At 50.1% G+C, this 139,209-nt stretch overlaps 6 protein-coding genes across 8 annotated transcripts; 2 read left to right on the forward strand and 4 right to left on the reverse strand.

Moving 5' to 3' along the window:
* Positions 1-12,354: 12,354 nt before the first annotated feature.
* Scamp2 (secretory carrier membrane protein 2) lies at positions 12,355-40,007 on the forward strand. 2 transcript variants are annotated; one of them, XM_059267969.1, is made up of 10 exons: positions 12,355-12,540; positions 28,403-28,471; positions 28,902-29,000; positions 29,525-29,653; positions 30,720-30,837; positions 32,731-32,859; positions 33,470-33,629; positions 34,999-35,100; positions 39,303-39,423; positions 39,647-40,007. In XM_059267969.1, exons 1-10 carry the CDS (start codon positions 12,484-12,486, stop codon positions 39,779-39,781), a joined length of 1,119 nt encoding a protein of 372 aa, XP_059123952.1. In that variant the 5' UTR covers positions 12,355-12,483; the 3' UTR covers positions 39,782-40,007. The 2 variants fall into 2 exon arrangements, with proteins under 2 accessions (XP_059123952.1, XP_059123953.1); XM_059267970.1 differs by lacking the exon at positions 29,525-29,653 and having other exon boundaries at positions 12,356-12,540.
* A 1,762-nt stretch (positions 40,008-41,769) lies between these two features.
* Ulk3 (unc-51 like kinase 3) lies at positions 41,770-48,829 on the forward strand. 2 transcript variants are annotated; one of them, XM_059267962.1, is made up of 16 exons: positions 41,770-41,975; positions 42,569-42,709; positions 42,793-42,913; positions 43,394-43,498; positions 44,186-44,329; positions 44,528-44,610; positions 45,044-45,199; positions 45,373-45,478; positions 45,669-45,709; positions 46,341-46,443; positions 46,588-46,652; positions 46,738-46,816; positions 46,888-46,928; positions 47,245-47,292; positions 47,412-47,478; positions 47,570-48,829. In XM_059267962.1, the coding sequence occupies exons 1-16, from the start codon at positions 41,874-41,876 to the stop codon at positions 47,584-47,586; spliced, it is 1,419 nt and encodes a 472-aa protein (XP_059123945.1). In that variant the 5' UTR covers positions 41,770-41,873; the 3' UTR covers positions 47,587-48,829. The 2 variants fall into 2 exon arrangements, with proteins under 2 accessions (XP_059123945.1, XP_059123946.1); XM_059267963.1 differs by having other exon boundaries at positions 46,891-46,928.
* A 6,048-nt stretch (positions 48,830-54,877) lies between these two features.
* Cplx3 (complexin 3) lies at positions 54,878-58,779 on the reverse strand. Its single transcript, XM_059267978.1, has 3 exons — positions 58,616-58,779; positions 57,390-57,477; positions 54,878-55,102 (listed from the first exon to the last, which is right to left on the reverse strand). Exons 1-3 carry the CDS (start codon positions 58,777-58,779, stop codon positions 54,878-54,880), a joined length of 477 nt encoding a protein of 158 aa, XP_059123961.1.
* A 989-nt stretch (positions 58,780-59,768) lies between these two features.
* Lman1l (lectin, mannose binding 1 like) lies at positions 59,769-75,864 on the reverse strand. The gene is made up of 13 exons (XM_059267968.1): positions 75,690-75,864; positions 71,046-71,200; positions 70,840-70,947; positions 70,681-70,739; positions 69,254-69,353; positions 66,124-66,244; positions 65,158-65,213; positions 64,170-64,302; positions 63,173-63,324; positions 62,105-62,172; positions 61,270-61,393; positions 60,918-61,045; positions 59,769-59,901 (listed from the first exon to the last, which is right to left on the reverse strand). Exons 1-13 carry the CDS (start codon positions 75,862-75,864, stop codon positions 59,769-59,771), a joined length of 1,512 nt encoding a protein of 503 aa, XP_059123951.1.
* A 7,420-nt stretch (positions 75,865-83,284) lies between these two features.
* Csk (C-terminal Src kinase) lies at positions 83,285-102,502 on the reverse strand. Its single transcript, XM_059267965.1, has 13 exons — positions 102,357-102,502; positions 87,835-87,911; positions 87,386-87,499; positions 87,157-87,269; positions 86,640-86,859; positions 85,720-85,813; positions 85,475-85,540; positions 85,298-85,397; positions 85,118-85,208; positions 84,842-84,915; positions 84,549-84,744; positions 84,386-84,472; positions 83,285-84,149 (listed from the first exon to the last, which is right to left on the reverse strand). The coding sequence occupies exons 2-13, from the start codon at positions 87,847-87,849 to the stop codon at positions 83,967-83,969; spliced, it is 1,353 nt and encodes a 450-aa protein (XP_059123948.1). The 5' UTR covers positions 87,850-87,911; positions 102,357-102,502; the 3' UTR covers positions 83,285-83,966.
* Positions 102,503-130,638: 28,136 nt separating this feature from the next.
* On the reverse strand, positions 130,639-136,701 carry LOC131915045 (cytochrome P450 1A2). Its single transcript, XM_059267961.1, has 6 exons — positions 135,874-136,701; positions 135,182-135,299; positions 134,316-134,405; positions 133,931-134,054; positions 133,043-133,129; positions 130,639-131,171 (listed from the first exon to the last, which is right to left on the reverse strand). Exons 1-6 carry the CDS (start codon positions 136,699-136,701, stop codon positions 130,877-130,879), a joined length of 1,542 nt encoding a protein of 513 aa, XP_059123944.1. The 3' UTR covers positions 130,639-130,876.
* Positions 136,702-139,209: the final 2,508 nt, after the last annotated feature.

Consider the following 139,209-nt stretch of genomic DNA (forward strand, 5'->3'; position numbering starts at 1 on the left):
ATCTTGTCATATCCTCTGTAGAAAGTCTCTGACATCCGGACCTCCTTAGCAGCCTAGGAGGAGAGCAGCCAGCTGGAGACCCAGAATCACAGCTGTCAATGCTCCTGGGAACAGGAGAAAGGGGTTACAGACCTTGAAGAACTCCCTAATAGGCTCAAGCACGGCAAACATGGCACTGGCTTGTCTTCCCCTCTCCATTCCCTCTCCCTTGCTAAACCATTAGATTACATTCCTAAAGCTAGCCACCAAGGCCCATTCCCTTATAAAGTTAGCCACCAAAGTCCACTTCCTTATGCCTAGCTCATTCCTGAGACTGATCACCAAGGTTCAACTATCAAAACACCAAGGTCCAGCAACCAAAATTCATTATTTGGCTACACTGACTCTCATGTCGAATCAGGACTTAGCAACTCATCCTAGCACAGACTTCTCATTTTTCTCCTTAAAAACCATTCCTGCAGAGATACCTTCTGCTCTTTGCCTGATCCAGAGGTAGCCCCCGCTCCCTGGTTGTCCCCTCCGGGGTAAATAAATCTTGTTTGTGTTGAGAATTTGGTGTCTAGGTGTGTTCTGTGTGAGCTCCGAGGCCTCTCAGGCCTGCCTCTACCTTATACATTCGGGGTGGGGGCTTGATTTGCACAGACTCTACCATGTATGTCCAAGGAAAGGGGAGGGGTTTTTCAAACTTTCTTTCCCAAGTGTGGCCAGCAACCCCTCCTGGAACCCTCTTGTTTATATAAATCAACGTGCATTTCAAAGGAAGCTTTCTCATACACTAATTAATAAAATGGAAATCGTAAAAAATCATGTGGCCGGGCAGCAGTGGCCCACGCCTTTTTTTTTTTTAAAGATTTATTTATTTACTTATTATGTATACAGTGTTCTGTTTGCATGTATCCCTGCAGGCCAGAAGAGGGAGCCAGATCTCATTACAGATGGTTGTGAGCCACCATATGGGTGCTGGGAATTGAACTCAGAACCTCTGGAAGAACAGCCAGTGCTCTTAACCTCTGAGCCATCTCTCCAGCCCAAGCCATCCCTCCAGCCCTGGCCCACGCCTTTAATCCCAGCACTCAGGAGGCAGAGTCAGGCGGATCTTCTCTGTGAGTTTGAGGCCAGCCTGGTCTATAGAGCGAGATCCAGGACAAGCACCAAAACTACACAGAGAAACCCTATCTCGAAAAACAAAACAAAACAAACAACAAAAAAATTTTACATGTTTGGCAGCTCAAATACCTCCTACTTGGAGTACTGTATCCTTCCCTCACCGCTATTCCCCAAGCCATACTAACTTGCTAGGACAAGAATTAGACACAGGAGTAGGGCATGGTTTAAGCCCAGCAGTTAGAAGGCAAAGGCAGGCAGATCTCTATGAGTTCTGAGCTAGCTTGGGGCTACATAGTGAGACTGTCTCAAATGAGCCAGAGAGCAAGAGAGAGAGAATTAGACACAGGGGTAGAGAGATGGTTCCACAATAATAATACTGCTCTCCCAGAGAACCCAAGCTCTGTTCTCAGCACCCACATGGCAGCTCATAAAGAACTCTAACTCCAGTTCCACGGATTCGGACACCTTCTGGCCTCCATAGGACCAGACACACACATGGTGCACAGACACACATGCAGGCAAAACAGGAGCACATAAAATTAAAAAAGAATTAGACACAGGAGTTCAAGAGACCATTCCATTGTCGCCAGAATCAGAATCACTTCTGCAGAAAATCTTTTGCATAAGAAAGGAAACATTTTGATTGTTGAGACAAAATGCCCCCATCCCATGCTACCCAGCCCGACACAGGAAAAATCATCTGTAAGGGAAACCAGAGTGCCTGGAGAACCTAGAATTTTCCACCACTCCCTCTTGCTGGTCTGACTCTTAAAGGACAGCTTACACTATGTTATTCAGGGATTCTCTCTCTCTCTCTCTCTCTCTCTCTCTCTCTCTCTCTCTCTCTCCTTCTAGAACATGTCTGTCTAACTCTGCTTCATATTTCTTTGTAGGGTTTTTGTTGTTGTTTTTTAATTTTGAGGCGGAGTTTCACTATGTAGCTCTGGCTTGCCTAGAGCTCACAGAGATCTGTCTGCTTCTGCCTCCTGGGGGCTGGAATTAAAGGTGTACACCACCACACTCAGTTCTGCTTCACATTTCTGCCAGTGCCCTGCCGAGAGTTCAAGCTGAGATAGCAGCTAGGTGTCATTCTTGTTAAGCTACATACTGTGTTAAACCCTTTCCAAGAATTCTCTCCTTTTATGATCAAGATATTGTAGCCAATAAATCTTTTAGCCTCTCTTGCTTTTAAATATTTTTTATTATGTTTGTATTTGTGCCTGTGTATGGGTATGTACACATGAGTGCAGGTGTCCACAGGGGACCGAAGGTATCAGATCTCCATGGAGCTGGAGTTACAGGCCATTATAAGCCATCCAACGTGAGTTCTCTGCAAGAGCAGTACTTGCTTTTAATTAATGAGCCATCTCTTCAGAACTTCACTTGCTTTTAATTGAAATTGACTTTAACAATTACTAATTTGAAAGTCATGTTGGCACAGACCTGTAATCTTTTTTTTTTTTTTTTTTTTTTGGTTTTTCGAGACAGGGTTTCTCTGTGTAGCTTTGCGCCTTTCCTGGAACTCACTTGGTAGCCCAGGCTGGCCTCGAACTCACAGAGATCCGCCTGGCTCTGCCTCCCGAGTGCTGGGATTAAAGGCGTGCGCCACCACCGCCCAGCCAGACCTGTAATCTTAACTCAAGAGGCTGATGCAGGAGGATTGAAATTTTAAGGCCAACCTGAGATACATAAGAAGTTCTAGACTAACCTGGGCTACAATGAGACCTTATCTTGAAAGAAAGAGTAGGGACTGGGGATATAGCTCAGTAGCAGAGCACTAGCCTAACATGTTTAATGTCCTAGACAATCCCTAGTGTGTCAATTAAAAAAAAAAAAAGCTTATTTGAACTGAGTTTAGTGGTACATACCTATAATAGTAGAACTCTGGAAGTAGAGGTGTTGTGGGGTACCCACCAGAGAAGACTGCTCAGATATGGATATAAGCCAATAGAAAGTCTTTTTTAGCTGGCTGGCTGGTGACTACACAGGGTGTTTGGGATCCCAGTGTAGCCCCTAGCCTTTCTCAGGGTGAGCTTTTAAGCACAACATCCATGTCCTGAGTTGACACACTTCAGTTAACAAGAACAGTTACAGAAGCAGAACTACAGAACCCAAAAAGCAAGGTTAGCACATTTAGAGACTTTCCTAGAACGATGGACTGTGATGGATTAGGTCTCTGTTTTCATTTTGGCAGGTGTTGCTGTCTGTGTGCTGAGTTTTACAGCCTGAATGGCACTTCCATCATGGAGTCAGTTGTGCTAAGGTCTGGGGCCCTCTTACAGAAGCAAGAGGATCAGGTGCTTAAGGTCATCCTTGGCCTATATACTGCAGGCTAATTGGGCCTCTCAAAAAAAGAAAGGAAGAAAAAGAAAAAAGCTAACTACTCAAGAGTTCAAGGCTAGCCTAGGCAACTTAGTGAGACTCTTGTTTCAAGATAATTTTCTTTTTATCTACCCCTTACCTCTTCCTTCCTTCTTTCCTTCTTTCCTTCCTTCCTTCCTTCCTTCCTTCCTTCCTTCCTTCCTTCCTCTTTCTTTCAACAGGGTCTGACTCTGTAGCTTAGGAAGGCCTGAAACTCAGGCTGGCCTTGAGCTAGCAGTAATTTTTCTGCCTCAGTTTATGAAGTGCTGGGATTACAGGTGTAAGCCACCATACCCTATGAAATCAAAGTTTTTTTTTTAAAATCAGTTAGCAGTGTAACTCAATGGTAGAGCTCTTGTCCAATATACCCAAGAACCTGGGTTCCATTCCCACTACTGAAAAATATATGATTTAATTTGGAAGGCATACAGCTGAGCAATGTATTACTAGTCTCTCCCAAGCTTTGCTATAAACTTCTCCATTAAACGCCGGGCGGTGGTGGCACATGCCTTTAATCCCAGCACTCGGGAGGCAGAGCCAGGCAGATCTCTGTGAGTTTGAGGCCAGCCTGGGCTACCAAGTGAGTTCCAGAAACCCTGTCTCGAAAAACCAAAAAAAAAACAAAAAAAAACCAAAAAACTTCTCCATCACCTTTGACTAAAATCCCCTAATGGGTTAAGAATGTTCTTTGGCAAAAGTTGCTTTCAGTTCTCTTTCCTCATCTTAAACTGCAAAGTTAGGTATTCCCAAAAAAAGGAACTAGAAAAAAAAAAAAAAAACTAAGACATCTAAGAGTTCAGTGAGTCACTTGGATGGTGGTAGCACATCCCTTTAATCCCAGCGCTTGGGAGGCAGAGGCAGGTGGATCTCTGTGAGTTCAAGGCCAGCCTGGTCTACAAAGTGAGTTCCAGGACAGCCAGGGCTACACAGAGAAACCCTGTCTTGAACCGCCGCCCCGCCCCCCCCCCCCCCCAAAGTGTTCAGTAAGTCTTCTTTAGATTTTTAGAACACAGGGCCTCTGCTGGGCTTCGCATAACATTAAACCACTGGCCAAGGATTTGCTGATCTTGTTCTTTGATTACAAGTAGAGCCATTTGGGATGATACCTGCTTGTAATTCCAGTATTTGGGAGGTAGGGGCAGGAGTATCAGGCATTGAAGGGCATCCTCAGCATAACAGTTAGTTTGAGGCCAGCCTGGGCTATGTGAAACCCTATCTCAAAAATTTTTAATTAAATTAAAAGTGAGATAATGTTTAACTTACAAGGAAATAGTATGTTTGTCTAAGAAGGGCTGGTACATCATTGGGAGAGGGCTTGTTCACCATGTGCAAAGCCATGGATTTCATGTTTTACTTATTATATTTTTTAATTTATTGTTTGTAAGCACATGTTAGTTCATGCAAGTGTGGAGGGCAGAGGTTGGTGTTAAAAATGAGATGTCTTCCTCTGTCGTTCTCTGTGGGAGCCCGTTCTCGGGTTCCTTGTGGCTTTACCCAGCAGGTCCTCATAGAGGATGATTAGACCACGGGCCTGAGTGCAGGTGTCTGAGATGGTCTGCACTTGGCTGTGCTGGGGAGGAGGTCTTTTGCTCCACCCCTTGGCGTCTCTATAAAAACCCTGGGGCAGAGACAGTCGGGGCCCGTTGGAAAAGGTTCCAGGCCCTCTCGAGGCTATCCTTTATTTTCTGTCTGTTTATCTCCGCGATATTCTCCGCAATAAATCCTTCTATCTAATATTTCCTGCTGCTCGCACTCAAGAAAACTCTGGGGAACTGTGGGGGTGGTTGGGTAAACGCCCCACAGAATGGCGCCATGAACAGGGACTAAAGAAAAAAGAAAAAAGGGACTAAAGAAAAAAAAGGGGGGACTAAAAAAAAAGGGGGGACTAAAGACAAATGAACAGGGACTAAAGACAAAGTAATAGGGACTAAAGATAAAGGAAAATAATAGTTTTATTACAGAGTTTTTGGCGAAAGTGCTGAGTTCAGCCCTGCCAGTGGATGAGGCATGCCGGTGTTATGGAAAAATATATATTTTTTATATATATTGAGAGGCAGGGGTTTTATCCTTGAGAGAAAAGGAAAGCGGACTGGAAGGATGTCCGATGCTGCAGCGAAATTCTCTTCTGTCAAAATTTTCTATCTTCTATCCCTTTCTCAATTTCTATCTGTGAAAAATAAGTATAAGGCATAGGGTAGTAAAATAGTGTAGGAAAAACTTAGAAGTGTAAGATTGTGTAGGAAAAAAGTAAGGCAACTAGACAGAAAAACTCTTCAATTTTCTAACTTTGGGGGCTCTGAATGCAAACTGGGGGAAAAAAATCTTTCTTTGGGCTATTTGGGTAGTAAAAAAGCTCTTCTTCGAGCTTATGGGGAAGAATAAGTTTCCTATGGAAGCTTTTAACCTGGGGACAGCTGAAACGCTAAGTCCAAGCGGCAGGAGAAAGTAATTTTTCCCTGAGGCAAAAATGGGGGTGTAAAAAGCCAAAAAGTTTAAAGTTGGGAAGTTTTGGGAAAAGTTGGTCTTTCTCCTGGGGAAAAAATCTTTCTTAAACTATAAAGCTTTTCTTGGAAAATTTTGGGGAAAAAAATCTCTAAAAAGCCTTAATCTTTCTCAAAAGCTCTTAAACTTAAAAACTAAAGCCTTTAACTTTCTCAAAAGGGCAAAAATTAGAATCACCTGAAGATTTTAGTATGGGGACCACCTGTGATTAGCTCAAAGGGAAAAACAAACCTGTTAAGATAGCAAAACCTCTCTAAGTTCTTTCAAGCTTTAAAAATCCTCCCTGCAATGCAGGAGGCAGGGACAAGTTCCTAAAAACCTCTTCTAAGCTCTGTCTCTTCAAGCTAGTAAAAGACAGTGGGTCAGAGTATATGTTTCATGAAAGAACATCTATGTTCTTAACTCTTTTGAATAGTAACAGTTTTGGTAAAAATACTAGAACTAACAACAATCCAGTCAAAATGTTTCAATAAATTCAAGATGCTATTCACAAAAGAAAGCTGCCATGCTTTGTGGGCCATATTAGAGTTCACTCCAATCTTCCTGGTCCTTTAGCTGAGGGTAATGCGAAATGGAAAGATCCCTGCTCGGGATTGTGGAAGGGTCCTGATCCTGTGTTAATATGGGGTCGAGGACATGTTTGTGTTTTTTCACAAGAGGAGAATGAAGCTCGGTGGTTACCGGAGCGTTTCCTAAGGAGCGTGGAACTAAGGAAGGTCAGCTCCAATGACGTTTCTATAAAGAAACCAGAAGGAAAGTGGCTCGATCAGTGTTTCTGAGGTTTTGTCACTGGTTAATGCTAACAGTGAGGAAACAGAGTTCGGAGCTGTGCCGCTTTTGGCTTTACTAGCTCCTTTGGAAAAATACTTTATATCACCTAATAGCTGTGCGGTATTTGGCAAAGACCTTACAGCAGCTAAATATGGTAATTTCACCCTCAGTATGAAATGAAGTTTTTTCGGTAGAGCAAACCAAGAATACTGCTATAATAGAAATGTTTGTCTGAATTGAAGTACTTAGGGGAGCTATTATGAATTGGGGTGAAGGGACAGCCTCTAGTTAAAAACCATTTACCGCTGACAGTGCATCTCTGCCGGTTTGGAAAGGCTGAGAGAACTTGGCACCTTTGGGGTGTGGCTTAGTCCTGAGAATGTTACAGTCCCCTAGCAACAACTATCACAACTCTTTAATGACAACACTCACTAAATCTTAGTGTTTGTTATAGCAAAGCTGACTATAAACTCTAAACTTTAGAAATAATGTACATACTTCCTGTCTAGTTAAGAATCTTTCTAATAGAGATAGTGATAATAATTAAGAGTAAGAAATAGAAAAAGATGAAGATAAGATATGTAAGTTTATAAAAATTCTCTTGTTAGATCTGTGTTAAAAAATCTTTAGGTGTTTGCTAAGTTAAATATATGCTAATGGTAGCCCTATATAAGTTTGTAAAATAGATCTATAGATCCTTTAAGAATATAAGCTTGCAAGAAGTATCTAAGGTAGTCTTAAGACATGTAGTGATAAGCTTGTAAGAAGTAAAGATGTTAGCAGTAAATGTAAGTTTAAATAAGAATAAGATGGAATGAATATAAGAAATATATAAGTAATAAGAAATATATTTGCTAAAGTAGTTCTATAGTTTCCTTAAGGAGTATAAATAAGTAGATGTTAATACGTTATATGTGAGTTTGTAAAATGTAGATGTTGAATGTGAGTCTAAATGCTTTGCAAGGCAAAAGGTTATATGTGAGTTTGTAAAGTGTAAATGTTAAGTGTGAGTCTATTCTTAATGTATATGGTGGAAGAACCTGAGACATACAGAAGTTAGTGTCCTAGCAGACTGCAAAGCAGGCAGTCTGAGCGGTTTTTCAAAAGCTCCAGAAGACGCTAAGAATGGCGGACGCGAGAACCAGCACAAGGCATCCGCAGCTGAGATCCGTGGAAAATCGACGCAACACAGAAAAACCTGAGCTAACATCAAAAACGGTGCGGTTTAGAATACTACTGTACCTAAAAAGGTCTCTGGCTTGAGAATAAGTTCAGAGATACTTGTTTGAACAAAAATTGTTAACTGCAAAAAGTTTTGGTTGAAAAACGTCTCTTCATATTTTGAAGTGTGAAAGCCTGATACCAGAATTTATTTCTTGTTTGAACTTTTTGAACTTAAAATGAGATAAAACTACAAAAAGATTTTGGTTATGGATTTCTTCATATTTGGAAGACTTGTACCAGAATTTATCATTTGAATTTTGGGACTTAAGAAATGAAATGAACAGTAGAGATTTCATTGCAATGGGACAATTTTGAGTTTACTTATAGTAATGACCTAGTAACTGTTTTCTGGAATTGGGTTAAAAATGGAACTGTTTAAATGAAGAAATTTATTATTTCTACCTAGAGTCAAGATGTGTATGCATATATGCTTTATTAATTGGTGATTCATGTATTCTGTGTTAAAAATGCAATTGTTTTGTGGAACTGTTTATGTAAAAATGAAATTACTTACAGAACTGGTTTTGTGTTACAAATGGAACTGTTTAAATGGAAAAGTTTGGGTTTTCTAACTAGGCTTGAGATTTTGCCTAAATTATAAAGAAAAGGGGGAGAGTTAATATTCCTTAGTCTAATTTCAAAAGTTGTTTGAGTGGATTAATGTCATGTTTTTGTTAGTAAGAAATGCAAATGGGGTATATTAAGAGACTACTTTTAAAGTATAAAGAGTTTTATTAAGAAACTGCTTTTGGATGTTTTGCTAAGTTTTCAAAGTGTTAATGGTTAGATTGAGAAGACTGCTTTTCAATATGGGTTTGTAGGAATTGTATGAGTTTCTTCTAACTAGGTTTGAGGTTTTCTTTAAAAAATTATAAAGAAAAGGAGGAGCTATGAGATTGAATTATGTTTGCAGAACCCTATTGATATTAATGCACCCTGGTTTTGTGGAGTTAAGGAAATATTTAAGTTTGATGTGAATACATCGAAGTTTTTCCTATGTTCTGTTAACAAGAAAATTCAAATGATTGAGTTAAAGTTGTAAGATGGAGAAAATTGTTAACTATATATAGCACCATATATGCTAATTCAAATGGTTCTGTTAATAGTTTGCTTTGAGTTGTAAGACAGAGAATTGTGGCTATGTATAGCAATGTTTATGTTAACCTGTTAATGGTAATGATGAAGCTAAGGGATTCTTTAAGTTTGTAGTTGCCTTAAGAGTTTTTGGCTTAGAAAGGGCTTGAGGCAGCTAAGACTGCTGTAGTCACCTTGGACCTAATTCAAAAGAGAAATGCCATCTATATCATCCTCTACTCCCATACTGGGAGGTGTAACAGCTATGGAGATTGCTGTAAGCCATTGTTATTTTTTTATATATTAAGAAAGGGGGACCTGTGGGAGCCCGTTCTCGGGTTCCTTGTGGCTTTACCCAGCAGGTCCTCATAGAGGATGATTAGACCACGGGCCTGAGTGCAGGTGTCTGAGATGGTCTGCACTTGGCTGTGCTGGGGGAGGAGGTCTTTTGCTCCACCCCTTGGTGTCTCTATAAAAACCCTGGGGCAGAGACAGTCGGGGCCCGTTGGAATAGGTTCCAGGCCCTCTCGAGGCTATCCTTTATTTTCTATCTGTTTATCTCCGCGATATTCTCCGCAATAAATCCTTCTATCTAATATTTCCTGCTGCTCGCACTCAAGAAAACTCTGGGGAACTGTGGGGGTGGTTGGGTAAACGCCCCACAGTTCTCCACCTTATTTTTCTTTTTCTTTTCTTTTTTTTTTTTTTTTTTTTTTTTTTTTTTTTTTTTGGTTTTTCGAGACAGGGTTTCTCTGTGTAGCTTTGCACCTTTCCTGGAACTCACTTGGTAGTCCAGGCTGGCCTTGAACTCACAGAGATCCGCCTGGCTCTGCCTCCCGAGTGCTGGGATTAAAGGCGTGCGCCACCACCGCCCGGCTCCACCTTATTTTTCAAGGCAGGATCTCACACTGAACCTGGAGCTTACCAAGGCTAGCTGGCCAATGAGCTCCCAGGATCTTCTTATTTCTACTTTCCCATCACTAGGATTACAGACACACCTCCTTGTCCAACTTCTTACATGGGTGCTGTGTCTCTGAACTCAAGTCTTCATGCTTATATAGAAAGCACTTTACCAACTGGGCCTTCTCCCCAGTCCCTTCTTCTTATAACCTAGATGTCTGTCTATCTTTTTTTTTTTTTTTAAGAGATTTATTTTATTTATCATGTACAGTATCTGTCTGCATGTGTCCCTGCAGGCCAGAAGAGGGCACTAGATCTCATTACAGATGGTTGTGAGCCACCATGTGGTTGCTGGGAATTGAACTCAGGACCTCTGGAAGAACAGCCAGTTCTCTTAACCTCTGAGCCAGATCTCCAGCCCCTGTCTGTCTATCTTTGAGACAGGTTCTTATGTAGCTCAGACTGCCCTTTAACTCCATATGTAGTTGAGGATAATCTTGAACTTCTGATCCTCCTTCCTGTGTATGGGTGGTTTGCTTGCATGTATGTCCATGAACCACATGTGTGCCAGAGGAAGCCAGAGGAGGGCATTGGATCATTCCCTACGACTGGAGTTACAGATGTTTGTGAGTTGCCGTGTGGTGCTGGAAATGAAATCTAGATCTTCTGGATCAGCAGACAGTGCTATTAGCAATGAAGTCATCTCTCCAGTCCCAGGAATACTGGCTTTTAATTGGTAAGCAAATGGATCTGAGTCTGACAGCAATATTGAAAAAACATACATCTCTCTTTCTTGGCCCGTAGCTCCTCGGAGTCTGTTAGTGATAATTTTTTTAAAGCTAGATGTAGTGTCAGAGGTCTATAATCCCAGCACTTTGGAGATGGGGGCAGAAGGATCAGGAGTCCAAGCCTAAGCTACATGAGACCCTCTCTAAAAACAAGCAAACAGCAGCAAATAGGGCCAATGAAATTGCTCAGAAGGTAAAGGGTGCTTGCCACCAAGCCTAATGACCTTAGTTCAATCCCTGAAAAACACATAAAGGTGGAAGGAGAGGACCAACTCCACCAAATTATCTTCTGACACTTGTACTCACATCCATCCACAGCTCATGGAGATATAATAATAACCACTATTACTACTTTTTTGTTTAGTTTTCAAATTATTTATTTTTATTTTATGTGTATTGGTATTTTGCCTATATGTATGTCTGTGTGAGGGTGCTCAGTCTCCTGGAACTGGAGTTATAGACAGTTGTGAGCTGTCATGTAGATGCAGGGAATTGAACCTGGGTCCTCTGGAAGAGCAGCCACCTCTCCAGCCTCTTTTTGTTTCTTTTCTTTCTTCCTTCCTTCCTTCCTTCCTTCCTTCCTTTCTTTCTTCCTTCCTTCCTTCCTTCCTTCCTTCCTTTCTTTCTTTTTTTTTGAGACAGGGATTCTCTGTGTAACAGCTCTGGCTGTCCTGGAACTCACTCTGTAGACCAGGCTGGGCTTGAACTCACAGAGATCCGCCTGCCTCTGCCTTCTGAGTGCTGAGATCAAAGTCATGAGCCACCACTGCCTGGCCTCCTTTCCCTTTTCAAATCTCCATAATTTCCCTGTGTTTTGATACTGATACCACCTTAAGATCACAAGTTCAAAGCCATCCTGAGATATACTGTAAGTCCCTGTTTCAAATATACAAACAACAATTAAAACAAAACAAAACAAAAAACCAGCAAACCAACCAACCAACCAAAACCCCTGGAAACCAACAATAACCAACAAAACAAAAGCAAAAACGTATTTGTTTACAACACAAATAATAGACCAATTCGTAACGCTATTCCATTCCAGGGTTAGAAATGGCAAGAGCTGGATTCCACAGCAGCCCAAAATACATGTATAAATAAGTTGAGTTTGTGAGTGGATTAGCTACCTCCTCCAGGAAATCCCTGAAACCACAGAACTTGGACAAGGAGGGCGGAGCCTAAAAATAGGGGGCTCATCTAGGACAGGGGCTGATGCATTGTCTTCCAACTTTGTCCTAGATCACAGTTCTTCAAAGAATACCTCTGACTGACACGTCACCTTATCATTTTGCTCAGGGGCTTGCCCGAATTTCCCAATTTTGCTCTCTAATAATGCAATGAGTTTATTGCTGGTCCCTCACTTGGAAACTCAGAATGAGCACAAATTGGAAGGAAGGTATCAGAAGACATCCTGCACAGGAGGAGGAAGTGAACTGAAGGGCTCTGGATGTAGCTCAGGGAGACAGCGCTTGTCTGTCATTCCTGAGGCCTTGGGTTCTACCTCCAGCACCTTGGCAGGAAAAAAGTACTAAGTGGAGGGAAACAGAACGCTTATCCATTACTTTCTAGTGGGCTGGGCAGGGGGCGGAGAGGACCTCTGTGACGTCCCAGGGCCACGCCCCCACAGAGGGCCCTACGCCTGCGCCAGAACGGCTGCCTCGCTCCCGGAAGTGGAGGGTCTACACTGAGTGCTGCTGGGTCTGAGTGACCGAACGCAGTAGCGCTCGCGGAGATCGCCCGCTGGCCCCCGATCACCATGTCGGCCTTCGACACTAACCCCTTCGCGGACCCAGTGGATGTAAACCCCTTCCAGGTAGAACCCCCAACTCTCAGATCTCTCTAGGGCCAAAGGCCGCGGCCTGGGCCTCTTTCGCCAAAGCCGGGAGACGTGGCGTAGGAGGGACGGATGGCCTGTCCAATGGGAGAGTGGGATATGAAGACTGGCCTATCATAGTTTGTATGGGGGCGGGAGTTTGCAACAGGTGGAATTGCGGCAAGGGGGCGGGGCGCTGCAGCACGGAAAGAAGTGGGCTCTTACAGCACCCCGGGATGTAGCCACTCTGGCCGGACACTGCTGGAGAAAGGGCTAGCGGGCACGTTCTTATCCTTGGGGAGATGTCCGAGAGTCAGGAAGGGAAGCAAAATGTGCCTGTGACATTCCTACAGTCTCGGGGATCCACCTGTCTTGAGTCATCTTAGGAGAAAGGGTCATTGAAACATAATGAGGAAGTAGAAGTCTAACAGGGTGGAGACAACCCAGCACCCCATCAGCAACAGCAGTAGCCAAGCAAGTACCTAACGTACAGGAGAGTCCCTGGTGTTTATCGAGAAAAGAAGGCTGAGGGAGGGTAGGAAGAGAGCCCAAGCCAGAAAGTGGCCGGGGTCAAAATTCTACATGTTGGCCAAGGGCTTTATTTGGAGTGAATTTGGGCCACACGGAGTGGGGTGTGGTAGGGTGGGGTGGTGGTGAAGGAGCTCAAGGTACACTAGTTTGGCAAATCTGCATGGGTGGTTGCTGGCTTGACCTTTGGAACATTCAAGAATACAACAGTCTTCAGACTTAAAGCCAAAACCTTTGAGTGGAGAGCTCAGGGATGCCCCCTTGTCTATGCCGACGCACGGGAAGTCTCGTTAGTGCCAAGGCACTTCATGCTTCTTCTTTCAATGTCTGCCCGAAACCAGTTTGAGGGAAGGGTGCTTATGCTGACTGGTGATTTACGAGCCCAGCTGTCTCCTGTGTCAGTATGTCACCAAGCACATGCAACTCCTCCTGCTGCTGTGTTATTTTGGTCATCTGCAACTTCTAAGTTTCCTGCAGATGTTGGAGAAGTCACTTGAGCTTTTCTACTGTGGATCCTTGAAAAGGCGGAAGCAAAGGCTAAGGCGCCCTGAACTAGATGGTTATGCGGCCAGGAGAGTAGAATTTATTGTTGTTTTGACGTTTTGCAGTGGTGGGGATTGAACCACAACTTTGCACATGCTAGGCAGATCCTCTACCACTGAACATATTGGGTGGCATTGAGCTTCATGCCTGGCCCTTGGTTTATTTCAAACAGGTTCTCTCTATGTAGTACAGACTGGCCCTGAACTCCTTATGTGTCACATGCTGTCTTGAACTTGGAGTCCTTCCTCTGCCTCCCAAGTGCCACCATAACCAGAATGTGCCACTGCATCCAGCCAGGCTGAGAGTGGAAAATTTTCTGCTTCTTTGTCAAGGTGACCTAGCTGATAGGAACCCTCGGGCAGATTTTGGTAGTTCTTTCCTTGTTACACTGGGGGATTTAGAATATTCCTCTTTTTGCCGGGCGGTGGTGGCGCACGCCTTTAATCCCAGCACTCGGGAGGCAGAGCCAGGCGGATCTCTGTGAGTTCGAGGCCAGCCTGGACTACCAAGTGAGTTCCAGGAAAGGCGCAAAGCTACACAGAGAAACCCTGTCTCGAAAAACCAAAAAAAAATAAATAGAATATTCCTCTTTTAGCTTAATGTTTTTTGACAGAGTCTTTGCAGGGCTTTGTCTCTTATATAAGGCAAACAGTTGCTGCTATTAGTTGAGTGAGGAAAGAATATTTGCATTTTTCCTGTTAATGTCTTGTGCGAACTCCTTTGGTTTCATGATGAACTGCTCTGTAATACATAGGGTTATACATAGCAAGGATCCAATAGCCTTTTGGAGTATGTGGTATGCGGTGATGTTCCTTTGCTCAGTTTTATTCTGTCAGGGGCAGTCAGCTGTCCAACACTGCAGCAGGATCTTCCCCAGGGTCGGCAGTGGGCAGGATTCTTTTGCCCTGTGTTAATAGTAGCTCCTTGAAAGTCTTAAAGCTCATCTCTGGTGGAAATGATTGGGCAAAATGTGAGAGTAACTTCAGAAGTAACTTTTGCATTACATTCAAGTTAAGACAGTTTGTCCAGGCAGCCTCAGGATATGGTGGGGCAGGAAGCAGCTGTTGGCCAGCAAACCGGCAACATCTGAGGGGAATCCTGGGGTGAAGACGAGAGCTTGGCTGGCTGTGATATGCTCCTCCTCGTCCTGGAATGACTTGCCATTCATGGCACAGTGGTGTGAGGGAAAGCAGCCTTGCATCTGATACCTGGAGCTCCTTCTGGTCAGAGCTGCCCTCTCTTCCAGTAGGATGGTGTGTGATGGGAGGGTGTAGTCCTTGGATAGACTGGGTGTGAACCCAGTTTCATTTACTCAGGGTGTTGACTCATAGCTCAGGAGCCAGCAGGTGGAGAGGTGACAGACTCAAATTGTCACACCTAGTCAGTCTGGAGAACAGCTTTTTTTTTTTTTTTTTTGTCGTACCATATAATGGTGGAGTGCAAAAATATACCTACTATTTGGAGTCTGTGGCTGACAGTTAGGGGACTGTAAATGTTCTTAGAAGTCTATTCTAACATTTTCAGTTTAGCTTTACAGAAGCCAAGACTCCAGTGAGGCTGGGACACGCTAGGGCCAGGAGCCCTGTGCCAGAATTAGCATCACAGGAAATCTAGACCTGGGTCTCACTGCCCGATGGTGCTGTTGTAGAGTTTCCAATCTCATCCCTTTCTGTCTCGGGGTTACTTTAGGTCAGCTAAGGCAAGGCTCTAGTACCCGACTGTCACTCTTGTCACCTTTTGACTTTGTTTTTTGTTTTTCTTTCTTTTGAGACAGGGTTTCACTGTTTAGCCCTGGCTGGCCTGGAACTTGCAGGCACAGTAATCTTTTTGCCTGTGCCTCCCAAGTGTTGGGCTGGTCAGGCATGGGCCGCCTTGCCAGAGTAGTCTTCTTTCCTGAAATGGGAGTGCTGGTAGTGGTATCAAATCAGCATTAGCTAAACTTTTGCACTTTTAAAAATGTTTTATATTGCCAGGCGGTGGTGGCTCATGCATTTAATCCTAGAAGTCAGGAGGCAGAGGCAGGCGGATCTTTGTGAGGTCAGGCCAGCCTGGTGTACAGAGTGAGTTCCAGGACAGCCAAGCCTACACAGAGAAACTCCGTCTCGGGGGAAAAAAAAAATTTAGATTTATTTATTTATTGTACATGCTCATGCTGTGTTGCAGGGTGGAGGTCAGAGGACAACTTTCAGGAGTTAAGTCCTTTGCTGCCACATGAGTCTCAGGAATCAAACTGAGGTCGTCAGGCTTAGTGGCCAGCATCCTCACCTACTGAGCCATCTCGTCATCCCTTGCTGTGAAGGGATGGGGTAGTGGGACAGATTTTTATTGATGTTTGGTTTTGTGGTTGCTGGGGATTGAACGCAGGGTCTTGAGCATGCTAAGCATGTGCTCCACCTTGGGGCAGCCCCAAACAGATTTTGTGTTATGTGTATATGTGTGTGTGTGTTAGATAGTGCAGCCCAGGCTGACCTGCAACTCACATGGATTTTCTTGCCTCTACCTCCCAATTGCTGGGTTAAAGGTATTTGATACCACACTTGACCCCTTTGTGTAAAGTTTTGTTTTGAGACAGTGTTTCTCTGTGAAGTTCTGGCTATCTTGGAACTAGCTCTGTAGACCAGGCTGGCCTCGAACTCACAGAGATCCATCTGCCTTTGCCTCCCTAGTGCTCAGATTAAAGGCGTGTGCCACCACCACGCCTGGCTCATACCTGACCTCTATATAGGTTTCTTTATTTTGTTTTGGTTTGTTTTGTTTTGGTTTAGTTTGGTTGGTTGGTTGGTTTTTTGAGACAGGGTTTCACTATGTAACAGCCTTGGCTCTCCTGGATCTCGCTCCGTAGACCAGGCTGGCCTCAAACTCACAGAGATCCACCTGCCTCTGGCTCCCAAGTGCTGGGACTAAAGGCGTGGGCCACCACCTAGCTTGTTGTTTATTTGTTTAATGTGCTTTTGTGTTTGGCCTGCATGTATTTCTGTGTGAGGGAGTCAGATCCACTGGAACTGGATTACAGACAGTTGTGAGCTGCCATGTGGGTGCTGGGAATTGATCCCACTTGGCTGGAGAGCAGCCATTGTTCTTAACTGCTGAGCCATCTCTCCAGCCTCTCCCTTTATAGGGTTTTTAAGGCAATCCTTTAAGGCCGTATGTTTTGAACTTTCTCAGGTGCTCTTGTGTTCTGTGTTCAGGTAGGTTTGAGAAATCTTTTCCTATTACATTTTTCTTGAAGATTGACAAGGCTTGCCAGTTTGGTTAAGGCCCTGAGAAACTGTACAATGAAGACATTTGATTCAGCATTCTTAAAGTTACTTAACCACAGAACCTTGTTTTTGCTCACACTCAAAAAAGCTGTGAAGTTGATTTCCTTACCCAGGTTTTTTTGTTTTTTGTTTTTCTTTTTTTCTGTGTGTATGTTCATGTGTATGCAGGTGTGTAGAGGTCAGAGGACATTTTTTTTATTATGATTTTTTTATTGCCATTCCTCAGGCACTCTTCACTTTTTTCTTTGTTTTAAAAAAAGTTTTGTTTTTTTTTGTGGGGGGCCATGATGGTGCATACCTTTAATCCCAGCACTCAGGAGGCAGAGGTAGGTGAATCTCTGAGTTCAAGGCCATCCTGGTCTACAGAGGGAGTTCCAGGACAGCCAGGGCTACACAGAGAACCACATCCCCGCTCTTTTTTTTTTTTTTTTGAGATGGTCTCTTACTGGTGTAGAACTTGACTGTCCAGGCCAGTGAGCCCAGAAATCTGCCTGTCTTGGGAGTACCTAGTCCTGGGTTTGTGTACATGTAAGTCATATACATGCTGGTGCCCAAGGGAGGAGGGCACAGAAGTAGGCCTCAGATCCCCTGGAGCTGGAGTTACAGGTAGGCGTGAGGCATCTGATGGGGGGCTGGGCACTGGAAGAATAGCAAGCACTCTTAACCACTCCAGCCCCTGCTTCTGGCTTTTTGTTTGGTTTTTTTAAAAAATGTGAGTTCTGTCCAGATGTGCTATCATGCCTTTAATCCTATAACTGTGGAGGCAAAAGCAAGCAGTTCCTGGGAGTTCAAGGCCAGCTAGGTCTACAGAGTGAGTGTCAGGCCAGCCAGGGATACTCAGTGAGACCCTCTCTCAAAAAAAGTTTTAAAAAGGGAGTTCTGGGTGCTGGAGAGATGGCTCAGTAGTTAAGAGCACTGGCTGTTCTTCCGCAGGATCCAGGTTCAATTCCTAGCATCCACATGGCAGCTCATAACTGTTTATAACTCCAGTTCCAGGGTACCCGGCGCCTTCATGCAGGCAAAACACCAATGCACATTTAAAAAAAAAAAAGTGGGTCTCCCCACTTGAAACAGAAAGGGAGTTCTGGGTATCCAGCTCAGGTTTTCACACTTGCAAAGACAACCATTTACTGACAACTGTCTTCCCAACCCCTTAGCCAGGATTTTTATGAAGCTCCTGTTTCCTCTGCCTCAGAGTATAATCATAGGTTTCCATGAACCCTTTCCTTGCATATAGGTATAGTTGAAATCACTAGAAAAGTGTCCTTCCAAGAAAGAGTTCTGAGTGGAAAGTGAAGTCCCCACAGTGTGGCAGAGGCTTACCAAACTCCTAGGAGGAAGCAGGAAGCTGCAAGCCAAGCCTTAGTGATTTCACAACCTCCGTCATCACACTCGGGTTCCTCTGTTAATTCTGGATATTTGGGTGCCTGCATTGGAAGGATTCCAGGCTGTCTGTTCACAGATGTTTCTCACAAGTCTTGTCAAGTGATGCAGAGGTGGAAAACTAAAAAGAGGCGCCATTGTACTGTCCTTTTCTCCCCTCCCCCGCCCCCGCCCCAGCAGTCCACTAAAAATCAGACCACCCAAGCAAATGCCAGGGCTGCTTTCCTCCGAGCACTCTGCCAGACTACAGCAGAGCAGGCTGGTCTCAGGAGGGGGTGTGGAAGGGGAGGTGATGCTGAACAGAGGAAGTCTTTCAGGGCTTGGAGTTGCCAGTTCACACAATCTCGATTTCACACATTGCCTCCTTGCAGTTTAAAGATAATCTCAGTGCTGTGGTTGCTTCCCAGGGATGCAAAACATTTCTCTCCTGTGAGAGATGATGGTAGAAATGTGATTTGTGTGAAGTTACATGACACTAAGTCCATAGACATTAAGGCCTGTGCCACTTCCCAGAGAGGGTCAGCTCCAGCTTGTCAGATTTGGGAATTCTCAGAATTACAGATAGACCTGATAGAACTTACTTACTTACTTTCTCTTTCTTTCTTTCTTTCTTTCTTTCTTTCTTTCTTTCTTTCTTTCTTTCTTTCTTTCTTTCTTTCCTTCCTTCCTTCCTTCTTTCTTTTTCTTCTTTTTCTTTTCTTTCTCTTTTTTTTTTCTTCTTTTTGAGTAAGGGTGTCATGTACCCCAGGCTGGCCTCAAACTTGCTGTGGAACTAAGGCTGTCCTTGAACTCCTAATCTTCCTGCCTCTATTTCCAGAGTTTTGGGCTTCTAGGTGTGTGCCATCCCATTTAAGGACCTGGTAGAACTTACTGTAGAACAGGAGCATTGTCTTGAGCAATTTGAAAGTGTCTCTGGAGCAATGGCTCAGTGGTTAAAAGCACTGGCTGCTCTTCCAGACGACCTTGGTTTGATTCCCAGCAACCACATGTCAGCTCACATCTCTGCAACTCTAATTCCAGGGAATCCAACACCGTCATCTGACCTTCAGAGGGATCAGGTATGCACATGGTGCACTGACATACATGTAGGCAAAATACCTGCACACAGGAAATAAAAATAAATCTTTAAAAAATTGTAAGAAAAAAAATGAAAATGGCAAGTGTCTCACAGCTTAATGCCAACTCCAGACAGGTTCCCAGATGGAGGCATTCCTGCCTTTATGCTTAGCACCTGGAGCCAGGTGGGGTGTCAGAACTTAACTAGAGGCTCAGATGAACTTGGACTCCACACTTGTTAAATTTTCTTTGGAGTCACTTTGCATAGGCTTATCGTTTGTTCAGAGGATGGTAATATTTAACCAGGACAGACTCACTCAGAGAAGGGTGCTATCCGCATTGCAAGGTGTGCCCAGGACCATCAAGTGTCCCCTTGAGTTACTCACACCTTTATGCACACCAGAAGCCCTGCTGGTGCCAGAGGGCAACGTAAATAAGCATGTGGTCTGTGGTTGGCAGAGCTGAGAGCTAATGTTCACGGGCAAGGACAGTACTGTATGGAACCAAAAGTCACTTTAAGATGTCACCTCTGTATCCCTGTATTCTGTCACCCAGGGACCACTTCAGTCTTAGATCCTGTTGTCTCTCTCTCTCTCACAATTGTATTGGAGTGTGAAAGAAAATAACAGGGCAAGTGAGCTGTAAACCGTGGCAGCCACCAGCAAGAGGGACGTGGAGAAGAGGAAGCTAGCCATGCCTTTTTGGTTAAACTGGAATGCTCATCAAGGGAGGTCAGCAAGCAGCCATGTGGTGAAAGCGGGTAGCTTCAAAGAAAGTCTGAGAAAGCCCAAAGTGGGCTTAATGCATAAAGGCAGGACACCTCCATCTGGGCAGCTGTCTGGAGTTGGTATTTCGCTGTGGATGACATGCTTAGGTTTTGGCCAGTATTTGAAAGAGAGAGAAAGGAAGAAAAAGGGAGTTAGGGCTTTCTGCATTAGGGCTCAGAAAAGTGGACAGATTGGACGGCTGCATGGCCAGGGCTCCAAAGCAGTTGTTCTCTGTTTTGAGACAGGATCTCACTGTGTATTCCTAGCTGGTCCGGATCTCAGTGTAGACCAGGCTGCCCTAGAACTTACAGAAATCCATCTGCCTCCCAACAGCTAATGCATATGCCACCATGCCTGGCTTTTGTTGTTGTTGGTGGTGGTGGTAGTGGTTTTTCCATAAGACAGTGTCTCAATTAGACCATGCTGGCCTGGACCTCAACTTGAAGCCAAAGATGAACTTGAACTCCTGATCCTTCTGCCTCCATCTCCTGAGTGCAGGCAATACAACCACACCCCGTACCTGACCTCTGTGTGAGCCTGTGGAGTGTCTGCTGCTTGTGTGACACACACTTGCCTGGCTTGACTCTCCAGGATCTCTCTGACTGGTAACTTTGGCTTATCTCAGGCTGTTTTCATTTCCTGTCTCCTCCATTTAGGAGTATTTCTGAGTGCTGCCTTGGGCTGGTTCTCACTCCTCTGCCTCCGCGTCAGTAGCCTCAGAATAGCATCCTCACAAAGATCCTAGCTCTGTAGCTCTAGTCCTCAGCTGACTCCTAAGCTCCGAGAAACGTTTCCAGCTTCCATCCACACCTTTCTAGACATGCCAGCCAGATCTACTCCACAGACACCTCCCAGTGTGGTCCAGAATCTGCAGAGGTCCTCTCCCTTCCCACACAGTCTGAGAAAAGCGTCTCCTGGTAACCTTTCCATTTTAACTACTGGATTGAATTGCTGAGCCTATGACATCTACCCCACCTCAGGTCTCTAGGGTCCCTGACTTCTCCTTCCCAAGCTGCTGCCCCTTAATTTAACCCATTCATGCCAGCCGTCATGACCTGACATTGTCCTTCCTGAACACTGCATGCCCCTCACGATGACCAGAATGATCACGGTATATATACCCTGCTCAAACTCCTGTGGCTGTGTTCCCCTGCCACTTGGGGTCAAGTCCTAACTGCTCCAGTCTGGCTGGTTTCCTGATACTTCTGCCTGTTCTCTCTTTACCCTTTCACTTCTAAGCCTCCGTGACCTTCCAGGCTGGGTGTGGTAGCACAAGCTTATAATTCAACACTTGGGCGGTAGAGGCAGGAGAATCAGGAGACCAGAGTCATCCTCAAACTAGAAAGAAGGAAAAGGGGGGTGGGGAGAGAAAACAAATTAATGAGTAAACAATGCAAAACTGAAAACTAAGCCACATGCCAGATGTCATGGCACACACCTTTAATCCCAGCAGTCAAAAGGCAGAGGCAGGCAAATCCTGTGATTTGGAGGCCAGCAGAGCTACACAGTAAGACCTTGTCGGGTTGGGGATTTACCTCAGTGGTAGAGCGCTTGCTAGCAAGGCCCTGGGTTCGATCCTCAGCTCAAAACAAACAAACAAACAAACAAACAAAAACAAACAAACAGTGAGACCTTGTCTCTAAAAAAGAAAACTAACCAAGCAAAATACCTAGGTCCAGCCTTACCCTTCGCAGAACACAAGCATGTTCTTTTTCAAGCTTAGGTGGTCTGATGCCAGTTAAGGAATGCCTGTCTTGATTCCCATGAGACACTGCTGCTTTTCCTCTCACCTGGGCTCAGTGTTGATCAGGTTTGATGCTCTGCACTGTTTCCTTCAGGGGTACGAACAAGGCCTTTTCTTGGTGGTCCCACCTCAGCATCTCATGGATTGGTCTGTGTAGGGAACGGACAAGAAGAAGTGGGAGGAGGAAGCAGGTAGCACAACTTAAAGATAGACAGACCATGCCCATAGGGGGTGTTTCAGGACCTAAAAGGCCCTCAGATACAGGCCGAGAAGTTCTTGTGTGCTTGGCTGAACTACTCTGGACATCACTACCAGTGGCAGGGAAGAAGACCCAGAGTATGTATGCCTTGCCGTTCAGATAGGTTCTCAAATGCTCGCTTCCCCCCACCCCCTTCTTTGAGATAGGGTTTGGTTACCATCATGTAGCCAAAGCTGGCCTCAAATTCGAGGCAAATCCCCCTGCTTCAGTCTCCCAAGTGCTGGGATTACAGGCATGTGACACCATGATGGGCCTGTGTGTGTGTTTACTTTTTGAGACAGGGTCTCACTGTGATCTTGGCTGGCCTAGAACTCACTATATAAACCAGGCTGGGCCTCATTCATAGAGCTCCATCTAGGATTAATTGTGTATACTTTGAACTTCTGATCATCCTGCTTCCACTAGAGTGTGAGATTACAGATGTGGCCATCCTGCCCAGTTTATGCCATGCTGAAGAGCAAACAAGGGTTTTATGCTCGGTAAGCAAGGTATTTTACAGATATGAGCTGCATCCCTAACTTTGTTTGCAACATGTCCCTCCTCTAGCCCTTGTGTTTTAAGGTAAAAGTGTCATTATCACATTATATGAAATTGGAAGACAGAAGAGAGGTCACCCACACTTCCCACAGTCTTCTTTTTTTTTTTTTTTGTTTTTTGTTTTTTGTTTTTTTGAGACAAGGTTTCTCTGTGTTGCTTTGCGCCTTTCCTGGAACTCGCTTTGGAGACCAGGCTGGCCTCGAACTCACAGAGATCCGCCTGCCTCTGCCTCCCGAGTGCTGGGATTAAAGGCGTGCGCCACCACCGCCCAGCATTGTTCTTTTGATGTGTTTTTCTGCCGGCCTAACAAAACTAACTTGGCATTTACACAATGAAACCTTTTTGTATGACTTCAGGATATTTTGTTTTGTTGTTTTGAGACAGGGTCTTGCTGTGTAGCCTAGACTGGCTTAAAACTCACTATGTAGGTAGCCAAGGGTGGCTTACAGTGTTCCTCCTGCCAGCCTCGTGACGCCGGGATTACAGGTGCACACTACCATGCCAGACAGAGGTGTTTAGAGTGCCTCTTTGGAGCCTGCGACAGTCCCACACCGGGAGCTTGAGGGCGGAATATAACGGGAAAGCAGAGAAGTCAATGAGGCTCAGAGCTAATCAGGAAATATGAAACACACAAAAAGAGATTTCCCTCCAAACCAGGAAAAGGGGCCCTTGTAAGCCCCAGCCCAGCCTTGCTTCTCCCAGGGCACTCACCCCTACCTGCATGGAAATACTCATTTATCTGCTGCTGCTGCTGCTGCTGCTGCCGCTGCCCTGGGCCTTTGCTTACCCCCTCCGTTCTTTTGGGAACCCCACTACTCCAGTTTCATTTCTGTTGTTGTGATAAAAATACCCTGGCGAAGAGCAGCTTAGGAGAGAATGGGGTTTATTTCAACTTTTAATTCCATGTTACAGTTCAACATTATGGGGAAGTTAACAGGAACTTCAAACAGCTAGGCTTCACTTCTGTAGTTAAGAGCAAAGAACGTACGATGCATATATGCTCGCTTGCTTGTGCTCAGCTGGATTTCACTACTCTTACATAGTTCAGGACACCCCCCTCCCCCGGCACCCTAGGGAATGGAGCCACCCACAGTTGTTTGGGGTTTCCCATATCAATTAACTTAAGATAACCTTCCCACAGACACAAACCCACAAACCAACCCAGTGTGGACAATCTCTAATTGAGACTCTCTTCCCAGGTGATTAGAAGGTTGAAGCAAGTTCACAATTAAAGCTAACTCTCCCACCCACCTTCCTCCCAGCCCTCTCTGAGGCATCTCCCTTCCCTCCTGTCAATCACTCTGTGCCTCACCCCAGCACACTCTTGGCATGTGTCTGCTTGTCTCAGTTACTAGTCCACCAGACTGTGAACTTAAAGAGGGAAGGAGCTGTGTCCTGCTTATCTTAGCGTGTTCCTCACACTGTGGCTGTTCACTGGATGTAAAGAATTAACTTTAGGAGCTTTTCTCCCCTCTCATCAATTCAGTAGAAGGCATTGTTCCAGTCTGAGCAGCTGAGGGGCTGCTAGGCTACTTCTTCTTTGTAGGTGGAACTTGGACCTCACCATCCTTTGAAATAACTGCGTGACCCACTTAAAAGCAGTGGGTGCTCCATGAGTGGGAAAAGACAATGCTGGTAACTTCATTTCTGTGACTTGGAGTGGAAGCTCATAGTCCTCATCGGGCGTGATCCTTACATGAAAAGACTCTACCTGTTCCTTACTAAAGGTATTCCCAACATTCCAGCCCTTTGAAGTTAAGTAAGGAAGCCCTAGCACATGCCTTTTGGGGATAGGAGTCATTTTCTTTAGCCACATAGTAATTGATTCTATTTGTCCTGAAGCATTGCAGCCTCAGGATTACTGTCCTGTCCTAGAGTCAGACCTGGACTCAGAGTCTAGCTCAGACACTGCTCTGAGATTTATTTTTTTTAAACGTACATGGGTGTTTTGCCTGTGTGTATGCCTGTGTACCATGTGTGTATGGCATCTAATCCTCTGGAACCAGAGTTACAGATGGCTGTGAGCCCCCATGTGAGTGCAGGGAATCGAATGTGGGTCCTCTGGAAGAGCATCAAGTGCTCCCAACCTCTGAGCCATCTCCAGCCTGAGCTTGGACTTTCCTGTCTACATCGGGAGTGCTTGTCTCTCACATGGCTGTGGGGAAGGCTAAGGGAGGAAATTTGTGGTTGCCTTTTGGTAGAGCCGTAAAGCACAAAAGCTGACCAGAGTATCTTTTTCATATTTTATTCCTCCTTCCCTTCTTCCCTGCTTCTCTCCTTTTTCCTTTCACGTGTGTGTGTCTGCATGTGTGGGGGTCAGAGGACAACCTGCAGAGAGTTCGTTCTCTCCTTCTACCATGTAGGTTTCAAGGGTCACACTCAGGCTTGGTGACAGTCTCCTTTACCCACTGAGCCATCTTGTCAGCCCATCAGTATAGATACAAAGGAAAGAGGCTAAGTCACTCTAGAGCTGGATGGGGTTGCACATACCTGTAATCCCAGCTCTGGAGAGGCCATAGAGGAAGGTTTGCGTTCACAGCCAGTCTAATAGACAATACTGAGTTCCAGGACAGCCTGAGCTACACAGAGGGACTCTTGTCTCAGGGTGGGGTTGAGGGGTCTGTAAATAATGGATTCTGTAAGGCAATATGGAGTAAGTTTCTCAAAAATAAATAACAGAACTAAAAACAAGGTGAGAAAGGCTGATAGAACCTTCTGGTGAAGTGGCACAGTGACCAATTCTGGGTGAATAGAAGTCACAGTAACGTCATTATGTGGTGAGCCTGGCACGTACTAGACACTCAGAAAATGTCACCCTCCCTTGGTCCTTACCCCCTCCCTGTCCTCACCTAGCCTCAGCCTCTCTCGAAGCTGCCCACAGCTTCCAGGGAGAGCCCCGGTTTCCTTATAGGAGAAGTACCCATATGTCACAGTATTTTAGGCTCATCTAGTCCCCGGCGAGATGCCTCCAAGTTCTTAGGCCACTGTTGTGCTGCAGGTCCCCTAGCATGAGGCCGTGCTTTGGGGACAAAGAAGCACTACAGTGTGGCATCTGATCCCCAACCTTTCCTGGGATGCTGCTCTGCCACAGGCCTCTCACCAAACCCCAAGGAGCCTGAAGGATGGACCAGACCCAGATGCCCCCAGCTGCAGAGCACTCTCAGCTCACTGGTAGGGGCAAGCCAGTCAGGATGAGCCTGGTTAGGGCCCCAGGGCCACACTTTGCAGACATTAGAAAATGAAGAAGGGGAGAATCAGTTTGGACAGGGTAGCCACACCCCTCTCATCTCCATCCTGCCTCAAGAATCTGCTACCTGACTGTTACTGTGATAGAAATGGAATCTTGTCTTGAGCTTCAAGCTGCCTATTAAACATGCACACCTTAGCCAGGTGTGTATGTGCCAGCTCCTGAAACTGCTACCTGAGCTGCCGCTTGGTTCCTATGTCGTGTGGTGACAGACTGCAGTAGCCAGTTCCTTGGCCGGTGGGTCTGGTTTCAGTGACTCGGGCTTGCTTGCACTGGCAGATATCTGCTGGCTTTGAAAGGGGGGCAAACCCTGAGCCAGAGCCTCCCTGCAGGCCAGCTGGTTCTTAGAGAAGACTACAAGTGGGAATAACCTCAGGACCAATTCCCATGTCTTTTGATAACCACCAGAACCTCACTTTGTCACTTTCTCTGAGTTGCAGGAGTCACCAAAGCAGAGGTGGGTGTCCAACAACTGTCTAGGATGCAGTCTGGTGGAGGATGTTGGAAGGAGGTGCAGGATCCCTAAGATGAGGCTGTCTAGAGACCCAGTGATTTCCAGCTGGTGCTCCACTCAGGGTGTGGCACTGTGATTGGTCAGGCACAGCTTTACCCTAGGAGCTGGTGGTCCCAGGGAAGATAGAACTACTGTATAGAAAAGCCAGAGAACATTTCGGTACTGATACTTAGCTCTGTTAAGTTTCAGAATAGGAAGCCAGCTCCCGACACTTCACCATGACCAGTGTCTTTTCCAAACCTATGAACTGAGGGGCTTGCTCTCAGTGTCTATGACACTAACACTGTGTTTAAGAATTGGGTCTGTAGAGCAAGGTGTGGTGGTACATACCTGTAATCCCAGCATTTGGGAGATGGAATCATTAGGATCAGGAGATCAAGGCCGTCCTGGTCTTTACAATTTGAGGCTGACCTGAGGTATATGAAACTCGTCTTGAAAAACAACACACAAAAAAGTGCAGGTCTGGGAATGAACTGTAGACTCCAGCCAGGGACACTCTGGCCTCTCCTAACTGTTCCTCCCAGAGTTTCTGCATGGCTGTGGAGCAAGACCTGAACCCCATCCATACCCATGACCAGGATGGGGGTGGGGGTGCCTGTCTTGGAGAGGAAGGATGAGCACAAACTGCCCTTGCCACCAAAGGGCCACATAAGCAAAGAGGAGGGCGGACCAAGAAGATGGACACACTGTGTTCTGCTGATGACTTCCATTTCTGGTTTTTGGAGACAAGATCTCATTTGCTCATTCTATAGCCCTGGCCGGTGCGGAACTCACTACGTAAGTCCAGGCTGGCCTAGAACTCTGGATTCTAATCCTCCTGCCCCTGCCTCAGCCTCCAGAGTGCTGAGATCACAGACATACGCTACCACACTGAGCTATAAGGAATTTTGTTTTCTTTTCTCTTTTCTTCTTTCTTCTTTTTTTTCCGGGGGTAGGGGGCAGGGTTTCTCTGTGTAGCCCTGGCTGTCCTGGAACTCTCTTTATAGACCAGACTGGCCTTGAATTCAGAGATCTGCCTGCCTTTGCCTCATGAGTGCCGGGACTAAAGGCATGCACCACTATACCCAGTATAGCTTTGTTTTTTTTTTTTTGTTTTTTTTTTTTGTTTTTGTTTTTTTTTTTTTTTTTTTTTTTTTTCCGAGACAGGGTCTCTCTGTGTAGTTTTGGTGCCTGTCCTGGAACTCACTCTGTACACCGGGCTGGCCTCGAACTCACAGAGATCTGCCTGGCTCTGCCTCCTGAGTGCCCGGATTAAAGGCATGCGCCACCACCACCCAGCAGATTTTTTTTTTTTTAAGGATGAAAAAGAAAAGAAAACACTTTCCTGGCCTTTCATCTGAAACCTTTTCCCTCCTAGCAGGTGTGCTGGCAGCCAGTAGCATGTGTCCATCCCAGAACCTTCAGCTAGCCTCTAAAAAGCAAGAGGAATAAAATGCTTTCTGTAGACTAAGAAATAACAGGGCTGGGTATTTAGTTTGGTGGTTGAGTTCTTCTCTCACAAGCACAAGGCCCTGGGTTCTATCTTCAGCACCAGAAAAAAGAACAATAAAAAAATAAGTAAATTGGGCTGGATAGATGGCTCAACTATTAAGGGCACTGTTTGCTCTTCCAGAGAACCCGGGTTCAATTCCCAGCACACACATAGCAGCTCATAGCTGTCTGTTCCTCCAGTTCCAGGGGATCCAACAACCTCACACCAATGCACATAAAATAAAATTAAATAAATTTAAATTAATAAATAAATACAATATTACAGGAAGTTTCTCTACCTCCGTCACACATTTTATCCCTTCCCCACCAAAGTGAAAAAACTACCAGGGTTAAGTGCTGTGACCCCCTCTGGATCTGGGCACTGAGATCGCCTATGTGGGGCCGATTGTTTCCAGAAAAGGGAAAGGGATTCGATGAAGAGACTTGTTGCCGAGCAGTCCAGAACCTTGGAGACTTGGGACATGGGATTGCTGGTTCCTGGTCAGGGATGTTTCTGCTTGTCAATATCTAATGCCTCTTTTTGTCCTCCCCAGGATCCCTCTGTGACCCAGCTGACCAGTGCTCCTCAGGGTGGCCTGGCCGAATTCAATCCCTTCTCAGAGGTTGGTGACTGTGCCCTTTCTCCGAGTTGTGCAGTCTTCTGAGAGGTGGTGGCATGTGTGTTAGGTTAGTGGGAGGTGCCAAGGTGTCTGGGACAAGGGACCTGGCAGAGAAAGAGCAGCTCTGGAGAAGTTCATACCCTCAGAGGGACAGTCTGAATGGACTTGGGGTAAGGTAAGGATGGAGACTCACCACAAGTCACTGAAGTTCTCCTGTCGGTTCTATGACGTGGGCCTCTCTTATAAGGTGGGACAGGGCAATGCTGGAAAGCCTTGTATCTAGCAAGGCCAAGAGTACGCGTTAGGGAGTGTGGGTTAGAGGTCACTGTTCCCTAAGCCGAAGCCAAAACCCTGCAGGAGAGAGTCCAGATCAGGTCCCTCACTGTGGTCTGCCATAGTAGATGCACTCACTTCCCTCCTTTGCCCCACACAGACAAATGCAGCAACAACGGTTCCTGTCACACAACTTCCTGGGCCCTCCCAGCCAGCAGTTCTCCAGCCCTCAGTGGAGCCAGCACAGCCCACGCCCCAGGTACAGGTCGGGAGTCCTTTGGTCTCTCCTGTGTAAGTGGGATCGCCCGGGTCCACAGTTGAACCCACAGGGTTGGGGGCAGGCAAAGGGCCTTCATCCCTGAGGTGGCTGTGAATTTCTTTGGAGCCAACCTATGGTCTCTCCTCCCACTCCCCACCCCGGAAGTAAGCACTACTCACCGGGCTGGGCTCCTTGGTGTCTTCAGAGAGCATCTGTCCTGCTGTGCCCCTGCAGGTCCTCCTTAGGACCCAGGATCTGCCTCTTTATTTTTCAGTTTGTGGTGGTGGGAATCAAACCAGGGCCTTCCAAATGCTCTGTCACCAAGCTACATCCCTGCCCCTCTCTTTTTCAACCTCACTTATTCCTGCCTTCTGTTTGCCTTTGTCCTCTCACTGAGTCTGCTAAACCTTGTCTGCTTGTGCCTGATGCTGACCTCGGTCACCTCCTCACCCCCACCCCCACCCCCACCCCAGGCTTCTCACTGCCCTGGTGAGCATGGCCCACAGTGGAGTTGTGTATTGCAGCTCCTGCTTAGGCAGGCCAGCAAGTTTCTGCCTTCCCGATTCCTGGCAGCGGGTGAGCCCTCAGAGAGGCAGATGCTACTAGGAGGAGATAGTATTCCCAGGGACAGCTACATGCGAAAGCTTCCGAAGGTAGGCCTAGTGCAGATGAGCAAGGGGGGGCTGGGCCCCTGGAGCCTGCAGGCTGGGTCCTAGAACCCTGTGAAGTGAGACAAGCCCTGCGTGCAGGGTGATGGGATGCAGAGACCCCGCCTCTGTTGGAGTGACAGCACAGGCAGATGAGCCTAGCACCTTCAGTGTGACACCAAATGTCAGAAGTCCACCTCCCAGAGGCAGCCTTTGCTCTCTGGAGAACTGCTTCGGTGAATGTGTGTGTACACACATGCCTAGTTGTCACCCAGTGAGATGGCCAGTGTACTGCCTGCTCCCTCAGAGAGGACCACAGTCTCATTCTTCAGGAGGAAATCGGGGCCAGACAGTGGTGGCAGCCACAGGAGCAGGACCCTGGGCCCAGTTCTACTCAGCCGAGAGTCCCTGAGCTACCTCATTGGAAGGCTCTGCTCTGCTTGCAGAGGTGATAAAGCTTGGCCCCTGCATGCCATGAAAGTCAGGCCGAGCAGGGCCATACATCATGGACTGTCCCCAGAGCATGGCCACACAGAGTTCAGGTGGGCCTGGGAGGCAGCTCCTTGGGCAGAGTAAGGGGAGGCTGCTTCGGTGTGGGTTACTGAAGCTCTGGTGCCCGTGGCCTGCCTCACAGCCTCCCTCTGAGCTTCTGCTGGCAGCTTAGCATTGTGTCCACTTTGCACACAGCTTTGGGTTCTTTCCTTCAGCTTCTGGTCTCAGTTTCTGGCTTCAGGTTGAGTTCTTGTGAGGTCTGTCCCCTTTACTGTTACCCAAAGGACAGTATAATTCAGTTTAGCCTGGACTCCATATGAGGGACTAGACGAGCCATGGGTGAGGGGGAGGAAGTGGAGAGTCTTGGAGAGGACTGAGGAGTCCAAGGTGGTATACGGGTAGTGGGTCACCTAGGCACTTGCCTGGTATTCCTTAGTACCCAAGACACTTTACTGGGCAGGACTGCCTCCGCAGCCACCTGCTAGCTCTTCCTGCCTGGGTGCAGCGCCTCTGCTGGCCTGCCTGGGCTGACACTGTTCCTGTCTCATTTCTGGCCATTCCCTGCTCCTGTTCTCTCTAGGCTGTTGCAGCTGCAGCCCAGGCAGGCCTGCTTCGGCAGCAGGAGGAGTTAGACAGGAAAGCCGCTGAGCTGGAACGCAAGGAGCGCGAGCTGCAGACCACCGCGGCGAACTTACATGGTAAAGGAGACTGTTGGGGTCTAGCCTGCTCTACCTGGCACAATCGGTACTCTGGTCTGTCTTCATGGGGGATCTTGCAAAGCTTTTGATTTTGGAAGCATATTGGTTTGGGGAGCTCAGCATAGTGGCAATAACTGTAACCCTAGCATGTGGGAGGCAGAGGCAGGAGGATCACTCCAAGTTCCAGGCCAGCCAAGGCTATAATATAGTAAGACTGCATTCACAAAAGAAGGAAGGAAGGGAGGGTGTTGGTTCTGGGGTTGAAAGCAATAGGGCAGAAGTCAGGAGAGCAGCAGGATAGGCCTGACAGATGTGGGTTATTTTTGCATTCCTTCCCAGCTCTGAAATTCTTTGATTCCGTAGGCCCAGAGTTCCATGTTATTGCTAAAATTCCGTCCCAGAAGGAGACATAAACAAGGTCTCAATGACAAAGTTCGCTCTGGGGAACCAGTGAGTTCATTGGGCTTCCTTACAGAGCATAGGTGAGGGGTTACTTACAGGAGTGTGGGTGCTCCTCCAACAGGCTGTCCCTGGAAAGCCTTACCCAGCAGGGATGAAGACTTCCCTGTGGGGAGTAGATGGAGCTCCCTTCCCTGTAGATTCTAGCCCCTCCCCAAGGCCGTGTGCAATGAAGGCAGAATTACATACAGCAAATGGTAGCGTCTGGATCGTCAGATGAGAGTCTCCTGACCCGCCGCTCTCCGTGAGGGAAGGAAAATGGTCAACAAGCCCAGCTGGGATAATCCTTTTGCTGGAGGGTAAAGCTGAACTCCCCAAGGTGGAGCTGCTTGACTTGGAGGATAGTCACCCTATAATGCTTATGACGACGACCCTGGCTGTCCTGCTTAATAAATAAAATACTTAGTAAGAGTAGTTTAAAAGGCATGTGCTAGCTTACCCTCTTAATCCCAGCATTCAAGAGGTAAAAGCAGGCAGATCTCTGTGAGTTTGAGACCAGCCTGGTCTACATTGGAGGTCAGCCAAGGCTACATCACTGTCTCAAAAGAAACAAACACATCATTTAGGACAGTGGTTCTAAACCTGTGGGTCATGACCCTTTGGGTCAAAAGACTCTTTCACAGGGGTCACCTAAGACCATTGGAAAACACAGATATTTACGTTATGACTCATAACAGTAGCAAAATTACAATTATAAAGTAGCAACAAAAATAATTTTATAAAAACCAAAAAACAAACAAATAACCCTTGCTGGGCACGGTGACACACACCTTTAATCCCAGCACTCGAGAGGCAGAGCCAAGCGGATCACTGTGAGTTTGAGGCCAGCCTGGTCTACAGAGCTAGATCCAGGACAGACATCAAAACTACACAGAGAAACCCAGTCTCGAAAACAAAACAAAACAAAAAAATAAATAAAATAAATTTATGGTTGGGGGTCACCACAACATGAGGAACTGTATTAAAGAGTTGCAGCGGAGCTGGAGAGATGGCTCAGTGGTTAAGAGCACTGACTGCTCTCCCAGAGGTCCTGAGTTCAATTCCCAGCAACCACATGGTAGCTCACAACCATCTGTAATGAGATCTGGTGCCCACTTCTGGCCTGCAGGGACACATGCAGGCAGAACACTATATATAATAAATAAACAAATCTTAAAAAAAAAAAAAAAAAAAGAATTGCAGCATTAGGAAGGTTGAGAACCACTGATTTAGGACATTTAGGTCTCTCTAATGTAGTTGGGCTTCATTATCTTGGAGTGAATTTGTGGCTATCTCTCTGGGTCCCTCTTTGATCTCACTTCATGTTCCATGGAACCCCCTGAAACTCCTGAACTCTGCTTGTAGGAGCATCTCTGCAAGCTCTGCTTTGCCTGTAACTGGGCCAGTGTGTGCGCTCCTCCATGCCTCTGACGAGGCTGCATCCTTTTTCCACAGTGAGAGACAACAACTGGCCGCCCCTCCCCGCGTGGTGCCCTGTCAAGCCCTGCTTCTATCAGGACTTCTCCACAGAGATCCCTGCCGACTACCAGCGGATATGCAAGATGCTTTACTATCTCTGGATGTGTGAGTTCCGGGGGGCACTGGCAACGTCTTGAGATCCCCATGTTTACTTCGGGCCTTGCTCCCTAGGGTCAAGACCTCTCACAGACTGTCCTTCCCAGTATTTGGGCTGGCATGGGGAGGTTCTTTATGTCCTGTCTGGGAACCTGCTCAAGAGGGCCCGCGAGACTACTTTGAAAGGGAGAGTGGACTAGCCAGAGACTTCTGTGTTCTGTAGAGCTCACCGTACTGAAAGGCTCAACTTGGTGAAGGCCTCCCTTCCCACAGGCCTCTAAGTTCCAGCAGTGAGGAAAATGACCTCAGCTCCATTGTGGGCCTTTGAGAAAGGGTTATTTCATTCCCCAAGGATCAGTCCTGCGTCTGCACCTCATCATGCCTATCCCTGAAACCTAGGTCTCCCTGTCGCCTCCTAAGAAAGCTTGGTCCCTGGTGTGAGGTCCTAGAGAACCAGGATCTGCAGCTAATCTTGCCTGAGTATAGACTGAAGTCCCCTCCTATTTTCGCAGCCTCCCTCACAACCGGCCTTTCCTAGGGAGTGGCTTGCTGTGTGGGTGACCAGTCCTCCAGCCACCTTGGGTCCAGCCACCTTTGTCTCCTTGTCCCCCCTTCCCAGTGCATTCAGTGACTCTGTTTCTGAACCTGCTTGCATGCCTGGCCTGGTTCACCAGCAATGCCGCAAATGGGACAGCCTTTGGCCTCTCCATCCTTTGGTTTGTGATCTTCACCCCCTGTGCCTTCCTTTGTTGGTACCGACCGATCTACAAGGCTTTCAGGTGAGTGGAGCTAATAAAGGGATGAGGGGGTGGCTGGCATCCCAGGAGCAGCCGGTAGATCTAAGCCCTGGGCCCCATCACAGCCCTAGCTGAGAAGAGAGTGGTGGGGAGATTGCTTTCCTTTTCTCACTGAGTCAGAGCAGACAGATTAAGAGCCGTTTACCTCGGCCTAGTGAGGTTTGCTAGAGGCCTGTCCGTGAGTGAACACAGGTGGATGAGGGGGACTGGGAGTCTCCACTGCTGCAGTACTGTTCCTGGGCAGACTTGCTGGCAGGCAGGGATTTAGTTGCTGTGAAGAGGGAGCACCTTTCTGAGGCTTGAGGTGCTGCTGCCCTTCAGATGTCAGATGCCGTCTGTGGTTCATCTTTATGGTCTTAGGCATCTGTTTGCCAATATGTAAGCTAGCTCCCGTCAGCATAAACGGATGTATCTGTAAGACCCCCTGGGGATTTGGAATTATACTTCATGCTTGATGCTTTTAGGGCTGGGAGTCCTCCAGATCTCGGCAAGAAGAGCTGGGAGTATCAGCAGGGCAGATCCTGCATTTCCACAGTACTCTGATTCTCAAGGATGCAGTGGTCAAACCAGGGACATGGCTCAGTTTATAGGGTGCTTGCCTAGCGTGTGCAAAGCCTGGGTTCTATTACAACTCCACAAAAAACTAGATTTAGTGGCCAGCATTTGGGAGGTGTAGAAAGGAAGGTCAGAAGTTCAAGGTTACAGAAGGAATTAAGAGACCAGACCAGCCTGGGCTTCAGGAGATCCTTGTCTGTGTCTAAAACAAAACATAACAGTGCTGGAAGTACTTAATTCTTGAGGAGTTTTAACCAGTTTGCTACTCCACAGCTAGATTTTCTTCCAACAAAGTCTACAGGGTGTGTGTGTGTGTTGGAGGTGGTGTAGGGCATTGAACTCATGGACTTTAAAGATTGTATGAGTGTTTTGCCTATGTGAATGTCTGTGCACCATGTGCGTGCAGTGTCCTCAGAGGCCAGAAGAGGGTGTTGGATCCCTTGAGACTGGAGTTAGAGACAGTTGCGAGCCACCCATGTGGATCCTGGGAAGCAAATCCAGGTCCTCTGGAAGAGCAACTAGTGCTCCAAACTATTGAGCCATCTCTCCAGCCCAGGTTTGTTTGGTTGTTTGGTTTTGGTTTTGGTTTTGGTATGTGTGTATACATTCACATATGTGTACATGCCACAGTGCACATAAGTATGTCCAAGGACAGCTTGTGAGAGTTCTCTCCTTCCATCCTCTGGGCTCCAGGATTGAACTCAGAGCATCAGGCTTGGTAGCAAGTACCGTTCCCCACTGAGCCATCTCACTGGCCCCAAGCCCTCTTGTGATTTACTTCTTTCTCTCTCCACAGGTCTGACAACTCTTTCAGCTTCTTCGTGTTCTTCTTTGTATTTTTTTGTCAAATAGGGATCTACTTCATCCAGTTGATTGGCTTGCCTAACCTGGGGACCAGGTAAGACCCGAGGTATCATAGAGGGATCAACTTCCTTGCCATTTCCTAGCTCCTAGAGCGCCTGTTCCATGGTGGAGAAAGGGTGCAGGGTACTCTACGATCTACGGTCTGCCTTAGTTCTCTGTTGTGTGATGAAACATCTCCTGGGAAGGTGCGACACACACATCTACTCACCCCAGATAGGGACCCCATGGTAGAACAAAGTACTGATACCACCAAAGCCTACCTTGGTGAACCAATAAGTTTTATTAGGGTTACTTACAAGGATATAGGTGAGGGGTACTTACAGGAGCAGAAATAACTCAAAGACAGCTGTATCACCAAAGCCCACCCCAGCATGGGCAACAGTTCATGAAGCTGGGAAACTGGAGCACCCTGCCCAGCCTGCAGGCAACTCCACAGGATGGAGAGTGCCCTTTTCAGGTGACTGTCTAAATCACTTCCAGGCATCTGGTCTGGTCTCAGAGGCTTCTTTCTTTTCAGCTCAGCTTCCTTCGGCAAAGGAAGGAATCTCTTGGCTTTTATTGCTTACTCTGGCAGGGAGGGGCTTAATGAATCTGGTCAGTTTCAGGGACTTCCTACAGCTATTTTGGATTGTTTACCTTCCAGCTTGAGCTTTCTAGAGGATAGAATGTTTCAATCTCTGAGGAGATTCTATACAACACCTCTTTCCTGGTCATCTTTTTCTTTTTTGTGGTTCTAGGGGTCAGACCCAGACTCAGGAAATGCTCTCTTCCTGAGCCACACTCTAGCTTCCCATTATTTTATAGTAGCTATTTGTCTTTCCTTGTTCTCTATGTTCTATAGTGTGTAGATGAGTCTTACTCTGGCCTGGAACTTACTATATAGCTCAGGGTGGCCTTAAATTCATGGTGATCCCCTTGCCTGCCTCCAGAGAGCTGAGATTTCAGGAGTGAGCCACCATGCCAGTTTGGCCTAAGTCTTTAGGGCTGTGTCTGGCACTGCATGGCAACTTCTTGCTTTTCTCCTACAGCAATCCCCCAGGGCTGATGGATGCCCTGGCCTTTGAAGCCCCTAAGTTACACCTTACCTCTCTCAAACTACTATGTTAGCCCAAAATGACCTTGAACCTCTTGTCATTCTGCCTCCAGGCTGTCCTTCCTTCCTTCCTTCCTGCCTGCCTTCCTGCCTTCCTTCCTCCCTCCCTCCCTCCCTTCCTTCCTTCCTTCTTTCCTTTCCTTTCTTTTTTTTTTTTTTTTTTTTTTTTTTTTTTTTTTTTTTTTTTATGCATCGCTTGGAATGGAATCCAGGGCCTCATGCATGCTAGGCAAGCACTCTACCAATGGAGCTACATCCCCAGCTTCCATCTTACTTTTTCTCTCAGGGCCTTGTGACTTCGGGAGATGAGGCCTGCCTCCTTGGAGAGGTGTCTTGCCATTCTGGAGCAGGTAGCTGGCTCGAGTTTCCTGGCTAATTCAGTCGCAGCTCAGAATTAATTTCCAAAAGAAAAGCCGATGGCTGACATTTTCCTGTCTACCCCAGTGCACAGGGGACACTGCACAAAGGTCAAGCTGTCATGGGGCTGAGAGCATGGGCCTGGAAGGGTGGCACTATTTTGGTCTCCTCCCTGCAGCAGTTAGCAAGTCCGGGGTGTGAGGAGAGGCCTGCACTAGTGTTCGGAGCCTGAGCACTGGCCTCCCGCCACCCCGCTGTCTCAGTCTCCTGTTCTAACTGGACCCTTGTGATGGATGGGCCAGCTTCGTTGCTTATTACTTTTAGCTAGCTGGTGTTAGGGAAGCTGGATTGGCCAAGTGTGGGTGGCCCATGTCTGAAGTCCAGCACTTGGGAGATGAGGCAGCAAGATTGAAAGTTTAAGGTCAGCCTAAGCTATGTAGTGCATTCTTGAACAGCCTGGGATACATAGAAAAACCCTGTCTCAAACAAATGAGCTGGGCCAGGTGGCACATGCATTTAATACCAGCACTCAGGAAGGTAGAGGCAGAAGGATCTCTTAGTTTGAGGCCACTTTGATTTATATAACAAGATCTAGGCCAGCCAGGGTTACATAGTGAGATGATGTCTCAAATAAATAATAAATAAGGACAGTGGTGGTGGGTGGGGTGTGCTATGATTAATAACTGCTGTTTGTACTCTGGACTGGGACCCTTGGTATTTGATGTCTGGTCCTGGCCCTGCCCTCACTGCCTTGCACTCAGTGAGCTCTGCTGGCTCCTGCCTGTTCTTGCCTTCCCATAGACCTTCTGTGACCATTTTGTTTTCTCTTTGTCTGTGTGCATGTGTGCATGACTATTCATGTGGAGGTGTGTATGTACGCCTCTGTGAGGAGGCCAGAGGGTCATTCTTCAAGCACTATCCACCTTGTTTCTTGTTTACTTTTTTACTTGGTGTGTGTGTGTGTGTGTATGTGTGTGTGTGTGTGTGTATGTGTTGCATGCATGCATGCATCCAGATGGAGATCAGAGAACAACTTGCAGGAATTGGTTCTTTATCTACCACTTGAGTTCCAAGAATTGAACTCAGGTCATCAGACTTGGCAGCAAGCACCTTTACCTGCTGAGCCATTTTGCCACCCCTCCACTTTGCTTTTTGATACAGGATCTCTCCTTAGCCTGGAGTTTGCTGAAAAGACTAAACCAGCAAACTTCAGAGATCTGCCTGTCTCTGCCTTCCCAGTGCTGCCTGGGATTAGAAGCATAGGCTTTTTTAGGTGGGTTCTGGGGTTCTGAATTCAAGTCCTCATGCTTATGCTGCAAGTACTTTACAAACTGAGCCCCCCCCCCCTTTTTTTGGGAAACAAAGCTGCTGATCTTCCTGCCTCTTCCTCCCAATTGATAAGATTACAGGTATAAGCCCCAGCACTCAGCTTTAATACACAAAAATTTTCCTTTATTTAGTGTGCATGTATATCTATGTGGGGACCCACATTTGAGTGAGTTCTCTCCTTCCACCATGTGGGTTCTAGGGATCAAACTCAGGTTGTGAGGCTTAGTGGCAAGTCCCTTTACTGGGTGAGCCAGGTTTCTCTGGTGCTGTGATTTTCTTTTGTTGTGTGTGGTTTTGGTGTCACACTTAAACCACCAGCAAATTCAAGGTCATGAAAAGTTACTTCTGTTTTTCTTCTAAGGTCTCTCTATGGTTCCTTGCTGTCCTGGAGCTCACTATGTAGACCAGGCTCTCGTAGGACTTATATTCTCCTGCCTCTGCCTCCTGAGTTCTGGGACTAAAGGTGTGTACCACCGTGCCCAGCTTTTTAAAGAGTTTTATAGCCTCAGCTCTTACAATTAAATCTTTGCCCTATTTTGAGTGAATTTTAATATATGATTGAAGTAAGGACCAGTTGTCCCAGTACCATTTGTAAAGAGACTATCAGTTCCCCTTAGGGGTGTTAAATTTTTTTTTATTCCATTTATTTATTTATTGGGTTAGGGCACACATACGCCAGGACACGGTATGAAGGTCCAATGATTAAAAAAAAAAAAAAAAGGAGACTGGGGCTCAGTGGCTAAGAGCACTGGCTGCTTTTCCAGAGGACCCGGGTTCAATTCCCAACAGCCACATGGCAGCTCACAGCTGTCTATAACTCCAATTTCAGGGGATCTGACAGCCTCACACAGACACAACAATTCACAGGAAAAAAGTGAAAATAAACCATTAGGTGTATATGGACTCTGAAGCCTGTGGTGTTACTCTGTCTTCATGCTGTCCCACACTGCTTTCGATGACTGTAGCTTTCTTTGTTGTAAGTTTTGAAGTCAGGCAGCGTGAAAATAATCCCTTTACAGCTAAGGACACTGAGGCTGTGGGGATAACCACTAAAGGCAGAGGTCCTGATGGTGGAAGCTGAGGTGACAAGGTAAAGGTCACAGGCTGGCCAGTACCCTTCTCCCCAGAGTCCTCTCTGCAGAGCCAATGTCTTTCCTGTCCCCACCCTCAATCAGCAATGTACACTGAACCTTTGGCTGACCCTGACAAGGCAGTTGCCATATCTCCTTTCTAGACCTCACTGGGCCAGAAGATTTCCATGTGACTCCACCTCTGAGACTTCAGGAGAGGTCATACTGGAGCAGTGTGGGCCTATCAGTGCTCACAGCCTGGTCTTTCAGAGGAAGGTCATTAAACCACAAGGCTCCCTGTGCTGCAGGGAGATGCCCAGGGTGGCCAGGACACAGCCCTTAAGGACTTGGGAGTCTCAATCTTACCTCTGGTTTCTCCTTTTGCAGTGGTTGGCTTGCAGCCCTGTCTACACTGCACGATGGGCCCTTAGCCGTGTCCATCATCATGATGGTAGTGGCTGGCTTCTTTACCCTCTGTGCTGGGCTCTCACTCTTCCTCCTGCAGCGGGTAAGTAGGGTGTGAGCCAACAGCAAACACAAGGAAAAGGTCCATCTCTCCTGAGTGGACGTCTAAATATTCCTTGTCCCTGAAGTCCTCAGTCGCCTAACATCTTTGTCCAAGGCTCCGGGTGAGCAGGCAGGCAGGGTTGCACTCTTGGGGGCCCTTTTGGGAGCATACCCTGATGGCTCGGATTGCTCTGGGCTCTTCTCACCCCGGCCTTGTTCCCTAGGTTCATGCCTTTTACCGCCGAACCGGAGCCAGCTTCCAGCAGGCTCAGGAAGAGTTTTCCCAAGGCATCTTCAGCAACAGGACCTTCCGCAGTGCCGCCTCGTCCGCTGCCCGAGGAACCTTCCAGGGGAACTAGTCTTCCCGACGCTCCTTCCCTCACCCCAGCCTCTTCTGTCACCTGCCTTCTGAGCTGCACTTTCCGTGGGTGCCTTACACAGTGGTTCTGCCCAGCACAGACGTGGCAGGGATTTTGTCTTGTCCCTGCCCCTTCCTCAGTAGTCAGCCCTCCCTTCCACATAAGGGAAGGGAGGAAGGGACAGGGACAAGGGAAAAGGAAAAATAACAAAGCTGTCTTTTCTTTTCTCACGGTGGATTTTCTGACGGTAGGATTTGGTCTGGAAGCAGTGGGACTGATTGCCTTGAAAACAAACGCACTCACGTGCGTGTGGATTCACGTCCCCCACTCAGGGTCCTTGGCGGGCCTGGGCTCACTGGACCAGGAATTTTCCATAGGCATCCTGGACTCCACTCCCCCCTCTGCAGACTTGACCTGTACTGGGGCCTCCACAGGCTCACCTTTCATGCTTAGGCTTCGTAAGCCTTCCCAGGGCTCCACTCTAGGTGAGCTGTGTTCTGGTGGGTGTACAGATGCTCCTCACATTGCCTTCAAGTGGTCTCTAGGTGTTCCTCACAATAGTCATGACCCTCCATGCCTGCTCTGTCCCATGGTATAACAGCACCTTGTGCCCTCTGGGGGCCTTCACGAGCCCTTCTCTTCAGACTTCTGAGTGGGGTTGGTTGGGACTTGGGGATTGCCAGGGACTGAAGACAGCTATTGTCCTGCCTAGCCTCTGGCAGTCTTCTGAGAGGGTAGGTGTCATTTGACTTGTTTGTTTTGGCTTCTGTCCTGAGGGACTCTGCCCCTCTGCCTTAGCCTTACTCCTGCCCCGTCTTCAGCAATACTCGCCTCTTACAACTCTTAGGGTGGCTGGAGGAAGTCAGTCCAGGACTCGGTCCTGCAGGCAGGGCTGCTGAGCCATCTTTCTGAGGGTTCCTCCCACACTCACAGTGGACTCTGGGTCCCTTTCCACTTGTCCCGGGGACTCAACAGGTGTGTCACTGCAGTGGCACTTAGGTCACTGTTGAACCTGGACCCTGTGTTGTGTCAGTGCCGCAGGAGTTCACCAAGATGGCCAGCCTCCTGCCTCCGGGGCTACCCTCATGCTGTCAGCCCATTTATCCCTAGAGCCACTAAATGGTGATGACAGCCACCAGGGTTTTGTAAACTTTCTGGTGTTTTCCTCCATGTACAAATGTATATGTCATGTCTCAATTTTTGTGCTTAAATAAAAATAAGGTTTTCGGACAGCGCTGGTCCTGATGTCTCTGGTGGACTTGGGAGGACTGTGGCCTACTGAAGTATGGGCTGAGGGCCTAATAAGATAGGTGAGGTGACAATTAAGATCCTTGGCAGCTGGACTGTGAGAGACTGTTAAGCCACTCAGCTCCGAGGAGGAACCTCGTCAAGAGTGAAAGGCAGAAGGGAGGACTCTGGCAATGGTAACTTGGCTCTTCCATAGGCATTTTAAAAAATTACTCTTAGCCAGGTATGGTGGTGCACCTTTAGTTCCAGCCAATCAGAGGCAGAGCCAGGCAGATCTCTGAGTTCCCGGCCAACCTGGTCTACAAAGTTGAGTTCCAGGACAGCCAGGGCTACACAGAGAAACCCTGTCTCGAAAACCAGTATTTTTTTATATTCTATTGTGTGTGTGCCAGTGTGTGTGTGGTGATCAGAGAACAACTTGCTGAAGTCTGTTCTCCTTCACCCAGTGGGACCCAGGGATCTCCGTCCCCATCCCACTGTTTCTGGTCTTAGAGAGCAGAAGGCCAGGCTCTTCATCCCGCCCCCAACGTGGGTGGTCTCTAGGATGCGGTGTGCTGAGAGAGGGTTTCCCATGTGATAGTGTCCTCAATCCTCGACCCACTTCCGCTACGCCCACTGAAGCCTCGGTGTCTGAAAACAGGCCTGGCAGCCCTTGGCAGAAGGTGTCACCGAGCCCGCGCGGCAGGCGGGGAGGAGCTTCGGAGGGGCGGGGTCGAGCTGCGCTTCCGGCGGGCGGCGCTCGGGCCGTGCGGAGTCCCGCCCCGCCGCCCCTCGAGCGCCCCCAGTTTCGCTTCTGGCCGGAACCTGCGCCCCGAACTAGGAAGCACCTGGCGGCGGGCGAGGGATGGCTGGGCCCGGCTGGGGTCTTCCTCGGCTGGACGGTTTCATCCTTACCGAGCGCCTGGGCAGTGGCACGTACGCCACGGTGTACAAGGCCTACGCCAAGGTGGGTGTGGGCGGGCCGTACCCGAGGTGTCCTGGCGCCGGGCACCCGGCTCCTGTGCCAGCCAACCCCCAGCAAACCCGGCTGGGTGACAGGCCGGCCGGAGCAGGAGCCAGGCGGCCCGGGTGGAAGAGGCTGGAGCCGACTGCCCCTCTTAGGTTTAAAAACAAACACACGCCAGTTTGCTCTGGAAGGGTGGGCGAAGACCTGAGGGAACCTCGGTGTCAGTGGCTGAAGAACCGGCTCCGCATGGAAGTCGCCTTCGGGGCTGGGAGGAGTCTGAGACCAGACTCCCAGGAGGCAGGACCAGTTAGTTGGAAGGCATAGTGGCCAGTGACGTGCCTTTTTCTGGCCACTCTAGAACGTACTGCTGTAGGTTAGAAACAGGGGGTTAGAGAACACTTGCTGGGTGGGGAAGCCAGAATTCCAGAATCCGGATGCCTCATTGATTTGATAAGGGGAAGCTGGGAGACTTGGAGGCTCGTGAAGAGTGGATAGACCCCAGGAAGGGGGGAGGTTGCAGAGGGACCCAGAGCCCCCTCGAGCCCATGGCGCAGGTCCCCTCAAGATAGAGACCCAAATTTCCTGTCCCACAGAAGGATACTCGGGAGGTGGTAGCCATAAAATGCGTGGCCAAGAAAAGTCTCAACAAGGCATCTGTGGAAAACCTCCTTACTGAGATTGAGATCCTCAAGGGCATTCGGCACCCCCATATTGTGCAGCTGAAAGACTTCCAGGTGTGAGCCTGGGGCGGGGCTCCCTCCAAAGGAGGCTGGAGAAGGGATGCTGCCTACAGCTGCCTCTTTACTTCCAACCACAGTGGGACAGTGACAATATCTACCTCATCATGGAGTTCTGCGCAGGGGGCGACCTGTCTCGCTTCATTCACACCCGCAGGATCCTGCCTGAGAAGGTGGCTCGTGTATTCATGCAGCAGCTGGGTAAAGGCCAACGGCACACTCGGTGTTCTAGTCTCCCCTATCCTCAGGCTTTGCAGTCTCCCGTGTTTGTGTCCCTAGCATCTGTGGGGGAGTTCGGGCTTCCACATGTGGAGCATGATGTAAGAACCTTGTAGAATCTTCCAGGGCCCAGTAGGTGGAACCCAAGTGCTTTCGTGAGGAAGGATACAAAGTCCTAGAGGGCTTGGGCTTTTCCGGAGGCTCCTGGAAGGAAGGGGGGCGGGGTCTTATAAAGGGTGCAAAGAGCAGGCATTTGGGGAAACTCTTAGAAGTGGCAGAGTTCCAGATGGTGGTGGCACATGCCCTTAAAAGTGGCGGGAGTCTGGTGCTTCTGTGTATTCTGTGGACCAGCCGGGACAAAACTGCAGTAATGCAGCTGGAGGAGGGTAGATGGAAGCCTGGGGCGGGGAGAGGCAGGTGGGAACTAGGCTCTGATTCATTTTCATGGGGTGGGCTCCCCAGCTAGTGCCCTGAAGTTCCTGCATGAACGAAACATCTCTCATCTGGATCTGAAGCCACAGAACATTCTGCTGAGCTCTTTGGAGAAGCCCCATCTGAAACTGGCAGGTCTGAGTCTGGAACAGCAGGGTGATGTTTTAGAAGGGTAAAGGGCTCCTTGCTGGGCTCCCTCAGCACCCTAGTTCCCAGGGGTCTCTCTGTTAAGTCATTGGTGACCGGCCAGGGGATAAAGGGCTGAGCCCATCACCAAAAGGTAGCACCCGTTCTCAGGCTGCACACACTTAGGTCCTGTAGTGTTGTGGGTGGAGTTAGGGATCACTGTGGGTCAGAGTTGGGGCTCAGTCTGGAAATAATGCCGGTATGTGACCAGCATCCAGCATCAGTCTGTGAGCAGGGACCCAACTTAATCTGTCGTTAGGATTAGGGCTCGCTCTGGACAGCTGAGGAGGATATGGCAGTGGAAGGGTGGTTGTGGCCTCTGATAAGGTTTGAAAAAGAATGGATTGAGTTTGGAGGCCAGAGAACATGACATAGCTTAATCCTGTCGGGAGAGGCAGGGGGGCTTTCAGTGCACATTGTGTTTTGAGACGGGCTTCTTAGGAGAAGGTGCTTAAGGGGCTGTGTGCCACGAGGAGGGTTCCCACCCCAGAGAGTGATATAGGCCGAGTGCTGTGGGCCAGTGGCACAGGGGAGGAGGCAGGAGCAATCCAGGTGAGCCTAGGGTTGGGAGGAGCTATGACTGGAGTCTCAGCAGCAGCTGGGATTTGAACCCTGTGCCTGGCCTCTTGCCTGCAGACTTTGGCTTTGCACAGCACATGTCCCCATGGGACGAGAAACACGTGCTTCGTGGCTCCCCACTCTACATGGCTCCCGAGATGGTGTGCCGGCGGCAGTATGACGCCCGTGTGGACCTCTGGTCTGTGGGGGTCATCCTGTATGGTGAGACCTTTGTCCCCTTGCTCTCCACCCCGATTATTCTGCATGTGGGCAAGGCTTCTCCAGGCCCCTCCTGGGTTCTAATGAGAATTGAGGGACCCAGGGCTCTACTCTGAGGAATTTTGGTTCCCTTCCCAAGGGGTGAGCGAGGCAAGACTTAACCCTGTTTCCTTCCAGCCCCCCCTCTGCCTTCTTCCACAGAAGCCCTCTTCGGGAAGCCCCCCTTTGCCTCCAGATCGTTCTCAGAGCTAGAAGAAAAGATCCGCAGCAATCGAGTTATTGAGGTGTGTCTTGCAGGGAGGGTCTTGGCATCCACTGGGGATTGAGGGATTCAAGGCCCTAAGGTTTTTATTATACTGCTACAGACTGCAGTCTAGGCTCCAGGCCTTTCTTGGTGGTGGGGCATGCTCTGTGTGGAAGCCTAGGCTCTGGTCCATTTCTGGGGATCCAGATCAGCCACGCAGGCAATAAATGACCTATGGGGAAAAGGTCATGATAGAGCCAGGCCCAGTCTTCCCATAGTCCAGGGCTAGAGGCAAATTACCAGGATGTTTGGCTCTCTTCCTGTTCATCACCAGGACCTGCCATATTCTCCCCAGGTCTCAGATAACCCACAGACAAACGTGTACCCCTTATGGGAGTTCCTAAAGGGCCTCGGGGCTTTGGACTCAGATGCTGGAGCGCAGTGTGATGTGCCCCTGCTCTGTTCCTCTGCAGCTCCCCCTTCGGCCCCAGCTCTCCCTAGACTGCCGTGACCTGCTGCAGCGACTCCTAGAACGGGATCCCAGCCGTCGAATCTCCTTCCAGGACTTCTTTGCCCACCCCTGGGTGGATCTGGAGCACATGCCCAATGGGGAAAGCCTGGCGAGAGCAGTAAGCAGACCAATGGGAATGGGGTGAGCTGGGTCTCACTTGCCCGCTCTGGTGGTGAACTGGCCCACGGAAGCTGAGCCGGTGGCCACGAGGCAGGTGGGGTTCTGACTGATGATGCTGGTTGGTGTGGCATTAGGAAGTTAGGTCTGACTGCTGATCCTCCTGTCCCCCAGACAGCCCTTGTGGTGGAGGCTGTGAAGAAGGACCAGGAGGGGGACGCTGCTGCAGCCCTGTCCCTCTACTGCAAGGCTCTGGACTTCTTTGTACCTGCCCTGCACTGTGAGGCCCAGACCATTCCTCTAACCTGGGTACAGAAGGGGCAAGAATGGGGTCATGCTCCCCATTCAGTACCTTAGGGGAGACAGTGCAGAAGATAAACCTGGAGCTTGTGTCTGAGGATTGCAGAGGGCTGACTGTGGGGCAGGGGTCCCCATACAGATTCCTCATATGAACTCTTCCCCTTCCGCAGACGAAGTGGATGCCCAGCGGAAGGAGGCAATTAAGGCCAAGGTAGGATGGCTTCCCCAGGAGGAAGTGGATGGACATGGAGGGAGAGGACCTAGAGATCACAAGCCTCTGACAGATGTAGAACCCTCCTCTCTCATAGCATAGGGCCGGGGAGGGTTGGGTCAGCTTGTTTAATGTCTGACCTGGTTCGTGCGAGGCAGACACTGAGGACCGGAGGCTGTAGCTAGAGTTTTCCTGCCTGGCCCACGGTTAGGGCAAATCTTTGTCACCGCCAGTCCCACAGCCGCTCAGACCCAACCAAGTAAGCACAGAGACTTATATTGGTTACAAACTGTATGGCCGTGGCAGGCTTCTTGCTAACTGTTCTTACAGCTTAAATTAATCCATTTCCATAAATCTATACTTTGCCACATGGCTCATGGCTTACCGAGATCTTCACATGCGGCTTGTCATGGTGGCGGCTGGCAGTGTCTCCCTCACCCAGCTTCCTGTTCTCTCAATTCTCCTCTCTGTTAGTCCCGCCTATACTTCCTGCCTGGCCACTGGCCAATCAGTGATTTATTTATTGACCAATCAGCAACACATTTGACATACAGACCATCCCACAGCAGGAGGCAGACTTGGAGGGGGTGCTGGCTAGCGGGACAACCCTCAGCCCCTTATTCCCTTACAGGTAGGGCAGTACGTGTCCCGGGCGGAGGAGCTCAAAGCCATCGTCTCCTCCTCCAATCAGGCCCTGCTAAGGCAGGACACATCTGTCCAAGGCCTGCTGCGAGGTAGGCTGCAGTTCCTGGTCCATGTACGAGTCCTGGCAACCCCACTTCGTCTTGACAGGGAGACTGAGGTGGGCTTTCTGTGAAGAAAAAAACAAACAAACAACAGGCTGCTCCCCTCATTGTGAGTCTTTCCTCTCCCATCAGAGATGGCCCGGGACAAGCCCCGCCTCCTTGCTGCCCTGGAAGTGGCCTCAGCTGCCATGGCCAAGGTTTGTGCTCACTGGGAGGAGCAAGGTGGGACAGGAAGGAAACCAAGGCACAACATGGAATAATGTGTTGCCCCTCTGGCCGTAGGAGGAGGAAGCTGGCAAGGAGCAGGATGCCCTGGACCTGTACCAGCACAGCCTCGGGGAGCTGCTACTGCTGTTGGCAGGTAAGGCTGCAGCACCCCTGCTGCCCCCGCCCCCGGCTGTCCTGTCCTCACCGGCTCCCCTCTCTTTACAGCAGAAGCCCCGGGCCGAAGGCGGGAGCTCCTTCACACTGAGGTACTCAATGCCATGGGAGTCAGAGTGCGTTGTCCATCCTCTTCCTTTTCACAGCTCGTGTGTCTCTGGGACCTCTTTAGATTACATATGGAGGTCCCCTGCTCTTGGGTATTCCAAGACCGGAGGCCAGCCTCAGAATTGTGAAGTCAGTGAGGCAGGACTTCAGGTCACTGGATAAGCCAAAAGCCTGCTGGGCTCCTGCAGCAGGGGGTAGCAAACAGAGGGTCAGAGACAGGGCAGAGGGCTCTCGGAGTCGGGGGTGAGCAGGCCCTCGATGTGAGGCCCGTACACTGCTCGGCATGCCTTCTCTCGGCAGGTTCAGAACCTCTTGGCTCGAGCTGAGTACCTGAAAGAGCAGATCAAGGTGGGCATGCATGGGCCACCCCGGCAGGGTGTGGGTCCTTCCTCCTCGTGGTTGTGGATGTGCTGTGGCTTCCGAGTCGAGCTGTCTGCCTTACCCGCTGCCCTCCTTTACACCCACAGATAAGGGAATCTCACTGGGAAGCAGAGACTCTGGACAAAGAGGTGCTGTCGGAGTCTGTTCGGAGCTGTGAGTCCTGCCCTGGGGTCTGACAGCCCATAACGGTTCTGCCTCTCTTGCCGAAGACCCAGGCCTGACTTTTCCCTCTCCTCTCTCCCAGCTTGCACACTCCAGTGACACCAGAAGGACTAGTGGATAGAACACAAGTCTAGAGAGAAGCTATGTACCAACCCAGGTTCGCACCTGCGCACCTGGGACCTTCCTGGATGAACACCTCAAGATGTCCACATCCTAGTTCCCAGTGTTCCTCTGAATGTTCTCCACCCCTGGAGGCTCTGGTGGCCCATGTACTGTCCCAGGTGTACTGAACTCTGGGAGAACTACTTTACTATGACTGTGTTAGTAGGTGACTGCTGGCCTAAGCCTGTCGGCTTCAGGACATCATCACACTGTGTGTGTTTTGCTCTGCAAAGAGAACACCATGCCTCTTCAGGGCACCTCTGTTCCTTCCCTGCTGCCAGGTAGGCAGCTGCTGTACCTGGGCCAACCCTTCCTGGGAACCTTTATTCCAACCTACTCCCTTCTTGCACTGGAATGGGACACTCCAATACCCCTCAGGGACTACCTACACTACAGGATGCACTCAGCCCTTCAGAACACTCTAGTCTTCCTGGGAGTGCACACCTGCCATCCTTTTCAGTACTTTAAGACAATCCTTCATGCATGAATATTGTGTCTTTTGTAGGGGTGGGGTACATGTGAGAATTCCAGGCCTGTCCCTGCCTTGGCATGGAGGAGAGGTCCTCATCTCTCCTACTTACAGCCCTCTTTTGAGGGGAATATGCCACACTAGCCATATAGTGGGCCCTGTGCTGGAGCTGGGGCTTGGCTGGGCCTGGGTCTTCCCTTTTGTCCTCTTAAGCCATGGATACTTCCACAGCTTACACTTTGTATGAGCTGGAGATGAACTTCCATGTCTGGAATTACTGGAGGGTTTTTTTTTTATTCCTCCCCCCCAATCATTATCTTGTTTCAAATTTTTGTGTTGAAGGCTGTTTTAAATAAGGAGCAGGGGAGCTGTTCTGCATCAGATAATCCCAAACCACAAGCGGTGAGGGTTTCTTTTTCTTGTGTGTGTGTGTGTGGGGGGGGTGCAGGCGTTATTTCTTTCTTTTTTGGGGGGGGGTTTCGAGACAGGGTTTTTCTGTGTAGTTTTGCGCCTTTCCTGGAACTCACTTTGTAGACCAGGCTGGACTCGAACTCACAGAGATCCACCTGGCAGGCGTTATTTCTAAAGTCAGAGAATGTTGGTGATTTCTAATCATTCTGCCTCCTTAGGACAAAGTGGAGCCTTGCTGGAGGCTGGATGTATATAAAGAATGCAGTTCATTGTTCTCTATTAAATTATTTTCCATACTCATACATCTCTTCTTGCCTTGGAAAAATAGGTGAAGTGGCCGTGCTCATAGCCCAGGAAGAGCTGGGGAGCCTGAGGAGGGCAGTCCCAGAGGGAGATGACAGATGTACATCTGCCTTTGGTCTCTGGGGATCCAGGAGTCCCACTGACTGCCACCATTCCCGCCCTAGTGTGTGTTGGGGAGGAGCAGGGCTGGACAGACCTGGGAGCCCAGCCTGGCTCTTGCTGTGCATACCTCAGCTTAGTGGCAAGTGGCAAGCCCTCTAGAACACTCCTCTGCACCATCCCACAGTACACGCTCCATGTCCTTCCAGTGTCCCAAGCCTCTCATTCCTTCTCACTCTGGCTCGTGACTGAGCAGCAAGCTGGGTTTCAGGAAAAGGGGATCTTTTAGGGTTTCTTCTCCTCATACCTAGTCCCCCAAAGGTCCCTAGACTGGAGTAATTTCCAGCAGTCTCTTGCCTTAATGATTCTTGGGCCTATTACCGTGGGTCTGATACAGGAGGGGCCAAGTCAGAAAGAATGAATTTTCTGAAGCCTTTGGCCTAACCATTGTGGGGTAGTGTGGAACAGTGTCCTGTAGGGCAGAGGGAACTGCTGAAGCCATGGTTCTGTTCCTTGGCCCAATGCTTGGACTGCACAGTTAGTCTGTTGGTGATAAGGCAGTGTATATAGGCCTGGTATATAGCCTGAGTACAATAAAATGTTATTTTCAAATGTAGGGAGAAAATCATACTTCACATTTTCTCTGGAAATGGAGCAGATGAAAAGTTTCAGTAAGAAAAATTAGGGAAAAGGAGGAGGGATGAATGGAGAAGACAGGCTGACAGGATGGGTGAAGCTTAGGAAAGGACAAGGAAGAGGGCCATCATGTCTTTAGACCGTTGTTTATTGTGATAGCTACACTGGCCGGCTGTCTGGAACAGGGGCCTGAAATTCTTACACAGGGTGTTGGAGGAGTAGGCCCGATGGGACACCCAATACAGGAAGGGTATGGGAGTCTGAGGCTCTGGGAAGGGCTTCTCCCAAGCGTTGAATTGATGTCCTCCAGGATGGTCCTGTTGCCAAGATACCTGTGAAGCAGGTGGACTAGTCTGGGAGCTGGAGCAAGCGGGGAGGGGCCTCCGGAGAGCTTTTCTAGTGGCAAAGGCCTAAAGGAAGCTTAAGATCAGCTTTTCAAATATTTTTCATCTGAGAGATAGAGAATTGCTGCCACTTTGTACCTTCAAGGCATTCAAAAATGTCTATCCTGGAGCTCTATGTCCTTGTCCTCCCATCTCTACTCATCCAGTACCATACTGAGCCAAGGACACCCCCTGGGACCGGACCTCCCATTTTCCCAAAGGCCAGCCCTTGGAGGAGCATAGAAGCCTCAGGAGTAGACCAAGGGACCAGGGTGTCTCTGGGCTCAGCCTGCAATACCCCCCCCCCCTTTTATGAGAAAGGATATACAGTCTTAGTTCATGAAGGTGATCTGGAAGGACTCTAGCTCCAGGGGCCAAGTTGCTGTCCCAGGCTTCTCTAAGAGGGATATGGCCCCCACTGTGAAGCTGAGACGGGAGGGGTAAGGCACATCAATGGGCACTTTTCTCCATAGTAATTCATATTATCTCGCTGTCATTTGAAATACCAAACACACAGAGACAGAAACAAAGCTGTGTCTGAGCTCACATGCAGACCTACATTCATGGTTCCAGAAATGCAGGCACAGGTCTTGTGAGGGAGGCAGAGGCAGCCTCAGCAGTACTACACTCCTGGACCCGGGCCAGTGGCCTCCCCACACCTCACACAAACTCTGGGAATAGCAATGCCTTGCAGTCACGGGATTAGAGGCAGGACCGGAGGATCCCCAGCTCCCCAGCCCTGTTGCAACCTCAGCTCTGTGGGACAGAGGACAGAAGCCCAGCCCTCCCCTCTCCCCCCCAGTGCTGAGCTGAGCGTCAGCTGGGTCAATAGGCACTGTCAGGAGCTCAGCTGGACAAGTGAATATGCCCCAGATGTCCCCAGTGCCTGCCTGGGGCTTCCAGTGTCTGAGGACGGACCATCTGGCTGTTGGGAGAAAGGGAGATCCTGCACATTCCAAACCCTGGCCACCCTCCCCACCCCCGCCCTGGGAAACAGCTAGCCTTAGAACTCCACTTGTTATTTCTGCACTCCTCTTCCCACTGGGAACTGGGCCTGAGCTGCCTGGGTGGGTGGGAGGCAGGAAAAGCAGCCTGGAGGCTCCTGAGGTAGGGTCCAGAGGTGCCACCAATTTCTCTGGAACCCTGTGTCTTGTAGAGCCAGAGAACTTGATGTGTGTGCTATGGGGCAGGAGGAACAGGCTATGTATTTTGAATAGCCCTGTCCCGGGATATTCTTCCCTCAGAATCCCTCCTCAATTCTGGGAATTCTTCTCATTTTTCCTTAAATCTACACTTGCTCGGGGTGGGGTCGGGAGGAAGAAGAATTGGGGCCAGAAAAACTCTTTTTCATCACCTTTGTGCATTTCCTATGTCCTGCAAGGGAAGGAAGGAAGGAGGGAGGGAGAAGGAGCAGAAGGATGGCCTATTTGGAGAGGAGGTGGTTAGGGTCTGTTACAAGGGAAATGTTGGAGGCAAATGGCTTCCTTTGTGGTCTTCGTTTCATATCAGATGGGTGGGCCAGTCCTGGGGCATGTGATTTATATATAATATATATTATATATAAAATAAGAGTGGAAACAGGGTGGAAGAGCTGGAGCTTGAGTGCCTACCTCTAGGGCCTGTGCAGAAGACAGCTCCAGTTTGGCTGGGTTAGCCGCTCCCTGTAAAGGGTATGGAACCAAGAATGAGGATGGTATTGGGGGATGCAGAGGAGCACATGGATGGACAGAAAAATCCAGTAGCTCAGCTGACAGAGATGGGGATGGGGCTCGGCCTTCCTCCCTTACCCATCTTTGCCTGAGCTTCAGACTGGTTCTTTTGCCTAGAGCCCCCCATTCCAGGGACACAACAGACAGACAGGTCAGGGCCTCATGGAGTTCCTGGGATGTGAGTGGGGAATCAGTGAGGAGGCAGAGTCCCCTCCCACTTCCTGACCTCAGGCACCAAACAGCCCTGCTTTGACAGGGTTCAGCGAGTGTCCCCAAGCACCCCTACCACCTGACCTGCCAGGCTGGCCTCCTTCTCAGCCAGCAAAGCACTGAGGGGGAAGGGGCTGTCCAATCCCATTAGGCAGAAGGCCCCTGAGGGTGGAGGACTGACGTGGACCCTGCTGTTGATGCTGCCAAGGCAGCCCATGCTCCCCGCACCCCCAGCTTGGGGCTCCTCTGGGAAGGTCAGAGAGGGTTTTGTCCAGTGGCTGCTAAGCGCTTCCCCAGGGGGTGGACCAGGAACATCTCAGAGACTCAGATGCCTCCTTAGGATGCTCAAAGGATGCCCAGTGTGATAGCCCCAAGCAGTCCCCAGGGTTTCCCTCCCTTATTTTCGGGGCATAGATCCCTTCTGTCCTCACCCCCTTAATTTTTCCTGCCTCTTTCTCTCAGCTCTTCCACCTCAACATTACCTACTCTTGCTTATTTTACAGGGAGACCTAATGGGAACTTTGCCCTTGAAAACAAACTGTCTTTCCTGCCTGTAATAGTGATGGCTTCCTCACAGGTCTGCACTTAGCTGGTGAGGCCAGGAGGCACCAGGTGCCTGTAGTGCTTTCCTTCTGCCTAACAAGCCCCTGGGATGACCCACTGGAGCAGCTATTTGGAACTTCCAGAACACCATCCCCACCCTGTCTGCCAGCCACCAGAGTGTGATGACATTTGGAGTCTTCCTTTAAGAGAAACATTTTTCTCTTTTGATTCTTCACTAAAGTCTTACATAGTGTTGCACATCTGCAGTCCTAGCACTTGGGAGGCTAAATCAGGGGGATTAAAGTTCCAGACTAGCCTCGGCTAGATAGTGAGATCCCCTCTCAAATACAAAGGGGCTGGAGAGATGGCTTAGTGGTTAAAAGCTCTGGCTACCCTGGGATTCAATTCCCAGCACCCATGGCAACTCAAAGCCATCTACAGCTCCAGTTCCAGGGATATCTGACGCCCTCTTCTGGCCTCCTTGGTCACCAGGCACACCCGTGGTGCACAGACATACATTCAGACAAACACTCATACACATAAAGTGATAAATTTAAAAACATGGGACACAGAAGGTGAGGATACAGCCCAGTTGGTAAAAGTGCTTGCTTAACGTGCACAAAGCCCTCGGTTAGATTCCATGCACAGCCTAAACTGGGTGTGGTGGCCCATTCCTGTAATCAAGGTACTCAGGAGGTAGAGGCAAGATGATCAGAGGTCCAAGATCATCACTGCCTACACAGAAGTTTGAGGCCAGTCTGAACTACTGTGAGACTCTGTCTTAAACAAAACAAAATAACATTAATACCAACCAACCAACACACAGAGAGGGGGAGGGAGAGAGAGAGAAGAAACCCAGCAGAAACAATAATTCACTACCTAAGCTCTTCGAGGGCACCAGCTTCCAGTCTCAGGCCACCTCCCCGCCAGGTGCCAGGGACTAACGCTGTCCTCCCTAGCAGGTCTCACTCCGTGTAGCATGGCTGTTGGTCCCTCCACCTCTGCTAAAAACTGTGTTACCACGACTGATAGAGGGCATTCTTAAGGGCGTGGGTAGAGCTCAGCAGTGGAATACTTGCCTTAGTATGCAGTGTATGAGGCCCTGGGCCCCCAGCACTACCAAGAAAAAAATAAAAAAACAAATGGCCACTCTTTGAAACACATTTATTATGCTTGGGGACGAGAACTCTTCATTTTACTAGAGCAGCACAGGTTCAGAGGAGCAAAGGACCTACTTAAGGACACACAGCAGAGCCAGGCTGGCGCACGGTGACCCTTTTTGCTGTTTCGTTCTCCAGCTCTTAGGTGAGGGGACACTACAGGACAGGTGTCAGAGACAGCCCTCTCTCTAACCTCAGGAAACACCTTCCCATGCACCTCTCCATCCAGCTGGCTGCCACACCCTCCTCTAACTCCTGGTGCCTAGACCTACTTCATCCATCCCACAGTGCATCTGCTCCCTCAGTGAAGCCCCTACCCTCACATTCGACCCTGACACTGAAGAGTCCCACAGAAGCCCCCTTTTCCCAATCCTCTCCTAAGGCCCTCTGAAGCTGCAGGTGAAGAGGTAGAGGAGACCCCCTCCGAGGGCAGGATTGGGGCCTGTGAACTCCGAGTCAGCAGGAAGATAGCCATGCCATTTGGAATTTTTATTTCCACTGAACGAGAAGAGGAAATTCCAACTATGGAATCCAGAGAATTCTACAGGAACAGAACAAAATTTGGCTGGGCCCCGGGCCCAGAGAAGGTCTGGAGCTGCTTGAGCTACTGTTCGGTGCCAGCTCCATCCTTGGCACTCCGCCCCTCACACAGCACTGCTCCGTTCCCAGAGCCCACAGTGGCAGCTGTGTGGTGCTGTGACTGCAGCTGCTGCCCTGCCCAACAAGGGATGTGAGCTCTGTTCTGAGTGGCCAGGGATGCCAATCAGGAGAGAATTTTAGAAATCACTCAGTCCAGCCCCATTTTACAGATGACAAGATGAAACCCAGAAGGAACAGCTTCTAGGATGATAAAGGTGGGGATAGGAACAGGTCTCCTGTGTGCCCAGAGTCCCTCTGAGCATCCAAGTGCTGGTATCTGGAGGGGCTGGGAACCCAAGGGGTGTGTGTCTATGTGTGCCAGGATGCATCTGTGGCAAATGAGCCAGGCCTTCTGTGTCCTTCTGTGAGTACTCTTGTGTGAAAGAACAGGGGCTGTACCAGAGAGGGTAGGGCTAATCCTATCAACTTGGGAAACTTTCCAGGCAGAAGAGGGAGAGAGAGAGGGAAGAATGGGAACTTTGCTGGCAATGAAGAGGGAGAGTCAGAGCCTGGGCTGGACATGGATGAGAAGGCTCTGGGGCTAGGCCAGGGCAGGGGGGGGAAAGCCCAAGATGGAGTGGAGGTATCTGGAAGTTGAGACACTCTCTTAGCCCTCATGTGGGACCAGCCCTCTGGCCATCCCAGAGACAACCTCAGGGGAAGTGGTCACATGATGTGGCACTTCTCAGCTGATTGCTTGAGGTCCCCTAGTGTAGTCTGGGCCTTGTCCTTGAGTGAGCTGAGGTCCAAGCCAGGGAGGCTGGCCAGCTGCCCCAGCACAGAGGCCTTATCCTCCTCTTCCTCCGTGTCCTCCTCGATCATCTTGGCTAGCTCCCGAGGCAGCTCCACGTCTCCACCTGCCAGCTGGATCTGGCTTTCATCTGTCTCGTTCTGAAGGGAAGAGAGATAAGACAAGGGTGGAGGTCTAGGAGGACCCAGCAGGCTGGGCTCTGGGTCATGGAGGCCGTATTCCTTTGAGGTGAGCATCTGCCCCCACATCTGAGCTAAGCCTTCCATGGGTGGACGTGGAGACTTTGCACTTTCAAACCTTGCAGCTTTTGCACTGCCTAACTCACCTGAGATACTGAAGGACTAGCAGAGAGACTAAATCAAAAGGAAAACGTCACTCTGTTACAGTAGGCTGAGTCATGTGTTGACCGTGGCTAACTACACTGAATGGCACAAGAAAGACAGTACCACTTATCAATACCTAGTCTATGGTGGACAATGACCTAGGTGCTTTTAATGTTTCTTTTTTAGATTTATTTTATTATTTTGATGTGTATGTGCATGTGTGTGTGGGTGCCCATGGAGGCCTGAAGAGGGCATTAGACCCCCTGGATCTGGAGTTACAGGCAATTGTGAGCTTCTGATGTACATGCTGGGAACTAAACTCCAGTCTTCTGCAAGAGCAACAAGTGGTTTTAACCACTGAGCCATCTCTCCAGCACCAAGAATGCTTTTATTTTTTGCAACTAAAAATATGTAGGAAAATGTCAGCCATGGTGGCGCACACCTTTAATCCCAGCAGGCAGAGGCAGGTGGATCTCTGAGTTTGAAGCCAGCCTGGTCTACAGAGCTACAAAGCAAGTTCCAGAGCATCCAGGGCTACACAAGGAAACCCTGTCTCAAAAACAAAACAAACAAACAAAAATAAAACTAGGCAAAGCCAGAGTGGTGGCACACGCCTTTAATCCCAGCACTTGGGAGACAGAGACCGGATCTCTGTGAGTTCAAAGCCAGACTGATCTACTACCACAAGTTCCAGGCCAGCCAGGGATACATAATGGGACCTATCTCAAAACAAACAAACAAAAACTAGTAAAAAAAAAAAAAAAAAAAAAAAAAAAAAGAGAGAGAAGTGGCCACAGCTGTGATCTCAGTACTCAGGAGTGGAATTGGAAGGCTCAGGAGTTCAAAGCCATCCTCAGGAACATGGGACCTGTCATCTCTACATCACAAATTAAAAAAAAAAAAAGAGAGACTCAGAGATTTTTAAACAATTTGCCTAAGATCATACAATCAGGAAAGGAAGTGGTAAGCTAGATTCCGACCTATGTCACTTATTCCAATATCTGGACTCCTTTTGCACCCTACTGAGAGCCACCACACTCCCCGAGGTCTCTGGAGGTGTGTTTGGGGTCCTACACAGTTGCACCCAAGTCTTGCCTTTTTTGCGAGACTCAGAATTCCCTCCTAGCAGAGTAAGGTCTCTTACATGTGTAGTGTAAACATTTGAGCCATGACCCCATTGCTACCTGGATGGTCAATAATGCAGACTTTCTGAACCAGGTTTGCCTTTGAGAGACTTGTGGGGAGTCAAGAGCAGCCAGGGGCTCAGTAAACACGTGCTGGATGAGTAAATGTGATACAACATATTTCATCTCTGAACTCGAGCAGAGAATCAAGGCCAAGGCTCTGGGCAATATCACAAGGGTGATATTCTGGGAAGTGGCTTGTCCCACGTGCGAGTGGCACATTTGTATGATAATCTAGTGCTGCAGCATCATGGGAAGCATGGGGGAGGGGCTTCTGAGACTAAGGCTAAGGGGGTGCTTTGTTCTTTGTGGGTAGACTTCCATATCCTGGAAAGTAGCCTGAGGGCTGGAGTAAGCAGAAGCCCCAATGGTCACAGCTTGAACTCTCACCCACTGGCTGTATGACCGTAGGTGTCCCTTCGTAGGTGTCCCTTCGTCTCCCTGAGCTCAGGTTCCCTTTTCATACATGCAGTGACAACTATCTAGCGGCTTTATTGAGAGGGTCAGGTGAGGACATGAAGGTTAAGTGCCTGGTGCACAGGAAAGAAGAGTCCTGTTCTCTCCTCCTGCCAGCTCTCCACACGTATTCAACAGCCTCACAAGAGCTCCCCCCTTATAAGGCCTTCTTTCTGACTCCTCTGTGACATCATGGGCCAGGCTTGACCCAGGTTGGAGAGGTGGAAGTGAAGAAAAGAAGGACTGACTCCAGAAACACAAACCTGTAAGCTTCCCAAGGCCCAGGGTCTGTCTCAGCTCTGAGTATGTGAATAAATGAGTGAGTGAGTAAATGAATAAGAAAAGGAAAAAAACGTAATCAAGCACTTTGTGAGTTTTTATGGGCTGAGAGTTGAGGGACCCTGAGGAAGTCCCGCTCCCAAGTTCAGGGGCCAATAGCACCTCACAATTTAGACCCTGGATACCTTGGGCAGACGGTATTTGTCCCTGAAGTGACTCCGTAGTGTGGCCCGTTCTGCCTTCCTCTGCGTGAACTGTGCATCTCGCTCCATCCTGTGTGGGAAAAGGACACCAGGTGTGAAGTCACCTCAGGGGTTGAGGGAAGGTGTGGGCAGTGTGCAAAGGGAGGACTGAGATGGTCTGGAAGACCTGGGAGGAGGCCATATGGGTTCTCCAATCCCCAGTTGGCCTGTGCCCAGGCATCTCAGACTGGCCTGACTCAGCTTTTGCCACCACAGAGTCCTTCCTCTGCACTCTGCACTCCTGCCAGGACAGAGCTGTCTTTTGCAATCGCTGACTGGGGTCTGTCATTCCTTCTCTGACAAGCTGTGTGAAGGGAGCAGTGAAATTATGTGTGCAAGGGTGTGTGTGTCGGGGGTACTCTGGACCCATGGCCCCACTGACGCTTTTGGTATGTCCTTCAGTAAATCACTTATCTTCCCCTTCTGTAAAGTGGGGATGAAACTTGGCAATTCACAAAACAACCAGGATTAAATAAAATGGCAATAAGGACATTTCATGAAGATTTGCCATGTGCCAGGTGCTGTACTGAAGGGTTAACATGAGTGAAGTCATTCAGCTCTCACAGATATATAAAGCATATATTGTGATCACCACTCCCATTTTTCAGAAGGGGAAAGGAGTCACAGAAATGTTAAGTGACTTTCCTAAAGTTACTCAGCTAGTAAGCAAAATGAGGCTCTGAACTGAGCAACCTCACCCCAAAGTTCAGACCCTAGCTCACTCTATCTCCGCTCTGCCCTAGAACTACTGCACACAGTAGGCTCAGTATCTATGAATATCCCCATGGTGGATCTGTCCCCATGACTCTGTGCCCTGCCAGATGAAAAGCACTTTTCTTACAGCCTCAGGCTCAGAGGAGCCCCAGTTGGAAGACAGGCGGTTAAGACCAGATCGGATTAAGGGATTACCTATTTCATCAGAGATGCACGTGCACCCTCCCCCCCAAGGCACTCATCGCCCTTCCCCCAACTCCCTCTGGCCCAGAGGATGAAGCTGGAACAGGGTCCTGGGTTTGAAATGGGATGGTTGTGAAAGTAGCCTAGAGGGCACCTCCCGCCCTCTTACCATGTTTAGGAGATGTAAAGGGGAGCTCTGACCCAGTGGTGGGCAGAGCAGCCTTCGTGTGTTTGTGTGTGGGTCAGAGGAGCGAAGAAGGAATTCCACTTACTTCTCCTCCACCAGTTGCTTCTGATACTCCTCATACTCTTCTCGGCTCATGCCCTGTGCCTCGGCTGCAGATTTGTCTCCGTCCCCCTTGTCCTCGCCGCCCCCCAGGCTCCCGGTGAGGTTCTTCAGCTGGCCACCCACCATGGACTTCACCATGAACGCCATGGTCTTCTCTGGCCACCGCACCAGGCGCCTGGTTCGTCAGCGCCTACTTCAGCACTAAGTCCCGGGGACAGCTCCGGCTGCGCGCTCGCACCCCACGCTTTGCGCACCGCCCCTACCTTCCCAAACCCCTCCTCACGGGGGGGAGGGGTGGCGGGGGGCATGCACGGGGCTGAGAAGCCTGGACCACGTGCCGGCTCCTCACTCCCGCCTTTCCCACGTGCCTCCTTTAGCGCCAGCCAAGCTCTGCTGCCTACTGCTGACAGCTGATTAGGGTTTGCGGTGGTGGGGTCGCCGCCCTGGGAGAAGGGGCTGCGCTGATGGGTTCCTTGATCCCTGCAACATCCTCTACTCCTGGGTCATCGAGAACCAGGACTTCACCTTGGAGCGCCCGGTAGTATCAAGGGCAAACACCCCCAGCCGTGGGTCCCATTCCATCCTACCTCCAATCTGCTGACCCTAACAGCTACCTGAAAGCACTCAAGGCTGAGAAGTGAGGAGACCTCAAGAGTGTGAGCAGGAATCCCGGTTATAAGGTTCGGTGAGTTTGCACTCAGTTCCTCTGTCACGTGTCTGCCCTGCTGTCCTTAGAGCCTCGGGGAGTAGGCAAGGGGCGAGTTGTTTGGGGGTACTGAAAAGATGAGCCAGAGGGAACCCGGGGACCTCTCTTTGTCCTTGGTGAGTTTAGGGACAGAATTTTGCACAGTTGCCTCCCTTTGCTTCAGCAGTCCAGAGGAAAAGGCTGAGGGGTATCTGCCCTTGGCCATCTTGCCTGCTTGGACTCTATTCCTGCTACCTACCCAGAGTCGGTGGAAGCTATCAGAGACTATGTGAGTCTGGAAGGTAAATGAGGGAGGGGATGAGCACAGTGAGAGGAACCTCACCTTTAATATGATGAACTTGCCGAAAGCTAAGATGTGGGCAATCAGGAAGGATACTGGCCAAATCCTCCATCCCCCATTTGTCTCCCCATAAGACATGGTTTCGATGGGTCAAGCTTGCATGCTCAGGGGAACAGGCTGTCTCCTCAGAGCCCCCAGTGTCCTAGGGGTGGGCAATGCAGGTTCTAGAGGAAGGCTTCCCATGGACAGGTACTTCTGAAACCTCTTGTCCAGCTCCTGTCTGCTGCCAGAGAGGAAAGGTTACTTGAGTCTCCCTTCTGAAACCAAGACTCACACTTGCCTCTCAATACTCAGTGTACCACAGCCTCCCATATTCTGGGACCTTCTATGGCTTCCTTGACATGCCAAATATGTTCACATTTCACGCTGGCATTTGAAGTCTTTCTGGGTGGCTTAGTGCCAAAATTGCACTCTTATGCACACATTTTCTTCTTCTTCTTCTTCTTCTTCTTCTTCTTCTTCTTCTTCTTCTTCTCCTCCTCCTCCTCCTCCTCCTCCTCCTCCTCCTCCTCCTCCTCCTTCTCCACCTCCTCCTTCTCCTCCTCCTCCTCCTTCTTTTTTTTTTTAGACAAGAGCTCACTATGCAGTCCAGGCTGGCCCAGATTTCAGCATCACTCTGCTCCAGCCTTCCAAGTGCTGAGATTAAAGGCATTCATTTCTAATCTAGAACACCCAGATTCCTTGTCCAATCTTGCAAATTGGTCCTGCCCTTTACTTCAACAGTATTAGATTGCTGCCTTTTTCTTCCCCCTAAAGATGCTTTTTTCATGCCTCCATGCTTTTTCTGATGCTGTTGCCTCTGCATCAATGCCTTTACCTATTCTGTCAGACTGAAAAACTCTTAGTCACTTTGATGACCCGAATCAAATATTCTTTCCAGGTCAATGCCCTGATCCCCCTCCACAAACCCCGCCCCCAAGATGATTCAGTTGCTTTTTCCCAAGTCTCCAAGCTTCCAGCCATCACAGCACTGGCAATGTAAGGTCTGGCTACCAGTTAGTTTTCAGATGCTCACTCTAGAGTGAGCTCTGTGGGGCAGGACCCGATGGGACTGGGGTCTGAGTAGGTGACTGTGCTTGGTAAGTGAGGTGTCCTTGGTCTATATTCTGCTTCCAGCCCTCTGGTGAACTGGGTAGTTCCCGTCTGAGCTTCGGGGTCCCCTATTTCAAGTTCAGTGGTTGTAGACCAGAACCAAGACATATAGGTGGTATGGGAAGTCCTGCCCATGGGAAGGCCCACCTGAAGTTCATGTAGCAGAAGAAGCCTACAGTCTGGATGAGGAGGAAGAACAGGAAGATGCTGGTCCGAAGACATGCAGACGTTCCTAAGAGCCAGCCAGATGGGCGGGGAGCCTTGGCTGTCGTTTTCTGAAAAAGAGAGAGAGAGAGAGAGAGAGAGAGAGAGAGAGAGAGAGAGAGAGAGGACAAAGATGAGATGAGATCTGTGTCCCTTTCATGCCTGTGTGCAGGCACATATAGACAGAGATGTGCCTGTTAGGGTACTGGACAGATGCTCTGGAGAAGCGTTGGGAGAAGGGTGGCAGAGACCAGACCTCAAGGGTGAGGCCCTTGTACAATCCACTGCTTCTTACCACCAGATCCCGGAGGTCCTTCTGCAGGAGGCTGAGGATCTGGTCCAGCTCAAAAAAGTGATGCTTAGTGCCCACAGGCAGGTAGACGACCTGGGCTCCTGAAGCCATTTGGGCAGCCGCTTTCCTGGTGGTGTGGTGGGGCATGGAAACCAAGAAAGATGATCCATTACCCTTTTTGGTTGTACCCAAATTACCTAATCTTTTCCCATAATCCCCCAGGGCCAGCACATGGTAAAGGATAGATATAATTGATACGTTTTGTCTTTGGGGCTGGTCTTTTCACTCTAAAAAACTTCTCCCTAGATCCTGGGACAACTTTAGCATGTACAAAGAATTCTCTAAAAGTGTCATCTATGGACAGGCTCTCTGGGCTCTGCTTTTCATGTCTAGCCCACGGGAACTAACTCCGGCTCTTGCCCTCTGCCACCCCCAGACATCTAGATGGAGGGTATACAGCCACAGAAACCATAACGTGCAAGGGATCTCTCCACCCCCAGAGCTCCATGGGCAGCTCCACAGGCAAGGGTGAGCCAGAGGGAGATTCTAGGACACTGGAGGCAAGATGAGCTCACATCACTTCCTCCAAAGGGCCTCATCTTGGCTGTGCTTCCTCCAAGAACCTCTGTCCAACTATACGCCCTCAGGGACTGAGGAGAGGGTTCAGTGGGGAAGAGTGCTTGCTTTGTGAGCACAGGGTCCTGAGTTCACATCCCCAGCAGGCAGGGGAAAAGCCAGCTAGGTTGTAGTGCTGATAGCCCCAGCACGGGGAGGGGGCGGGCATTTGACAGGGGAGCCTTTCTTCCCTCTCACTCCCCCTCCTCACTCTGTCCCTTACCTCATCTCTTGCAGGGCCTGGAGCAGAGTCCGCTGTCCATAGAGCAGGGTGCTGACCTTGGCAGTGTCCTACAGGAGGGCCAGCTCTTATGTCGTGTCCAGAGGACAGTGCCTCTCTCCTCAGAGTCCATCTTCCCCAGGGACACTTCATTCTTCTTCCAGAAGCCTTGCTAAATGGCCATGGTTCTCCTCTTTTGAGGCACACTGAATCTCCCATAGAACTTACCCATCAGGGCTTCTGGAGGACCCTCCTTCTACACCAAAGATGTGGTGATTCTCCCCAAAGGGCCCTCTAGGCTTTCCACAAATCCTTCTCCTTTTAAAAAGTGTCCCTGCCCCCTCACTGAGGCAGAAGCCCAACCCAATCCTCTCTGTGTCTTTCTCCTAGGCTGTGATCCAAACTGAGGGCCAGTACATGGGTCCAAGTCTGGCAGAGTGACCTGGAAAGATAGCTGACACTTCTGAGGATGACTGGAATCATGCAAGTGGAGTCCAGGACCTGAAGGTAGGCTCAGAGATACCTAGAATGTGGGCCTCTCCCTCTGTGTCACTCCAACAGCCTAGCCTAGACTGTTCTGGGCTGAGGACAAAAGATTAAAGCCTTGGACTGCCAGAGCCCAGCAAAGCCTGCATGAGTGGCTGGCTCCCTCTGTCCACTAGCCAGCACTTTGGCTGGGTTTAGCTTTTGCTCCCCAAGTCAGAGTATGTCCTAGGGAATGACACCTGGGGGAGGAGCCAGGGTGGCAGCAGAGATGAAATGAGGATTCTGGTGCAACTGAGCATTTAAGCAAGTCTTATGCAAATCACACGTGAAGCCATATGCAAATTAGCGCCTAGTTTATTTCTGCCATTCGGCTATAGACCCGATTCCAAATACCTGGCGTCTCTTCACTGCAGCCCGGCCCTGTGGCTCCAGGACAATTGCTATGTGTTAATGTCCTCTCACTTACCTCCCTGTTGCATCCTGTGAGCTGCTCTCCTTTCCCTCTAAGCTTTGACAGGCTAGCTCTAGATAGCCACCATTCTTTCAAGTTGTGGGTGGAAACCAGTGTGCCCCAAGGTCACTCACCCAGCCTCCCTCAGGCCTGACTTGGACTGTAGACCCCAGCTGCTGTTTCCACTGCCTCTCAGCCTGGTCCAACTGCCTGGAGAGAGCCTGGAGGGCCTGCAGGATCTGGCTTTGTCTGCTCAGTGTTTTCTCCAGGTCAAGGAACCTTTCCCCTGGGGATTGGGGCAGAGCCGAGATGGAAAGGCCGATGGGGTGCGGCAGTAGATCTGCTTTGGAGTGGTGCATGAGGGGGTATAGATTCTGCTTTTAAAACCCTTCCCTGGAAAATGGGTCTGGGGGCTGGCAAGCAGGGTGAGCAACAGAAAAATATTTGCCAGGAAAACCGGACAATGTAAGTTTGTTCCCCAGGTCCCCAGAACCCATGTAAAGGTGGAAGGAGAGAATAGGTCCCACAAAGGTGTCCTCTGACCGCCACACAAATGCTGTGGCGCACACACACACACACACACACACACACACACACATACACACACACATACACACACACACATACACACACACACATACACATACACACACACACACATACACACACACACATACACACACATACACACACATACACATACACACACATACACATACACACACACATACACACACACATACACATACACACACATACACACACACATACACATACACACACACATACACACACATACACACACACACACATACACACACATACACACACACACATACACACACACATACACACATACACACACATACACACACATACACACATACACACACACACACACACACATACACACACACACACACACACACACACACACACACACACACACACACGAAAAGAAAATGTGTCTTGGGGGCAGGTCTTGTGGGGATAGGTCAGAATACTTGGCCCAGGTTAGATACAGCCTCCTTGGGCCTCCACTTCTCCATTGGTTAATGGACTTCGGGTTCTAAGGTTCCTGTGGCCCTCCACTGTGCTATGGCCCCACCTGCCTGCTTCCTGGGTCCTTACCTTCTTCCTGGACTTCGGAGTCCAGTGGTGGAATGCTGTCCTGGCTGGTGCCCAGGGCCAGCCTGGCCTGCAGCTCCTCCAGCTTCCTAGCCAGGCGGAACTGCTCCTTCTCAATGAATGTCTGGGGGGCCACCTGGAAAAGAAAGACAAAAAGTCTAACCCAAATGCATGGGAGTCCTGTGGGGGGCAGGGCCCCTGGGAGCTCAGTCTTCCTCCCTAACCACATACTCACTGGGACCAAGGAGGAACCCACAGCTCAACTGCCAGGCCCCCACAGAACCCTGCAGCCATATGAGCACCATATCTACCACATCCTCACATCCTTCTCGACCCACTGTGAGCTCAGGTCTTTGGACATTTGAAGCCTTTAGGTATGGTGCTCATTCAAGCTCATCTCCTCCAGGTATCCTTCTCTCCCTTCCTTGCTGGCTCAGACCCCTCTTCAGCGTTCCTTCTCTTCCCCCTCCCAAACCCCACCCTGGGCTTTTGTGGTTTTGTTTTGTTGTTGTTGAGACAATGTCCTAACTGTACATCCCTGGCCTGGCACTCACAGAAATCCGCCCACCTCTGCCTCCTGGACTTTTTTTTTTTTTTTTTTTTTTTCCGGTTTTTCGAGGCAGGGTTTCTCTGTGTAGTTTTGCGCCTTTCCTGGAACTCACTTGGTAGCCCAGGCTGGCCTCGAACTCACAGAGATCCGCCTGGCTCTGCCTCCCGAGTGCTGGGATTAAAGGCGTGCGCCACCACCGCCCGGCTTTTTTTTTTTTTTTTTTTGCCTCCTAGACTTAAAGGTGAATGCCACCTAGGAAGCCTAGAGGAAGAACCCTGGCCCCTACACTACCCAGCCCAAGGCCTGACTAGCAGAGCTCAGAGAGCTAGCTGGGATGAGAACTTGAATGGCAGGTCTAAGGATGCCCTGTTGTGAGTGGAGGCACCTGAGGAGAGCCACATCTCAGAGCTACCTCTCCCAGGCACAAATGGCTGGCATTACCTCTGGACCTGGTTCCCTCAAACTGAAGGTCAAGAAGGACAGGACATCGTGGTCATCTGGAAGAGGGAGAGGTGAAGGGGAGATAAGGAGCTTTTCACCCATCAGCCCATCCATCTGGACTCTACTATCTGCCAGGAAAACAAGAGGCTTGTGTGACTCTGGGCAACTCTGACCTTTGTCTCATGGGGAAAGTATGAGGTCAAATACACAAGTGTGTGGGATGTGTGGGTTGCACCACACACAGCCAGAGTGGGGTCCAACAGCCATGCAGCAGACCACAGAGAGCGGCTTCCCCAGCCTGTAACCAGGTCACTCTTCTCTCCTTAGGATCTTTCCATGGCTCCCCAGTACCCAGGGTCGAAAGACTAAAGTCCTGGCATTCGAGGCTCCCATACTCTAGCTGCAGCCTGCTTTTCAGCTGGAGGACCCTCCACAGGCTCTCCACGAAACGATATCCTGATGTTCAGTTCTCTGCTGTAGCTCATGCTGTCCCCCTTTTTACCATCCTACAGTATCCAGTAAAGTGGGTTTATGAATATTGATACTAGAATACAAAATTCCTCGTGTGTTATCTCCTTGGAGACCTTTTTGTTTCTTGAGACAGGGTTTCATGTAGCCCAGGTTGACCTCTGAATTTGCTATGTAGCAGAGGATAACTTTGAACTGATCCGCTCACCTCTATCTCCCAAGCGTTGTGATTGCAGGCAAGCACCACCACACCTGGGATCTGAATGCTGCTTGAGCACTCACCAACAGAGCGGCATTCCCAGTGTCCCATTTGAGACTTTCAATAGCTCTTCAAGGCCAATGTGACCTCCTGACTGAGAAGCCAGGGAGGGAGTATGACCAGCCCAGACCACCTGATGAAGTAGTTGACCCCATACAAAAGTGTTTTAGAAGCTGCAATAAGGTCTTGTCATCGTCAAACATAGCCCTCTGCTCTTACCTACCTGGTAAGGTCCTCACCTGCTAGGATGCTGGTGGCTGCTGAGACCCCAAAGAAGCCTCCAGGGGCCAAAAGCAGGGGCTCCACACTGACACAGACCTCTTCAGGGTCATTGGGAATAAGGCCTCCACTCAAGGACACCTGAGGGGTATGGAGGGAGTGAGCGCCTGCCTCTGCCTGGTCCCAGGATAAGAGACTGACCCCTACTCTGATTCACTGGCTCCCCAGACCTGCGGTAAGATAGAAACTACATGGCTTAGGATCAGAATGGCATGAAAATGACAGGGAGGCTGGTTTCATGTGATCCTTGTATGTTCTGGGTCTGATGAGATTCTTTGTATGAGGGGCTCAGCAGTTAAGAGCACTGGCTGCTCTTCCAGAGGACCTGGGTTCAATTCCCAGCACCCACATGGCAGCTCACAACTGTCTGCAACTCCAGTTTCAGGAGACCCAACACCCATGGCAAAACACCAATGCACATAAAATAAATTTAAAAAATAAAGATCTGTTAAAATTCTTTGTATGAAACTCAAGCCCACATGGATCAAAGATCTCAACATAAATCCAGAGAAGGGGGCGGGGATATCCTTGAATGCACTGGTACAGCAAACAACTTCCTGAACAGAACACCATAGTGCAGGCACTAAGATAGGCAATTAATAAATGTGACCTCATGAAACCGAGAAGCTTCTGTAAGGCAAAGGACACTACCAATAAGACAAAACGGCAGCCTACGGAATGGGAAAAGATCTTCACCAACCCCATATCTGATAGAGGGCTAATTTCCAAAATATATAAAGAACTTAAGAAACTAGACATCAAAAAACCAAATAATCCAATCAAAAAATGGAGGTACAGATTTAAACAGAGAATTCTCAACAGAGGAATCTCAAATGGCTGAGAAACACTTACGTTCAACCTCCTTAGCCATCAGGGAAATGCAAATCAAAACTACTTTGAGGGCTGGAGAGATGGCTCAGAGGTTAAGAGCACTGACTGCTCTTCCAGAGGACCTGAGTTCAATTCCCAGCAACCACATGGTGGCTCACAACCATCTGTAATGAGATCTGGTGCCCTCTTCTGGCCTGCAGACATACAGGCAGACAGAACACTGTATACATTAATAAATAAAAAAATAAATCTTAAAAAAAAAAACTACTTTGAGATTCCATCTTACACCTGTCAGAATGGCTAAGATCAAAAACACAAGTGACAGCTCATGCTGGCAAGGATGTAGAGCAAGGGGAACACTCCTCCATTGCTGGTGGGAGAGCAAACTTGCACTGTAGAAATCAATATGGCAGTTTCTCAGAAAATTGGCAATCAATCTACCTCAATACCCAGCTATACCACTCCTGGGCATATACCCAAAGGATGCTCCATCCTACCACAAGGACACTTGCTTAACTATGTTCATAGCAGCTTTATTCATAATAGCCATTAACTAGAAACAACCTAGATGTCCCTCAACTGAAGAATGGATAAAGAAATTGTAGTATATTTACACAATGGAGTATTAATTGGCTGTTAAAAACAATGACATCATGAAATTTTCAGGCAAATGGATGGAACTAGAAACAATCACCCTTGAGTGAGGTAACCCAGACCCAGGAAGACAAACATGGTGTGTACTCACTTATAAGTAGATATTAGCTATAAAGTAAACGATAATCATGCCACAATCCACAGGCCCAGAAAAGCTAAGTAAGGAGGAGGGCTCAAGGTGGTAATGCATGGATCTCCCCAGGAAGGGGAAATAGAAGAGACATCAAGGGTGGAGGGAGGTGGTGGTCGAGGAGACAGGAAGAGGAGGGATCAGGTCAGGGGGAGGATGAAGGGAGAGAGTACTGGGAGAGACAACGGAATGGGGGGGGGGTGGGCATCTTGGTGATGAGCTAGAAACCTAGTGCAATGGAAATTCCAAGGCATCTATGTGGGTGACCATAGCTAAGACTCCTAGCAACGGGGGATGCAGAGCCTAAACTGCCCATTTCCTGTAACCAGACAGCACTTCCAGTGGAGGGATTAGGACACCAATCCAGCCACATAACCGTTGATCTACAATTTGTCCTGACTACAGGATACGCTGGGGTAAAGGTGGCACAGAAATTGTGGGAGTGGCCAACCAATGACTAGTCTAGCTTGAGACCCATGCCACAAGAGGGAGCTCACCCCTGACACTGCCTAGAGCACCAGGACCCAGAGGCTAGATGGCCCAGAGACCTAGGATAGAACCAAACAAGACTAGAGGGAAAAAAAAAAGTCAATGAACTGATTCCTAATGATATTCTGCTATATTCATAGATTGGTGCCTAGCCCAACTATCATCAGAGAGACTTCATCCAGCAACTAATGGAAACAGATGCAGAGCCCCACAGCCAAACATTAGGTAGATCTTGGGGAATCCTGCAGAAGAGGGGAAGGAAGGATTGTAGGAACCAGAGGAGTCAAGGACACCACAAGAAACCCCACAGAATCAGCTAACCTGGGCTCACAGGGGCTCACAGAGACTGAACTGACAGTTAAAGAGCCTCCATGGGACTGACCTAGGCCCTCTGCACACATGTGTGACAGATGTGTAGCTTGGTCTTCTTGTGGGGCTCCTAACAGTGGGAGCAAGGGCTGTCTCTGACTCTTCTGCCAGCTTTTGGCACCCTTTCCCTCATACTAGGTTGCCTCATCCAGCCTTACTATGAGGGGAGGTGCCTAGTCTTACTGCAACTTGATGTACCATGTTTGGTTGATAGCCATGGAGGCCTGCCCTTTTCTGACTAGAAATGGAGGAGTGAATGCAGGGCGGGGGGGGGGGGGACGATGGGACGGGGACTGAGAGGATAGGAAGGAGAGGAAACTGTAGTCAGGATGTTAAAAAAAAAAGAGAGAGAGAAAAAAAAACTCTTCCCCACCCCACCCATCCCCCAAAAATAAAAATCAAATAAAATGTAATATTGTTAAAAAAATTATTTGTTTGAGTGGAAAACCACGAGTATTTATTGGTCTAAGCATACCAGAGCCCTCACATGGGTGTGAAGACGAGTGTGATAGTAACACATTGGTCACATGCATGCGGCTGTTGGAACGCTAGACACCCCCAAACCACAGCTCTACACCCCACCAGAGGCTCCCACGGAATCAGGAGGGGTGACTCACTTGCAGCCTCTGCCTCCAGTAGGTGACCCGAGCTCGGAAGGGGTATGGCCAGTTCCTGAAGTCCCGGTGACAGGAGCCCAGTTCCCGGACACTGCCATCCCTAAGGACACTTGGAATGCAGCCAGACCACATAGGACCCATGGACTGGCCAACAGGGGACAGTCCCAGGAGCAGCTCTGTCCAAGCCTGAACTGTCACTGTCCCCATTGGGTGGCCTGGCCTGGGACAAGTCCCTGTTGTCTAGCTTGAGGCTCTCTTGCTATAGTTTGCTTTCTTGGCAGGAGGAGGAGGAAGAAGAAAGAAAGCTCTGCGTGGCAGTGTTGATTGGAACTTAAGAGTTCACAGGAGCCAGGGGCTTCTGCAAAGGGACAGAGGCCAGGCTAACCATGGGGTTTCCAATTTCTCTCCCCCAGCTCAGCTCCTAATCCCACTGCCCCTCCCTCCCTCCACTTCCCCGTAAGCTCCAAGGCCCGTCCCTTCCCCAAGTGACAGGGCTCAGACTGAGGCAGACACTAAGGGACCTGTCCCAAAGGCCAAGGACAACATGGCCAGCTCACCTTTCCCCAAGGGAGGCTCAGCAGGCCCGGGGAATTAGGAGCAGAGAGCTGAGCCTGAGTTTCTCGGACCCACGGGTGCACACGGTGGGACCTATGCTATCACCTTCAGCCAGGAGTTGGGTAGCAGAGAGCAGGGAGAAGCCAGATTCAAGGCAGTGATTGCACGGCTGTATAACCTTGGGCAAGTTCTTTCCCCCTCCCAGAGCCTAGTATCATTGTCTTTAAAATGAGGGTAATAATTGCAACTACCTCATAAGAGTGTTATGAGGGTTCACAAGACAATGTCAAATGTCTGGGCACTGTGCCTGGTATACAGTAAGCCCAACTCCATAAATGTCAGCAATTATCCTAATTGTGATGGGCTAAGGGATGTTTGCTGAGACACACTGACAAACCAGTCCAGCCACTTAGGGCAGCCAGCAGGGGAAGGACAGGAGGCCACCTCATCTGGGAAAAAGAGACAACAGTGCGGCGAGTGCCTAGATCCTCCCTGGCCACTGCTGTGTAACCACCTAGGTCAATTAGCCTCTCTGGGCCTAAGTGTCCTCACCGAGCAACCCACGCTTAGTAAGGATGTCTGGAGTGAGACCCTCGTGGTAGTTTCAGCCTTGGTCACTTCACCTGGGGCTCGTAAGCTGAATGACTGGAGAAAGATGGGGCTATTGCCTAGAAGAGCAAGCACACTCTGGCCCTGGCTCCTGAGGCACAGCTCAGACCAGTGGGAAGGAGTCCCAGGAGGCAGCAGGACTCATGAGAGCTGAGCAAAGACGGCAGGTCTAGGAGGGGTGGGCTCTCTAGGGGAGGAAGTACAGGTGGTTGCTAAGGCCAGGGATGGGGTGGGGGTGGGAGTCAGTGCCCTCAGGCCCTTACCCAAACTGCTCCTGGAGGCCATGCCCATCACTGGCCAGCACTCGGATGGCAGGGCTGTTCTGCATGGGAGGTGACAATCAGCCCGAGCCTCAGGTACATCAGGAGAGTGAGGGTTAGAGTTAAGACAGACAGGAGGATGGGCAGGAGATGGCTACCCACCTGGACATCATTGGCGGAGGAATCAAAGAAGATTCGGATGCCATCCCACGAGACCAGCTCCTCTGGGACAGAGCTGACTTGACCCCTGTCCTGGATGTACCACATGGCCTGCAAGTTCCCAGCCCACAGGTCAGGGACTCTGAAGGACACTGGCACCTGGGGCTTATCCCCTGCTACCCCAACAGATATGAGTAAGGACCACTCACCATACCCAGGGCTCCCCGGCACCCTGGTCCCGTCACCCTCATCTGCATCTCCACTTCCCAGGCAGGGAAGGAGACAGAGATCTTGCTCCACACAGCACCACTCCGGTTCTTCATAGATGGAGCCAGCCGCACTTCCTCTAGGCCTGGGATGGCATCTGTGGGGCAGGGCAGCTGGGGACCACTGGACCCTCCTCTCCCTCCTCTCTGTCTCATTGGTGAAAGCCGAGCCCTGGGAAAGAGCTCACACCAAGACCTTGTCATTTGATATGGGGCTGGCTGGTGAGAGGCAAGAGTCCATTGGGGAAAAGGTGGGCATTACCCGGGCAAGGCAGCAAGAGCTTTGCTGGGTCCCACTTCAGCCTCACTGGAAATCCATGCCATCTATTTTTTTGTTTGTTTGTTTGTTTGTTTCAAGACAGGGTTTCTCTGTGTAGTTTTGGTGTCTGTCCTGGATCTCGCTCTGTAGATCAGGCTGGCCTCGAACTCACAGAGATCCACCTGGCTCTGCCTCCCAAGTGCTGGGATTAAAGGCATGTGCCAGCACCCACCGGCATACTACCTATTTTCCTAAGATTCCATTTTATGGAGCTGGGGATGGAGCTCAGTTGGTAGAGTACTTGCCTAGTAAACACAAAGCTCCGAGTTTTAAAACTGGAGGTGTGGCACACACCTGTAATCCCAGCATTTAGGAGGTGGAGGCAAGAGGATCAGCAATTCAAGGTCATCCTTGGCTATGTAGTCAGTTGGAGGCCAGCTTTGGCTACATCAGAGTCTGTTCTGGGGCCAGGGGAGGGGGGGATGGTTCAATGGGTGAAGGGCTTGCTGTGGAACAATGAGGATCTGAGTTTTGATGCCCAACACCCTCGCAAAAGCTGGGCATAAGCTGGGTGGTGGTGGTGCACACCTTTGATCTCCGCACTCAGGAGGCAGAGGCAGGCAGATCTCTGTGAGTTTGAGGCCAGCCTGGTCTACAGGATGAGTTCTAGGACAGCCAGTGCTACACAGAGAAACCCTCTCTCAAAAAACCAAAAAAGGGGGAAAAAAATCTGGGCACAGCAATGCAAACCTGGCTTGTAACCCCAGTACTGGGCAACAGAGACAGGTGAGGGCTTGCTGGCCAGCCAGTCTAACTGAAGTCATGAGCTCTGGGTTAAGTGAGAGATCTTGTTTGTTTGTTTGTTTTTAAAGAAGGGGGGCCCGCTGGAGAGCTGGCTTAGCAGTTTAGAGCACTGGTTACTCTTCCAGAGGATCCAGGTTCAATTCTCAGCACCCACATGACAGCTCACAACTGTCTGTAACTCCAGTTCCAGGGGATCCAACACCCTCATACAGACATACATGCAGGCAAAACACCAATGCACATAAAAAAAAAAAATTAAAAAAATAACAATTCCCGTCTCGAAAAAAAATAAATAAATAAAAATAAAAATAACAACAGTTAGGCAGTGTTGGCACAGCCTTTAATCCCAGCCCTAAGGAGGCAGTCAGGCGGATCTCTGAGTTCAAGGCCAGCCTGATCTACGGAACGATCAGGACAGCCAGGGCTACACAGAGAACCCCTGTCTTGAAAAACCAAATACAACAGCAAAGGCAGAGAAGCAATTGAGGAATATACCCTAACGTCAACTCTGGCCTTCAAATGCGCAGGCATGGGTTAGTGCCTGTGTGCACGCACACGTGAACACACACCATCATCATCACCATAGATTCTGTCCCCAAGAAAGGAGATACCATTTTACAGACGTTCAAACACATCTCTTTCCACCAAGGCTTCCAGTCCTGAGAGAGAGCTATGGGAGAGTAAGGAGGACAAACAGGTTGGGAGGCTGCTGGGGTGACTAGATGAGGCTCCTGGAGGAGAGGATGAGGGTGGCCCGAGAAGAGGAAGGTTTATGGCAGAGGGACTGAGGCAAGCTCTGGCCTGTGGGGTGCTGAGGAAAGGGTGAGGCTGGAAAAGCATGAGGGTGAATGACCCTGGCGCTGTGCGCACGTCAGAAGGAGCTCCCTGTGGTGGGAGAAGACAGCGTGAAGCTGAGGCAGACATGGCAGGAACTGGAGGGAGGGGGGAATCAGAGACTCCATTCCAGCTGGCTCTCCACCCTCTCATCCACCAGCCTGGAACCTGGTCTAAGGCCCAGACCCTGCCAAGACGTTGTGGAGGTTGCTAATCCAGGCTGTTCGTTCTGCAAAGGCCAGTGGCGTGTGGGGAAGCACAGAAGTCCCAGAGTCCCCAGAAGCCACTCTTGTCTGAAGTGAGCGGTTGTTTTGTTTGTTTGCTTGTTTGTATAAAATAGACCAGGCTGGCCTAGAACTCTCTGGATGGCCAAGGATGACCCCAAACTCCTGATCCTCTTGCCTCCATTTCCAGAGTGCTGGGATAACAGGTTGTCGTCCTACCTGGTTTCGTGTGGGACTTAGATTCAACCCAGGGCCTTGTGCATGTCAAACACTCTGCAACTGAGCAACATTGCTAGCCTAACACTGTTTTCATATTTTAAAACATTAGAGCACGTGCATGCGTGCGTGCGTGCGTTCATGCATGCATGCATACGTGTGTGTGTGTGTGTGTGTGTGTGTGTGTGTGTGTGTGTGTAAGCACAGCTGCAGGCACATAGATGGAGTCAGAGGACAGCTTTCAATAGTTTTTCAATAGCTGGTTGACTGCTTCCACTGTGGGCTCTGGGAATCAAAGGAAGGATGTCTGGCTTGCATGGCAAATGCTCTTACTAGCTGAGCTATCTCAGCTCTTTTTATAAAAAAGACAGGGTTTTGCCAAGCAGTCCAGGCTAGCCTCAAGCTCTTGATTCTCCTGCCTCAGCCTCCTGAGTGCTGGAATTACAGGCCTCTACCACCACACCCAGTCCTAGGAGGCTTGCAGGAGGCAAGGCTTATCTGAGTAAGATTACACACTCCTCATTATGTAGAGTGTCTGGGACCTCACCCCAGACAGAGCCTGACTCAGTCCTGGGTATCCATGCTGGGCCCAGGGAGCACTGGGTGGGGCTCTGATCAAAGGAGAGATGAATGGATAGATAATAATCACATTGCCTCGTGATCTTGGAGGATGTACCTCTACTCCCCCACACGCTCTGAGACACCTTAGATGCGGCAAGGCTCTGAGCAGAGAGTATTGTATGGCTCTACCATCCTATCCTAAGGCAGCACCTGGCTGTGAAAGAGACCATTCTTCATTTATCCCTTGGCTCCTGTGCAGCAGGACTGAAGTTCCTGCCATCTTGGAGCATCTTAGTCAGCCATCATGCCATTGTTCGGAACTTATATCTCAGATAGCAATACATAGCCAATCTTCTTTTTCTTTTTTCTTTGCCGGCTAGGAGGCTCTGGATGAAATTCATGGCTGGGCAAACTTCACGGTATATTTTGGAAATGAGCCATGTTCCCAGACTTATTTCATGACCTAGAGCCATGTTCCCAGACTTATTTCATGGCCTAGAGCCATGTCCCCAGACTTATTTCATGACCTGGAGCCATGTCCCCAGACTTATTTCATGACCTGGAGCCATGTCCCCAGACTTATTTCATGACCTGGAGCCATGTCCCCAGACTTATTTCATGACCTGGAGCCATGTCCCCAGACTTATTTCATGACCTGGAGCCATGTTCCCAGACTTATTTCATGACCTGGAGCCATGTTCCCAGACTTATTTCATGACCTGGAGCCATGTTCCCAGACTTATTTCATGACCTGGAGCCATGTTCCCAGACTTATTTCATGACCTGGAGCCATGTTCCCAGACTTATTTCATGACCTGGAGCCATGTTCCCAGACTTATTTCATGACTTATTCTAACTCTTAATTTTCTCTTACTCTTAATTTAAGATCCTGCATATTGTATAGTTTTCAGTACATCATCACAGACCCTTTTATGAACAAGATCAAACTGTAGGTCTGGGTTTGGAAGACCCTGAGCACAGACCTGTGGGTTAAGATCCTCTCATGTCTGCGTCCACCTCCAACACACAGGGAAGGGCCTGGTGCCCGCTCTAACAAAATGGCGGGACACACAGTGCCTCCCTTCCAGCAGACCTCCAGTCCTGCAGGATGAGGACAGCTGAGAGGAGGCTTAGCCCTGTTCAAGAGGCCTTGTTATTGTGCATCAGGCATATCAGGTGTGTGCATTAGTGTACATGTGCACACCTGTGTGTTCACAGTCAGAAGGTAGAGGAATGGGGTTGGGGTGGGGGGCTGCAAACAGAAAAGGCAAAAAGCCCTGGGGCACAGGAGCAGCTCAGAAGAAGCCAAAGCTGGTAGGGAGGTGGAACTGTGGCGCACAGCCTGCTCTCTGGCCACCCACCCGGCCCCTCTCCCCCAGCCCTGCATCCCGTCACTCTCCTCTTTAGCTGTGGCCCTCTGTGGTCCCGCGTGCCCAATAGCTCATCCTGCCAGTGCCTCTGTGTCCTCCACAAAAAAGTCCCATGAACAAAGAAAAGATGTCTTGAAAGGCAAAGTCACTGGGCATGGTGAAGCAGGAGACAGGTCTGAGGTGGTCTTGGCCAGGCACTGTCACCCCAAGCTACCCCTCTCCCTGCATAGAGCCTTTCACACTCACTGTCCATCTGGCTATAGGACCCTCTAGCACTCTGAAGGGCCCTGGGCGTGGCCAGTCCCCTTTTGTTCCTCACCTCCGTGGTGGCTCCAGAAAGGGATTCCAGCCCCAGGAACTGCCAGCCTCGGTCCCTTGAAGCTGAGCTTGTACTCAAACCTGCGTTGAGGAGGGTGGCTCCTTTCAGCACGGTACAGAGCCAGCAGTGGGAAAAGAAGGTAGAGGGGCGGTGATGGACCTCTGATCCCCAACATTGCAAAGGAGGGAGTTCCTGGGCACCAGAATTGATCCTGGCTGTGAGGCCAACGATGGGATCCAGGATGCGCAGTCAGGCAGGGAGATCCCGGGACCTTCCAGGATCTTGGTTTTTGGCTCTGTGCTCCCCACCCCCCTATACACACATCCTGTTTCTCTTGCAGGTCTGATCTCAGGCCCCACCCTCCCTCACCTCCACCCTGCAGCCTTGGCTGTGCCCTGGGCTCCTTGCCAACGTGAGCTCTGCCCCTGTTCTTCGGCTGAAGCTGTCCTTCCTGTCCTCCCTCAGCTCCAGTGGCTGGTGACAGGATGATGGGGTGCTCAGGGATGCTCAGTGCCAGGTCCTGCTCTTCCACAGCCCTGGCCTTCCCTGCTTGGTGGGGGCAGTCCTTTGCATCCTCTCCTTTAACAGTACATGCATAGCCTGCTCTCTGGCCACCCACCTGGCCCCTCTCCCCCGAGTCCTGCATCCCGTCACCCTCCTTTTCAGCTGTGACCCTCTGTGGTCCCGCATGCCCAACAACTCATTCTGCCAGTGCCCCTGGGCCCTCCACAAATAAATTCCATGAATAAAGAAAGTGTGTCTTAAAAGACATGCAGCTCGGCATGGTAGCATGTGCCTGTAATCTCAGCACTCAAAAGGCTGAAGCAGGAGGACCACTGTGAGTTTGAGAAGACTAGCTTGGGTTACATAGCAAGTACCAGGGCAACACAGCAAAACTCTTGTCTTAAAAACAAAAATGGGGGGCTGGAGAGATGGCTCAGTGGTTAAGAGCACCGACTGCTTTTCCAGAGGTCCTGAGTTCAATTCCCAGCAACCACATGGTGGCTCACAATCACCTGTAATGAGATCTGGTGCCCTTTTCTGGCCTGCAGGGACACATGCAGGCAGAATACCGTGTACACAATAAATAAATAAATCTTTAAAAAACAAAAACAAAGCTGGGTGTGGTGGCACCTGTAACTTTAGCCCTCAGAAAGCAGAAGCAGGTGTGTCTCTATTAGTTCAAGACTAGCTTAATTTATACTGTGAGTTTAAGGCCAGCCACATAGTGAGACCCTGCCTTTGGAGGAGAAAAGAAAAAGAAAAAAAAAAGAAGAAAGAGCAAATAAATGCAAAGTATAACTGGGTGTGGTGGCTCATTCTAGTGATCTCAGTACCCTGGAAAAATAATAAAACATTTGGGGAAATTGGAACAATGGATATTTAATTATATTAAAGAATTGTGGTTAAATTTTTTAGTGTAATATGGTATTGGGGTTATGGTTTTTCAGTATTTGGGAAAATTTTTAGGTGTAATATGGTACTATGGTTATGGTTTTTCAATACCTAGGAGAAATATACTAAAGCCTTATGGATGAACTTATATTTCTGGGATTTGCTCTCAAATATCCCAGAGCCTGGGACAACCAGGGGGTATGGACAACGCAAGCCAGCCCTGGGATGGTAGGAATTTGAGGGTTCATTATATTCTGTTTTGTTTGAGATGGGGTCTCACGTCACAGAAAGTGACCTGGGTCTTGCTGTGTAGATAAAGATGACCTTCGATGTCTTTCCTTCCTGCTTGCACTCCCCAAGTGCTAAGGTTACAGCACTTGTCATCACAGTTGAGGTTTTTATTGTTTATTTTTTTTACTTGTTTATTTATTTTGGTTTTACAAAACAAGTTTGTGTGTGTGTGTGTGTGTGTGTGTGTGTGTGTGTGTGTGTGTAGCCTTGGCTGTCCTGGAACTCACTCTGTAGACCAGGCTGGCCTGGAACTCAAGAGATCCACCTGCCTCTGCCTCCTGAATGCTGGCATTAAAGGTGTGTGACACCACCTCCTGGCTTAATTTTTATATTTAAGACAGCATTTTTTTGTGTAGCCCTCGCTATCCTGGAACTCACTCTATAGACCAGGGTAGCTTTGTATTCAGGGATCCACCTGCCTCTACCTCCTGAGTGCTGGAATTAAAACTACGCCCAGCTTACAATTGGTTTTTGTCTGTTGTTCTGAGACAAGATCTCACTTTGCAGCTGTGGCTAGCCTAGAATGTGCTATCTAGACCAGGCTGGTCTCAAACTCACTGACACTCACCTATGTCTTCCTTCTGTCTCTCTTGCCTGGTTCTTCATCAGTTTTATGTGGTGTGGGGGATCAAACGTAGGACTTCATTCCAAGCAAGCTCTCCACCAACTGAGCTATATCCTCAGGCCTGCCTTCTACTTTCTATTCTTCCTTTCTTTTCTTCCATGCTGGAGATCCAGCCCAGGGAGCTCTACCACTGAGCTACACTTCAGCCTACTCTTTATATGATTGAAAATATTCTTGAAAGGTAAGAAACACTATTTTCCAAATCTTTCCATCTAGATTGGATGGAAAGGTTGGCTTTCCAGAGCAGCCATCTAAGAATTCTGATTGCTGCAGTGTCTGGGCTGTGTTAAGTTGATGGGGCCCAGGCTGTGAATGCACACATTTAGAACACGCTAAAGGAAGTCACTGCACCATACTCAACCACCTCCACCTTTCCAGCCAAGCTCAGGGGAAAATGGACCCTCCTACACCCCTGCTTCCTGGCTCTCACCTCTATCCAAGCAAGGTTTTGTGTAGCCATTTCCTTGGAGGTTTAACAAACCACCCTGATGGATGTTCACTGAAATCTAGTAAATTCTAAAGACTCAGAAAATTCTGAGGGAAGGTTTCTTTAGACTCCAGAAGTTCTAAAGGGAGGCTCATTAAGACTCAAGAAATACACAATTCAGAACTCTCCGCAAGTCCCTGAAACTGACCAGAGGTGTATGGGTGAACTGCTGAGGAGGTTCAGATTGGTGGAGTTGCCTGGCAGACACTAGGATCTGTGGAGTTTCTTGCAAGTTGTGCAGCAAGCCCCAGAGACTCCATTTTCATGAGCATCATCCACGTACTGATGCAGCTGCCTTTGAGTCATTCTTCCTCCTCCTGTAAATGACCCCTCACCCATACTCCTGCAAGGAACCCCAGCAAACTCATTGGTTCACTAAGTTGGACTATGGCAGTATCCTGACTTTGGTGTGTTTCCTACTGGGATCAATTAGGTATTTGTTCACAGCATACAAGGTCCTCTGGCCTAGGGAATACTTCCTAACACAGCCTCCATGAAGCACTGCCCGTGATCTTGCTCCCCCTTCGCCTTCACTGGAATCTCCCTTTGCTGTGCTCACCTCTGTCCCCTACCCTTCTGCTCCCTACATGGCTCCCTACTCTGTCAGCTGTTGTCCCTTCCCAGCCTCGAAGCTGAAGCTGGGGTCCTCGGGTCCCTCCCCCACTCTCCACCCGATCTCCCAGGATTGCTCATCTCTGCTCTTAGTTTCCACCACAAGTGATCCCCAAATCCCTTCTTCCAGCCCAGCCTCTCCCAGGAGCTACAGGAATGAAGGTCTCTGTAAAGAACACCTCTAGCTGGATGTCCCCCAGTTCCTGACATCCTGTTCAAATGGCATCTCTCTTCTCCAGCTCATCTTCCCCAGCCTCCTTCAGGGGGCTCCTCACCCCGGGGGGCAGAGGGTGTCCTTGTATCCAAGTACCCTGCCACCTTCACCTCGGCCATCACCAGCTTTGAAATGAGCTCTTGTCACTTTTAGCCCGTAACCTTGTGTCTCAGTCTTCCTGGGCCTTGGTTTTCTTAACTGCAATGTACTGTACTACAGATAGATACTGTATATAACCATGTGACATAGTATATAAAATATATAATATATGGCTCCAAGAGGTGTCTGGAGGGTTACATGACAATATATGTAAAGTGCCTAGACCGGGGCCTGGCACACACTGAGTGTGCTCAGCCCAGCAAAACAGCAGCTGGGTTGACCTTTGACTCTGCTCCTTCTGCTTGCCCAGCTCAAGTACCACCCGTCACCTCCTGCCCTGTCGACAGCAGCTTCCCCACAGCTCCTGGTCCCCTTTCTGAACCCCAGGCCAGAACACCTTTCTAAATTTCAGATCTCCCTCTTGCTCCTCTGTCCTGCACAGACCAATGGTAGCTACTAGTCAGGGTTGCTTTTGTTGGGCTTCGCTTTGGGTCTGTGGAGCCGTGTGAGGTCTGGGTCCTGCTTTCTCAGCGTTCCTTGCTCCCAAACTCTACTCCTCAGCTCTGAATTCGTCCTTCTTAGGACCCTCACCAGCTCCGCTCCTCATGTGTCCTTCTTTGAACAAGGAACACCCTCACCCCCGCCCCAATACTTGCCCTTTACTGAGAACCCAGGAAGTGGCCTGCGCCTCCTGCTGCCTCTGCCTTATTGGCTGGCTACTGGCAGAAGGTGACACCCCAAAGGACTTCTGGGTAGCAAGCTGAGCCCTGAGAGGGTTCCCCCATCTGTCCACAATGTTAGGGGTACCCTCTAGGTTAGGAATTATGTCACGCTCATTGACAGCAATCCAACAGGCACACAGATGGCTGGGGGACAGGAGACTGCATAAACAGAGAGTAAAAGCTGGAGCTGGGGCTCAGCTGGCAGAGCCTTGTCCAGCATGCAGCACAGAGCCCTGGGTTTGATTCCCAGTACTGCACACACTGGGCCTGGACTCACAGGCTGGTTTCTCCAGCACCTGGGCAATGGAGGTAGGAGACTCGATAATCTAAGTTCACCCTCAGCTACATAAACGTTAGAGGCCAGTCTGGGCTCCATGAAGCCCTGTATGAAAAAAGAAAAAAGGAAAACTGGGCTGGTGGGCTGCAGCTCCATCCCACCATTGTCAAAGCACAAAAAAAAAAGACTGGGAAGGGAAAGAAATGAAGAGACCGAGAGGCAGGGTCAGGATAAGGAGAGGAACTGAACGACCCACAGGCCTCAGGTGAACGAGACTGGAGGGTGCAGCTACCTGCTCCTGCTTTGACTCAGGGTCCTGGGAGCTGGGGCTGCTCCTCCACAAGGCTCTGCTGCTGGCTTCTACACAGGAGATGGCTGGGAGTCTCCAGGTGGTGGTCTGAAATCAGCCGCAGTATTTATGATTTAGGTATCAGTGAATGTTACAAATCGGCGCTCACCCACTATACTCATTTTTTTCTTTCCTTTTTTCTTTTTTCCCTTTTAAAAGACAGGGTCTCACCTCGTAACCCTGGCTGGTCTAGAACTCTCTATGTAGTCAAGGTGGCTTTGAACTCCTAATCCTCCTGCCCTCTCAACTGGAAAGTGCTGGGATTACAGCTGTGTATATCTGGTTTCAATTTGGTCATTAAACATTCCTGAGGGCCTCCGTGTGCGAGTCTGCCTCCTCTGCAGTTTCAGAGAGACCAACTCCAAGGAAAGCTCTACCCCACAACCCCACCTACCACACCTGAGTACTTAGACATGACCCAATGTTCTCCCCTCAGACAAGCGAATTTGCTCAAGCCTTTGAACTCCCTCTGCTCTCCCTCTCTCCTTCCAGTCACAGATACAGCGTCCTGGTATGGGCCTGGTCAGATGTTACTTGGGCCAGTTTCCCAGCGAGTGCCCCGGTACCCATCTCTGTGCCTTCTGGGAGGCAGGGCCCCAGTGGCTCCCCCTATAGAAGGCCTCTCCCTGGGCCTGTGACACCCCCCTGCTCCCCCATAATCTCAAGCTGTCCTCCTCTTTGCTTTGCATAGGCAATTTTTAATTCTTTTAAAGACCAGGTCTCAGTAAGTAGCCCAGGCTGGCCTCTGTCTAACTCAATCTCCCTGCCTTATCCTCGAGGGCTGGGTCTGCAGGCATATGAACTGCCTCTTCTTGACCTGTTCTCAGACCCGCCCAGGTTCCGTCCTGTGCCCTTTTCTACCATATGGACCTCACCCTTCAGGTCCAACCCACCCACCGACAACTCCCAACTTCCCTCTCCAGCCTGCATTTTATCCATCACCTACCTCTCGGCAGTTTCCAAAGCATACAACTCAGATTGCCCTCAGCAGAACCTGTGATGGTCTCTTCTGGTCCTCTTGAACGGCAGGTGCCTAGCTACCACTTTGCTCAAACCAGGGAAGTCCGAGGCGTCTGGCTTCTCCCTTCCCTTCACTGTGGAGCATGCTGACCCCATCACTGTTTCACTGATGTGACCTCTCAGATCTCCCTGACTCCATCTGCCTCCCACCATCGTCCTTATTCTAGTCTCCCACTTCCCTACCGGGTCCTGGGGTGACCACTTTAAAATGGCATTACTTGACATGCCTCCGATGCCCCAAACCTGCCAGTGAATTCCAACAACTCTTGCCTTGCTAAGGAACACACGCAGGCCCCAACCTTCACTCCCCAATCCTCCTCATCTCCCAGTGCTGTCCATCGGTTCTCCAAGAATCGTCTTCACCCATCTTCTCAGAGCTCCCTGACAAGCTTCCCTGCCTGGGGTCTCCTCTCCCTGGGGTGCTCCTAGCCCAACCTATGTCTGTACCCCTCTTGAGCTTAGCACAGATGCTGCTTCTTGAGCTGTGGACGACACCCTCATGCTGGGTTCTCCTTCCCAGAAGAGTCTGTCATTGTCTGTGTGTGACTGTCCTCACAACCAGGAACTCCACAGGGTCCACTCTGCTACCTGCTGGAATCAGCCAGCACAGTCTACACTCAGCAGGTATTTGAACATCTGCAGGTAAATGACTGATTTGTCTGCTTGTTTCACAAAAATCAGCCTGAAGTATGTGCAGAGGGCGGCTTGGTGGGGAAAGCTGTTGTACTGGGAGGGGCTGGACACAGTGGGCAGACGTAGACACGCTTCAAGCCAAAACTCCTGGGTCTCAGATCCTGTAGGCTGGAGGAGGAGGGCCAGGACCACGATGGGCCAAGGGGAACCTCCCTACTTATGTCAAATGAATCAAGTCTCTCCTACCCACCAGGGCTCTACTACCCTTGGACAACCTGAGGGGAGAAAAGCCCAGGGCTGGTCCTCATTCTCCATTTGTCTGCCCCAGCTGGGGCAGAAGGAAGGTGCCTCAATCCATGCAAAGCCCAGGAAGGCCAGGGCTTGGCACACAGTAGGGATGGGGAAAAGCAAAGCTGTCAGGTGAGATGAAATGTGAGAATCAACAGTGTCTCCCTCCCATCACCCTGAGGTCAGTATCTTCTGAGGCCTGTTTATCTGGGCTCTTGACCCAGGGCCACCTCCCATCAGGGCAGGCCTGGACTTCCAATTCTTTGTACTTCAGGCCTGAACACCATGGCAGAAGAAGCAGCCAGAATCCCCAGGCAGCATCCCGTGGACTGGTCCCAGAGCCCCAGGCAGCCCAGGTGCTGGGCTCAGGTGGTAGCTGGTAGGAATGGACAGGCGGGGAACACTCCCCTATGGGCAGACACAGGACACGGGCTCGTGCAGCTGACACAAAGAGGCGGCTACATCTTCTGGCCATGCTTCTCTCTCAGCCCCACTCACAGAGACAGGGGGATGGACAAGATGGCATGGGAAGACGACTGGGCAGACAGGCAGGCTCGGCGGCGGAGAAAGCGCCGAGGCTGGGTGGCGGTGTCCTCATGGGAGTGGTTTATTACGATTCCATCTCACAAGGCGGTGGGTGAGCGGCCACAGCACATGAAATCCAAGCCCCTGACAGACGCCTGCCTCGGGCACATGCAAACAGTGCAACATGGTCAAGCGCAAACATAGGCGACCGAGGCAACACTGGACATGGAACACGGGATGGGGAACAGGCTGGGGTGATCGGTCCCTAGAGAGAGGCTGACTCCTGCCCCACCCCCAGGGGCAGGACAGGAAAAATAAGATTCGTACTTCTTGTAAAATGCCCATTTGCTGGGTACTTTCTTTCTCCTTATGTTGAAAAATAATAAAAAATAAACACACGGAAAAAATCTCAAAAAAAGGAAAGGAATAAAACTCTAAGAAGGCGAGGGATGGAGGCCAGGAGGAGGCTGACCACGGCGGGGGCGCTGCCTCCCGCCCGAACTCCTCCCTTCTTAGCCCCTTCAGCGGGCGCCCCAAGCCCTATAGGTGGGTCCATGAGAGAAGATGCCAGGCCTAGGTGGGGTCCCTGGGGGCCAGAAGGGACAGGCAGGGCAGAGGCAAGAGGCCTACCAGCCCACTGGGGCTCAGTTCAAGTTCACGCCCAGTGAGCAGCAGGGCACCAGATCTGTGATCTTCTAGGCCCTGTCCCTGCAGGCCCATGGCCTAGGCGGAGGCAGAGGTCACAGGTGCAGCTCATGGGTTCTGATGTGCTCTAGCTGCTCTCGAAGCTGCAGGAAGGTGGGCCGTGTGGCAGCATCCAGATGCCAGCAGTTCTTCATAACCTCGTAGACTGCGGGCGGGCAGCCATCCGGGGCATCCATCTTATAGCCCTTTTCCACCCGAGGGACGACGTCCTTCAGGGGCTGTGAGCAGGAGGCATATGAGTTCAGTGCCTTACAACAGAAGGGAGCCCTACCCAAAATCCCTCTCTAGAGAGGGCCTTCAGCCCTGCCTCGGGCCCAGGTCAGGGAATGGCCTGGAAGCTCCTCAGGACAGACCTGAGGTACTAGGCTCCAGACAGGGAGGCAGGTCCCACGGGATGCTGCTCTCACCACCCCACCACAGCTTCAGCAATGCCTGGCTTCCAGACCATACTCACAATTCTTGGGTAAGGCACTCGCCCAAAGGAATAGATTTCCCAGAGAAGGATTCCGAAACTCCACACATCGGACTTGGTGGAAAATTTCTGCCATGTGGATAAGAAAATCAGCACGGATCCTAGAAAGCTCGGGAGAGGGGTTGACTCCAGGGCCCTTGCTCACCTTCTCTCTCAGGGCTTCGGGAGCTGTCCACTTGACTGGCAGTTTGCCTGTGTCCTGAGTGCTGGAAGCTTCCTTGGTGAGGCCAAAGTCACTGACTTTGGCCACGTTGTCCTCAGACACCAGCACGTTCCGGGCAGCCAAGTCCCGGTGCACAAAATTGTTACCCTCCAGGTACTCCATGGCCTCACAGACGTCTCTGTGGACAGGAGAGCCACATGTCCCTCAGACTGGGGTTGTCATAGCAGGGCAGGGGTCTCCAAGTTCTTAGCCCCATCCCAGGCTGCATCACTCACAGTGAGAATTTGAGGAGACAGTCTCCGCCTAGCACCGAACGACCACGTGATCGAAGATAGTCCACCAAACTCCCCTGAGGGGCAGGACAGAGAGGGACGTGAGGGAGGGAGACAGGGGAGGACCAGAACACTTGGGATACCATGGCGTGGAGAGGCGGCATAACTTGTTTAAAGTTAGTCAATAAGTGACTGGCCAGGACTGGCAACTTCAAAGCTCAGTGGCGGCAGAGTGGAGGGGTTGGGAGGAGGGCCGGGGTGAGGCTGAGGGGCACCTACCTTGGCCATGTACTCTGTGACAATATAGAGTCCGCCCTTCTCCTCCACAATCACACCCAGTAGCTGGACTAGGTTGCTGTGCCGAAGTTGCCTGGACAAGGCAGGACAGGGTGGTTAGAGTTCAGTCTCCCTGCTCCACCCAGGCCCCAGGCAGCCTGCCCTATGCTCGTCCCAACTCACGTCATGACTGAGGCTTCAGCCAGGAAGGCCTGGGCGGTGGCATCGTTCTTAATGCACTTGACTGCAACTTTGTTGCCCCGGTAATCACCCAGCATCACATCTGGGGGAAGAAGGGAGGGGTGCTGTTTCCCGGACTCCAGAAGCTTCTCAGCCCCTCCCGGGGCTCCCTCCACTCACCTCCAAACTCCCCCTTCCCGATCGTCTGTAGCAGCTTCAGCTCCTTCATGTTCAGTGCCCAGCCACCTGTGGGTGGGGCGGAGAGGCAGTGTGTCAGCGAGGTGAACAGCAGAGGTCATCTGAGATGAAGGTGCAGGCCCAACTGTTTCAGATGTGGGATATCCGAGGTCTCCAAACCGCCAGGGTGGGGCAGAGGGCCTTGGGTGGGGGCAGGGGAGCAAGTGGGAAGTGTAGGGTGCACTCACTGCGGTAGAATTCATCTTGGGCCGCCACTGTGCCCTCCATGACCTTTGGTTTGATGAGGCGAGTGCAGAGTCCATCAGCGTCCGTGGTGTAGTGCTACAGAGGGAGGGCAGGCCCGCAGAATCACTCCCTGAGCCCCACTGGTCACTGACTCACACTGCTCGGGTCTGACCACCAGGGGGCAGCAGAGGCCAGTTCACACAGCCTCCAGCTGCTTTGTGTGGAGAGGGTTCCTCATTTTAAAAAGGGTGGGAATGCCTGTCCATTTCCCGTGTCACCCACCCACACTCAGCTACTAGACTCCCAGATGTCACGACTGCTTTGGGCCTCACCAGCGTCTTAAGACCGCAAAGCCGGGCCTGCTCCCTACACCAGCCTCTAGCTAGGCGTACTCAGGGCCAACGCAAGCCAGAGACCAGATGAGAGTGAGCTCGGAAGGAACCTACAGTTTTTTGATGCCAAGTATGGCCTGGTCAGAGCTGGCAGAGCTGGTGTTGGAAGCTGCAAGGGCCTGTGGGTGTAGAGAGGCCTCAAGGACCCCGATGGCCAAGGTACACATGCAGACAAGAGGTTCCGAGTGGTAGAGGAAGTGAGTTCTGGATCAGATAGGCTCAAAGTCTAGTGGCACCTCCAACGTACAGATGAGGAGACCTTCACTGATCTGAAACTTTGTGTCCACATCTATAAAATGGGGCCCCTCTTGGGGCACTATGGGGACAGAACACTATGGGCCCCGGCACACATCAGGTGCTCCCCTGAGGTGTGCAGAACTCAAGACTCCCAGAAGCTGCCAATGTGTCCAGGTTACTCTGCCAGGTGAGCTGGGACTGGGTGTGTGCCAAATGTCCTCAGGTGGACTCAGGTGTGTCTGACTGTGGGGAAGAAGGGGGAGTACCCCTGGGCATGCGTGCTCCCCACTCACCTCCACCAGCTGCATGAGGTTCTCGAAGTACACCTCCTCATCGATGCTCAGCTTGCTCGCATGGTACATGATGCGGTAGTGTTCCACCTTGCCTTCACAGCTCACACACAGTGTGTAGTCCCCAGGGTAGTTGGTGCTTTCTCGCACCAGGAACAGGCCTGTCTCTGGTGGGTAGAGAAGCCGCTCGGCCTGCTCCCGTGTGATTTTGCCATGGAACCAGCTGGGGACGGCAAGGCTGGGGGTCACAATGGTACTGACCGGATGTCCCTTGTCAACCTCACACATACACCTGCCCACAACTCCCAATCAGCCAGGCATTTGAGGGCATCATCTCCCCCTGCCCCTTTTTCCTTCTGCTGGCTTCCTATTTTCTCTCTGTTAGGTGCAACCTCTGGTCCCATTCCTATAACAGCCTTTACTCAGGACTGTTTCCCTCTGATGCTTTTCCAGGAGGACCACAGCCATTTCCTCCCTTCTCCCCAAACCAGGAGACTCCAGCCCTCCTCCTGGTACTCACGGCATAAGGCTGAGTTTGGTGCCTGCCTTCACACCTTCACGCTTCTGGACATAGTTGGCTGGGATGATACCCTCACGGCCCACCTTGTTTTTGGCTTTGTACCAGTTTGGGTCCTAGAGAGAGGGCAACCAGACACACTCTCAGGTCCACTCCCTCTGCAGGGGAGCCAAACCTAGGAGGAATCCCTGAAGGTGAAAGAACGGGATAGGCATCTAAGGTCCCCAGGTACCTTGGTGACTGCCACAATGGTGAGCACGTCTCCTTTGCAGAAGGGAAGGTCTTGCTCAGCAGTGCCATGGAAGTTGTACTTGGCAATACATTCTGTACCGGATGGCCAGGCGGCCTACGGGTAAGGGACAGGTGTGTGGGTAGAGCCTGGGCCTTCTCTACCCACCTGCCCAAATGTCCTGGAGACCAAAGCATCTTAGTTGACCTCCATGAAGCTGGGGAAGTACCCTTCTCCAGAGAATACCGAGTCCCTTAGCTCAAATTCCTCTGTAGTCCGGTCTGGGGCCCTGTGCCCAATAGAGTATGCTGGAATTAATGTTACTTCTGAGTCTCATCTAGGATGGAGGGCTGGACATGGGGAATAGGCTGGTCTAAGCATCTACTCTTTGTCCAGACTGGAGATGGTGGAATGTGAGATTGCCTTATCTGTCCCCACCACAACCCCAGTACCTGTATTGCCGACATCTTCTTAGATCTGGCGTCCCCGTGCTACAGGAAGGCCGATCTGTTACTTGGTACCATTAGAGCTGCGGGAGAAGAGTCAAGCTGAGGTAGGCTGAGAAGAGGTGACCCCACCCACTGAGGGCAATCATCAACTCCTTCAAAGCAGTACAAGCCGCAGTGCCAAAGCTTCTGAGAATTAAGACATGGATCCAGGGCTGTTCTATCTAGCCTCGGGTAGAAGCATACAGACTCAAGAGTCTCAGGGAGGTGGCCACCAACCCTATGTCCCTCGGGGCCTTCTAGGTCCCACAGAATGACTGATAGGACCAATGAGACCTGCAGGGTTGTAGGGAAAGGGAGTCCAGGGATACTGACACTGGGCAGGTGCTATGTGGTCCAGGAAAGTCACTTGTACTCTGGACAAGTTCACAGGTTCCTCTACAGAAGCTTGCCCCAGAGGCCTCTGTATAGACAAATGTCTGTGCCTGCTTCTCAGTACACACTCAAGAGAACACAGCCCGTGTCCACCAGGAGAGGGGCAGGCGCTCTCCCGGTGTGCTCAGTTCAGACCGGGAACTGCCCCGGTGCTGAAAATGACGTAGATAAAATAGGGAGAAGTCACAAAAGGGAATTCCGCACAGCGGCGGCACGACCCACTTCGGCCACCCATCAGCCTCGGATTCTCAACTGAGGAGCCAGGCACAGAAAAGCACAAGCTTTGTGATCCCCTTTGTATCAGGTTCAAAACCTGCTCAAACCAATCCAGGCTTGTCAGGACGAATCTCTGCCAAGGAAAGAACAGGACAGGATGTGAGGGACTTCCAGGTGTTGGCTATGGGGACTGCTGAGCCCCCTTGCAGGACGGGGTTCTCTCCACAGTAACTTGCTGGCTGTACCCTGAGAGCTGGTGCACTTCCGGAGGCAGACGCACTTTTGTGAAGGAAACTCTTCAGAACACGCCCCCAGAGCAGCAAGCATGTCTGCACACACGTGCCTGTCACCACCACTATCGGTCCAAATACGGTCCCAGGCCTCAGATAACCCCAGAAGGATACAGAGAGTAGGGCTACTGCTCCCTTTCTGGTGAGCAAGCATCCAATGGCCCTTCTGTGGTCACATGGTTAGATGACAGACTCACTTGGGATGGGAGGGTGAGGTCTAGCCATGCATTTATGGCTATGGACACCACTACTAGAAGAGGGCTTTCAGTGTAAGTGCTGGCACACGCGTGTGTGCATTCACCAGTATGGGAACTGAGCCCTGAAGACGTCAAAAGGTACAGGCTGGGAGCTAGAGACTGATCTTAGCGGACAGGACAGTAGTTGCTCAGAATGCTCAAGACTCTGGGTTTAAACCCTAGCACAAAGTGTGTATGTATATGTTTCAAATTCATGAGCAATTAAGCAAATAAAATTGGATAAAAAAAACCAAAAAACAAAAAACATTTGTTAGAAAGGCAATGGTGGGTCTGGAGAGATGGCTCAGAGGTTAAGAGCACTGGCTGCTCTTCCAGAGGTCCTGAGTTCAATTCCCAGCAACCACAGGATGGCTCACAACCACCTATAGTGAGATCTGGTGCCCTCTTCTGGTGCACAGGCACACATGCAGGCAGAACACTGTGTACATAATAAATAAATCTTAAAAAAAAAAAAAAAAAGAAAAAAAGAAAAGGGAAGGCAGATGGTAGAGAATGAGGCAGAGGGATGGCTAATTGGAGGCCAGCCTGAAATACATGCTTAAGACCTTGTTTTAAAAGAGGATAAGTCAGAAAAAACAACACAGGAAAGCTTAGTATATTAGCCAATCCTAGCCAAGGTGTTGGGAGTAGAAGGTAGGCATAACCTCAAGAACTGGCCTGGGGAGCTGGACAGATGGCTCAGTGGTTAAGAGCACTGGTTGCTCTTCCAGAGGACCTGGGTTCGACTCCCAGAACCAAAGAGCAGTTCAAACTGTAACTCCAGTTCCAGGGGATCTGACACCCTCTCAAAGACACATGTACATAAAAATTAAAAAGAACTGCCTGGTGGAAGCTAGTGAAGCCAAGTAGAACCGACTGCCCCTTTGGGGCTCTGTGACCCTGAACTTGCTGAGCCCATCCTGAGAACCCTGTCTGTCTGTTGTATGAGAAAGGTTCCAGAGGCCCTGGCATGAACCTTGCAGGGTGGCAAGGGGTTTCCCGTGGCACTGTGAAGAACTATGGTTGGACCCTGAGGGTGCTAAGCCTGGGGAACTTCTTAGGGAGCACAGTTCCCAGAGTCCAGCGGCAGCAAGGGTGAGGGTACAGGGGACATTGACCAGCACAACCAAGCTAGACAGACCTGGGCTTTCAATCTGGCTTTATCAACATGCCAACCTGGAGAGAATGAACCAACCCTTTGGGCTTCACATCCCCTCATCCTAAAAGGGGACACAGTGAACCCCTGCAAGGAGGCTGTGGAAGGGATGGAATGAGACCCCAGAACTGGATGTGTCTGGCATGCTCCCTGTCCCCTCCAGAACAAACAGTCCTTCTTGCACCCAGAGGCCAGGCCAGCCCATCAAGCCTGTTGTCTAGACTGGGCCCCGAAGCCCAGGGAGAGTGTGATAGGAACCACCCCCTCATACCTCATATTTCCATGACTGAGCCAGCCTAAGCGTAAGAACCAGCTCCTGGGCCTTGTAGACTACACACTAGCGGGGAGCTGTGAGCCCCCTTTCCCCTGTATTACAGGAGTGGAAACTAAGGTCCAAGAGGTTGCCCAAGACCACACAGCCTAAGCGTGAGCTGGGGTCTCACTGCTGTTGGCTGAACTCCCAACTTCAGGGCCCTTCTAAGGCGATCCTATTAGCTCCCCAGCTCTCCACACCTCCTCCTTCTTCCCCAAATTCAAAACTCACTGCTGCCACCACAGGAGGGAGCGGAGGCTGGGCACGGTTAGTCACCCTTCCAGCTGCCAGTTTGCAAACACTCCTTCCCGGCCTGCAGCTGCCGCGCCACCTCCCCGCTGCCTTGATGATAATAATAAAAATAATCACAGGCCCTGTTTTCTGAGCACTTACTCAGTGTCAGGCCATATCCTTGGCATTTCACAGCTCATCCAGTCCTAATGACACTGAGAAACAGAGGGGCTATCATTACCAACCCCATTTTACAGATGAGGCCCCTGTAAAGCCCAGAGACCTTGCCTTAGGTCACAGCTCCAGTAAGATTCCCATTCAGACGCCTGAGCTCTTGGGCCAGGACTCCCTGCCGTCCTGGTAGCCGTCTCCCACACGCCACGCCATACCCCCAGGAACTGCTGTCTGTCTGGGACTACCCTAGTCTGGGGCAGACAGGGTGAAGAGCAGCCATGAGAGGCAAGGATGTGGTAAGAGGATGGGACAAGACGGCCGTGGGATGCTGCCTAGAGAGGCAGGTTGCTCAGCCACCACCTCTAAGTCCAGAGCAGCACCTTTAGGGACTTTCTTCATGTACACACCAGCTAGGTAGGGAGCCAGCAGCTCCGAGGGATGCAGTCACATCTGGCACTGCCATCCTCTCAGCACCTGGACCACTGCATGCCTTACCAGACATCCTCCAACCTGTCAATCACGGAGAGGCCACCAGGTCAGGATGGCTGAGCAGCTGCAGTGTCCTGGCTAGGGCTTGCCTTGTGGCCTCTCCAGCAAGGTCTGAGGCTAACAGCCAGAATGGCGTCAAGAGGCTGCTTACTGCAAGCCCCCTTCCAACTAGCCAGGGAGTGGGCACAGCAGATGGTCCTTTGTGGGATCACTTGAACTTAGGGCGAGGTTGCTCTAGGAAGGCAGTGTAGGACTACTGCCCTGGGAGTACGGGATGCTGAGCCCTGGCCCTGGCCTATAACTGACTTGCTGTGTGACCTTTGGAAGTCATGGAAGTTTCCATATTTTCTGGCTTCTAAACACCTTGTCTGTTTCCAGACACCTGCACTCTGCTCACTTACTTGTCCTCTCTCTTCCTTCATCCCAGGGATTTTTGTGCAGCCTCGAGGTACAGATGGGAGCTGCAACTACTGTACAAACAAAAGAGCAAACTACAACAGGAATCCCTCTTTGTGGGGGCAAGAGCTAGGGAGAGATTACACACTGGAAGCCAAACCGCGCTACACAGCGAGACTCTGTCTTAAAAAAACAGAACAACTTTTACTCCCAGCACTCGGGAGGTAGAGGCAGGCAGATCCCGGAGTCTGAAGCCAGCCTGGCAAACAGAGCGAGTTCCAGGACAGCCAGGGCTACACAGAGAAACGCTGTCTCAAAATACCAAAATGAAACCAAACCAAAATCCAACAAACAAACAGAAGAACTTAAAGAGATAGCTCAGCGGGCTATGCTTGCTGTGAAGACCGTGTCTGGTCCCAAGCACCACAGAAGTCTGAGTGTTGGTAGCACGTGCTTGTAATCCCAGTGCTGGGAAGGCATTCTAGGAACTTGCTGGCTTGTCCGCCTAACCTACCTAGTGAGTCCCAGGGCGCAGTGAGAGACCCAGAGAAGACTAGAGAGATGGATCAAGGGCATGGTGAACAGTTCCTGAGGAATAACCCAAGGCTGACCTCTGGCTTTCACATGCGTGTGCACACGAGTATACTCACACACGAACATATACACATACTTACACAACTCCCTATGTACACACACAAAAGAAAACAAACTAAAAGACCAAACTCTCCAGAGTAAGGGATATGATGCCTGCACCTAGTAAACGAGCAAAAACCTGTATGCACCCATCTATAGACAAAGGAGGTTAGCAAAGCAAACTTGTGATGCAGGTGATGCCCCAGGTTCCAATCTCCCAGCAATGCAATAATAAAGCCAAAGGAAGGCTGGCAGGATGGCTCAGTGGGGAGAGACACCTGCAGGCGAGCCTACCAACCTGAGTTCCAGGCTGGCAGGAGAGAACCAACACCACAGTTGTTCTGACCCCCATAGGACACACACTGTGTGGCATGTTTGATGTGTGTGCACTCATGTACACACATACACACACACACACACACACACACACACACACACACAAATGCAAAAGAGGCAATATAAAGGTGGAAAATGTTAGGAACAGGTAAATATGGGCAAAGGACCTACGAGCATCCAATATATTATTTGCACTTTTTGGTGATTTTGAAACACTTGAAGCCAAATCAGGCAGCACAGACATGATAACCAACAATGTCTACAAGTTGTAGGTGGGGTTTTTGTTTTTGGCTGTTATTGCTGTTTTTGAATTTTTTGTTGGTTTTTGTTTTTTGAGACGGGGTCTTCCTATGTCGTCCTGGCTGTCCTACAATTTGCTATGTAGACCAGGTTGCTCTTCAACTTCCTGAGATCCTCCTGCCTCTGCCTCCCGAGTGCTGGTTTTAAAGGCATGTGCCACCACCGCCCAGCTGTTTTTGGATTTTTGATACAGGTTCTTGCTATGTAGTCCAGACAGATGTCAAATTCTGAGATCCTCTCATCCCAGTCTCCAGGACAGGGTTACAGGCATGCACCAGCACATCCAGGTATAAACTGTGTTGTTCTAAGTTTTTTATTACATTTTATCTATTTATTTTATATGCATGTGGGTGCACGTGCCACACGTACATGTGGAAGTCAGAGGGCAACTGGTGGAAGTTAATTATCTCCTTCCACTGTGTGGGTCCTGAGTAGTCAAGTTTGGTGGAGGCATCTTTACACCAGCAGAACCATTTCCCTGGCTCACAAGCTGTGTTTTATAGAAAACAAATACACATTCCTAAGCTTAGGGATACCTAAATGTTTCTGAGAGTCACAGAGGAGACTGGAGAGATGGCTGAGCAGTTAAGAGCAATCACAGCTCTTGCAGAGGATCTGGGTTCGGTTCTCAGCACCCATATCACGGCTCATAAATGTCTGTAACACCAGTTCCAGGGAATCTGACACCCTCTTCTGAACTCCATGGGCACCAGGCATGCTCATGATATATACAGATACATGCAAGCAAAACACTCACATACATAAAATAAATAAATACACCTAAAGAGAGAGACAGACAGACAGATGAATAACAGAGGTTGCCTCTGGGATGGGATCAAATTAAAGGCAAACTTGTTTACTCTGTATTTCCCATTTTGTCCTCTTTTGATATACATTGAGACTCAAGCAGTCCAGGCTAACCTCTAATTCACTAAGTAGCCAAGGATGGCTTTCAATTTCTAACCCTCCTATCTATCTAGGGCTTCAGGAAGGCCAGGCAAACACTACCAACTGAGCTACATTCCCCAGCCCCTGGGTTTGTTTTAAAGCTACAAACATCTATATTACTTTCCCCCTAAAAATAAAATGGCAAATACACCACTTTTGAAGGCCACTTCCACCAGGAGTCCTTCGGTTCTCCAGCTGTGCTGGCTGGTCCTGCCTCCAGGGTCTCTCATACCACAGTGCTCCAGCTAAGGACCTCACTAGCAGCAGCCTATGGTTGAGGGTGAAAGGGGAGCTAGGATCTGACTCACGTCTACATCCCCAGCATGGGCTGGGCTGAGAGCTGTTGCTCAGTAATGGAGTACTGAATGAATGAATGAAAGAAAGAAAGAAAAGGAAAAGCCTGGCCAGCTACAGCACATTATGTCCGGCAACCAATAGGACTATATTTAACCCCAAAGGGTCAGCAGCTGTCACCCACCCCCACAAGGCTGGAGGACAGGGGCTTGGGATTGTGGCAGGGCCACTGCTTTTCTCTGACTTCCTGCCCTAAACCCTGCTCCCAGCAGCCCTTGTGCTGGGGTCCCGGGAACAGGCTGGGCATTGTGCCCAAGCGCTGAGGTCAGTGGCTGCAGCCTCAGGCAGGCCTTTCTTGGGAGCCCAGGCTGTCCAGGAGGGGGAAAGAGGTGGGGGAAAGCAGGAGCCCAGACACTCCCAGGCTGCCCTTTCTTCACCCTAGAGGCAGCTGCAGACCCCCAGAACCAGGCACGTGCAGAGGGTTAGGGTAGGTCAAAAGATTCCAGCCCTGCCCCCTCACCAAAACTCCACTGCTTAATGGGGCGTGGGAGCCTTCAGAAACTGTTTACACGCAGCTAAAAATACCCACTGAAAAGGGAAGTGTACCAGAGACCTGTGGGGACTGGCGCTATGGTCCACAGCGACACTCTGGTCCTGCTATAGGACCCAGCTGGACTGTCTGCGCGCACACATACACACACACACACACACACACACACACCGGGTGGGTGGGCGGTAAAGCCAGTGGTGGTAACAGGGAGGTCCTCTGCCTTCTCTTCTCACTCCGCTGGGGTTTCAGGACTCTTCTGTTGTACCTCATGCCATGCCTGGTGGTCAGGATGAGCAGGTGGAAGAGAGGCCGAGGAGGTCTGAGAACTCAGTCTCTCCTCTGTGCCGAGCCTATGCTGGGGTACTGAGAATTCCAACAAAACACACTCCAAGCTCCTGTCTCCCTCAATCGGCCAGGTGTGCCTGTGCCTCAAAAAACCGAGGTTTAAAGCCGGGGCGTTGGTGGCACACGCCTTTAATCCCAGCACTCTGGAGGCAGAGGCAGGTGGATCTCTGTGAGTTCGAGGCCAGCCTGGTCTATAAAGGGAGTTCCAGGAAAGGCGCAAAGCTACATAGAGAAACTCTGTCTCGAAAAACCAAAAACAAAAAAAAAGAAAAAACAAAAAACAAAAAACCGAGGGTTGGGGGTATAACTTAGTGGCCACGCATGTGCATAGCATGTTCCCCCACCACCCTCCTTGGGTTCCACCCCCAGTGCCTTAAAAAGACTGAGGAGAGCCGGGTGGTGGTGGCGCATGCCTTTAATCCCAGCACTCGGGAGGCAGAGCCAGGCGGATCTCTGTGAGTTCGAGGCCAGCCTGGGCTACCAAGTGAGTTCCAGGAAAGGCACAAAGCTACACAGAGAAACCCTGTCTCGAAAAACCAAAAAAAAAAAAAAAAAAAAAGACTGAGGAGAGCTGGAGTTACCCAGCAGTTTGCAGGAAGATGAGGGGAGCTAGAAGGACTAGGAAAGGGGTACCTAGAACAGGCCAAGGTTAAGACTCTACATCGAATTACTGAGGGACTAAGGCTGGCCAGAGGAAGTTTCCTACCGGTCACAGGGCAGCCGGGGCAAAGGTAAAGTTGCAGACTTGGGCACACCCCCTGCAGTGGGCAGGGCACCCGAGGAGGGCAGCCAGCCAGCAGCAGAGCTGGTTTGGCAGCTCCAGTCAGCCCCACCCCTGGTTCTGCAGAGGGCTCTCAGGCAGACAGCCCTGTCACCCAGTCACACACGAGGCAGAGGGGCTGGAGGGCTCCCAGTACTTCAGACAGGCCCTCAGCACCCCACTGCACAGAAGCCCCAGGAGGTCTGAAAGCACAGACCTTTGGGGTGCTCAGAGCTCTGGGCAAGAGAGGCGAGAAAGATGTCTGGCTTGGGCTCTGGGCATGCTGCTCTACCCCCCACCCCCCACCCCCCAACCCCGACTCCCTGACCTAAGAGGAGGGCTGAGTTTAATGACTGAAAAATGTTAAAGAACCAACTTAGAGCAACTCACTGGGGCTCAGCGAGACCGGAAATCCTGTCTGGCAGTTTAGGAGCGGTAGGGGTGAGTTAAGGGGAGGCTAACGGGGAACCTCCTCCCCAGGGTACACTGTGGCTTGAGGCTGCCACTGCTGGCCCAGAAAGGTTTCTAATTACCACTCAGGAGCCTAATTACTCACATGTACTGGGCCTCTGGGCCTTCAGGTCTCCCCAGGGTCCTACCCTGGGCCTCTGCCCCCCGCCCCTCAGAGCGGGCTCCGGGTCTCTGCATCTCCTTTTGCCCGTTTTTACATACAGCCTCTTCACTAACCTCCAACAAGCCTTTAAAGTCAGCCAGTGGCTTTGTTCCACACCTCCAAAGTCTCCTAGCCATGTCACAAGAGGGGAAACTGAGGTCCAGGGGAGTAAGATAAGGGTCTAGAAACCCAGTGGCAGATTTCTAGTTTCCATCACTTGTGGCAGAAGCCATCATGGTCTACACAGTGAGACCCTGCCTCAGAAAAACAAACACAAGCAACCAAGGGACCAAGAGCACAAGCAGGGGCAGAGCGCACAGCGCAGAGGCTCAGCTACTGAGCCGGCACCAGGGACAGACCCAGGGGAAGGGGCTAGCAACACCCCCACCCCAGCAGGCCAACGTGACGGGAGAGCATGTGGCAAGCGTGTGGCTGATGGACGGCCTGCTGCTCCAACAAGGCTTGAGGGTCTGCACCAGCTACCTAATCCTCCCCTCCCCTCTCCCCGCCACAAGCCCTGGGAGATCTCTGCTAGACAGGGGAGGAAACAAGATTGCCAACCGTCACCACTGAGGGGCCACCAGCTTCCAAGGGCTAGAATAGGAACTTAGGATTAGTTATGTTGGCACCTGGGTCAGCAGACCTGCTCCCCAACTTTTCCTTGGCAGGATCATATGACATCCTGGAAGGACACAACAGGAACACTAGGGGCAACTATTCCCATGTCCCTGCTGCTCTGGCAAGCAGAGGTCCACCTGTGCTCACCTATCCCGGCTGGCTACCTATCCCGGCTGGCTACCTATCCCGGCTGGCTACCTATCCCGGCTGGCTACCTATCCCGGCTGGCTACCTATCCCGGCTGGCTACCTATCCATCCCGGCTGGCTACCTATCCCGGCTGGCTACCTATCCCGGCTGGCTACCTATCCATCCCGGCTGGCTACCTATCCCGGCTGGCTACCTATCCCGGCTGGCTACCTATCCTGCCTTTGCACAGACAGATCATCACGCAGAGCCTCACAGCAACCCAGAGAAGGCAGCAGCCCTTGAGAGGACAGAATCACTGAACAAGGACCTCTGGCTCTCTGTCTCCTCCTCAGATGCTTTTCACAAGCCCTATTCTTCCTCCAGGAAGTCCTCCAAGCTGCTCAGGCCCATGCAGATCCCAGCATCCCTGAAGGAGGTGGGACCATAGGCTTGTCCTGCCAGGCTTCCCTGAGCCCAGCCTCCTCTCAGAGGAGCTCACCCTCCTGTCCTTTTCCCTGTAGTGTGCACATTACAGGCTGCGGTGCCCAAGGCTGGGTGAGGACCAGGTGCCAGGCTGGGCTGGGTTGAAAGGCAGCAGCCAGGATGTACGGGTCGGATGACACCCAGGTTTCACCCGCCCACGAGCCTTCGAACCGTGCAGAGCCCGGGGCAGCCAGGGGAGCGCCCAGCAGCTCTCTTCTGCTCACGGCAGACCACGGAAGAGAGGCGGAGGGAAGCTGCGGTTGGAGGGTGTGCACTCTGGTGCTAGAAGAAGCTGCCCTTCTCACAGAACCAGGAAGAGAAAGCAAGCAAAAACAGGGTGGGCGGGGCTGTGTGGGGCCCTCCAGCCCTGGGGCCTATACCCAGGGGAGCTCCCTGCAAGTCTGTCACTCAAAGAGCCTCAGTTTCCTCATGGGAAGAATGGGCTTCTCTCTCTCTCATCCTGCACCTCATTTGTTTAGTCTATAACCAATGGGTGCTGCACGCTGCATCACGCCCAACAAGAGAGCATCCCCCCGATTCCTGGAGCACTCCCGACTCTGGGGATTAGCACTCAGCCACCCAAAGCCAGTCTCTCCCTGCTCACATCTTCCCTCAGCCACGCAGGGAGCACACAAGCTCTTCCTTCTCCAGCTCTTTATTTTTAGGCCTGAATTTGACTTTAATCATTACTTAGCGGATTCTATTTCCAGCCCTTGGATGAAGGGACCCAGAAGGGAGGAGGGAGGCAGTGCTCCCTGCTGGGTTTAGGGAGCAGCCTGCTCCTCCACCCATCCTGTCCCTAACCAAGAGCGGGAGAAACTGAGAAACACCCAAAGGGCTCACCCCAGCCAGTCCAGCATCTTGGGCAAGATCCAACCCTGTGACCTCATCCCACTGAAGCTATGGGACAGGAGGGCAGTAGTAATGCCTACTTTCACACCACCAGTACCAGAGAAAGAGAGAGAGTCTGACAGCCAGGGTACCAAGCTACAAGCCTGAGGGACTTCTGTATTTAAAGGGCCACATCAGTACTCCTCATCTAGGTTAGTTCTAGGCCACGGTCTCTTGGGCTCAGGGTGTGCCAAGCAGAGACTGGTTTCTTCCTACTGCCCATAGTGTGGTCTTCCAGTTACTCCAGTCACATAGCCCATAGCACCTCCAGTTACTCCAGTCACAATGAGGGAAAGCAAGGCACGTCACAGAGACACACCTTCGGCTTAGGAACACTCGCTAACTAACACATAAGCCTATTTTCTAACAGTCAGGTGCAAGGCCCAGAATCTACCCTTCCCCTTCCCTGGTCACTGGAGAAATCTGAGGCTGGCCTGACTAGCTCTGGCTCAGTCTAGGGAACCCTCTATTTTCCACTGAAACATGCAGCCTACAACAGTCCAGGAGAATCTAGAGGCAATCTAGGGGACGCTTCAGGCTGGGTATGATGGTGTATGCACACGGGTAATCTCTGTGTTCTCAGGACTGTAGCAGAAGGATCTCAAGTTCAAGGCTACACGAGAACCAGTGTGTGTGTGTGTGTGTGTGTGTGTGTGTGTGTGTGTGTTAGGAAGCTGCAGTACTAGGTAGCTACTCTCAACTCCAAGTCTATGAAGGGGAATGGGTGGGGTCAGGCCTTGGACAGCAACTGGCAGCTTATCTGCCCAAGGCCGGCCCCGGGCCCTGAGGCAGTCTATCACATGGTGATGGGAAGTGGAGCACAGCATAGACATGGCAGCCTCAAACACAGGGCCAGAGGCTCTCAAGAGGGGCTGGGACATCTCACCAGTGATAGGCGAGGGGCCAACCATTCCAGGGCCCATGGCTCGGGGATCTTTCTCTCATGCTAGGGCAGCCACATGAACCGCCGCCCCAGGCATTTTCTAGTTTGTCGGTCGGTTAGTTCAGTGTCCTCTGCGGTATAAGGACCTCTGTCCCTGTTAGCTCGGCTGGGCCTGGAATCCACATGGGTGGCTGTGAAGCTGTCTGCTCTCTACTAACTGCTTGTGGGGTGTGTAGTAACAGCCCACGACAGTGACAGATGGAAGCGATGCACAGCCGGGGAGAGGGTTCAGTGACGGTGCTGGAGCAGAGCTCCTGAAAACACCCTGAAGCTTTTTAGAGGCAGTTACCATGACAGGTAGCTCAAGAAACGCTCAGGGACACAGTAGTAAGTGGAAAGAGTTGTGGCACACACTTGAGTGGCGACAGCAACAGAGGAAGAAAAGCAGGAAAACGGGGCTCTGACATGCCAGCCCCTGCCTGGCAGCTGAGTGGGTCATCTTGTATTGTTTTCTAGAATTTCTCGAGTTTGTTTTCTTTCTTTCTTCTTTTTTAAAGACGGAATCTCAGTCTGGAGCCCATGCTGGCCTTGAACTTGGGATCCTCCTGCCTCAGCCTCCATGGTACTGGGATTACAGGTGCTTGCCACCACATATGGCCTGCACTACTTTCTAAATACTAAAATTAATGCATATACAGCTTTTATGGGAGTTCAGAACGATATTCCTAGGCCCTACCAGCCCTTCAGCTGTGATCCAGGTTCTCAGGGCTTTTCAGCTATGGAGCAGCTACTGCCCTCTGGGACACTCTCTCAGGCCCGAGACGATTTCTCTACCTTCCTTCCCAGACGCAACATCTCTGTTCTTTGGGGGCTACATGTCAAAGCTTTGAAATCCTTCAAAAGATGAACCCCAGAAATGGACGTGGGTGGTCCTACCACTTCGAGGGGGATCCTGGAGGATTCCGGGAGAGGTGGAGTCACACTATGGCTTCCATCCCCACTTGTATGAAGGAAGCTGGAATCCACCCCTTCACCAAGGCCTGCTATGGACCACTCCATGTGGGCTGGCCTCTGAGGGCAGTGCTCCTGGAGTGGGGAAGGCATTTGCTTTCCTGGTCTTTCCTTGTTCCCATCCCAACATAGAAAGAAGCTGCTTCTGATGGGGGGGAACTAATTTACCGAATGAAACTTGCAGCTGTGAATGTGTGCTAGCCTAAGCTAAGCTGCTTTCTAAAAGGCCTCTGGACCCTGGCCACACCCTTGCAGCTAAGTAAGAAGCACCCAGCCATGTCAGGCCCAGCCACAGCCCCTGAGGCTGGACAGGAAGTTCGGGTTGGGCATGAGACTAAATGAGTATAGCTTCACAGGCCGGGGGTGGGGTGTGTGTGGGGGGGGTGTAATCCCCCCTCCCCAGTGCATCTTAGGGCAACAAAGGTAAGAGTCTGAGTAGGACAAAACTGCCTGTGGTTCCCAGGGGGCCTAGGCATCGCTCAGCATCCTGAAGGGATCTGGAGGATCCTACTGCACTGCCAACCTTACTCTTGCTGCCTCTGGCCTAATCCTGTCGTGGCCATACCAAGACACCATGATGTCCAGGGTACAAGGAGACAGAAACAAGCCCCAAGAGTGTCCACACTCCTCCCACACATTCATGCCAAGGCTGTCTCCCACTCTGCCCATGCTGACCCCATTCTGATTGAGCCAGCTGGGAAACGTGGGGAAGGCGAGGTCAGGACCAGGCTTCCCTACACTCTACCCCACACTCACCATGTCCCCACACCAGTAGCAAGGACCCAGTCCCAGGCACCAAGGGGAAGTCTCACAAGCAGTACTCATGATGTCTTAGCTCCTAAAGAGGCAGCACTGGGGCCGGAAGCCCTTTCCCCTTCTATAGCCCTCTGCAGGGGAACACGTGCTCACCCCACAAGGTCCCTCCAAGGCCAGGCCAGGGACGGCCTGTGTCCCTGGTAGGTGCAGAGTGGGCCTGGTGCCCCTCCACCCACAGCTATCCACTCTGCAGAACTAGGAATGAAGACAGCTAGTCTTCCTCCACCAGCGGCCTGGAATATGACCCTGCCTCTTGGGCTTCAGTTCCCTAGTGCACAAAATAGTTAAAAAAAAAAAAAAATGCTCCTACTTAAGCTCCAAAGATCCAGTGACTGGACACACCTCTTCCAAACAACTGGCCTGGGTCCTAAGAAGCTGGGAAAATGGGCTGGCCAGAGTGCCAGGAGGTGGGGGCATAGTACTAATGTCCAGTGTCACCTCCACTCAGACTGGAAGCTCTGCCCAGTTTCTCCACCCAAAGGTCAGAGGTCCCTTGCTTTAAGCCTGGTCCTCTGGCAGGCCAAGGGTGACAGGCTCAGCTCAAGGACCCGGGCTTCTGGCAGGGCTCAAGGGAAGTGGTACGGCCTTGGGCTGCCTGGAGCCAGCAAGACCTCAGAACCAAGAAAGTCAGGGTACCTTCAGGGAGGCCCTGAACAGCAAAGGGCAAACTCCCGGGAGTCCAGCCCATTTTCCCAGTCCATACTGATTCTCTTTCTCTGGGGTCCAGCCACTTCCCACTCTGCGCTCCACACGGGGTTGAGGGGTAGCCTCAGCTGACCTAAGCAAGTCTCTTATGTACCTCCCTCGTGGCTCCCTCCTAGTAGTGTTCTGACAGTGATTCCCGGGAGAATTCGAACCCAGTTGAGGGGGGGGGGGGATGGGTGTGGACGCGGCAGCGGTGGCCACAGAGGCGGGACAAGCGACCTCCTCCCTTCCAGGGGACACTCGGACACCCACCTCCTCCGGGGCTGCCCAGCACTCACCTCTCTCGGGGCACTGCGGTCCGGGCCACCTCACCACCGCGGGCGGCATTAGCGGCCTGCAGGACAGTCCATGAGGCCAAGGGGGAGGGGAGGGGCGCAGGGGTCCCCAGGGGGTGCGGTACAAAGAGGTGTATGGATGCGAAAATAGGGGGAGAAAGGACGGCTAGACAGGCGGGGGGACGGCCGCGCAGCCCGGGTCGGGGAGGGAAGAAAGGCGGGGGAAGGGGGCGGGAGGGAGTCCGGGGGGAGGAAACAATGTAGCCGGCGCGGCCCGGGCAGAGTTCCGCTTCCGAACGCGGCCACCGAGGTTCGATTTGGGGACGTCGCGCCGGCCGCCGGGGGCCGCCCCGGGCGTTCGATCGCGGCCGCGGGGGTTTGCCCGCGCCCCACACCCCGGAGGCTGGGCGGCCGGAGGCTGGCGGGGCGGGAGGGACCGCTGGCCCGGGGACGGCCCCGACGGCGGCGCGGCCCGGGTTGGCCCTGCTCGGACCCCACCCCGGTGGGACCCCCGGGGCAGGGCGCGGGGGGCGGCGCAGGAGCGCAAGGGAGGCGGCAGGCTCGGCGGCGGCGGCCAACCTCAGCTCGCCGGGGATCCGATGGGAGGAAGCTCGCAGGCCTGGCGAGAGGAAGCGCGGCCCGGATCCTCCGCCCGCTGCGGCGCGCCTGCGCGAGGGGGCCTGCCCGGCGCGCAGCGGGGCGTGGGTCGGCGCCCTCTGCTGGACCTTGGAGGGAATGCGGGGGGTGTGTCCGCGCTCACGCCCTGCCCCCACTGGCTGGCCTTCGCGAAGAAGGCTCCCGAAGGTCCTACCAGAGGAACACCAGCTCACTAGAGCCAACCTCCCAACCTTCTTCTAGGCGAAGTTCCCCCGTTAGGGTAGAGGCTAGGGCTAGACTCCACCGTGGCAGCAAGCATACATGCATTTATTCATTCGCAAACATATCCTGGGGGCTGAAAGGACCAGGGTCCCTGCTCTGGAGTCCACTTCTTATAAGGACCTCTATTTCTGCGGAGTTCTCAGTCGGGGTTGGGGCAAATAGATTCTCGCAAAGAACAGATGATAAAATGGAAAGGTCGTGTGCAAGGCCCACAGGAAACAGGAAAGAAGGGTGCACGCGTTGACAACTGCATGCACAAAGGCAGGGAGCAGTGCGAGCGCTTGGTGGCCTCTGGGGACTATAAATAGCTCAGCAGGCTGCGACGTACACTGTGGTTCGGGAGAGCGGTGGGAGATGGGTTCCTGAAAGCTACAAGGGGCAAAAGATCCAAAGAGCCCCTTGGGACTTCCTTGGACTTGTTTTTGGCTTGGAAGCAATAAGGAAGTTGTCAATGGCTGTGTAACGTCGGACAAGTTACCTAACCTCTGTCTGCCCTGTTGCATCTTTGTTTGAAAAGAAGAGCAAAAATAATACCAACAACTTTGTAAGGTTTTGTGGAGAGGAAATGAGTTAATAGGTTTAAAGTGCTTGGTGCGCAGTGGCACGTGGTGAGTCCTCAATTAAACACGGACTGTTATTATATACCATTGTTAATGAGGAGTCAGGATCCTCTCTAAGCAGTTTGCTGTTAGCTACAAGAGCAAGGAGTGCTCGGGCATGAAAGGGGCACCGAACAGAAGCAGAGTGGCAGGAGAGAAACCAGAAACTCCATTGGAGGTTCTAGGTGTCAGAGCAGTGTCTAAGGACCAGAACTGTCAAGAACTAAGGGGCAGCCAGGGCGGTGGTGGCACCTGCCTTAAATCCCAGCACTCAGGAAGCAGAGGCAGGTGGATGGATCTCTGTGAGTTCAAGGCCAGCCTGGTCTACAGAGTGAGTTCCAGGACAGCCAGGGCTACAGAGAGAAACTGTCTCAAAACAAAACAGAACTGAAGGGTCAGAAAGGGACAGTAAAGGGTTCTGTGAAAGATGGAGTTGCTGACTGGAAATAACTTCAAATGCCAGTAGCAGGAGCTGGGTATGCCCAGTCCCAACCTCCCATCCCCCAGACTACAGGTTGGTCCTCTGACCCAGCATGCCCAGTACCAATTTGCTTACAAGGAACCAGTTCTCTAGGGTTACCCATGGAGGAAGCATCCCATAGATCTCAAAGCTAGATGTGACAGTGGACAAAAACCCCAAAGGAGGGACTTAGGGATCAAATCTCAGGGTTAAATCTCAATTTAAGAGCTGTGTGGCTGTGTGGCTTTGAACTAGTTACCTAAGGTCTCTAAGCTCTTTCCTCTTCTGCAAGATCAGGCTGAGAGCATACTTCTTTCATGAGTGAAGGTGTAGATTCAGCAAGATAACAGGCATGGAGTGATGATGTGTGGTGTGTGTGTGTGTGTGTGTGTGTGTGGTGTGTGTGTGTGTGTGTGTGTGTGTATCAGGCTTTGCTTTCTTTCCTTTGAGGTTGAGATGGAATGATAATATGGCCCCAATTCGGGGGCAGGGGTGCTGCTCAGCCTGAAGAAAAGGGCTTTAGCAGCTTGCAAAGCCTTCTGGAAGGGGGAGATGGAGAGATTGACATCTCCTCCTCTACTCTGTCTGAATTAGTTGTTGGTGGTGGGGGGAGCCTGTGGTGACTTGGGGGGGAAAACCTGAATAAATATCTAAATCTTTGCTCCCGTTTCACCACCAATACATCTCCTTTTACCCATAAACACTCGCGACTGTCTCCCTAAGTGTGCCAGGGCCCAGAATGTGAACTTTGGAATCAAATAAACCTGTATTTGAATCCTGGCTCCACCTCTTCTCAGCAAAGTGAAGAGAAAAAAATAAATAAATAAAATAACCTTCCTGAATTCCAGGCTTTGGAAATTAAAGCCTGAATTGGATAGTGCAAGAAACAGCTAACATCCAGTTCATCATTCATGAACTCGTTCCCTCTCGGCAAATATGGAACACCTGCTAGCTGTGATCTTCATGCTGGAGATGAGTCAAGGGGGCGGGGGAGAGCACCGTGGTTCTTGTCCAAAACAGAAAATATAAAAACAGTCTGATCAGCCACAGTGTATGCCGTGAGCACCCAATGGGCAGAGCCAAAAGCAGGGAAGAGGAAGACGAAATGGAAAAAAGGGCCCAGCAATGCAGTGAGATGGCCCAGCAATGCAGTGAGATGGCCCAGCAGGAAAAAAAAAAAAAAAAAAAAAAAAAAACCCTTGCTTCCAAAGCCTGAAAACATGAGTTTGATTCCTGGATCCCACGACAGGAGAGAACAGACTCCTCTGACCTCCACAGGCACACCATGGTATGAGTGAACCCCTAGATTGATCTCTCTCTCTCTCTCTCTCTCTCTCTCTCTCTCTCTCACACACACACACACACACACACACACACACACACTTTTTAAAGGCCAATAAAGGGGGAGATGCATCATTAATTAAGGTTCAGGATATAGCTCAGTTAGTTGGTAGAGTGCTTGCCTAGCATGCATAAAGCCCCGAGTTCCATCCCCAGACAGCATGAAGTGGACATGGTGATCCATACCTGGAATCCCCAAATTGGGATGTTCAGGAAGGAGGATAAGAAATTCAAGGTCATCCATGACCTCAGTAGAAGTTCATGGCCAATTTGGGTTCCATGAGACCCTACCTCAAAACACAACCACACAGCTCAGCAAAGAGGTGTTGCATGGTCCACACGGGTCCTGGCAAAGGTGGAGAGAAGGAGACAGGCAGTGCCTAGGGTCAGTTGTCCATGAGGAGAGTCTATAAGGAAAGAGGCCTCTTGTGACCCTCTGGTGGTGTAACCGTGCTCCCGGGAGATGATGGGTCCTCCCGAGAGAGAACTCAGTGAGTGGGGGTGGGGGCAGAGGCAGCCAGGAAGCACTCAAGAATGCAGCTTTGGTTAAGTTGTGTCTGAGTTGCCTGTAATATACAGATAGATCGAGTCAGCATTGAAGGTTCGTGTGCCCGGGCTGGGCCACTTGTTCTTCGGTGGAGAGGTTAGCTCCAGGAGAGTGGAGAAAAGGAAGGTTGGAGAGGGGCTGGGGAAGGGGGAAGGAAGGGGTGATGGAGCCAAAGACTTCTGGCAGCTTTTGGGTGAAGGGACCAGATGGCCCAGCTGCATGCAGAGCTGGGGGGGGGGGGGGGCGTCGTCGTCCAGAGCTTTAGCACTTTTATTGGAGTGTGTTCCCATGGTTCCCTGGCAGGGAAGGGGCCTCTGCTCCTTCTCTCCGCCTCTTCCCCTCCCCCAGCTTTTATGCTTAGAGATGATAGTTTAGAGAAGCTGGTGTGAAGTAGCTTGAAACTCAGCCACTCTGGGCGTCCCCCAGGGCAGAAAACAGGAAGCCAAGATTAAAGACCGATTTCCAGCAAAGTCTCCTACTTCCTGCAGGGCAGGTGCCCCTGCACAGTGCACAGCGGCTGGACTATGAGCGGAGTGCAGAGCAGAGGGGCTGGGCTGACTTCCCTCCCCGCTGTGGGAGCGACAGGCACCTGCCTGGGCTGTGGCTGCCACTGCTCCAGCTCTGATGCATGGCCTTGACCTTGTCAGCTCTCTATCAGCAAGGCCCTGTGCCACTGAGCCTCATGCACAGCCTAGTGAGGATGAAGAGAGGACACAGCAGCTGGAGCTCCTTGGAGGCAGAGGGACCAAGAAGGAAGTACATGGGCTCCGGGGGTCACTCAGGCCCCCGTGTGAACCCTACCTCCCTGCTGTGGGGTCCCACGAAGTTAGAAAGGATAGACAAATGGGCAGAAATGATGGAACCAAGATGGTAAGGTGGCCACAAAGACCAGGCCGGTGCTCCAGGCCCCAAGTCTGTAGGAAAGGACAGAGACCAGGAGACAGCACATGGCCACAGCGGCTTCTGTCACGGCAATGCCTGGGTCAGATTGGCTGATGTTCACAGCCGCCACAGGAGCCAGGACCCAGAGGGCTAAGGTGGGCCTCCCTGCACATCTAAGGATTAGATCTGGTAATCTGTAGGTATGACTCCTCATTCACAAGTGGAGGGTTCTGCAGATGGGCACTGGAGGCTGCCAGTTACCTCCAGCTTCTGTCCCCTGCAGGCGTAGGGACCTCTCATTTTATTTACTCCACACCACTCTCTGCCAGGCACTTTATCACTGATGATGATGATGGCTGATATTTGTTTATGTGCTTAATTTACTTGTGAAACAGAGTCTTCTGTATCCCAAATTGGCTTTGAACTCTCTCTATATTACTGGGGATGGCCTTGAACTTCTGACCCTCCTACCCCTACCTCCCAAGAGTCTGGATTACAGGTATGGGTCACCATGCCCGATTTATGTTGTCTGGGGACCAAACCCAGGGCTTTGTGCATGCTAGGCAAGCACTCTGCTGACTGAGCCACATCCCAGCCCAGCAGCTTTGTTTTTAAAGGGAATCTCCTGATGCAGTATTATTATTATTATTATTATTATTATTATTATTATTATTATTATTATCATTTGTTTTGTTTTGGTTTTTCAAGACAGAGTTTCTCTGTGTAGTTTTGGTGCCTGTCCTGGATCTCGCTCTGTAGCCCAGGCTGGCCTCGAACTCACAGAGATCCACTTGGCTCTGCCTCCCAAATGCTGGGATTAAAAGCGTGCGCCGCCGCCACCACCACCCGGCATGATGCAGTATTATTACTAGCCCCATTTTGCAGAAAAGGAAACTGAAGAGAGGTTAATGCAGCTGGTCCTTCTGGTAGGGAGGAAGGACCCGGGGTGACGTCTTGAAGTTCTGTTTTAACAGCTTCCTAGTTAGAGGGCTGGTTTCCCCCTGCCTGGCTGTGTGTGACCTTTCAGTTGAAGTTTCTGCAATACAGGGGATGGAACCCAGGCTCTTTTGCATGCTAGTCATGTGTTCCAGTCCTGAACCATACTCCTAGGCCAACGTTGAGGCTTAAAAAAATTATTACATTTATTTATTTTATTTTTTTGTGGGGGGAAGGCATTCGAGTGAATAACTTCGGAGAGTTGGTTCTCTCTTTCTACCATGTGGGTGGGTTCAGGGGGATAGAATTCAAGCAATAAGGCTGGACAGCAAGCATCTTTGCCCTCTGAGCCCTCCTGGCCCAACACTGAGCCTTTCTCAGCCTCGAGGGCCTATTTCTAAGAAGGCAGTGAGATCTGCAGCCGCTCTGAGCGGACTTGGGCTGAGTGCTCTGGTTGAGTGTGGCTTAGCCCAATACTTTGGCACTCACTGGCAGTTAGATGGATTTTTTTTTTCTTTTCCCTCTCACTTCTGGAACAGCTTTGTATAGTCCAGCTCTCCCCTGCGGTCCTCTCGGGGATCTGTTGGCCTCGGCAGGGTGGGGCCAGAGCTTTTGTTCAATCCACAGTGCCACAATAGCTGAGGAATTGAAAAAGCCTCATTCATCCGCTCTCCAAATACCCAGACAGTTACTACTCTCCAAGACACTGAATGGCTGCCATTAGGCAGGGCTAGGGCGGCCCGGTTCTCACTCCCAAAGCCATCTGCAGGTTGGTACTCACCCCTTCGTGCTGTCCTGAGGCCCCAGCTGCACGGTGTTCTTTTTAGGATTGACTCACCCTACCCAGAAATCCCCAGGCTCTGCCTGCTGATTGGAAGCCTCTTAGCTGCTGCTCTAGCTCGCTCAGGGGACTTGGGTGGGTAGGGGGAAGGTGAGCAGAGGCCCTGGGGTGCTCCACGGAGGAAAGGCTGGCTTTCTGACAGGGTGGGGTGGGCAGGGTGCCTGAGGGGAGGGGCAGGAGCTTGCTTCAAGCCCAGCTTTTGCAAATCACATGCAAAGCCTTCGGCCCAGGAGAAGTACCTGCTAGACCCCATGTGACAACACCTGCCCTTGTCTGGCCAAGGAGGGGGTGGAGCTGTAAGGAGGGGAAACTCCACAAATGCAGGACTGTGGATGTTTTCTGGGAGTTGGAGATGAGGCCTGAAAGGACCTGGAGGGACCAGCAGGCCTGAAGGGAAAGGCCTTTTGCCATCTGTTCTTAAGCCTCTTAGGGATTCCTCCCAATAGTGGGGAACCAGTGAGGACAGGGACTGTCCTTTCTGTCTGTCTCCACAGGGCAGGTGGTGCAAAGCATCTAGCAGCACTTATCTGTGGAATAAGAGTGACCAAACTCTCCTTGAGGTCTCTGGCTGTTATTCTGGCCACAAGTTTCAGGACCCCCAAGGAGTTCCATGTCTGCCTTCCATTTGTCAATCTTCTTGAACCCCTAACCCTGACTAACCTTGTGCCCTCCAGAAGCTTCCTGCGGTCACACAGATAACCTGAGACTTTCCTGCCCCCTAGGGCCATGTTTGGCTCCCGGGGCCTGTAGTCTTCAGCAGCTCTAATCTCTAAGCTCTCATCTGTCACGATAGCTCCACTCTGCCACAGGGCCAGCGAGCACTGAGGGACACCCTCAAAGAGAAGGCAAACTCACCTGTCAGGGGCAGAGATTGCCCAGGGCTGCAGGAACAGGGGCTTCACCTGTGGCCTAGTGAAGGCCCGAAGGACAGGTGGATATCTGAATGACAGAAGCACAGGCTGGTTGCTCCCCACGTTGGCAGCCAGTATGAGGATTCGGAAAGAAGGGAACTACCACAGGCACCAAGGACTTGGAGATTATTCCCCCTGGCAGCTGAGGCTGAGAGGCCAGGGGCCGCAAGCATCCTGTTCAGACTGCACTGAAGGCCTCATCTTTGGTGCCTGTCACCTCCCCAGTGTGGCTCTGTCTGCGGCTGCTGCTTTGATGAACAGTGCATTTATTTATCCTCCGCTGATGTTAGCAGAGGTCACTTTCTGTTGCTGTTACTTAGATCCTGACCGCTACCCCGTAGGCTGTCCACACCCGTGGACTGAGGTTGCAGGAGATGAGGTGACGTCTTCTGTGGCAAGTGCCAGGTTCTCTTTGTCTTCCTGTTCATGGTGCTAGAGACGGAGCCTGGGCCCTCACACATCACAAGCAAGTACTTTATTATTTAGCTACATCTCCAGTCTTTTTTGAACTTTTATGTTAATTTATTATTTTATTGTATGTGTAGGGGTAATTGGCCTGCATGCATGTCTGTGCACTACCTGCATGCCTGGTACCCTTTGGAGGCCAGAAGAGGACATCATATCCCCTGGAATCAGAGTTATAGATGGTTGTGAGCTGCCATGTGGGTGCTGGGAATTGAACCCAGGGCCTCTAGAAGAGCAGTCAGTGTTCTTAACCATCTCTCTAGACCCTGAACTTTCATTTTGAAAGTATCTCACTAACTTTCCCAGGCTGGCTTTGAACTCACTCTGTAGCCTAGGCAGGCCTCAAACTTTTAATTCTTCTGTTTCAGACTCCTGAGTGACTGGGTCCTGATCGACACCACCAGGCTTCCCTTAAGTTTGTTGTTGTTGTTATATTGAGACAGGGTTTCTCTAGGTAGCCCTGGCTGTCCTGGACTCTCTATGTAGACCAGGCTGGTCTTGAGCTCACAGATCCACCTGCCTCTATCTCCCAAGTGCTGGCATCAAAGGCATGTGCCAGCTCACCCATCTCCTTCATAGACTGATTTTTTAAAAATACATGTGCCTGTATTCCAGCACTCGGGAAGCAGAAGGGGGAAGAGCAGGATTCAAAGTCATTCTCAGCTACATAAAGTATGAGACCAGACAGGGCTACATGAGACTGTCACAAACAACAAATGAACAAACCTAAAAGCAAAACAACCCCGTAAAAATCCAACAACTAATAAAAAATGATTGTATTAGCAGAATTAATGATAATATTACTAATGTTTGGAGATGCTCTCACTCTGTAGCCCCAGACAGCATAGAAGTTTGCCCTGGCTAGCAAACTTGTGGCAATCCTCATACCTCAGCCTCCCAAGTGATGAGATGACTCTTCAAGGGGAAATGCTAGAATCACAGCGGCGGTAGATAAACGCCATTGTCTACTTGCGCGCTGCCGTTACTTTCCTCCTGACTTTTGTTAGATTCGGGTTTGGTCTCTGATGACGCTAGCCACTACTCGCGTCGTATATGAGAGGCAACAGCGCCCTCTGGTGTCCAAAGGCCAGACCCACAAAGGGAGGGATAAGAGAAGAGGCCTCCAAGAAGGGCAAAGTCACGTGACTCTACTCCAGGGTGCCAGACCAAGCGATGATGGGCTGGTCTGACAACACGTACCTGTTCTGGAAAGCTGGGCTGTTAGGAGCCTTGAGAGACGTTGTCGCAGATTCGACCAGCATCAAGGACTGTACTGGCCGGAGCCCCCCTAGATGGATAAGAGCAGCTGGAGCAGGAAGGAGGTAAAGTCACTTCCAGAAAGTTTTGCTGCACTAATCATCCTTCCACAGGATGGAGGGAACAAACATTTCCATAAACCACGCCCAAGGACTCTGTCTGGCTGTAGGAAGGCATTTTTAGCGGGGTGTTTTCGAGCGGGACAGCCAGGTGAGTACACGGGTAGCAGGAGACGCTGAGTTCCCTTCCTTGGGCTGCTCCTTTATCCTAAGGCAGCCGCCATACTGGCCCCTCGCACCGGCATTTGCTGATAATCCCAGATTTTTCTGAATGAGGACAGCTGAGGAGGGTATTTTGGATATGTGACCTCTCATTTGATTAGTATATGGTGTTCTGCCTGCAGGCCAGAAGAGGGCGCCAGATCTCATTACAGATGGTTGTAAACCACCATGTGGTTACTAAGAATTGAACTCAGAACCTCTGGAAGAACAGCCAGTGCTCTTAACCGCTGAGCCATCTCTCCAGCCCCTCTCATTTGATTAGTATTCTTCAAGTAAGACCGTAGCATCTAGATCGTCTTCGTATGGTGAGGGTGATGTACAGAATTGCTCAACCCCTGACCTCTTTCTGCTGCCCCAGGACGGGCCTCTGATAGTAGCTGTGGAAGCCAGAGCCCCCACGTGCTAGATTCGCTTGACAGAGAAGGGCTATGAGCTGGAGGAGAGGGGGTGCCTGCCCACCCCGCCTCCATTTATCACACGGTAGCCATTGATGCTGGCAGCCTGCTGGAAATTGGGCAGGAGACTGGTTCCCGTGCTCCCAGGCCATCAGGTGGGAAACAGAGAAGGGGTACGGAAAGTGGGTAGTGTGAGCATCCCAGCTCAGATGGAAAGGGATCCTGGCAGTCGGGAGCAAAGGATGACGACAAAGTCCCTGTAAGCATAGCCGCTTACAGCTCTGCTCCAGGGAAAGGTTTCCCTAATGTAACAGCTCTGCCCAGGCAGAGGAGGGTTTCCCCGGCAAAGTAGTTACAGCTCTGCTCCGCTAGGGGAAGGTCTCCAGCGAAAGTGTTCCAGCCTTGCCCCTCCACCCAGGCTCTGTTTCCCCGAAAGGTCATCACCCAAACCTCATTCAAGAGATTTATTGGGAGGGAAGAATCCAGGAGGTGGCTGCCTCTGCCAGGGTTGGAAAAAGGCAGCCGCAAACGGAACAGGTTCAGGGCTTATTCAGGGCTTCTTAGGGGCGGAGTTTTTCCCAGGGAGAAGATTTTCAGGGTGGGAATCGGTTGGATTTCAAGTCCCTTGAGCTTGGAGAAGCTCAGATTGGCTAGATTTTGTGCTCAGGGATTGGTTGGTTTTAAGCTCAGTTGGTCAGGGGCAGATTTGGCTCTGGTTTCCGGGCCAAAAGTGTGTTTCTTTCACTGGCCCTTTTTAGCCTTTCCAAATGATAAAATCCTAATCAATTTAGCTTTTGTAGGTATAGCTTCTTTCTGAGGACTTTGTTCACAGTGTCAACGCTGAAAATGACCGGAAGTGTCAAGACTTCCCACTCTGCACCTCTATATCTACCCTCTCATGAGCAAAAGCAGTACATTTAAGGATTCGGTGGGAGCAACAGCGGGAGGACCAGCATGGGGCACGTACCTGCACAAGGAATTTGGCTGACGTTCAAGTGGAATTAAGAAGCAGCTGGACTCCAGGTATCTTCAAGATTTTGGAATTTAATTCCCCCAAATACACTATGTCTGAAAGGATTTGCAAGTGTGTGTGTGTGTGTGTGTGTGTGTGTGTGTGTGTGTACGAGTGTGTGTGTGTATGTGTGTGTCCTTGCAGAACTGGCCACTCGTGTCTCTGTGCCTCTGCACACCTGTAATTCTTGTTTGCTCACCTGTCATTGTAGGTAAGCGAGCAGCACATGTATCCTAAGTCAAAAATGGATGCGCATCAGTGTTTCCAGCAGCCCCAGCACCCAAAAGATGATGGGCCAGGTGTTGGGGTACAGGTCTATAGTCTCAGGCCTTGACAGACTGAGGCAGAGGGATCAACAGTTTGAGGTCAGCCTTACTACATACAGCATAATCTTGTCTCAGTAAAGCGACCAAGTGGGGCGTGGTGGTGTACACCTTTTATCCCAGAATGCTGGAGGCAGAGGCAGGAGAATCTCTGTGAGTTTGAGGTCCACATGGACAGCCAGGACTACACAGAGAGATCCAGTTCAAAGAGAGAAAGAGAGAAACCAACTAAACAAACAAAACCAGTATGGGGCTAGGAAGATGGCTCAGTGGGTTACAGTGATTGCTGAGCAAGTATGAGGATGTGAGTTCAGATCCCCGGCCCTGGGATCCCAGCACTCCTGTAAAAGGATGGAAGGTAGAGACAAGAGAATCCTTGGAAGCTCATGGGCCACTAGCCTGGCTTATGTGATACAGAGAAAACAATAAAGAGACTGTGTCTCAAACAAGATGGAAGGCCAGGCCTGCCGCTCAGGGCTGTCTTCTGAGCTCTACATATGCATCTTGCGCCCACAGAACAACCAGTGGCTCAACCTTGAAGGTAGTCCTTGGAGGTCCAAGGGAGACACTGCAGAAGGAGATAGACAAGGAACAACTTCCCCCTCCTCCTTATTCTCAGTCTTTTTTATTTAAAAAATATTTAATAATTTTATTTTATGTGTATGAGTATTTTGCTTGCCTTCATATCTATTGTGTGTATTGTAGTACCTGTGGAGGCCAGAAGAGGGCATCAGATCCACTGGAACTGGAGTTGAGACATTTATGAACCACCTTGTGGTTGCTGGGAATCGAACTCATGTCCTCTGGAAGAGCAGCCATTGCTCTTAACCACTGAGCCATCTCTCCAGCCTCTTATTCTCATTCTTAGTATTGTTATTCTTGTTCTTCCTCTTTAGCTTTTTAACCCTTCTTCCCACTGGCTTTTTTCTTGGTCCTTGTGAAATGTTAATATGTATGGGGTTTTCTTAGTTGTGTTGGGGGTTGGAGGAGAGGGGATATGAATAGGGCTTGGAGGAGGGGAAGATGCATTCAGGACATCCCAGTCAGCAGTTAGAAGGGCCCTGAGGACTGTGGTCCCCCAAGTTCCTGGGGCTGACGATGGTTTGTGTCTTACTAAGTTACGTAGTTAGTTGGTTCTAAGCTTTACCATGCATCCTCAGTATCAAGCCTAGGCCAGCCTGAAACTTACTATGTGGTCCAACCTGGTTTCTAGCTCAGAAACCTAAGTCCTCCTGACTCAGTCTCGAAAATGTTAGGATGTCAGGTGCATGTCATCACACCTGGCTGGACAAAGAATTTCTGTTTCAAGTTGGTCTACAAAAAACAGGCCAAGAAATGATGCAGAGAAGGATGGGGTGCATGTTATGGCCACTATTAATAGTTTCTCCAGAATTTACAGGGTGCGGAAAGACTTGAGATTCACCTTGAAATTGCATTTGCAACACAAACCATTTTCCACCTGATTGCCTACTTCGGGTGCAATCAGTGGGTCTGTGGGTAGAGGTCAACCACTATGCGAAGCAGTTTTCTCGAAGGACCACAAGGGGGCGGCGCAGACCACACTCTCAGTGCTACAGCCCAGCGCAGTGGAAGCTGAGGGCAGATCCTGGCCTGAGAATTGAGGCCCAGGCAGGAAAGGAGGATAAAACCAGCAGTTTAGCTAGGTGTGGTAGTGCACATCTTTAATCCTAGTGCTTGGGAGGCAGAGGCAGGCAGGTCTCTATGAGTTCCAGGCCACCCAGGGCTACAATAGTGAGAGCCTGCCTCCAAAACCAAAAGGAAAACCAGCAGCTAGGGAAGAGTGGAGATGGAGGAATTTTCTTCTCCCTACGGATCACAAGCCTGATTCTATTTGTCACATGTAGTCCATGGCTGGCCTAGAATTCAGACTGACTCACAACCCCTGCCTCAGTGCTGAGTGCTGGGACTGAAGGTGTGAGACCTCATATCCAGATGATTCTCTCTCTCTCTCTCTCTCTCTCTCTCTCTCTCTCTCTCTCTCTCTCCCTCCCCTCTGTGTAGCCCTGGCTGTACTAGAACTAGCTCTGTAGCCCAGGCTGGCCTCAAGGAACTCAGAGATCCGCCTGCCTCTGCCCCCTGAATGCTGGGATTAAAGGTGTGCACCACCACCACCTGGAGGCCAGATGATTCTTGTTTTTGCTTGTTTGTGTGTTTTTTGAGACAAAGTCTTGCTGTGTAGCCCAGGCTATCCTGGAGCTCTCAGTGATTCTTCCTGACTACAGGTATGTCCATCTACTACATGTCTAGCATGTGCATGCCTGATGTGCAAGGAGGCCTGCCAGATGAGGGTGGATCCTCTGGAACTGGAGTTTTAGATGATCCTGACCCACCATGGTGGGTGCTGGGTTGAACTTGAGTGGTCTAGAAGAGCTCTTATCTCTGAACTATCTTTCCAGCCCCTGTTTCAACTTCTTTTTTGTTATTTTGTTTGTTTTGGTTTGTTTTTTCGAGACAGGGTTTCTCTGTGTAGCCCTGGCTGTCCTGGAACTTGCTTTGTAAACTAGGCTGCCCTTGAACTCAGAGATCGCTTGCCCAGCATGTGCCACCACTGTCTGGCTCTGTTTCCGCTTATAGAAAAAGTGTTGAATTTGAAGGCTACAGTTCCAGCTTGACACTTTGAGGCAGGTCTCCCTTTTGGGGCAGGGATAACTTGAGACAGGGCACTGGGAAGCAGGGAGCCTGGCTCAGTGGGCTATTGTTTGCCTAACACAGGAGAGACTCTGGATTCATCTCGTAGAACTGTGAAAAGAATCTCTATCCCATACTCAAGAGGCAGAGGCAGGCAGATCTCTGTGAATTTGAGGCCAGGCTGGTCTACAAAGTGAGTTTCAGGACAGCCAGGGCTACATAATAGAGAGACCCTGTCTTAAAAACAAACAAACAAACAAACAAACGCTACATCCCATAGACATCTATAGTCTTCCATAGAGAGGAAGAAAGACACTTTCCCCCATCTTTCTTCTCTGCATACTTGTTCTTAAGTGAACAAATGGGATGTAGCTCAGTTGGTACCTAGCATGCCCAAAGCCCTGGCTTCCATCCCCAGCACTGCACACCACACCTGTGCTTGCAGCAGTCAAAGGCATAAGCGGGAAGATCGGAAGTTCAAGGTCATCCTAGGCTATTGTGATGTTTTGAACAAAAATGGCCTCTATTGGCTCGTACGTTTGAATGGTCCCAGATTGGCAGAACTGTTTGAGAAGGATTGGGTGGTGTGGCCTTGTTGGAGGAGGTGTGTCATTGGGGGTGGGCTTTGATGTTTCAAAAGACTCACACCACTCCCAGCATGCCTCTCTGCCCCCTGCTTGTAGATCAGGACGTGAGCTCTCAGCTGTGGCTTTGGTGTCATGCCTGCTGTCTGTCATGCCCCAGCCCTAAATCAACTGCCCTTGGGACTTGCGTCGGTTGTGGTGTTTTATCCCAGCAACAGTAAAGAAACTAACCCTGGTATATACTGAGTTCCAGGCCTGTCTTTTGAGAGGAAGCTTCTCAAGAGAAATAAAATGAAAATATAAATGGGAAGCCAAGCAAAGTGATACCTGACTCTGTCACAAAAGCCGACAAGCGAACAAGCAACCTGCCACGGAGGCCAGTGAGATGGCTGGGAGGGAAAGGTGCTGCAGCCAAACCAGATCCGCATCGCAGAAGGAGAGAGCAGACTTCTACAAGTCCTCTGACCTCCACACATGCGCATGTAAAATCATAAATGGATGGGGCATAGTGGTGAACACCTGTAAGCCTAGGAGTCTGAGGCAGGGGTATTGAGAATTCTAGGTTAGCCTAGGGTACATTGGTGAGATTCTGGTCTCAAAAACAAAGGGGCAGGAGAGATGGCTCAGTGGTTAAGAGAAGTTGTTGCTCTTGCAGAGGACCTGGGTTTGATTCCTGGCACCCACAAGGTGGTCCACAACCATCTGTAACCTCCAGTTCAGGGGATCCAATGCCCTCTTCTGGGCTCCACAGGCACTGAGCACACATGGAGCACAGACGTACATGGAGGCAAAACACCCATACACATAAAATAAAATGAAAAAGAAAACCATAAATGCCAACAAGGCCATATATGTTGGTCTGAAAAAAATCTTCACACTGTGGTATTATTTTATGTAGTCTATCAATTTTTAGTCATTTTAACTATTGCTGGATTTAGTGGAATACTGAGCCAACCTAAATATCACAGAGAGAATTTCCAAACGAAAATTGTTGTTGTTACTATTGTTTAGTTTTAGGGTTTGTAAAAGAAGACTTGTTCGTTTTGATTTTATGTGTATGGATGTTTGGTCTGCATGTCTGTTTGTGCACTGTATGTAGACAGGGCTTGCTGAGGTCAGAAAGAGGGCATTGGATCCTTTGGAACTGGAGTTACAGATTCCAGCTGTGAGCCACCGTGTGGATGCGGGGAATCGAACCCGGGTTCTGTAGAAGAACAGAGTTCACAACTGGTGAGCCATCTCGGCAGTCTTTTTATGTTTGTTTGCTTTCTTTTGAGGCAGTTTCTCACTGTGTGGCCCTGGGTTGGCCTGGACCTTGCCCTCTAGACCAAGCTGGCATCGAATTCACAGGGATTCACTTGCCTCTGCCTGCCGAGTGCTGAGATCAAAGGTGTGTGCCACCACTTCTGGCTGGTGTCGTTTTGTTTTGTTTTGTTTCAAACAGCCTCTCATAGGCTCTTGATCCTCCCACCTCCATCTTCCAAGTCCTGGGATGACAGATTTGCTCCCACAAGCCCACCTTTCCGTATGTTTACTGGATGGCGCTGGCACAGCGATACCTGTGTCATAGCAAGGTGCATGTCTGCGAAGAGACTGGGGCAAGGAGCAGGTGGTAAAGGTAAAATGAGGAGACTTTCGTAAGCTGTGTTGATGCAATGATCCTTGGCCACAGAACCAACAGCAAGCGCAGCATCCGCCCAAGGTTGAAAGGACGAGGGCAGATGTTCTCCGTGTGAGGCTGCTGGAGTCTGCGGGACCGTCTTGTCAATAGTTTTTCTTAATCATTTGGGAAATTTTTCTTTCTTGATTTCACGTTAGTATCTTGTAATGCTCGTCAAAAACAATTCCACTTTCTTTCATGCATTCATTTTTTTTTTCCTTTTTCTTTTCTCACATAACCTAGGCTGGACTTCTGATCCTCCTGCCTCCACCTCCTGACTGCTGGGATTATAAGTGTGTACCACCGTGGCAAGACTATGCTGATGATGCAGGGAATCAAACCCAGGGCCTCGAGCATGCTCGGCAAGTACTCTACAACTGAGCCACATCCCCAGCCCTCCATTGTGGATTCTGACAACTGCCACACAGGTCCTTGAACAGGCCTGGTGGCACTCATCTGTAATCCTCTCATTCAGGCTTCTGTCAAACTGCAGGGCTCAAGTGATCCTGTCACTTCACCCTCTCAAATAGCTAGAGCTGTTAGAGCACGACCCTGGCCCGTCATGTCTTAATCACATTAAAAAAAACCCATGTATTAATTTGTATTTTATGGACATTGGTATTTTGCTTGCATGTGTGTCTGTGTGGGCGTGTCAGATCCCCTGGAACTGGAGTTAGGGACAGTTATGAGTCACTGCCATGTGAGTGCTGGGAATTGAACCTGGGTCCTCTGGAAGTGCAGCCAGTGCTCTTAAACCTCTGAGCCCAGTGCTCTTAAATCTCTCCAGGCTCCCCCCGCCTTTTTTTTTTTAAAGACAGGGTCTCATGTAGCTCAGGTTGGTCTAAAAGCCTTGCCATGCATGTAGCTAAGCATGACTTTGAACTCTGGGTCCTGCTGCTTTGCTTCCTGTGTGCTGGGATTATAGTGTGTGCCACCACCCACGTGCTTGATTTTCAATGCTCTGACCAACAGTCTATTATTGAACATTTCAACCATGCCAATCTGATCGGTAAAAACCATGCTTTTTTTTTGCTTTGTTTTTCGAGACAGGGTTTCTCTGTGTAACAGTCCTGGCTGTCCTGGAACTCACTCTGTAGACCAGGCTGGCCTCGTACTTACAGAGATCCGCCTGCCTCTGCCTCCCAAGTGCTGGCATGAAAGATGTGCACCACCACTGCCTGGCTCATGCGTTGTTTTTATCAGAGTCTCTTGCTTTCCTTTTAAAATTATAGCTTTTGGCCAAGTGTGGTGATGCAATACATTGCCTGTAATACCAGCAGTCGGGATGAGGAGGAGGAGGGTGGCTTTGAGTTCCATGATAGCCTGGTCTACCTAGTGAGTTTCTGTCCAGAGAAAATCAAAATAAACAAATAAGTGAGCAAGTACATGAATGGATGAATAATAACGTTTTGATATATATGTATATTTTAAGGTTAGGCATGGTGGTTCATGCATGTCATCCCAACACTCAGGAGGTCAAGATGGGATATCATGAATTTCATGACAGCCTGGGCCACCCTGTCTTAACACCCACCCACCCCAAAATTTAAGAATAAAATTATAGTTTTTCTTTCTTTTTAAGCTAGCTATATTGTGTGTTTATTTAATCTTAGCCCTGGGGAGACTGAGACAGGAGGAATGCTGTGACTTGGAGGCCAGCCTGGTCTATAGAGCAAGTTCTAAGATATCCAGGGCTACAGAGAAATACAATGGAGAGAGAGAGAGAGAGAGAGAGAGAGAGAGAGAGAGAGAGAGAGAAGAAGAAGAAGAAGAAGAAGAAGAAGGAGAAGGAGAAGGAGAAGGAGAAGAAGGAGAAGGAGAAGGAGAAGGAGAAGGAGAAGGAGAAGGAGAAGGAGAAGGAGAAGAGAAGAGGAGAGGAGAGAGATGGCACTCTCCCCTAATCCCAGCATTTGGGAGATGGAGGCAAGAAGATCAGGAATTCAAAGTCAACCTCATCTACATAATAAGTTCCAGGCCAGCCTGGACCACATGACTGAAAAACAAAACAAAAATAATGTGCCTTTGAGATGCAGTTGGTAAAGGTGCTTGCTGCAAAGCCTGAAGGCCTGAGTTCTGTTCCTGGGATCCACATGGTAGGAGAAAACTGACCTGTACAAGATGTCCTCTGACCTCTGCGTACATGTTATGACCTACCCCTTGCCCATCATACACACATGATCATAATAATTTTTTAAAAATCTGGGTGGTGGAAACACTGCCCAGCCTAGGTGAGGTCACAGGCTTAACCCCCAGAAGAAAAGAAAGAAAGAAAGAAAGAAAGAAAAAGAAAGAAAGAAAGAAAGAAAGAAAGAAAGAAAGAAAGAAAGAAAGAAAGAAAGAAAGAAAAGGAAAAGGAAAGGAAAGGAAAGGAAAGGAAAGGAAAGGAAAGGAAAGGAAAGGAAAGGAAAGAAAAAAGCTCGTACTTCCTGGAGCCATCGGACAGAGTTCTAGCATGGCCAAGTGGGAGTTGGATTTGCATATCCCACGCTAGTCTGGATGGGGGGTGTGTGTGCACAAGGCCTGTGTTGTGTAGGGTCTACTCTCTGTGGGCACACGGGCAAGTGTGGCCAGGTGTACATCTGTGGGTGAGTGCACCAGGCGTGCATTCAAGTAGGTGGGCATGCCAGACAGGTGTGTGTGTGTTGGAGGCTGGGCATGTGTTTGTAGGTGTGCCTGCCATCCTTGGGCCCTCGAAGCCTCTAGCTGGAGTGGTGAGAACTCAGTGGGGGTGGCTGTGGGAGACAACTAGCCCAGACCTGGGGAGCCTTGGGAAGCATTCTTTGCTTCCTCTGCTCCCTGGCAACGGTCACACTTGAGGCTGCAGAGATTTGGAACCGGTGACACCAAGTCCATGCACAGAGGAGTAGAGTTCCTGCCCAGGGACTTGGGGGTGACAGGGAGGGACTGTCTACACAGGCAAGAACTAGTTAGACTTCAGCAGCTCCCCTACATGCTACAGGGCTTTGTTCATGTGGCCCAGATCAGCAGGGCCTAGGGCAGGGACAGTTTCAGCCAGTCTCCAAGCCCCTGCTGTGTCGTGTCTTTTATGTGGAGAAATGGAGTCCTGATCAGCAGCCTGCCTGGTGGGGTCCCTCTGAGCTCTCAGTGGGATATGGTCTCTCCCTGACCTGTTTGTAAGGGCTCCCAGTCTGAGAGTAGAGATGCTTGGAGAGCTGGGGATGTAGGAAAAGGGCTGGTGTTCACATATGAGATGGTGAGCTGAGTGCTGGAAGTATTCAAGAGTCCTCACTGCCAGACCTCAGCCCTATACTCTCTGAGGCGTTTAGGGGGCTGTTACTGCATCCCTGTGTAAAGGGCAGGCATTTTGGCCTCTCTATGCTGACCCTTCTCTCGTCTCTCCTGGCTCGGCTTCTAGGCTCCAATGGCCTTCAGATTTGACTTCCTTTCCTGGTTCATTCTTTCTGTTGGTCAGTGCTCAGCACTCATGGTGCCTGTTCTGGGCCAGGACACACAAGGGACATAAGGACAAATGAGAGCAGGGCTCTGGACTCCTGGGAGGCACCTAACCCCGCTGCAGACAGGGGGTCAGGGCTGCCTAGTTGGGATGCCCTTCTCCGAAGGAAGGTGTGGGGGAAGCCAGTCCAGGTGATATAGACAAGGGAACGAAGCCTGGAACAGAGAGAGGGTCCTGCAACTCCCACAGGGCTGGCGACAAGGGGGCGGTGGCCTCTCCCACTGGGAGATGAGTTTCCTTCCCAAAGCTCCTTCTCACGCGATGGGCCGGAAGGGGTTGTGGGCCTATTGTTCCCTGGCACGCTATCACCCTCCCCAGCCCTCCCCAGCTTTTGGGTGGGTAGGAGTGGGAGGAAGTGAGCTGAGCCTGGGCCCTGGCAAGACCCCAGGGAAGAGGGTGCAAGTCCTGGGGATACTGGCTCACATGTGTGCCAGAGGTGAGCACAGCTGCTCATGGTAAGCCTGTGGCTTTGTTCTACACTGAGAACACCTCTCCCAGCATTTCTGCTGTGTGTGTGTGTGTGTGTGTGTGTGTGTGTGTGTGTGTCTACTCACCTGAGGCCTGACACTTTATACCTACTATCTCATTAAGCCTCTTACTAACCCTGTGAGGTAGGCTTATTATCCTCAGTTGCAAGATGAGAAAATCCAGATTCAGGTTATGCAACAGGCTAGTGAATTAGAGCCAGCCACCTGCTTATCACTTTCTACTTCCCAATCCCTGCTGAGGTGGGACACTGGCTTTAACTGCGGGGCCCAGGACAGAAGTGCAGAGGTGAAGGAAGGGAGGGGCATGAAAAAGCAAACAAATGTCACCTTACTGTCCTTCTGAAGCCACAGGCAGGCAGGTGGCCTCAGCCCAAGACCAGAGGCTGCCCTTCCTCCTCAGAATGAGATGCACCAGCTGTGTTCCTTGCCTAGAAATGTCCCTACTACATAACCTGAGAGAGGCCAGACCAGAAGGACCCTGTGAACACTGTGTCCTGGTAGAGGGATAATCAGAAAGCAGGGCCTTAGGTGACTAGCTGAGGTGGGTGGTTCGCTGGGAGTTGGGGAGCTCTTAATGAAGTGGAGGGCTGACTCAGGGGCTGACTGAACTCTATAAACCGTGGCCTGGGAGAAGCAGTGTCTGGATTCCTCAGTGCAGATGGTGTGCTCACATTGTTTACAGAAGTCCACCTCATCCAAAGATTCCTTTGCCAACTGGAAAATCCTTCCTTGGGGAGTGAATTGCCTTAGAATGAAATTTACCTGGCAGATCTAGGTGAGAGGAAACTTAGTGATTGGGTTCATACTAAGAATATCCTGGGAAAGAAATGACCTTGAAGATAAAATGGCCAGGAAGGATCACGTGATCCAGTGCCAGGGCTCCTTCCAAAAGGGCACGCTGCTGTGGACTCAAGGCAGTGAGGTTGGTCTGTGGAACTGTCAGCAGACCCTATCTTGGGGTCTTTTTTTGTTTTGTTTTGTTTTTCAAGACAGGGTTTCTCTGTGTAGCTTTGGAGCCTGTCCTGGAACTCACTCTGTAGCCCAGGCTGGCCTCGAACTCACAGAGATCCGCCTGGCTCTGCCTCCCAAGTGCTGGGATTAAAGGTGTGTGCCACCATTGCCTGGCTATCTTGGGGCCTTTAGGTCTGGCTGAGGACCAGAGTGAGCTTGCTTTTCACTGCTAGTGGAAAAACCAGGAAGGCGACCACTGGCAGCCCTTGTGCTCCTCTCTAGCTCTCTTCTGTGACACTATTTCCTGTGGGCCCGTGGTATTGGGCTCACCTCCCAATAATCTGGATATTGTGACTAACCCCCACTTTGTTCCATCACTGAATTACAATTCCCAATACTGGGGTGGGGTGGGAGGTGGTGGTGGCTAGCCTAAGCAATCTCCAGGAAAGACCTGATGGATGGGAGTTGCTTCAGATAAATATAGTTGGCGATCTGAGCTGTACAGAACATGGGTCCAGAGAAGTCCCTCATCCTCCACGGGGAGACAGAGGCAAGATCCCACCTCAGGGCCTTTTCTACCATTTCTTCTTTGTCCAAATCGTCCATCCCTGGTGTACCATACCTCGGTGTTTTCCCACCTCCTGGAGTGAGAACAGCCTAAGATGATGTATGCCCAGGGGCTGTCCAGGACAGACCAAGACAGAACTGGCTCCATCTGCCTCTTACTGGCTGTCAGAGACAGGAGTGGTGAGTGAAGGAGCAAAGTCTCTATGTCCAGTTCTCCCTACCTAGGCTCTGGCCAGAGTGGAGCCCTAGGCCACCTGGTTAAAGATTGGCCAGGTGTGCGTGAGAAGCTCAGGCCAACTCCAGTCCACGTGAGGTCAGATTGGTCCCTGACCATTAGATGACAATCAACAGATCTGTCCTGAAACTTCACAGGAAGCTGAGACCTGCTGAACTTGGATTGAAGAAGTATGGAGATATCTGCCTGGTGTCTCTTGAGGCTTTATAAGTGCCACTGTGGTACCCCAGCGTATCAGTCAGTGCTCTCCAGAGGAATAGCAGTGCTGGACTTAATAGATACCATGAAATACGGTGACTTGTACAATAAGGCCTAAGCTCCTAGCAGGAAGCTAAGGTGGAGCCGGGCGGTGGTGATGCACATCTTTAATGCCAGCACTTGGGAGGTAGAGACAGGAGGATCTCTGTGAGTTCAAGGCCAGCCTGGTCTACAGAATGAGACCCTGTCTCAAAACCAACCAGCCAACCCCACAAAGCCAAAAACCAAACAAACAAAAGAAAGGATGTTGAGCAGGAAAAGCAGCGGCTTCTTTTGTGTGATATGTCTTTCTCTTCTTTTGCATGCTTTCCCTTTTTTATTTGTTTTTATTTTGTGGTAGTGCTTTGCCTGAATGCATGTTTGTGCACCACATGTTTGCTTGGTGCTCCAAGAAGCCAGAGGATCTCTTGGAACTGGAGTTACGAGCAGTTGTGAGCCACCGTGTGGATGCTGGGAAGCAAGCCTGGGTCCTACGGAGGAGCAGCCAGTGCTCTTTATTTTTTTTATAAATATTTTTTAAAGGTTTATTTATTATATATACAGTGTTCTGCCTGCATGCCAGAAGAGGGCACCAGATCTCATTACAGATGGTTGGGAGCCACCATGTGGTTGCTGGGAATTGAACTCAGGACCTCTGGAAGAACAGCCGGTGCTCTTAACCACTGAGCCATCTCTCCAGCCCCCACCCCCAGACCTCTTTATGTCTAGGCTGCTGATGGAGGGTGCTGCCTATCCACTCTGGGGGCCATCCAGAGATGTGTTTCTTAGTTGACTCCAGATCCAATCAAGTTAACAATCAAGATTAACCACCAATATGTGCCCACTTGCACAATCGTGGCGTAACCGTTAAGGCCCAACCACTTTTTCTGATGGAATTTGAGGCCTGCTGTCAATAGTTCATAGCTGGCAAGCTCATAGTCTCTGATGGGATTGATACTACTGCTGAACGGTTGTGTTGTCAAACTGCCTTCTAAATTCTTTTCTGTCCACAGATTAGTGCTATCCCCACTTTGATGAGAGAAGTTCCTCTTACAGGGGGCAGCAGTTCCTGCAGAGACTTCTAACTGGTCCAAGAGCTAAGAATAAGTGACTGTCAAGAGCTCAGCCCCAAATGTATCATTTGCTGTAAGGTCGAATACATGCATGTTGATACATCCGAGTCAGCCCTTTGAAGGCTGGGAGAGGAGGAGGCAAGTCTGTGAGAGCAGAGGAAGTGATAGGGAGCTGCGAAATGTTTTCCAGGCGTAACATGACCATTGAACCCATGACCTCACAGCAGCAGTGATTACCCAACAAGACCAGGCCAGTCAATGTTCAGTCACACATGGGAGAGGGGATCACGAGGCCCCAGCCTTTTCTGATATTGACAGGTAATGGTTCCTGGAGGAGGCAGAGATATTTTCTCCAGTGGTGTAGGCACTTGTAAGTTTTCCAGACTTCTGTAAACAACCCCTCACCCGTGCTCTTGTAAGAAACACTAGTCAAACTCATTGGGGCAGAGAGAGAGACAGAGAGACAGAGAGACAGAGAGACAGAGACAGAGACAGAGACAGAGAGAGACAGAGAGAGACAGAGAACAAAACAAAACCAATGAAGTCAGAAGGAAGGACTGGCGGGAAAGAGGAGGGGAGTCAGTTGGAGTGGAGGGTGACAGGAGAGGATAATGGGGGGAGTGTGCTCAAACACATAAAACACACCTATGACAAAGTCATGATTAAAACCTGTGGTCATGTATAACTAATACATGTTCTAAAAAGATTAACTATCATGACCAGGGAGTCTTCCACTGGACTGAAGGCTCTGGAGGGAAGTCTATGCCCCTTCAGACTGGAACCATGTCTCTTCTCTCGACAAGGCGTCCCAGAACATGGCCACTACTCCTAGAACCCCAAAGGCTGGGCTTCTTCTCCTTAGTGGCCTGTCTCTGAGCAGGGGGATTTCCTCCTCAATGTGGAGCTCTGTCTCCCTTTTCCAGTTTGAGATGGCCAGGGCTGGGTTATGGTCTGATCAGTTTGGAATCCTGGGGCATCACGGTCTCTGTCTTTAGACTGAGATTACTCAGGATGTGCCCTTCTTATTCTAAGAGATGAGCTGGGTCTCCTCCTGTCTGGAACTTCTTGAGGAGTTTGCCTTGGGTTTGAAGATAATAGGCAGGTCATAGACAGGTGGAACTCCAGAAAGGGACTCCTCCCTTCCTCCAGAGTTTATCACAGGTTGGCCCTGCCTTCACCTCCTAAACATTATTATTATTACTTTCTTTTCAAGAAGATCTATCTATTTTTAAATTGTGTGTAGTTGTGCATGTGTATCTGTGTCCGTGTCCGTGTCCGTGTGTGTGTGTGTGTGTGTGTGTGTGTGTGTGTGTGTGTGTGTACTCACAGAGGTCAAGGTGTCTGGGCTCTGGAGATGGAGTTTCAGGCAGTTGTGAGCCTCCTGATGTGCACGCTGGAAAATTAAACTACAGGGGAGCAGACCTGCTCTAAACCTCTGAACCATCTCTCCGGAACTTTGTATGGACTTGACCAAGAGCTAAGGAGCATATTACATGAGGAGGGGAGACTGTGGGTCAAAGCACCCATCACTTTCTCGGCTGTCACAGTCTTTCCACTTCCTCTTCCCTAAGCCTTCAAAGGGTCATACAGATGTTCCATTTAGGGATGAGCATTTAATAGTCACTACTTATTCTCAACACTTTGACCAGTTGTTAGGAGCTCCGACATTATTTTTTTAAATACATAATTGCCAATATTATTTTTTTTGAAAGCCACAGACAACCATGATATGGCTCTTTAGACTGTTGGGCGATAACCATTGGACATACCTCTTTGGAAATAAGTCTGTCTCATTCTTATTTCAGCTTGGAAAATTACAACTTGTAGGACATATTTAGTTGGAACTTTATGAGTCATCAAGAAAGCAGAAATGAACTGAAAGAGCAGGAGTGCAGATGGAGCCTGATGTGATGGCACATGCCTTCAATCTCAGCACTCAGGAGGCAGAGGCAGGCGGATCTCTGTGAGTTCGAGGCCAGCCTGGTCTACAGAGAGAGTTCCAAGACAGCCAGGGCTTCACAGAGAAACCCTATCTCAGAAAAACAACAACAACAACAAAAACAAAGGAACAAACAAAATTGTGGCAAAACATTTATTACATTACCATTTAAGCGTGCAGTTCAGTGGTGTTAAGTATGTCCATAGTGTGGTACAACAATGACTACCATCCACTTTCTAGAATTCTTTCATAATCCTAAACAGAAATTCCTTAAATACCACGTCTAAAAACAAAACCAAGCAGCTCCTTGTTCTTGCCTCCTCTGAACCTGTGGAAACCTCTTGTTCTTATTCTGTGAGTGTACCCACTGAGGGCTGAACAGTGTTCCTTTCTGTGAGCTTACCACAGGTACGAGCTGCCTTTCTCATGGCTGTGACCAGATGCCTCCCAGGAAGCAACTTAAGGGAGGAAGACATTACAGGGGTTACAGTCTGAGGAGATGCACTCTATCATGATAGGGAAGGCATGGGGGAGCAGGAGTGGCGTGACCGCATCATATGATAAATCTGTGTTTAACTTTCTGAGGAACTACTGAATCATTTTTGATGGTAGCTGAACCATGGTGTATTTCCACAAGCAACGTATGAAGGTTATACTTTTTCCACATGCTCCTCAATACTTATTATGTTCCATTTTAAAAATTACTGACTTCCTGCTTATAATGGTTGGCTTTTGTCTACTTGGCACAAGCTAGAGTCACTTGGAAATAAGGAACCTCAATTTAGGAACCGCCTCCATTAGACTGGCCAGGGGATTTGTCTGTGGGACATTTCCTTGATTGATGATGGATGTGGGAGGGCCCAGCCCACTGTGGGTGGTGCCACTCCCAGCCAAGTGGTCCTGAGTTGTATAAGAGAGCCAGGCAGGGGGATGGAGAGATGGTTCAGCGGTTAAGAGCACTGGCTGGTCTTCCAGAGGTTCTGGGTTCAATTCCCAGCACTCACATAGCAGTTCACAACTGTCTGTAACTCCAGTTCCAGGGGATCTGACACCTTCTTTAAAAATATATTAAAGAGAGAGAGAGAGAGAGAGAGAGAGAGAGAGAGAGAGAGAGAGAGAGAGAGAGTGCCAGGCAGTGGTGGCACACGCCTTTAATCCCAGCACTCGGGAGGCAGAGGCAGGTGAATCTCTGTGAGTTCGAGGCCAGCCTGGTCTACAAAGTGAGTTCCAAGACAGGCTCCAAAAGCTACACAGAGAAACCCTGTCTCAAAAAACAAAAAAACAAAAAAACAAAAAACAAAAAAGAAAAGAAAAGAAAGAAAGAAAGAAAACTGAGCAAGCCAGTAAGCAGCACTCCCCCATGGCCTCTGCTTCAGCTCCTGCCTCTAGGTTCCTATACCTTGAGTTCCTGCCCTGGCTTCCCTTTATGATGGACTACAACTGTACATTACAGGGTGTGCCATGGATATCTTAAATTTATTAATTTGTTGAGATAGGGTCTCACTATGTAGCCTTGGCTGGCCTGAAACTCATAAAGACCCTCCTGCCTCAGCCTTTCAAGTGCTGGAATTAAAAACATGTGCCACCAGCCGGGCGGTGGTGGCGCATGCCTTTAGTCCCAGCACTCAGGAGGCAGAGCCAGGTGGATCTCTGTGAATTCAAGGCCAGCCTGGTCTACAGAGCGAGATCCAGGACAGGTACCAAAACTACACAGAGAAACCCTGTTTCAAAAAAACAAAAACAAAACAAAACAAACAAACAAAGCATGTGCCACCATATCTAGCTAAATTTGATTTTGTGGGAACAGGATTTTGCTATGGTGCCCAAGCTTATGTTGAACTCCTGGGCTCAAGTGACCTCCTACCAATCTCCTGTGACTGGGCTCACACGTGTTTGCTACTCACCTCACCTTATTATGGTTTTCACTTAAGTTTCCATAATGACTTCTGATATCAGATGTCTTGCCTTATGCTCATTGGCCAATTATATATCTTTTACAGATTTATTTATTTTTATGTGTATGGATGTTTTGCCAGTATGCATATCTGTGTATCATATGCATGCATGGTGCCTGTGGAGGTCAGAAGAGGATATCATATCTCTTGGAACTAGAGTTATAGACAGTTGTAAGTGACCATTTGATTGCTGGGAATTGAACCAGGAGCCTCTGGAAGAGCAGTCAATACTCTTCACCATGGAGCCATCTCTCCAGCCCCAATTGTATATCACTTTTAAGAGAACTGTTGACTCAAGTCCCTTGTCCACTTCTGAACTGGGCCCTTTGAATTATAGAAGATCTTTACATGTCCTTGACATTCACCTCTCATCAGAAGTATGCTTTGCAATTATCTTCCATTCTGTGACTTGTATTTCCATATCCCCCTTTGTGTGTGTGTGTGTGTGTGTGTGTGTGTGTGTGTGTGGTGTTTTATGTATGTTTGGTGTGTTGTGTATATGTTCATATATATAGGTGTGCATGTCCAACCCATGCATGTACATTCAGAGGCCAGAGAAGTATGTCAGGGGTCTTCCTCTGTCATTCTGTGCCTTCTTTCTTTCTTTTTTCTTCTTCTTTTTTTTTGGTTTTTCGAGACAGGGTTTCTCTGTGTAGCTTTGCGACTTTCCTGGATCTCACTCTGTAGCCCAGGCTGGCCTCGAACTCACAGAGATCCACCTGGCTCTGCCTCCCGAGTGCTGGGATTAAAGGTGTGCGCCATCACCGCCCGGCTGTGCCTTATTTCTCTGAGGCAGGATTACTTACTGAACCTGGGAGCTGGCTGTTTGGCTAGGCTGGCCCAGGATCTACCTGTCTCTGCTCCACAGCTTTGGGGTTATAGGCAGGTATAGCTGTGTCCTGCTGTTTTACGTGAATGCTTAGGATTCAAACTTAGGTCCCCAGGCTTGCACAGCGATCACTTTGACCCACAGAATCATCTCCCCAGGTCCCTGTTTTTACTCTCCAGTCAACCCACATACATCTGGGGTTGTTATTCTCCCCTGACCATGGAAAGTCACACCTTCTACTTTTTGAGGATAGGACATAGGCTGGATTTCTTTGTCCCTCTCAAGTATTCAAAGACTCAAGTCCTAGAAGAAGAGAGGAAGGAGAAAGCAGAACGGAAGTGCCCACCGTTAACTATGAGGAAACAGAACGAGGCCTGCGTGGAATCCAGGACTCAAGAAAGCAAGGCTTATTAACCTACATGCCAACATGAGTGAATCTTGAAAGAACTGCGTTAAGTGAAAAGAGCAGTCACAGACCATCCATCAGTCGTTGAGTTTATGTGAAATTGTTAGAATAGGCAAATGTATTGAGTCAAAAACCAGATTAGCATCTGGTGGGGCAAGGAAGTCAGGTTAGGAGGAATAGTCATAAATCTTAATGGTATAGGTTTTGGGGCATATGATAGATGATATTCTAAAATTGATTGGAAGTGAATTATATGGTGAAAGGATTATACTTCTAAAAAGCTGTTATTTAGAAAGAAAGGGAGGTGATGGCCCCATGGATGCCTCCTCCCCTGCCTCGGCCATCTTCACTTGGAAAAGCGTGGCCTCGCCTGGAGGTGTTTGCAGATCCCAGGCTTCATCGTCAGCCCATAGGTGGGTGTCAGGTCCACCTTCGTGCCTGGTGGCACACTGAACTCCAGCTGCTGCAGCATGATGGCTAAGAAGAGGAAGACTTCCCACTTGGCCGGGATCTCCCCAATGCACCGGCGCTTTCCCAAGCCAAAGAGCATCACCTTTTCACTCAGTGTCTTGTTGATGGCTGTGTTATTATCAGTAAGAAACCGCTCTGGACGGAACACAAAGGGGTCTTCCCACTGCTTCCTGCAAGAGGAACAGATAGGACCTGAGCTGGGTGGGTTCTGGGAGGAAAGGGTAGCTATGTTCTCCCAGATTCTGTGAACACAGTGTTGGAAAAGATTGATGGTCACAAAAGCGTGTGGGGAAGGCACCAGACTTGGCCTGTATCCCCTTTTGTTATGGTTCTTTTGTATTTGTTTGCTTTGAGACTAGGTCTCATGTGTCTAAAGTTGGCCTTGAACTTCATATGTAACCCCAGGGTCACCTTGTTTGAAATGCTGACCCTTCTGCCTCTACCTCCCAAAGTGCTGGGATTACAGGCATGTGCTACCGCATCTGGTGCTTGGGATCAAACCCAGGGCCTTGTGTTGGTAGTGTTGGCACTCTACCAACAGCTGACCTCCAGCCATGATAGTGTTTCTTTAAAATAAAATTCTCTCTAAAATGATCAACCTTAAAGATAGTGGATTTTGATTATTTTTTAATTTTTTAAATTACATTTTTATTTATCTGCTTGTGTGTGCATGTGGGGGTCAGAGGACAACTTGCAGGAGTCAGTTCTCTCCTTCTACCATGCGGGGCCTGGGGATTGAACTTGGGGTGTTAGCTGTGGCAGCACATGCCTTTCTTTACCTGCTGAACCATTCCCACAGTCCAAGATAGTGTTTTGTTTTGCTTTTTTTTTCTTTTTGTTTTTCGAGACAGGGTCTCTCTGTGTACTCCTGGTTGTCCTGGAACTCTCTATGTAGACCAGGCTGGCCTCGAACTCACAGAGATCTGCCTGTCTCTGCCTCCTGACTGCTGGGATTAAAGGAGTGCGCCACCACTGCCCAATGGCTGATAGTGGTTTTTAATATTCTTTTGTTTTAGTTTCTTTTTTTTATTATTTATTTATTTATTTATTTATTTATTTATTTATTTATTTATTTATTTATTTTGGTTTTTCGAGACAGGGTTTCTCTGTGTAGCTTTGCGCCTTTCCTGGAACTCACTTGGTAGCCCAGGCTGGCCTCGAACTCACAGAGATCCGCCTGGCTCTGCCTCCCGAGTGCTGGGATTAAAGGCGTGCGCCACCACCGCCCGGCTTTTTTTTTTTTTTTTTTTTTTTTGATGTGGTTCTGGGAATTGAACCGAGGGCCTTCCACGTTGTATATATGACCAGTGAGCTATAGCTCCCGTCCTAATTGGATATTTCAAAGAAATAATGCTTTACCAAGAGGAAACTGAAAGAAGGAAACAGGTTTCTCTCTCTCCTAATTCCAGTAGCAAGGGAGATCACCAGCTTGCTCGGCTTATGCTTATTTTTCTGGACTAAAATTTGACAATACAAATATGGATGGCATTCTAATGTTCAATATGTCCTGGTTTGGATGGATTGCATCCTACAAATTAGAGTGGAGTTTTCCAAGATCATTAGACCATTCCCATAAGACATTTGAGGTAGCCTCATTATCTATCCAACTGAAACCTTGGGGCATGGGGAAACTTCCTAGTCAAATTCTCCTTCCTTCCTTCCTTCCTTCCTTCCTTTCTTCCTTCCTTTCTTCCTTCCTTCCTTCCTTCCTTCCTTGAGACAGGTATACAGCCTAGACTAGCCCAAAACTCACCAATAAGTACAGACTGGCCTTGAACTCACTGTAATCCTCCTGCCTCAACCTCCTGAGTAGGCTGGATTATAGGCATTTACCATCCACACCAGATACCTAGTCAGTTCTTCTGTACACTGAAGTTTGAGAAATAGGGTGTAAATGTTGTCACTTGGAACAGGCGATCTAGCAATGAGGTGGTGCTCCTTACGTAAGCAGGTCCTGAAGGACAGACAACCTTCCCTGAAGGGACAGACAACCTTCCTGATCGCTGAGGATTCACCATTCCCATCAGGGCCATGTACTCACTCATCATGGTTGACCTGCCACTGGTTTATGAAGATACAACGCTCCTTGGGAATGTGGAAGCCATTCAGTGAGGTGTCCCTCGTTGTGCTGAGGAGAGAAGAGAAGCTTAGGGCTTGGAGAAACTGTGGTGTGGCTTCTTCCTCCCTCCACTCCATCCCAGTGTCTGACTACCACAGTCTCCAAGCCCCATATTGGGCGGTCACATGAAGAGCAGGGAACATGGGGCAATTATCTTTCCTTTTGCTGGGATCCTGCTCTTCAACTTCAACACTTGTTTACTAGACTCTCCTTGTGCTCAGATGTGCACTGGGGCAGTCCCTGAAGCCAAGAAATCAGTGGTTGGGGCTTGCCCTGGGGAGTCTGCAGGTTTGTGCCAGGAATAACTAGGTTAAGGTGTGAGCGGAGGTAAATGTTCACTCTCACAATCCAGGAACTTGGGCTGTAAGTCTTGTAAATCATCGGGGGATAAAGCTCTACTTGGCGGATGAGCCAAAAGAGGCTTCTAGATGGAAGGGGATGCATTTGTCAGGATTGACTTTGGGCAAGGGTAGAATCTGGGAGTGAGAGAAAGAGATGGATAGAAGTTTTTCTAAGCAGAAGGTCCAGCTTAAGCAAAGTTGGCCGGTGGCTGGATTACCCTTGTGAGGGACAGTGAGGAGGGCCTGGCTGGAGCAGAAGCTATCCATAGGGAGCTAACACAAGTGGAGGTGAGTGACAGCTGAGGCCATAAGCGACTGGACTGGGTCGGGGTAGATCAGAGACTGACGGGGGTCAGAGGCTGAGGTTACCATGTTCCGGAATGAGATGCAGCCTGAGCTGGGGGCGGAGCTGAGGAGCTGGGTGAAGGAACAGTATGAAAACTTAGGGGGCAGAGAACAGGGGCCTTACCTGTGGGGGATGGTGAAGGGGACAAAGGATGTGTATCGGTAGATCTCCAGGATGAAGGCCTCGATATAAGGCAGCTGAAGTCTGTCAGAAAGCCGTGGTTGCCGGTCCCTCCCAATCACTGTGTCTGCAAAGCACAGGCAGAACTCATGGGATGTTCTGTCTGCTCCAAGCATGTGTCCCTCTTATACTAGTGTCACTCTATGTTGGACTATGCTTACTCATGTTTCTGAGACGCCCCGCCCCCACACACCTTATCTGGACCAGTGGGGGATGCCATGTTCCTAGGACTTAACACACACTAGACACATAAACATGTATTTGTAGATCAACAAGTGACCTGGAGCCTCAAGGCATCTCTGACCGGAGGGTTGGGAGCAACACATACCCAGCTCCTTGTGGATCTTCCTCTGCACATTGGGATGTGTCACAAGGAGCAAAAGGCTCCAGGAGATGGCTGTTGTGACTGTGTCAAATCCTGGGTAGCAGGGAGTAGGGTGAAGGAGAAAAGGAAGCATGGGGGAGGAAAACATTTTTAACAAGCACCACTGTAAACGGAGCAGGAGCAAGCACTATCCCTCTCTGGCTCCCACCCCTGTGTATCCTCAGGCAAGGGCTGAGTCCTCAACAGAAACCTGAAAGCCAAACATGGTGGCTTATTCCTAGAACCCCAACACTAGGGAGTCCGAGGCAGGAAGAACTGCCACACGTTTGAGGCCAGCCTGGGCTGCAGAGGCGAGAGCTTGCCTCAAACAAAACAAGTCAAGCCAGGCGGTGGTGGTGCACGCCTTTAATCCCAGCACTAGGGAGGCAGAAGCAGGTGGATCTCTGTGAGTTCGAGGTCAGCCTGGTCTACAGAGCTAGTCCAGGACAGGCTCCAAAGCTACAGAGAAACCCTGTCTCGGAAACAAAACAAAACAAACAAACAAACAAACAAAAAAAAGTCAAAAGCAACCAAATCGAAAACCAAAACAAATCAAACAAGAACCTAATAGACACTGGTTTCATAATCAGTGGCTGGAATTATACGCCTGGACTCCAGGTTGTAGAGCCCTTTTACTTTCCCGGTGGGGAAACCCAGGCCCCAAAAGGAGAGGGACTTGGTTGAGTTGGTGGCACAGCATGAGGTCACACCTTGATCCTAGGGCAGGTGTCTGTCCTGTGTCACCTGCCATGTGGTTGGTGAGTTAGTTGATAGGTTGGGTATGGGTAAAGAGCAGCTGATGGATGGAGAGGCAGGGGTGTGGCTCCTACCTGCTCCAAAGAGGTCATTGACAATGTTGACAATCTTCTCATGAGGGATGAGGCCACCATTGTCTTTGGAGTTCTCACTGTGCTTGAATAGGGCACCCGTGATGTCCTGGATACTGTTCTAAGAGGACATAAGTTTAGGGGAACCATAATTTTGAGGGCCAGATGCCAGACCATGCCCCATCCCATTTGATATATCCCCAGGGCCTGGGAACGGCATTGGCCTCCAAGCACAGGGCTGGGATTCAGATTTTTGAACTGGCATCATCCCTAAATAGAGCCTAGTCATTTCATGTGCCACTGACCCTTCTTTCCCCTAACCCCAGGGGTCGGGTTTCAGAGGAGGAAGAAGTAGGTGTGAACACAAGGAAGAAAAGCGACATGAAGCTGGAGCTTAGCCTCTGTGGAGGGTCATGTTCCTGCAGAACAATCGCCTTTAAATTAATGACACCCCATATTGCAAAGCCCTGCCAAGGTTCCATTCACATGCCTTTGTTTTCTGGGTTTGGAGAAGCCCCCAGAGGGGAGCTGTAACGTACACGGGGTGGCTGCAGGTCACACAGCTGCTGAGTGGCCCGGAGCCTTCCTACGCCTTGGCAGCACGTGGCAGTCTGAGTACCTTGGAGTAGGTTTTGAGGGGATGTTCTCTGGGTCTGTGGTGGTGATGGGGCTTACAACCTGCCTCCGAGTCTCACCTTGTTGAAGTCTTGATAGTGCTCCTGGACTGTTTTCTGTAGAAACAGCACAAATTTGTCATTGAAGTTCTTAAACCTCTTGAGGGCTGGGTTGGGCAGGTAGCGCAGGATGGGGAAGAAGTCCACAGCATTCCCCGAGGAGACATTCTCCACAAAGTCACTGCTGCTCTTCACAATGCTCAACATCTCCTCGCTCTTCCGGGGGAAGTTCTTTCCAAAGCACATGGCTCCAATGACGTTAACCACTGATTCCACCACCAGATTGACGGGTTCGAAGTGGCCAACCTCCGCCATCTGCTTCTGGAACTTGCTGACTAGATGGTTAGCCTCCTTGCTCACGTGCTCCTCTAAGTAGCAAGAAGACGTGGAGGTCGGGTCTGAGGCTATGGAGAAACTCTTCAGGGCATCCTGGGCCAGGCGCCGACGGGCAGCCCACACCGGTCCAGAGTCTGGGTTGAAAGTCATGCTCTTGCCATTAGTGATAAGTGTGAAACTGTAGAGGTCTGGCCGGCCCTTGAAGTCATCTCCCTTCCGTATCAGGGCCTGGCGGATGGTGTCCAGGCCACTCAGCACCACCACAGGTGTGGAGCCAATGCGGATTTGCAGCACATCCCCATACTGCTTGCTCAGCTTTGTCAGTGACAGGTGTGGGTTCTTCCCCAGGGTCAGCATATGCCCAATGAAGGGCCATCCCCAGGGTCCAGGTGGACTCTTCAGACCTTTGGGTACCCGGGGTCTTAAAGCTCTGACCACCCAAAATACTATACAGAAGATGGCAGTGGCCAGTAGTAGCTCTGTGGCCAAGGAGAAGTACTGGAACAATGCCATCTGTGCCAGCTGCAGGGGAAATGGAAGGATGGGGTGGTTAAGGATGGATTCTGAGCCTCCAATTTTTCTTTTACTCACTCATTCAGTAGGTATACATTCTATGATTAGCTTTCAGCCGCACACCAGGGAAGTGAAGATATCCCTGTCATATATCCTGCTCCCTCAGGAATTTGCCCTTACCCCGTCACAGAATTCAAGGACTGGGAAACAGCCGTGTATTTACCAACTTTAGTGTCTGGATTTCTACCCCAGGCTCTGCGGTCTGCCTCTTCTCTCATTTCCAATTCTGAGACTGGAGTAGTTGGGAATGGCCACTCGAAAACAATGAGGCTAAAGACAGTTCCTCAACAGCCCCAGTCACAGAGTGCTTGCTGGGCTTTCTGCCAAAGGGCTCCCAGTCGGTACCCTCTACACACCCAGGGAACAGAAGATGCCCCCTTGCCCAAGCAACAGAAGATCAGTGTCCCTGGGATGCTACCATTGGCCTGGATATTCCTCCCCCTCAATGACACTCTAACAATACCAAGCATGGGTATCTCCTCCAAAAATTAGTCTTCATTCACCTCCATGTCTGGAGGTTGAAGGAGGCTATAGCCAGGTCCAGGCCTACCTAATGCCAGATGGTATTTTCTCCCTATCTCTTCACTCCAGGCAACTGTCCTTAGAGACAGCCTAGTCGAAACTACTAAATTAAAAATAGGGGGCCAGTAAGATGGCTCAGTGGTTCAAGGCACTTGCTGCCAAGCATGACAACCCGAGTTTGATCCCTGGAATCCACATGATGGAAAGAGAACTGACAGCTGACTCTAGAAAATTGTCCTCTGAGCTGTGACATTCAGACAGACACACAGACACACAGACACACAGACACACAAACACATACATACAAACACACACACACACACACACACACACACACACACACACACACACACACACACACACAGAGAGGTTTAAAAGAGCAACTAAGCTCCAGGGCTGAGAAGCAAGCAGCAAAACCTCAGACCTCCTTCAGTTCCCGCAGGGTCCCCTAATACCACTTAGGATGTAGAAGCAGATGCCATGATCCGAAAAGACACACAGACATACCTGAAGGGCAGGGCCTGGAGATCACAGAGCTGTAGGAGTCAGTCCAGGACTTCTGGGTTCAGGCGAGGGGACTTTTATACCACCACCCTCTCTGGACTGGCCCAACTGTCCGGGTCACTTGATATCAAAGCTGGATACCGAGAAAAGTTGGAAGGATCAATTTTTGGCTTTGAGCCATGATTCCTCAGCTGCACCTTCTACTGGGGGCTCAGGAATAGCTCTTTGAGTCAGAAGAGGTTCTGGGTCCCTGGAGATAAATATCCATGGCATTTTATGGGCCAGGGTAGGGAAAACAACACTTTCAAAGACAAGGCAGAGTCCGGGATGTAAAAATGAAGCCTGTGGACAGGTGTAGCCTCTTTTGCACTGTACCCACAAGAAAGGGACATGTCTAGCCCCCAACCCAGGCCAAGCAGGAGCAGCATGGGCTCCCTGGGATGGCAGATAGGGAGTTGCATTATACTAGTGACTTTTCTCCATTTGACAAACTGCCCATCAAAAGTAAGCTAAGGAAGGAGGGTTATTTTGGTTCACAATTTTGTAGTATAGTCAAGGGTGGCAGGGACATCACAGCAGCTGAAACCTGAGGCAGTGGGTCACATGGTGCCTGCAGTTAGAATGCAGAGAGAGATGAATGCTTCTGCTAGACTCCGCCCCCCCATACACACACATATACAATAGATAAAAATTGTAAAACTTTAAAACATATAAGCTGGGCACTGATGGTGAACACCTTTAATTCCAGCACTCAGGACACAGAGGCAGGCAGATCTCTGAGTTCAAGGCCAGCCTGGTCTACAGAGCAAGTTCCAGGACAGCCAGGGCTACACAGAGAAACCCTGTCTCCAGAAAAAAAAAAAATTATTATTATTATTTTGTTGTTGTTGTTTTTCGAGACAGGGTTTCTCTGTGTAGCTTTGCGCCTTTCCTGGAACTCACTTGGTAGCCCAGGCTGGCCTTGAACTCACAGAGATCCGCCTGGCTCTGCCTCCCGAGTGCTGGGATTAAAGGCGTGCGCCACCACCGCCCGGCTAATTTTTATGCATCTATATACACATTCTGGGCTGTCAACATGGCTCAGTGGTTTAAGGTGCTTGCTGAAAAGCCCATAGGACCTGAATCCCTGTGGGAGCCCACGGAGGCTATCTAGTGAGACCTTACTCAGGGTCAGAGAATCTGGGCTTGCTCTACCCAGCAGGGCTGTGTAAAGAAATTATTTGACCACGGGTGTGTTTACCAGGTGTTTGGAAGGGTCTACATTTGGCTGTACAGTGTGCTTTGATCTTGCAAGAGGGAAGTTGTTTTTTTTTTTCTCGAGACAGGGTTTCTCTGTGTAGCACTGCCCGGCGCAAGAGGAAAGTTTTTTGCCTCTCCTCTTGGCATGTTAAAAAAGGCCCTTTCCAATAAAGGATGAGGCTG

This window comes from Peromyscus eremicus, chromosome 7 (assembly GCF_949786415.1).
Source record: "Peromyscus eremicus chromosome 7, PerEre_H2_v1, whole genome shotgun sequence".
Taxonomy (NCBI): Eukaryota; Metazoa; Chordata; class Mammalia; order Rodentia; family Cricetidae; genus Peromyscus; species Peromyscus eremicus.

Excerpts from the sequence above, each read along its gene's own strand:
- Csk (XM_059267965.1), bottom strand. Across the intron at positions 85,541-85,719 it reads CCAAGATGAATTCTACCGCA|GTGGCTGGGCACTGAACATG; the intron begins GTGAGTGCACCC and ends CCCCACCCACAG. Across the intron at positions 84,916-85,117 it reads TCACAGAGTACATGGCCAAG|GGGAGTTTGGTGGACTATCT; the intron begins GTAGGTGCCCCT and ends CCTGCCCCTCAG.
- Cplx3 (XM_059267978.1), bottom strand. The coding sequence starts at position 58,779 with ATGGCGTTCATGGTGAAGTCCATGGTGGGTGGCCAGCTGAAGAACCTC. Across the intron at positions 57,478-58,615 it reads AAGCAACTGGTGGAGGAGAA|GATGGAGCGAGATGCACAGT; the intron begins GTAAGTGGAATT and ends TTTCCCACACAG. Across the intron at positions 55,103-57,389 it reads ACAAATACCGTCTGCCCAAG|AACGAGACAGATGAAAGCCA; the intron begins GTATCCAGGGTC and ends TCTTCCCTTCAG.
- Scamp2 (XM_059267969.1), top strand. The coding sequence starts at position 12,484 with ATGTCGGCCTTCGACACTAACCCCTTCGCGGACCCAGTGGATGTAAAC. Across the intron at positions 12,541-28,402 it reads TGGATGTAAACCCCTTCCAG|GATCCCTCTGTGACCCAGCT; the intron begins GTAGAACCCCCA and ends TGTCCTCCCCAG. Across the intron at positions 33,630-34,998 it reads CCGATCTACAAGGCTTTCAG|GTCTGACAACTCTTTCAGCT; the intron begins GTGAGTGGAGCT and ends CTCTCTCCACAG.
- Lman1l (XM_059267968.1), bottom strand. The coding sequence starts at position 75,864 with ATGTTGGGGATCAGAGGTCCATCACCGCCCCTCTACCTTCTTTTCCCA. Across the intron at positions 71,201-75,689 it reads TTTCTGGAGCCACCACGGAG|ATGCCATCCCAGGCCTAGAG; the intron begins GTGAGGAACAAA and ends CCTGCCCCACAG. Across the intron at positions 66,245-69,253 it reads ACTGGAGGCAGAGGCTGCAA|GTGTCCTTGAGTGGAGGCCT; the intron begins GTGAGTCACCCC and ends CATACCCCTCAG.
- Ulk3 (XM_059267962.1), top strand. The coding sequence starts at position 41,874 with ATGGCTGGGCCCGGCTGGGGTCTTCCTCGGCTGGACGGTTTCATCCTT. Across the intron at positions 45,200-45,372 it reads GGGAAAGCCTGGCGAGAGCA|ACAGCCCTTGTGGTGGAGGC; the intron begins GTAAGCAGACCA and ends CCTGTCCCCCAG. Across the intron at positions 46,653-46,737 it reads CCTCAGCTGCCATGGCCAAG|GAGGAGGAAGCTGGCAAGGA; the intron begins GTTTGTGCTCAC and ends CTCTGGCCGTAG.
- LOC131915045 (XM_059267961.1), bottom strand. The coding sequence starts at position 136,701 with ATGGCATTGTTCCAGTACTTCTCCTTGGCCACAGAGCTACTACTGGCC. Across the intron at positions 134,055-134,315 it reads GAAGATCCACAAGGAGCTGG|ACACAGTGATTGGGAGGGAC; the intron begins GTATGTGTTGCT and ends TGTGCTTTGCAG. Across the intron at positions 131,172-133,042 it reads TGGCAGGTCAACCATGATGA|GAAGCAGTGGGAAGACCCCT; the intron begins GTGAGTACATGG and ends TTCCTCTTGCAG.